The sequence below is a fragment of the Python bivittatus genome, unplaced genomic scaffold, assembly GCF_059951505.1.
Source record: "Python bivittatus isolate LINGU-HERP-01145 unplaced genomic scaffold, Pbiv_v1 ctg000590_np1212, whole genome shotgun sequence".
In the NCBI taxonomy this organism is placed as follows: Eukaryota; Metazoa; Chordata; class Lepidosauria; order Squamata; family Pythonidae; genus Python; species Python bivittatus.
This window is the reverse complement of record NW_028277086.1, coordinates 24,495,927-24,640,105: the sequence shown is the minus strand read 5'-3', so window position 1 is coordinate 24,640,105 and position 144,179 is coordinate 24,495,927. Positions and strand designations below refer to the sequence as shown.

Sequence of the window (144,179 nt, the reverse complement as noted above, 5' to 3'; positions counted from 1 at the left end):
ATTTTATTTAACCTAGTCTTGAATATTTGTTCTTGTGGTCCAGGGTATTTTCAACCATTTCCTCTGGCTCCATAATTCAAAGGCATTATTTTTTTTTCCCCTGATGATGTTACAACTGGAAAAACCATGGCCTTGATAATAAATATATTTGCAGTCAATGTGATCTCTCTAGATTTTAATATTTTTTCTAGAACTGTCACAGTCTTTCTCCCAAACAACAGACATCTCTTTATTTCATGGCTACAGTTGCCACCCTTATATATATATTTGAGACTAGAAAGATGAAATCTATTACTAGTTCAACCTCTTCTCTACCTATTTACATTGGGTTGTCATTTCCTGTGGACATAAACTTAGGGTTTTCAATATTGTTTAGTACATTGACTCTTGTATTTTCTTCTTTCACCTTCAACAAGAGTTTCCTTAAAACTTTTTTTTTTTGCATAGAAACTAAATTAAAAAATAAGGAGTGCTACCATGTATACTCCTTTCCCAATTCTGAACCACTTTCTGACTCTATATTCCTTTCTCTATCTTCCTTTATGTGCTTATTTTAAGAACAGACCACAACATGTTCTGAATCCAGCTTGTACTTCTGACAGTTTTCATTCCGGGTAGTGATGAATTCAAAAGGGCCAATTTGGAGTAGCAGTTAAGCCACCAGCCTAGAAACCAGGGGACCATGAGTTCTAGTCCCACCTTAGGCACGAAATCATCCGGGTGCCCTTGGGCCAGTCACTCTCTCTCAGCCCTAAGGAGACAATGGCAAACTACTTCAAAAAAACCTTGCCAAGAAAACTGCAGGGACTAGTCCAGGCAGTCACCAGGAGTCAAAAACTGACTCAGTGTCAAAAAAAATAAAAATAAAAAGTGATGAATTCTGGATTCAATGTATCACCTACAAAATCTCATTCTCAATGCCAATTCCACAGAATTGCAGTGACACCACTTCACATGGACATCATCCGCAGAGCAAAGGGGGACACTACTCATTTCAACAGAAAGGCCTGTTTCAGAATAACAAGATAAGTTTCTTTGCACCAATCTGAAATCAGCACCATGCTCCCAGGTCCCTACCACAATGTGTTGCTTCTGTAGCCTTTCTGTAGCTGAGCTGATTCACTGAGATAATTAATGCTTGAAACTTTTAACTCCTGAGCTTTGCGGTGGGCAGTTTCCCATTGTAGAAACTCTCACCTCATTCTGCCTTCTAAGTCTTCCCTTTCCAGCTAAAGTCATGGGGCTGTGTACCTTCCCAGAAAACAGCTTTTTTCTCACAACTAAAAGACAAAGACAAACATGGAGAGGATGTTTCCTACATGTTTTGCTCAGAGGAGAGTTCTGGGCATGGTCAGGTCAGTAATGGAGAGGAAATCACAGAGTGGCCCCAAAACATCCCTGAAGGTTTGGGAGTAAAACTGGTGACTGGATAGAAGAGCTTCAATTCAGATTTCCCCAGGCTGGCATTTTCTAGATGTATTGCAAGTCCCAGAACTACAAGCCTAAGTCTTTCAACTGTGAAGGTTCAGCTCCAAAATATGTAAATGAGTCATAGTGATCAATGCCTTTGAACAAATAAGGAGTGTTTTCCCTCATTGTTGAGTAGCCACCTATATTTGGGATTAGCATTAAGAAGCTTTATATAAGCTCTTGTGATTTAGGAGCTACTTGACATTATTTCATTGTTTCCCCTTTAAATTGGAACAATGAAAATAAAATTATAATAATAAAAAACCTCTTCAGACAAAGAATTGGGAACATACAGTATATAAGTTCAAGCATAATAGCAGTCCTCACCACAACTAGCCCTGAAATTCAATTACTTCATCAGTGCTTTCAAACATAAACAATAAAATAAGCACACATTAATCAAAGATATCGATCAACTTCAAATGACAGCCTGTGTGAATACATAATTGCATCATAAATCAATCACCCCCTGTATGAAGCTACAAATTCAATACTGTATGCAAGAAACAGCAATTATGAGTTTCTAAATGTTGGACTAGGAATGGAAATGATTTGGGGTCAAGCAGCCTGTTACGAAGAAATTACTTGTGCCATAATAGTTTCCTCATGCAAGCTACAGTTCATCATCTTCCTTCTATCATGAAATCTAGCACACTCAATGCCTTTATATGACGGGCAGCTTTATATCCCTTTCGATAAGAGAAGTTTCAGCCTCACTGCATACATTAAAACATTAATGCTTCCAAAGTATTATATTTTATTCAAAATATTGAGATAGTAGTTGTGATTGGAGAACTGGAACTTAAAGGGAACATATTGTTTGGACATTTTAACAATAGGTGCCACGAGGAAGGACAGGTCTTTATGCAAACCAATTTTACCTTTATGTAATCCATGCCTATCGCCTATCCTGCATGGATGCTGTTGTTCCAGCTCTATAAAGAGCCACATTTAGCCATGAACTTGGGAAGAGAATCATACAGTGGTACCTCTACTTACGAACTTAATCCGTTCCGTGACTCTGATCGCAAGTCGAGTTGGTCGCAAGTCGAAGTAAATTTTCCCATAAGGTTCAATGTAATTACCGTTAATCTGTTCCAGCGTCTGCGGACCACGCGTCAGGGGTGGAAAAACGGCCACTGACCGCACGGCAAGGCGGAAAAATGGCCGCGGACCATGTGTCAGGGGCGGAAAAATGGCTGCGGACCATGTGGAACGGGCAGAAAAATGGCCGCGGACCACGTGGAACGGGCGGAAAATGGCCACGGACCATGTGGAACGGGCAGAAAAATGGCCGCGGACCACATGGAACAGGTGGAAAATGGCCGCGGACCACGTGGCACGGGTGGAAAAATGGCTGCGGACCACGTGGAACAGGTGGGAAATGGCCGCGGACCACGTGGAGCGGGCGGAAAATGGCCGCGGATCCGGTTCGTAAGTCGAGGCGAGTTCGTAAGTAGAGGTAAATTTTTGGGGCCGGAGCTGATCGTATCTCGAAAAATTCGTAAGTAAGGGCGTTCGTAAGTAGAGGTGCCACTGCATTTGGAAGCTCATCGTGGTGTGGATATGCCCCTTGGCTGAGGAACAAAAGCGCACCAATAAGAAAAAGGGTAGTTGGCAGGGAATGGAGTTTAGTTAGATTTCCTTATCTCTTATCTCCTACCTCTAATTTCTTTCATTTACTACTTCTTACTCCCTGTCTGCATAACTTTGCTTAAACTGAAAAGGATTCATATCTTGGGTATGTATCCATGCATGTATCTTTGTTAATACCTCCAGCAAGATCAGATTTAAGAAATGATTGTTCAAGAAATATATTTTCTGATTGGCTGTAAGGTATCCAAGCAACACTGCCAAGGTGCATAGATCCAAACTTCAATATTTTTCCCCAGGTTGGCCCTTGGAGAGGAGACCACTAGGCTATTAGCTAGACAGAGAGGTAGAAAAACAACTTGAATGAAGTGACAAACTACTTCCATACAGTTGCCCATAAAACTTTATGGACATATCCACAAAGCCATCAAGAACTTACCTTTCAAGTAATGAAGACATTGGATACAGGACTTAGCTGATTTGTTAGATTTTTCTAGCTGATGTCCTACTGAACATTTGGAAACTGTATGCAAAGCTCAATGGTCCTAAGACATGGTTTATATAATGTAGATTTATTATTATTATTATTATTATTATTATTATTATTATTATTATTATTATGTTCTTAAGCCAAAACAGTTACCAAAGTAACTTGCCATGTCCAATAATTTAACAAACCCTCAAAATGAGGTACTTGAAAAAGGATGAAGACGGGAAAACATTATGGTGATGGAAATGCAATGAACTGTGGTTGACTGGACTCAAACAGAACTATATCCATTTTATTGGACTGGCCTTGTTCTCTTCTGATCCTCCTCTTCTCCTGGGTCTCCTCTTTTTTATTCTTTCCTGAAATCAAGCTTTGTCTTCTTCTTCTCCACTTGTATTTAGACCAAATGGTTCTTCAGAACCCTTTTATGGAAGGTGGGGAAGGGAGGGCCCCACCACTAAGATGTGCATAGTAGAATTCATCAAACTCTTCCATTATCTGTAGAATGAGCAGATGTGGTTCATTCCCTCCTGCACAAATGTGTGAGATACAGAGGTAGAAAGCTCACTGGAAAACCACAGGTATATCTATGTAAACAAAGATTTGCTAATATTCTAACAAGAAAATATATACAGACAGCACTTTGCTTTCCGATCTTCTGAATTATGAATTTTGTAGACTTGTGAAAATTTACTATACCTGCTGCTTGACTCTCATTATGATTTTCTAGTTCCTATTTTAGCTCACATTAATGAACTTCAGGGTAAACCCACTCCAGGAAACAAAGGCTTCCTTGATTTTTTTATATGTGTTTAGCATGTGAGCTTAGTGTGCATCTTTAACAACAGGAACAAAATGGAAAAATGTTAAGCACCAGGTGAAATATGTCACTAGCGCACACCTCTTGATTTTTATTTTGAAAAGTAGTAATTGACAGAATTATTCAAAATCTTTTTTTATTATTATTATTATTGTTAATTTGCATGGGCTATGCATCTGTTTATCTCTTGGTGCAAATTTTAAATCACTTAAACTACAGTTATCTCAAATTAGGTATGGAGAGTTTCCAAGAATAAACTCATGTCGTCTTCTACATTTGTAAAGTTAACATGTTGGTGCAGAATGGCTTATGGGTGGCTTACTTGAAAAATAAATTTTAAGAAACTAATTTAGAATTAATTATGAACATTCATTGCATAATAACCTTCCAGCTTAGCAGGAAGACATTCCAAGAACACATTACTTACTTAGGTTTGATTTTCTTGAATGCATTTTATAATATTTGTGTTTGTTTATACATCTACAGGTGGAATATAGATGGTGGTACATTATAGATGACTACACTCTCTGTTCTCACAATGTATCTTATGAGAGACTGTCATTCTTCTAAATATGTGTTTAGCTTATGGGAGCTAAATATTAGTTCCCTGCCTGTGACCCAAGAATTGAAGTCAGTCCTTCCATTTATTCTTGCCCACAGACCTCTGCAACAACTTCTGCTGTGAAGGAGTGCTGTGTGCTGTTTTCTGATTTTTTTTTTTTTCTGATTTAGAATGTACCCCCTAAAATTCCTGTAACAGGAAGCAATTGAGCTAACAATTGAGCTCCCATGGTAATATTTTGTAAGTAGCTTGCCTAATAAAGAATATGCCTGAACATATTTGGCCAAGAGATGTGACTTTAACCCTCACTTGGCCAATTCCATGCCCAGTGGAACAACAATGTTTTATTTTATCGATTTTCAAAGACCAGGCACAAATCTTTGAAAATCAAGTGGACAGTTTTCTAGGTGGAGAAGAAGTTCTCACGGCAGAACTCCTTAGTAATGACAGTGGCATTGCTACTAACAAAAACTAATATGAGAAATTATCTTGTTGGATTTAAAGTAGCTTGAGACAGCGCAAATCATTGGAGATGACTGTATAGTGATAAATGTACACATTGGTCACCTGATAACTAAATGAGTACAAGTGCATGTTGCATACAGGATAATTTATCCAAAATTCTTCTTCTTTGAAGGCAATTTCAAAAGCAGCATACTTTTCAAAAAACTGAAAGAAATGAAGCGGGGGAGAGGAAATGCAGAATCCTCTATCGAAGGGGTGCCAGCAAAATATGGTTTGGTAAGATTTGGAATACAGAAGACACAGTGATGAAAAGGCACCAAGGATAGTCAAAGTTCAAGCCTAGGGTAAAACCAAAGAAACAATACACAATCAAATGGTAAAAGCCAAAGATTTGGAAACATTATTTCTTACACTGGTATCACATTTTTTCTCATGAGCTCAAGTGGTCAACATGATGGTGGGGGAGGGTGTCATCTCTAATTGCATCTGTTTAATAGTCCCTGTGGTTAAATTGGGTTTGGAAAAAGTGGCTGGCCCAAAACCACCCAGTGAACTTAGGGGGTTCCCTGATCCGAGTCCAACTACACTCTAGACTTCTCTTAAAAAGTTTCATAACGTATTTCACACATTTATTTTTGAATTGTTAAAAACATGTTTTTCAGTTCAGGAAACTGAACTGAAAAACATCATACTACAAGTAATAAGAGAAGAATAACAGGTTACAGTATGAATGATTCAAAATTATAAAAGTAACAGATCTTTGTCTACCTGTCACCTATTTTAGTCTGAGTATTTGGATAACTGTTATGATGATTATTAATTTTCTGGCAGTTCATATGAAATGAAATGAATTAGAGCCAGAAGGAGATTGTGTGTGTGTGTGTGTGTGCGCGCGCGCATGTGTGCATGTGTGCATGTGAATATTAGCAGGGTTCAGCAACTTGATGTTCAGAGCTACATGCAGCTCTTGAAACTCAATTCTTTTCTTTTTCCCTTTGATTCTCAGAGCTAACCCAGGCTATAGTACTGAAAATTGGTGACTTGCCATGGAAAAATTCAACACTATATTGCCAGTTCTGAAACAGACTTAACTAAGGAAGGAAGCTCCCAAGCTTTCCTCTTCCCCCAACCCCTGCAACTGAAAATCCAGGGCTCACTCATACTGCATTATCAACCCACTACTATAGCCTTTAACTACTCAAATATTGTTAAATCCCTGGCCATCAGAAGTTTCCCCATCCTTATTCATAGCAAATTATTATTTTAGGCCACAATTTTTTTAAAGGTAACAATTATGGCTTTATTTTCATTCATATCTAACTTGGATTTGATTTGTCTAGCTTATTCTAATGCACTTTAATTGTGGTTTGGCTTACTGGCAGTTTATAAATGGTTCCAATAGAAGAAGAAAATAGAATTGAACTGTTGAGTCCTCTATACCTCCACCAACACTGGCAGGGCAAGCTACTGTATATAAACAGGGAGAAAACCCCACACTTACTTGCACTGACGATGTTACCTAGTTGGGTAATGAAACATCTGCAAGCAAACCACCAAGCTGAGAGAGCACCAAGTTTATAAATGATTGTCTTCTTGGCCAGCCCAAGAAACCAAAGAAAGCTGTGGTGATTTGGAATCAGAATTTACCTTGAATTAATTATACTATTATATAATCATGTTTTACATGATATTACCTATACGCTTTCAGTGTATTTTCTGATTAGGAAATACTTGTCACAATACCAATTTGTTACTAAACGCCTATAGGATTTATACCTAAAATGAAGACAGTAGATTCAAGGATATGCACTGGAGTGCTTCCTTATCTCTCAGTCCTTCCACAGTAAAGTACAGGGTCAGCTTGTTAGAACAACAATTACATACTTGATACCTCTCATATATCAAAGGTGCTATATTGTATTTCAAAGAACGTTTCTATGATGTCTTCATACTTCAAACAATATAATTTCTCCTTAGTTATCTTGTTTCCTTATCAGTTGTAAAGCAATTCTCTCTTCTCGGGTCTCCTCTTAGTGTATATACATGCTTAAATGTTCTTTGATTAACCTTTTATATAACATCTGTGTAACCCTAGGGCTCTTCCTCTTGGTTGATCTGGGTGCAAGAGACCAGTGATTTGCTGTTATCTGCTAGCTTTGGAAATAAAACAATTGCTTGGTTCCTCTCCACTTCTTGCCATTTCTTTAGGTGAATTCACCACCACAAAAACTAAGAACACTTTGGAAGGTGAACAGCAGGAATAGGCAATCTGTGGCACTTGAACTATTTCTAAACTACAACTCCCAGCATTCCTCATGATTGGTCATGCATCCTAAGGATTCTTGGAATTGGAATTCAGAAACTTCTCAAGTATCACAAGTTACTTAACCATGGTGAGCAATTTCAACTCAAGTAACTTGCTTAAAGTCCTTAGTCAAACACTGATAGGCTTTGAATGATGCTATAGTTTCAAAGTTTTGCCCCAACTGTTAATTTTATTTATTTATAATTTAAATTCTCGGTCATTCTAGTTTTTGTAAATTTCAGAATCATTTGTTTCTCATGCTTGGATTAAAGCTAATTCAATTGTCCCTTCCTTTGTCAACAAAACAGTTCTTTGCTGATAAGGAACAAAGTATTATTTGCATAAAATAGAATTTAGTAGCACTATTAATAAAAAGTTTTTAAACTGAGTACCTGCCTTCAACCCAATTTGTTATTCAACTGCATATATCATATCCTTAGACTCAAAAGAGGTTTTTTTGTAGAATACTAAGAATTTCCTCCATGTCAGTGGCCTATTTGACAATGTTGGTTCTCTCAACAGTTCAGTATTTGCATAAAGCCCCCAATACTAACATGGGAAACAACTTGCACTTAGGTGAGCCATTTGATCAGAACTGCAATATCATACCATCTCTGACATCTTTGACTCTGGATCTGGTAACACTTCCGTGCACAGACCTAGTGTGCAATTTGGGGGTCCTCTTGGACTCATGGCTTCTGCTGGAAGAGCAGGTGGCAGCTGCAGCCAGGGAGGCCTTTGCACAAATCCATCTTGTGTGCCAATTGCGCCCATTCCTGGACCTGGAGGACTTGCTCACAGTCACCCATGCCTTAGTCACCTCCTGTTTGGATTACCACAACATGCTGTACATGGGGCTGCCTTTGAAGACCATCTGGAAGCTGCAACTGGTCCAAAATGCAGCAGCATGTAAAGTTTTGGGTGCCCCACAGTTCACCCGGGTAACACTACTGCTGTGTGAGCAACACTGGCTTCCAGTTGCTTTCTAGGTGCAATTCAAAGTGCTGGTTATCACTTTTAAAGTCCTACATGGCACAGAGCCAGGTTACTTGCAGGATTGCCTCACCCTGAGGGTATCTGCCCATCCTACTTAGGTTAGATAGGGTGGGTACACTCCAGGTCCCCTCCCTTAAATTTTGTCATCTGATGGGACATAGGGTACACACCTTCTTGGTGGCTGCCCCAGCCCTTTGGAACAGCCTCCCACCTGAGATCCGAGGGATCCCTACCCTTTTAGCTTCCAGAGTGCTATGAAGACCTGGCTCTTCCCTCAAGCATTGGGCTAGGATGGGGGTTGAGCTGCAAGATATTGGTCTGGTGTCTGGGGAGAGGGTACTTCTGTTTTTAACTATGTTTTTTATGGATTGTTGTGAGCCACCTAGAGTCATCATATGAGATAGGCGCCATGTAACTCCTGTAAATAAATACAGTGCATTCGGAAAGTATTCAGACCCCCTTCACTTTTTTCAATTTTGTTATGTTGCAGCCTGATACTACCATCGTTCAAATTCATTTTTTTCTCATTAATCTACCCTCAGTACCCCATAATAACAAAGTGATTGAATGAATGAGAAAAAAATGAATTTGAACAATTGTAGTATCAGGCTGCAACATAACAAAATTGAAAAAAGTGAAGGGGGTCTGAATACTTTCCGAATGCACGGTACATATGTACATGCCAGTACAGCTTGGGGCCAATCAGAACAAAGCAGATTTTCAACTACTGTGTTACTATAAATTTGGCAAAGTTACTAAGATGGCTTCTAAATCATATTAGTAATTTATATTCTGATCATGTGGATAAATTGGGATCACTCAGTTCTTTGAGCCTCTGTTAGCTGAATCAGCATGTTAGCTGTCCTCTATTAATGATCTATCAGAGCAAGAAGTATTCTGGCAAACTCCAGGAAAAGCCAAAATATGGTCTCAATGATTTACTCCTTTGATCAAATTCAGCAACAAATCATGATGCCTTCATCTACTGAGTTATTTTGGCATGTTACCTTGACACTGGTTCAGAAATTACAGAAAGCACAGAATATAGTGAGGGAATTTGAATGTGATTCTGGGTTATGTACAGACTGAAGAAACTATGTTGGCTTCCTATTTACTATTGGACCATCTTCAAGCTGTCCTTGTTAATATTTTAAAGGATTGAATAACTCAATTCCATGTGAGATATTGCCCTCCTGCCACCTCCTCTAAAGCTGATTACTGATGATCCAAAGAAATGTAATGGGTGGTACCACATGCTACAGGCTACCTTACAGGATATCTAGCAAATGAACATTTGTCTATTCAATCTTCTCCTTCACCATACATAAATAATCATGTATACATTTTTAAAGTCCTTTTCAAGGCCTTTGTTTTTGTTCAAATCTCCTTGGATGTTTGATGCTGGTAAAATTGATACGCTTTAACAGAACTTTGTCCCTTTTGCGCCTGGTACCCTAATGTCAAATGATTTAGAGAAAAGGGCATCCTTCAGACACTGTTAGTACTTTGACTATTATTTTTCATTGTTATTAGACTTAAATTCTCAATTTAAATTTTCTTCAAGAGGTCAAGGAAGTATATATGGTAGTCTGTCTACAATTTTCTTCCAACCACTTAGTAGTTGGCTTGAAACTGTGTTTATACAGCATGATTAGTTTTCTTTTTTAACTGATCCTTTTTTCCCCCTTGATTTACACAATGCATTGAATCATGAAATAACCACAATGGTTAGGGTTGTTTAACACACTGGGCTAAAATATGGCTGGCAATTTGTGGTTCAGGGTAATTTTGAGAACATAGCCACAATGACTAACCCAAAGGCAAGTTTCCCTTGTTGAGTCTAGACTGAAACCTGGGTCTGGATCTCCCTGGTTTCAACCCAACATCTTAACCCCCACCCTCACACAGACACACTTACCCTGCTTATCCATTTGGCTAGTAGTGATCCCCAAACATTATTGGTGGCATTCACGTGGATGTGAATATCAAGTTCCTCCTTCCAGGGATCCTGTCACTCACAATAGCACTGTCAAAAGCCCTTGGGCCCCAAGCGATTTAAACGATCGGGCTTCATTCATTCAAAAGATGTTGAATGGCATAGTTCTTAAAATAGCACTCACAAGGCAAACAAATTACTCCTTGAAACTGATTTTATTTTTTAATGAGTTTCCAGGGATGATAACAACCATCCTGTCTAAGCAGCAGAAGCTGATATCTCAGTCTTTTAAGGTTCAAATGACAAAAGGCAAGAGCAGGACAGAGGAGCTGAATATAAAGGGATTGATGTCAAAGTTCACCTACTGAACACCTGGATGTCAGAGACAGATATAATGATGTGCCACCTGCTTTCCTCCCCAAGAAATATCTGCTACAAAATGCCACCCATTGTTGGTCTCCCTACATACCTGGCAAATTAACCAAAAACTGATGCCTGACAGCCTGGAGGAAAACAATAATGACACACAAATGACCTTGCTTTGTATCAAAAAGGCAAAACAATCTTGGGAAAACCTAATTAAAAGCAATTAAGCTGTAGCCAGGTGAAATGGGTAATACTCAGGTTGTATTTGCATGACATGGTTACCCATGGTTAACTGAACTGTGGTTTACTGACTTAACCCCATTTTCTGGGTTTACGCAAACACTCTGCATGCTGAACAGGCTGAGCTTACAGAACAGATAAGGATAAAATGTATTTGTTCAAATGCTGCTACAAATGATTACCCCCTGCATGCATTAACATGGTGTTGATTGAAAGAATAGAACTGAGTTGTTGAGTAGGAGAAAATGGAAAAAAATGTAATAGAATTTACTTCCAAACTAGTTGAGAACAAGCAATCTGTCCAGAACAGTAATATTTTTCTCTCATGGTGGTAATGTTTTATATCAGCTGAAGTGATGTTCTCTTGCAGTGTTCTAAACATACAGCATACACCAGTTTTCCAAGTCTGACACCTTCCAGATGTATAAAACCAATTTTTCTCAACCAGAGGTACCCAGAAACACAAAGGAAAGAGATTTTCAAGGGATCACCCTTGCAAAGAGAAAAATAAATATATCTGTAGGAGCAGAAAAAGTAGCTAAGCAGAAGCTGCACAAGGTCACACAAGCTGATTGGAACCCGGCCATTCATGGAAATGATGATCGCTCCCCAAAATTCAGTTATGGATTTTGGAATTCATTTTAATGTTGACTTTATATCCTCAAGGTAACATTGCACCAGTGTTATTATATCAGCTGCAGGCAACAGCCATTTGCCTTGCTTAACCACTCAAACCAGTGCGTGCCAACAAGAATCTCAAAGATGATGCTCAAAGCCCTGTTTATATGAAATAAACAGGGATACCACCAAAATCAGCCTTCCTATGTTCTCATGTCCTCTGTAATGAAGCGATTCCCTCATGCATTGGATGCAACTGGGGGTCATACCCTGCCAAGCACCATAAACCTGCTGATGCAGGGAGCAGCAGAATTGCAGTTGTGAAGTACTATACACAGATGTGTTTGCACTGAGTCTTTCCATATGACAGCAGAGCCTTGGCAGGTGGATAAATAGGCCAAGTGGCAATGAAGTATGTGGCCAGTGAGGCCAAGGTCACTCCTGTGGCCTTACCGTAAGACCCCTTTGGTAATATAAGAGAAAATACAAGATAGGATGCCTTTTAAGGTAGCAGCCAATTTTTATCATAACATAGAGTTTGGCCCCCAAAAGGGAGAGACATTATGTGAACAATTATCTTACATTTAATATAAAACAGAAATCCAATTTGAGGAATTTATAGAAAGCAAGTTGCTCTCCTGCTGAGCACATTTATACACACAGCTTACTGTGCCCTTGGGTAGAAAAGCAAGAGTATGTGTGTGAATTTAATAAAAATTAAGGGAATTAAATAAGTTGCATTTTCACATGAGCTGTTGTATGCTCAATGTCTCAATATTTATGCAGCGTGTTATTTATTTATTCTCATGTCAAAATTCAAGTTTTGTGTCTTTCATTTCATCCAGTGTTTCAGGTCTGAGCTGATACCCAGGAGAATTATACACCCGGATAATTTATGCTGTCACAGCTATTATATAATGAAAATGGGGGTAGGGATACCTTTAAATTAAAGGTAGCTTTAATTTGCAATTGTAATATACTGTAAAATGATTATTATATGGTAGTATGCATGCCAAAAGAGATCTATAATTTCGGAGCAAAGAAGGTCTACTGTGAATGAATGTGACATTAGAGAAGCAAAACAGAAAAATAAAACAAATCAAATTATGAATGTATAATAATTTCATACATCATAAACTCTTCTAGACAAATATAAATTGATTTTTTAAAGCAGAGCCTGTTGAAACTAGTGGAGATTGCCCCAAATACAACTATGTGATAAACATAGTGTAAACCTCTGTTTTCTTAGTACATTTACAGGTATTTGTAATTCAAAGACTTTGTTGGGTAAAATACTGGGTCATTTGTCTGGCAACCTCCAGTTGTGTTCAGGAGAATTTTGGAGGTTGCAGTCCACACACTTGAAGGTGGTTATATGAAATGTGTTATGTGTAAAGCTAGGTCATGTATGATAACCAGCTGCGGTAGTATATGCAGAGTGTTGTGAGAGCAATATGGTATAATTGATGTTGGACTGGAATTTAAGAAAACAAGATTCTCACTCAACCATGGAGATCATTGTGCTACTTTGAGCCAATCACTTTCTCGCACATTAACAGGGTTGTTGTGAGAATAAAATGAAGTCTGGCTCCATGTATGCCATCTTAAGATAATTAGAGGGAAATCAGGATATTAATATAGTAAGTAAGGGATGAAGGATACCAATGAAGACTCATAACTCCCACCTCATAATGAAGGTCATAATACTCATCACAAGATGGTAAATATCACAAAGCATCTGCAAAAGCACGACAATCCAAAGTGGAAAGAATTCATACTCTGTCCCATTCACCTAATTTTTAAGGAAATATGCTCATCAAAGAGAAATTATTTAATTCACTTTTCCTGTACCAATATGTAAACAAAAATGTTATTTGTACTTCTTTGAATTGTGCAATGTAATTTTCCAGTCAAAAGGTATACAGTATGTGCATATTAGTAAAAAGAGCAAATATGCATTATAAGGAGAAAAATGGCAAAACTGCATATGTTAAACCAAATTACATAGCAGAAATGTATAAACAAGCAGAAATGTACCTAAAATACATACGTTTGTAAGAATACCAAAAAAAAAAAAAAAAAAGCAATGTGATGGAAATCACATCTAATTAACATAAATTAGGAGAAATGAGAAACTATAATTCACAGTTTTACCCATTTTCTCTTAATGGTGCACAAGATTGCGTCCATCAATTATTTCTTGATTAAGATGCTTCTGTTATTTTCTTTTTCCAATATATATTGTAAACACTCTTTATTTCCACTCTCCTCCTTATAAAATTCAGTTGTCAACTAAGCCCAGAAGTGCTACTGTCAGCTGGTGCTTCAATTAACACCTTATTAACTTCCAGCCACTCTACCAGGAGCCCTGGACCTTCCCTTTTCTTTTCTAATTCAAAATTATAAATCACATCATACTTTACAAAGGTACCTTTCTGAGCACACTCCAGTTGGGCAAACTACATCCAGCTATTCTTCAAGCCAGTACATCTGCTTTCTCCCTCGGTAAAGGAAGCACATGAAATATTCCAATTAACTCTTTCAAAGCATGTTCCATTTCAAAAAATATTACATAAAATGGATGAGCCACCTTCATAATCCCACTCAGGAAATTCTGAATGGAAGAATGATATACATTTAAAATAACAGGCATGCCTATGTTTTGTTTCGTTTCTAGAATCAGCAGCCAAGTTCAGTTCTTCTGTTTATTTATGTAAACCCAATTAAAAAGGAGTGACTAAATCTTTAAATATGAAGAGTCTCCTCTATATCAGTAGGTTAGTCCTATTTGCGGCGAACAGAGAACAACAATATAGCAATAACTGTAAATCATAAACAAATCCACACTTAAACAGTTTTCAGATAAAACAATTACAAACAATTGAACACTATATTCAATTAATAACACAATATTTTCTTTCCACAAAGCATCCAACATTTCTGTTTCCTCGGCTCTTTTTTATGAAACTGAAGCTACTACAGATGTTACTTTTCATGATTTTTCCTACAATAACACTGCAGCTTACTAGAGGGCCTTGAATCATAGTCATTAGAGGCCTTGAATCATGCTCATCTCTGCATGAATCTTTTGCTCACAGGCCCTAGGGATATTCCAAGCATTGACCCAATCTCCTCATATGGTGTAGCAATCTTTCATGGATGCTAATGGAGAAGCCCCAAAGAAGTGGGTATTACATTTAGGCACAAAGAAAGGGAAATGGGATCAATGTAATAAATCCCATTTATAAGACTTGCCTCTTTAGCCAGTCTTTTTGGTCTATTCACAGGGACAGTTGCAATGCCAGAATTAGACTACTCGGCATAGACCCAAAGCTCCATGCCCTGTAGGGTCTGAGCACAGACTTCTTTCCTCAATTAGCAGAGGACTTCCTGTCTTCTCCTCCTCTGCCTCACTTCCCTACAAGTCTTCTGGAGGAATGGAGATGCTTGGTGTTACTGCAGATTTCCTAAGCAGCATGCAAATCTCATTAAAACATTAAAGGAACTTTGAATCATTCAGTTTGGATTTCTGAATCAAATAGTCATATTGGATCAATCCAATTCAGAAAGATGATTTGAGTCAGAAACAAAGCCTTTCTGTATATGCAGAAAAAAAACATCAAATCATAGGATTGATTCAGAAAACTGATTCAATTTGACCGCTCAATTTAAACCTGATTTGGAAAGTCAATATGATTCAGACATTCAATCAAATCAACTTTGAATTTAATCATCACATCACCCTCATGTATAGCCCTCTCAGAAGACATCTTAATCAGGTCTCCCTCAGCCCTAGTAGCACTATTGAAGATGGAGAGCAACCATATAAGTGAGGTTTAATTCCCTGAAAATAATAGGAGGATTCCAGAAATTGGCAGCTGTTGCATTAACTTTAATAGAACTAGTAGCAAATGCATATGTTTTAAACTGTTTTGGGTTATCCATCATAACTCCTGGAGTGGAAATTCAGAGGGATACCTTGCACAGATACATATCCAGCATGCTGTTCCTTTTCAGGATTGGCAATCTCCTGCAGAGGGCAGAACAGGAGGAAGTAGTGGAGGCAGAAGATAAAAGGAAATCTAATTAAATCTAGTTTAAACAACTGCCATTTGTTACACCTCTCCATACCTTTCTATTTTTGCAACACCTCTTTGCCTCCAGCACATCCTTGCACCAATTCATATATTGCTTTTTATTCTTTAAGGTGATCTATGATCTTTGAGTTTCCAAATATGCTTTATGTCCAAGACAAGGTCAAGAAGATGTTGTTTATGATATAAGACATCACAGAGTGAACAGAATTAAAAAGGAGAAACTTGAGCCAGTTACCAACTCTTCTTCTAAACAACCTCACAGGATTGTTTTGAGGCTGAAATTTAGGAAAGAACAAGTATTTAAAGAAAGGAATAAAATTATAGTAAACAAAAATAAGTGTAAGTAAAGGAGAAGAAAGTATGAGGAAAGAGGAGGAGAACATGGCAATTTCCAGTGGGCTTTTGGGTTTGTTTTTGCCTTTTTAATGCTGACAAACAAGGTGGTATTCTAATAAAGACACCAGATCTGGCTAAGTAAACATGATGAAAGTTTTCTAATGAAATAGTGGATATATGATAGCTAGCAGCTCAGATGGGTTTTGTTTTGTAGGTCATACCATCACTGCCATACTGAGTTCTGGCCAATCCACAGAAACACTGTGAGTGTGTGTGTGATTTCAGATGTAATTTGAACCATATATCCAATTGTTTAGCAATATTTTAATTGGATTGCTCCCTTTGGTCATTTGTCACACCCTAGATGTACCATGCTGTCAAGCAATCCAATGTAAACAGGAACACATATACACATGGTGCACATAAGGAAGCAAGTGAGCTGTTTATCACTGCATTCTTCCCATTCTCTACCCATGTTATTGTTCACCTCATGGTCAGGTTAAATAATAATAAAAATAATAATAATAGAAGCATTGGTGGACGTGGAATGTTGCAAGTACACCAGACAGCTGAAGAAGAAAAACGGGTATTGGAAGAATATCTGAAGGACAGTGAAGAAGATGCACTAAAGCTAGTATACCATGAAGGCTTACTGAATGCTGAAGAGACCAAACTGGCCTACAAGAAAACCAAATGAAGAACAGAAAAGAGACATGGCAAGGCAAAGTATTACATGGCCAGTACACACACACACACACACACACAAACTAGAAAGCAAAGGAGATTACAACAAGAACTGGCAATGGATAAGAGTGGGAAAGTTGAAGAAAGAGACAGAGGGGCTAATTCTGGCTACACAAGACCAAACCTTAAAAACAAATGCATACAAAACCAGAATTGAGAAGACAGTCACAGACAGCAAATGCTGTCTCTGCAAAGAAGCTGAAGAAACAGCGGACCACCTAGTCAGCTGCTGCAAGATCACACAGACCGACTACAAACAACGGCATGACAAAGTAGCAACAACGGTACATTGGAATATCTGCAAGAAATACCATTTGCCTGCAAGCAAGAATTGGTGGGATCACAAAACAGACAAAATAACAGAAAATGAAGAAGCTCTGGGATTTTATAATTCAGACAAGCACCTGTCATATAACACCCCAGAGTTAACCACTGTTGATAAAAATGACAAAAAAAGTCTGGATAGTGGACACTGCAATACCTGGAGACAGCAGAACAGAAGAGAAAGAACTGGAGAAAATCACAAAATACAAAGACCTGCAAATAGAAATAGAACAACTGTTCTACTACAAAGATAGTACCAATCATAATAGGCGCCTTGGGTGCAATCCCAAAACAACTGGAGCACCACTTGAACACCATCGGCATTGACAAAATCACCATCAGTCAATTGCAAAAGGCAGCTTTACTTGGAACAGCTTACAACACCTGCCTATCCCAGATCCCTGGGAAGGACTCGATAGGTGGATAAAAATGCCAAATCCAGTCTAAACAACTGGCTGACTGTGTGACCAATAATAATAATATAAACTTTTAAAAAGAGGGCAGTTGCTCTTGGCTGAAAAATGTACAACAGTAGAGAACCCCCTCAGGAAAAGCTCTGACACCAAAGACTTTTACCTCACTGACAGGCCGTCGCAGTTTGCGTGCTTCTCTTAGGAATTGAAATGGCAAAAGTTCAGGCTGTTAAAGGCGAGATTGATGGGTGCTGTCAGGCTCTACCTGTCAGCCTGCTATAATGGCAAGAATGAGCTACTGTCCCTTGGGACTTACCCCTTCACAACACAGGCACCCGTCCCTTTCAATGAGAACATAATGTCCTGTTGCCACTCCCTGCCTCCTTCCCCCATCAAGAAGTAGCCTGCTTTAAAGGCCACACACTTAGAGCTCAAAGTAAGACTTTAGTTAGGCTTATTTCTGACGAAGCAAGTTCTTCTGTAATGCTACAGCTTCCAGGAGCTGATGGGCAGCAGATGAACAACAGAAATACTACGCAAAGGCTTCCAAAGACCAGCACCCTCTGTCTGCTTCAAAGAACTATAAAAAAAGGGAGGGTCTTGAAATTGTCCTTCAACAATTTGATCTGGACAGGCACCAGCCGTAGTCTCATCACCACCACTGATGGTGAGATACATTTCTAATTAAATTACAGAAATGTTTCCAAATTTGTCATTAAATACAAATACATTAGCACATGCATATGTTATGCAAGTGGGTGTCAATGGTCCTTTCTTTTGATGATACATAATTGGCTACCCACACTGGGAGTAGGTTCAAGAAAAATAAAGTGAAAGATTTTCTCTGCTTTATCATTCACTTAAAGAATTCCACAGCACAAGATATGATAATAGCTACATAAGTCTTATATCACTTATGAAAAGGATTAGATACATTCATGGATGATAAATCTGACAATGCCTACTATGTATGATAGAACTAGGAACATCCAGATTCAGAAGCAAGATATTTGTTTTGGGTTGCTATCTTCCTGTCCTTGCAGTCTAACCAGATATATTGAATTTTTCTCTAATGGAAATAGGATGCTGAATTAGTTAAACCTATGACTAATCTAACAAGATCCCAGTTAGGACTTTCAGCTGCTTTTTAAAAGGAAGAGCAATGCACTCAAGAAGGAAATTGTACACGGAAAAGTTAATTCACTAATAAAATGAACTGAAAGACAAATTAGGGATTGAAAAGGTGCTGCAGTGGTTCCAGGTATGGCTGTTAATGCCAAGGGGCAAAAGAGTCTCATGTTATAATTGTATTAAACAGTACTGTGCTGAAATCACTCTTCGGCTTCCTTTATGAAAGATACTTCTCAGAACTTTAGAAACTATTGTATTTGGCTGTTACTGAATTGGATAGTTGATCTGAAAAAGTCCAAGGGAAGAAGTTGCTTCACATCTTTCTCTGGATTTTAAATGAAAAGTGAGAAGCTGGGGTGAATAAAGGCACATATGACATAATTTGTACCACAGCAGGACAATCACAGATAGCCCTTGGCCTTCTTATAGCTAAAGTAAACTCGATCTATCCATGAGATTTATCTGAAATTTGCTTCTCCTTTCAACATTTCTCTTTGCAAAAGTCATTTTCTCCCCATCAAATTGAATGAAAATGATTGGAATAATGCAAAAGAAATTTTCAGGACCACACTCCTGACATATGCCAATTTGCACCTAACCACAGCATAAACATGCCCTAGCAACTTTTTTCTGCCATGATATTGTGCCAAGTTCCTCATTTCCTCTCCAGCCTATGAGCCAGACAAACTTAAGCCATCTTTATCTGTACCAGGATTAAAGTAGCTCCCCTCAGATCTTAATCTGATCTCCAACAGCAACCTCAAAGGGTATAGAATCTGTTCAGATTTGTCACCTGCTACTTTGGAAATGTAGGTGTTTAGCATTAATGAAACAGTGGCAATAGAAGCAGGATCGGAATCAGGAATAGGGACAATATATCCCGTCCTGTTGACTAGGGCAGGTGGATAGCGTTTGGTTCAGCAGTGGGGAAAGGCCATATCATTAGATCCTTCACCATTTGGGAATCTTGATGTTAGGGGCAGCTCAGATTTAGAGTAAACTTTAAAAAGTTAAAACACCAGTGTTCTCTTCTTGTTGTCATGCAGGTATCATAGACAACTCAATATGTGGACAGGATAGTTAATTCTTCTTGCTTCTAAACCCCAGGTAACAATTACAGCTGGCTAGCTGCCTGGAGCTGCTTTTTTCCTACAGTCCACTCCTCTGGACATCTGGAGCATCCAGTTCTATATAGAAGCATGAGATTTTGAAAGATACAAATAAGTCTTGCATTGCAAGAATTCCATAGCTCCCTAAGTTAATTAAAGGCTAATTTTCCAGTGAGGTGACAACAATGGTGCGGACCTGTGATCAGCATGGTGGCTGATGCCAGCAGCCAATGAAAAGGCCTGTGCTATTATTCCACCTTCTTCCTACATTAATTAATTACCTTCACAGCTGTATTATGCAGAAGTGGGACAGCAGTGTGGATGGTAGTTAAAGAGGAAAAATATACATTATTAGCAATCACTTTGTGATAGTTATTGTTTCTGTGACCTTGTTGTTCTCAAACCCTCTTGAGTGTTTGCATTCCTGTAGCGCTGCTTTAGAAAAAGCTATCCAGAGAAAACGATCCTCAATATAGGCTTCCTCAGGGGCTTAAGTGGAGCCCCCGGGGGCCTAAAGCAAGCCTTTCAGATACTTCCCACAGGAGCAAGAGAGCCACGGAATTTCCTCCGCCCCCCCCCCCCGCCCCCAACTCAAAGTTGAAAGTTTCCTTAATAGTTACATTTCATTTCCTGGAATTCTTATTCCACCGCTTCCTTGCCCGAACAGTTCAGTGCGAGGGGGGCAACATGGAATTAGAGGCAGAAAGCTTGAATCATGGAAGAAAGACGCCGGTATTTGTGCTCTTTTCCTGGGGTTAAATTCGGCCGCGCGCTTCCCCAAACGCTGAAGGAGATTCAAAGGTCCCCCGCGCGATTCGGAAGCGACGAGGAGGCCTCTCACCCTCCTTCTGGAGCCCCTCCTGCGCTACGACTGTTGCTGGCCGCAGCGAGCGCCAGAAAAGTCTCTTTCCAGCCACCGAATGGCCGTCCGGATGTTTGCACCTCAGGAACGGTAGCTCTGTAGAAGAGTTAGGAAAGAAACGGGCGGCCAGGGGGTGGCCGGCGGGCCGCGAAACATTTTTGACTCCACTCTGTTTACGCTTCGTCTGGGCTTCGTCTGGCTAAAGCCTTTTCGGCAGCTCCAGAACGGCGAATGAGCGGAATGTTAATCAAAGCTCAGCTATTTTCCAAAAATGTGTGCACGTGGGGAAAAATAATTTGGGAAAAGCCCCTCATTTGTTTTTCCACAATTTCGGGGCAGGACAAAATAGCTAAGTATATAGTAGGTAATATAAGTATATAATAAGTATATCTGCCCAGGCTCAGAAAAAGAAGAAAGCACCTTCGAATAAAAAAAATCATAAATCATAAACATACAGTACTGATCATAACAATAAGTGAAAGAAGATTCATTGTGATTTTGTTCACGTTGGCAGAGTGAATAGTTGTGGTTAGAGAGAAACCAAACATTCTTTCGACTTCCTGGGATGTCCTCTCAGGGACCACAGAGGCTTTTTCCCCTCTAACATTCCCATGAAATAGAGGGGAATATCCAACACCAGAGAGAGAGAAACCTGATTCGACTGTAGATGAGTGTTGACGTTGTAGAAGTGAATCCTCATTGATACAAAGCTCCCACTCTACTCTATAGGGTGCGGAGGCTGAATATGTAGCATGGTTGGGCTTCATGTTGTAAGACAGAGCTCTTTCTAGCATCCCCTTTTTTAAGAAGGGTTAGAAGGAGGGATGTAACAACAGTACCAAAGGCTAAGGACAGGGTCTTTGGAGCCACACCCAACACTTTTGAAGGACACAAGTTGTGCTGGATCACAAACTGGATGTTTTAATTACAGTTTTAGGCCTCTTTCATTATTGACTATGGTGAAGATCTGACTCAAGAGAGATATTTCCCCTTCCCCTCCCACTATTTGGTTCAGTTTTTTTACAGAGTTTATTATTTATGTATATTTTAAACCTCATTATATAAAATATAGTCAAAAGTGACTGAGCTGGACCAATTCTAATCTAAACATTGGAGTGACAGTCTTGGAGCTACCACTCTTATGTCTGTCTATCTATCTTTCCAACCTTCTGAGTCCTTGAAGCATTTTGTATCTTGGGTAAGCGTTGATACTGATAGAACAGGAGAAAGAAATGAAAGGCAAGATTGTGTGGTGTTGATTATATATACATTTGTCTTAGACAACAACTGAAGAATGTACCAAATATGGAGAAAGAGGCTTTGGGGATGTATTCTAGGCATTTCTCCTCCATATCCAAATTTAATAAAAAAGCCATACAGTGGAAACCATGGAAAAATAATTTTTTTCTATACAATAAAAAGCTTTTATAAAAACTCAGTACCTTTCAATTTAGAGCAAATTGAACAATGAGAACAAAAAGTCCCATTTTTTAAATTATTTTGTTTACAAAATAAAAATGGTGGACATTGCAAATAGACATATATCTCTTTTGGGGGGGGTAACATTTTTTTTTCACAGAACCTAAAGACATAATTTCAAAAATATATCAGATTTTATTTGAAATAAATTATGGTGAATCTACCTCAGGGCTAAAAGAAACCTAGGACTTAGATTTAGAGAAAAAATTAGATGCCAGTCTTTATGGCAGGATGAGAGATTCATATCAGTGTCTATACAGGAAATACATCTTAAACTTTTCCATTGGTGGCATCAAAATCCAATGAGAATCTCACATGTTTTTTCTAAATATTCAGTGAGTTGCTGGGGAGACTGTAAATTGAGAGAAACGTTATTTTACCTCTGGTGGGAATGTGATAAAGTTTTAGATTTTTTGGAAGAAGGTGTTTAATGACATGTCACATATAACTAAATATTAGACTGAATTCTTTCCAGGGTTAAGCTTGCTACATATAGTTGACAGTTAGAACAAAAAAAATGCAAAGTAAAAAAGTATTAAGTTTCCATTTTGAGCAGCCAGATTAGTTATTGCTAAGCAATAGAGATATCTAAATTGTATTTCAGTGGATGGAGGGCATGATAAGATCTGGTCTATAGGTTGGCTTGAGAAAGTCTCTGATAAAATTCATTGTATGACAAGGCAAAGTAGTGAATCATTGTTCTACAAGGAACAGTGGGATTTCATTGTTTATGTCACAACAACTTATATCAAAAATTATGGGCAATGTAAATTTTCTTGATCTAAAATAAATAAATAAAGGGAATAAGTGAAGGAAAAGCTTATGTAAGCATCACCTTTGGAGTTTCTTTTAAGTATTTACCAGCAGATGTGCAGGGGAATGTGCGGTTGAGTCAGTAACATTTAGTGATTCATTTCTTTACAACTTGAACATGTATGAGGTATTTGCTATTTATACCAAGCAGCAGACACAGATGCTCCAGAAAATAATGTTTGAACTTTAGAGCTATGTGTTAAAAATTAAATTAAATTTTTGTACTGACCTTTTACAAGGAAAATTGAATTTTGTAAGTGATATAAATAATGCACATTTGAATTTATTTTTTCTATTTGCACAATAAAATCTCTTGTTAGTTACAGAGGTGGAAAATAGTTTTTCATATGGTACCCCAGTTTATTGGAAATCTTTCTCAGTTTCCCCTGTGACTTGTAAATTGCCTTTTGGCACTGGGAACCTTCAGGCCTATTTCTGAAATTGTAAGGACCAACAAAATGTTTTCTGTTTTTAAAACAAAGACTAAACTTCCCAAGGTGATAGATATTAGGGAGACGTCCAACTCCCCACCCGTGCAGATATATCCAGAAAACAAAGTGTTACCTTGATTCAGTAATACAGGAGTATCCTTATTTATCCATCTATTTGATTTATACCTCACTTTTCCAAATTGCAGGATCCCATGGAGAGCAGTTATTTGCAGCTTATTTTTATGCTGTCAGGATCTTCAATTTCTTTCATTGGTTTGGCTGTCTTACCAACAGCTGCAGCAAGGAATTCATTTATTCTGTCACCTTCGTGATAACCTAGTTACAAGGTACATTTTTATGTTTGCAGAGGTAGAACAGAACAAATATAAGATTGTAAAGCCTGACCATAGGGTGTTTCCTTTATTCTTGATGAGTATTCATGTCTGGGACATCTTAGCAGGTCATGAAATAGGTAACTTCATTTCATATCATTTCATTTTTTGTGCCTTCAAGTCAGTCCCTACAGTTTTCTTGGCAAGGTTTTTCAGCAGTGGTTTGCCATTGCCTGCTTCCTAGGGTTGAGAGAGAATGACTGGCCCAAGGTCACACAGCTGGCTTTGTGCCCAAGGCAGGACTAGAACTCAGTCTCCCAGCTTCTAGCCTGGTGCTTTAACCACTACTCCAAACTGGCTCTTTAATTATAGGTTTCAAAATAAAGTGAAACATTTAATCATCAATACACAAATCCTGTAGCTTAATAACATTTTTGGATGGATAGTAAAGATGCTTAAACACAGAGGAGAATTACTGCTCCGGTTTATTTGTAATTGGTTGCAGTAAAGTTTAAACAAAGAATTCCTATCCCCACCTCCAGTTTAAAGGATACGTAAGGTTAAAAACAGCAGCTATTCCTCAGGCTCAACTTCAAACACAGACATTCTGACGAAGTGTGCAGTTTTTAAAGCTTCTTCCCTGGCTGTCATGTAAGAAGCCTTTTTATAAATGTGGACAGAGATGCCCCCGGTCCCTCGTCAAAGCAAGGCTGTTTGTAACAACTGTCTCAAGAGTTCTTGCTGGCTTAATGAGCTGGTAGCGGCTTGTGCTGGAAAGACAAGCAATCATATGTGTCTTTATCTGTTCATTAATCTTCACCATTCTCAAGCTGCTCTTCTCTGGCAATTCTTTACCTGTGTGCCGCATGGCCTCTCCCACAAATGACACAAGTTGTGATAAATAAAACACAAGAGTTCCAGGGTTCGGCCATATCCTCATTAAAGCCTAATAATGAATTTAAAATCTAAGCCACATACCCTGAGATTTCCTCATGATAGGGCACTTTTGTCTTTCCTTGTGTCACCTGAGGATTTAATGCCTTCTGAAACCTGATCTACAGAGATGTATCTCACTTTGACAATGTATTTGTCATGGAGAGCTTGCACTAACAAAGCTAAGGCACATTCACTTAGGCACAGCTTCCAGGTGGCCTTCTATTGAGCTATGATAAGGTGCTGTGTTAAAATTCACATTTGTTCCAGAACCTATGTAGAAATCCATTTTGCAAACTTGGCAAAACTTAATGCAGATGACTGATAAATGGCTAAAAATAGAGCTTCAATTACTTTCATTAACCACAATTTCCTTATCTGTGTATATAAGTTTGGTTATGCACAACATCGTATCATTATGCAGACATTCTTTGATATGCAGTGGTGGTCCAAGACCAGGGGATTATTGCATTTCCCAATCTGGTGTCCAAATACAGGAGCATACTAGCTGGGGGTGGTTGAAACTGTAGTCCATTGCATCTGGAGGGCACCTGGTTGAGGAAAATTACACTTGATCTTACACTACGCTGATCTTAAAAATCTAAGCAGAGGCATACCTGGTTACTATTTGGATGGGAGACTATCAAGAAATGCCAGGCTGTAGACTAGACTTAACTAAATGATCTGTCCAAATCAGACCCTTCAGTTCTTCTAATGTGCATCCTTCATTGCTGTAACTGAGTCCACCTCAATTATAGGTAAACTAACCACCTTACTGTTGGTTGTCCTGTTCTTCCCCTTTCACCCATCTTTCCCCAGATTTGATGTTATACTTTGGTTAGGACCAAGGTATATCACTTTGGAACTTTGTGTACTCTGTAGGGTGTTGTCCAGGTCCATAGATGTCATTCTGGTATTTGAAAACTGTGTTAACTGTCAGGTTCGGTCAGCACGGGGCTTCGGGGAAGCTCGTAGCCAGCGAACTCCACCAGCGGCAGCTAGCGAGGAAAAGAGGAACTGAAAGCGCCGCTAATTAACGGGCCACCTGCGCCCAGCCAAACAGGAAAACCGCAGCGGAAGCTTTTAACTATAAACTGATAACGGCGCGAGCCAACAATGAACGGGGCCGCAGGCAGCGAAACAAGATCGCGCGCAGCACAGAACCCGCGGGCTTGCACGTAACGGGGAGGGACCAACCCAAGCCGGGGGGGACTGCCCATCAAGGACAATGGACCCTGACCGAACCTGCCATCATGGACAATCAAGGGGGATTATTGGGGGGCCAATAATCCGCAGCAGCAACGTGCTCGCGGGGCGGAAAAAAGCGCGGGACGGGGGGAATATAACAAGTGATGCAACTGTACCAAGCCAGTCCTGGCTTTGCTTGTGACTACTACGTTACGCATGAGTAAACCTTCTTTGTGAACCACACGTGTCACGAGAGTTTCTCTGTCGAACGGGGCAAATCTCACATAAAGCCAGGACTCACATTGAGTGCTACCCGGTACACACCGAGGAGCGCTCACCTTTCTTTCCCTGCAGCCAAGACCGGAGAGGAATTGATTAACGGCACCAGGAGATGGCAAGCGATGGGGAAACCGCGTGCCAGCTGGGCTACCAGGAGCCCAGATCCGAAGGCGTGATGGCGGGACCAGTCCGGGGCGAATGGCGCACGGACACAGCCAAGAGGGCGCCAGAGGACGGGTGGTTGTTCGGCGGGGGCAGGAGCCCCAACGGGTCGCCAGCATGGGGGGTCGCGACGAGTAGTGACTCGGAACCCGAGGCCCGAGAGCTTGAGGAACGATTCACCCGACTGGAGGCCAAGATCGAGCAGCGGATGGATGCTGTCCAAGTGATGTTGCAGACCATCTTCCGGCGGGGCAAGGCCCCAGGGGCAGAGTCGCAGGCGAAGAAGGAATCGGGCGATACCGGCAGCAGTGAGGATACGACCTCAAGAAACTGCACGGAGCCTAGACCAGAGGTTGCGCAGATGACTCCAGTCCCTAGCGTGAGGAAGAGGGGACCCACAACCACGGCCAGTTCGCGGGGCGCCAAGCGGGCGCTCAGCAGCGGGACGGAGCCAGAGGGCTTGACGGGACGTGCGGTTCCCGGGAGCAGCGGCGCGGGGTCCGGGAGCCAGGAGCCGGAGGAGAGGCTGGACGGGCTGGAGGGCGACCTCCAGCAGCAGACAACAGCTGTACCGGGCATGCGGGAGGCATGGAGTGGCGGACCCAGGGCCCCGGCTGGGGCAGCCGCAGAGGGCGGCGTGGAGACCAGGCTAGCAGAAGTGGTCAGCCTGACGGGGAGCGCGAAGGGGGGTCGGCGGCCAGCAGAAGCGCCCCGATTCAGGAGCTCAAGGAGCGAGCTCTCGGGGCGCCCCAAGCCACTAACCTATCGCCCTGTGCAGGACAGGCTCCACTCAGAGATCCAGGGGGGAGCACCCAGTAGGGACGACCTGGAGGCTCTAGTGAAGTGGAGCTGGCTGGTGGAGACGGCGGGGGATGCCGGAGACCCGGGGAAGCGAGAGGCGCGAGCCCCGATACCAGCCACAGCGGACCAAAGTGAGGCGGCACCGGAGGCGAGGCGCAGGAGCCGACGGCAGAGGATCGAGGTTGGAAACGCCCGGCAGACTGCAGGGACCTGCTACCGGTGTGGAGGCAAGGGGCATCGGATGGTGCAGTGTCCCTCGAGGCAGGGGGTCTTGGCGAGCTGCACAAAGGACGGGGGCCAGCGATTCCCGGCTATAAGGGACCCCGACCGATCCTGGGAGGAGACAGCAGCTAGTGGAGCGGTGTGCAGCGGAGCCGGCTGGCTCACGAGGAAGCCCGGCTCTGCGAGGAGGGGAGAGCGAGCCAGCGGGAGGCGATGGCCGGCGACGCTGAGGCGCACCCCAGAGCAGCCAACGGAGTGGCAGCATGAGGAAGGGCGGGACAGAAGAAGCTACTCGCCCATGAGGATCAGGGTCCACCTCAAGGGGGTGAGATCAGAAGCAGAGGCGAAAGTCGATGCCTTGCTGGATTCGGGATGCACCCACTGCCTGATCCACCCGGTACTGGCATCCGCACTGGGGCTCAGCGTGAGGAGACTCATGAAGCCCCTCGCACTCAGCCAGTTGGATGGATCGACGGCAGGGGGGGAACCGGCGCAGTATCGCACTGAGCCGGTCGGTTTGACAGTGGGGACAAGCCGGGAGGAGCTAGGCTTAGTAGTTGCCCCGGGGGCCGGCCATGCACTAGTGCTGGGGCTGGCATGGCTTACGCGCCAGAACCCGCACATCGATTGGGTGGCCAAGACGGTGCGGTTCGGCGGCACCACCGAGCAGACGGGGTCGAGCTGCGGAGGTGGCACGAGAACAGGGGGCCCCACAGAACCCGGCGAGGTGGCGGCTGGGCGACGGCGAGCCGAGGGCCAGCGAGCTGCGGCAGCGGTGGCAATAGAGCCCGGGAAACCAACTGCACACGCGGCGAGGGCGGCGCCGAGGGAGACCGGCAGAGGAGCCGAGGCGGCAAGCGCACGAGAGAGCGTGGCAGCAGAGACGGTGCGATTCGACGGCACCACCGGGGAAGCCGGGTCGAGCCGCGGAGGCGGCGCGGGAGCTGAGGACCCCACGGAGCTAGGCGAGGTGGCGACTGCGCGACGGAGAGCCGAGGGCCGGCAAGCCGCAGCAGCGACAGCAGCGGGGCCCGGGCAACCAACCGCCCGTCAGGCGAATACGAGGACGGCGCCGAGGGCGACCAACAAACGAGAGGGGTCAGAGACCGCCGAGGTGGCGGTGGCATCAACGACGAAGGGCCCCACAGCAACGCAGGGGTCGGCTACAGCAGAGACGGTGGCAGCGGGACCCGAGGGCCCCGTGGCAAAGCAGGCGGCGATCACACTGGCATCAAGAGCGGGGGCAGGAGCGGCGCCGGGAGCCGACTGGTCCGCGCCAAGCGTGAGTGAAGCAACCGGCGATAGACTGGGACCTGGCCGTGGCCAGGGGAACCTGGAAGGTTGTAGGACACTGAGGGAGCCGCCACTCGAATTGACAGACCCAACAAGGACGACCCAGCTGGAGGCGAAAGGCGGAGCCCAACCCCCAAGGGAGAAGCAGGGGAAGGGAGCCGAGCCGGAGCTGAGGCGGCGCTGTGCAGAGGCGAGCGAGGGAGACCCCTGGTTAGTAAACAACAAGGACTCCCTGACGAAACAAGGGACCTGCTGGGAGCACAAGGGGAGGCTCTACGTTCCAGAAGCTTGCCGGGTGGATGTGCTCCGGAGAGGGCACACCGAGGACACTACGGGACACTGTGGGTTTGTTAGGACTTTCCACCTCCTGCGTGAACAGTTCTGGTGGCCGTCTCCGGAGGGATACGAGGGAGTACGTGGCCAGCTGCTTGACGTGCGCAGCGGCGAAGGAAGGGAAGGAGGGGAAGGAGAACCTTCGGGGACCCATCCTATAAGTGACTTAGCCAAGGAAAGGCACACCGTTATGGCAGATGGGGGGGCAACACCCTAGTAGCCCAATTAAGAGGGGGACTTGTCTTCAGGGGGGCGGTATGTCAGGTTCGGTCCGCCCGGGGCTTCGGGGAAGCTCGTAGCCAGCGAACTCCACCGGCGGCAGCTAGCGAGGAAAAGAGGAACTGAAAGCGCCGCTAATTAACGGGCCACCTGCGCCCAGCCAAACAGGAAAACCGCAGCGGAAGCTTTTAACTATAAACTGATAACGGCGCGAGCCAACAATGAACGGGGCCGCAGGCAGCGAAACAAGATCGCGCGCAGCACAGAACCCGCGGGCTTGCACGTAACGGGGAGGGACCAACCCAAGCCGGGGGGGACTGCCCATCAAGGACAATGGACCCTGACCGAACCTGCCATCATGGACAATCAAGGGGGATTATTGGGGGGCCAATAATCCGCAGCAGCGTGATCGCGGGGCGGAAAAAAGCGCGGGAAGGGGGGAATATAACAAGTGATGCAACTGTACCAAGCCAGTCCTGGCTTTGCTTGTGACTACTACGTTACGCATGAGTAAACCTTCTTTGTGAACCACACGTGTCACGAGAGTTTCTCTGTCGAACGGGGCAAATCTCACATTAACAATGAAGAAATAATTAGATTGATAGAACTGGCAATTCATTCTGCTTAATTTCAATTTCCTAGGCCAGTTTCCAGTCAAATTACATTTTCCTCCTTACTCTTTCCAACTTTGGTATTCCAGTCTCCAAATGCAGGATATTGTCAACCTCTTCTTGTGCATCAGTGATTGGAGCATAAACTTGGATAATCATCGTATTAGAGTTGGACTTTGTGAAGTCTAATTGACAGTATTCAGTCACTGACTGTATCATTACCAAAGTACTGCCCTTTCTATATCTTTCCTGGCTATGAAAGCAATGCTGTTCCTTCTTGTTTTTCATGTCCTGAATAGTATATAGTATGAACTTCGGATTCAAAGTGCCCAATTCTAGTCTGTTTCAATTCACTAATGACTCAGATGTCAATGTATAGTTGATTCATTTCACCTATCACTGTGTTAAGCTCTCCCATGTTCATGCTTCTTACATTCCATGTTCCCACTATAATTCTATTTTTGCAGCTTTGGATTTTCTTTTCCCACATAGAAGCATCAGCCACTAGACATCTCAAAGACTTTAATTTGGCCACATCATAAGCATCATTAGTACTCCCAATGATCCTCAGCTGTTCCTCAGTAGCATGTTGACTGCCATCTGACTTAAGGGACCCATCATCTGGCATTATATCACTGATCGCTTTATCTTGTCTATCCATAAGGTTTTCTTAGTAAAATTAGGAATTGCTTACCATTGTCTTCTCCCATGCAGCATGAAATGATGCCTTTGTCATTGTCACAAAAGTGATCAGCATTTTCCTATATCTCTGCTGCTTGATATTGGTGCCTACTTGCTTTATCTGGGCACCTGGGATGACTTTCACACCTTGGGTGACCCTGCTGGAGGTAGATACCCTTGGCATATAATCCCAGTATTGTTTGCTTGTCCCTCCCAGGATCCCCCCCCCCCCCAAAAACAAATTATGAGACAGCATTGCAGAATTTGGAAGGATAGGTTAGACTAGGATCCTAAAAGAAAATCTGATGACAGTAGTGGCATTCCACTTTCTTACTATTGCCAAGATCAGTACATTAGCATACCCATAAAATCACCAGGATTCAAGCTCAATTCTTTTATTTTTAATATTTTTCAGTACAAATCTGAGAAATGACTTATAGCAGGTTTTGCATGACTTAAGATTGATGGCTTTATTTACAAATTTCGTCACTTTTGCCAGTTGTAGTTTTAGCCAAAGCTGACTGCTGAATTGTATAAAGTCTGACCCTGCTGAATTCCCCCATCAAACAGGTTTATGATTGCTAAATCCCATGTCCTAAGCGGTAGACTTGGAATATTAATTAATTAAAGGTGGCTTCATCTTTAGTCTTGAATCTAGTGGTTACCTTTTTAAAAACTGGAAGATATAGTATATGTCAGCAAGAATAATAATAGTAATAATCCCATATTTTTATCAATGACATACTGTCTTTCAAGTAACTTGCAAAGGAAATGTAGTACAATTATATAGTAATTCCAAAAACTAGCATATGTGTTATTATGAAATTCCTAGCTACTTGTTTGATCCCAGTAATTATAGGGCATAGCTGCTACTGCTTCCAAAAACTGGCAAAACCTGATATTGATATTTACAGAACTGTAAACAGATTGGCCCATTTAAAATAAATAAATAAATGGCACCTATGGTGTAGCAGTTCACAATTATGCATGCTTATTCTTCCAACCACACAACAAAATAATGCTGAGACATCTGTTTGAGAGATACTAGCACCTAACATTTTGGCTGCCTCCCCACCAATTTGGATTTTTAGTAAACATGAAGAGAGGCTGCTGTTCAGTGAAGTATACTGATGTGCCATGTGAAATTTCTTTCCTCTTCTCAGGGGAAAAAAAAAGTATCTATGAAATGCATTTACTATATAACACATGGAATTCTGGATTGCATTAAATAATATCATCAAAGATGTGCATAGAAAATGTTTATTTCCAACTGGGTTCCAATCATACACACTAACAGATCAGTGGTAATGGAACTAGCAAATACTTGTTCCTCCTTGACCATACAAAGTGACCAAATTATGTACCCTGATTCCCTATAAATTGCCTTACAAAAGGGAGAGATCATGCAGGGTGGACGTCAATGTGATTGCAGACTGATAAAAGTGGCCCCCTCAGTATATTCACTGCTCCGGTGAGAGGGGAACGTTTGCATAGAATCATTGCCAGTCAACTGATTTGCTAGAATGAAAATTTTCGGAAAATTTTCTTAGTGAATCAAGTATTTAAACATAATTACCTACTAATAGCTTTTTTAAAAATAGTAGTCTTTGTAACTAATCAGCATTCTGTCAGTTGGTCTGTAGATAGAATTAAGAAGTATTGTGGTCAACATGCTAAAATAATTCCAAAGTTTTTGAAAAAGACACTGAAACCTTATTTATTAAACTTCCTAATTCTGATCAATAATTGGGCTTGTGTTGGCACCTGAATGCCATATGAATGGTCGGTGTAAGCATCCATGTTTGTGGAACTCATCATAACCTTTATAGCCAACATTTCTGAACAGAAAAACAACAAATCAAATCATTTATTCAGATATGTTTTAAAATAATGTTTCTTTGGAACTGAGGTCATGAAGAGAGGATAGTCATGATATAGCATATCTAGAATAACTTCTTATAATAAAGTATACAGGAACTCTGATGTTCCTTTCTGTATGAGAAAGGTTTCAGAGCCATTATTGAGAAGAGATGAAAATTCATAATTGCAAAATACTTTTCTATGGTTTTTAAAGCTACCATATATTTTATATTTCACGCTGATATTGCATGATATGATTAAAATAGAATTTTCATCTTTATGTTAATGAAGCAGTGTACTAATTAAAATCAACATTGAGTGAACTTTCTATTTACACTCTTTCAGTTAGCCCAAGAGGAAGGAACTCTGCTTCAGAGCATATGTGAATCCTTGAGTTTCTATCATCCAGGTGCCATTTCTGACAGAACACATGTGCCTTGAACAGTTGGCAGTGAATGAAAAAGATGACTGCTGATACCCAGGCACAGAGGAGTCAGGAGGATGCTGAAAATAAATTTGCACCAAAGTGGGGATGAGATGGGGGTGGCTCTTTCTGAACCGAGAAGTTTGGTAGTTAGCATATAGGTATGTTGAAATTACAAATGATTAAAATGTGGTTTTTATTTTATCTCTTCTTTCAACCACTTTAGTTAACATGGAGGCTTTATTTCTTATTATGGTTAAACTTTTCACTTTCCATAAGAAGATGTGGTAGAACATGAGTCAATGGTAGCTTGAAGTTGCCCTTTCTGTGAGTCCAAGTTGCCTAGTACCCATTCCATTTTTACTAGAGGATTTTAAATAAATTTCTCCTGTTCTTGGTTCTGGCTTTTCTCACAAATAGCAGTACTCACACATAGTTTAATTTGGTATTAGGAAATAAATTCCAATATATCACACATCTCTGATATCTTATTATTGGTTTTGCTTTAACTATTATTTTAATAGAATCCCCAGCTTTCTTTCCTAAACATAAACTTTTAACTCAAGGTGGCCTTTGCAAATTGATTAAAAAAGAAAAAAATACATAAAAATACTCTGTTGACCTCTGCAAGTATTATATATAGCCAGCTTGGTAGCTTTGGCAAACCTAGACAGCATATTAAAAAGCAGAGACATCACCTTGCTGACAAAGATCTGCATAATCAAAGTTATGGTTTTTCCAGTAGTAATGTATGGCTGTGAGAGCTGGACCATAAAGAAGGCTGAGCACTGAAAAATTGATGCCTTTGAACTGTGGTGCTGGAGAAGACTCTTAAGAGTCCCCTGGACTGCTAGGAGGTCAAACCAGTCAATCCTAAAGGAAATCAACCTTGACTGCTCATTGGAAGGATTGATAATGAAGCTCAAACTCAGATACTTTGGACACCTAATGCGAAGAGAGGACTTTTTGGAAAAGATCCTGATGCTGGGAAAGATTGAAGGCAAAAAGAGAAGGGGATGGCAGAGGATGAGATGGTTAGATAGCATCACTGAAGCAATGAGCATGAAACTGAGCAAACTCAGGGAGGCAGTGAAGGACAAGAAGGCCTGGCGCAATATGGTTCATGGGGTCACAAAGAGTCGGACACAATTTAACGACTGAACAATAACAGCTTGGTAGAATTTTGAACACATGTATTTTGGAAAGATTTCCATTTAACTCAAAGGCCTTATATTTGAATTAGATTGTGCTCTGGGTCCTACTCCTAGTAGGCATACCATGAATCATTTTGAGTTCTAGGTCTTGGTACAGGGCTAATGTGCATGTTTTTCAAATAATATTAATACCAATGACTATTCCATAAAAATGTGAACTTTTAAAATCTCCCAGCTTAAGTGGAATATAAGCATGTGATTTACTGTCCTACTAAAACCAAGAGAATATGAAATGTAGTTTTGATGCATTAGTCCTATGGTACAAAGAGGAAGCCCATACAATGCTGGTAATGATAGGACTGTGCACAGCAGACTCACTTCCCAGCTCATCAGTTTAATTTACAAAGCAAATCATGCTATACAGTTCTTAATCCAACAAATACCATGTATGGCCCAGATACAATTCAACGTATATCAATTCTCCTTGTCCTGGAGATGAGAATTAAGAATGTGCCAAATCACTCCCACAGCAATTAGTGCAACCTGGAAGTAATAGAAATATGTCTACAGATATCACAGATTATGTTGGTTTGTGTTTGTGTCATTTTTGTAATTTGTATTTGTTGCCATCTTTTAAAAATAGAAGTGACTTCATTCAAAAATGGCTCCAGGGAAATCAAATTCTTTTCACCCACACAGTAACGCTAATGAATATAGGAAATTGTTTTCTGGAATTAAATATTTCCAGTTTGAAAAAGAAATGAGGAAAAAGGTCAACTTTAGCCAATAAACTACAGTTTGAAAAGGAGAAGAACCTCATTAATATCCATAAGGCTGGCTGAGATAGTCTCAAGTGTATTATTAATTTCTGAATTGCAGGAACTGAATCACATTTTATCCACTTTCATGACGAGCAGGTGTTCATGGCTGAAGTAGACAAAAATAATGCTTTTCTAGAAGAAATCTTCAAAAACAATTCTGCTAATTTTCATCCTTTTCCAGACCTAGGTCATCTTCTTCGGAAAGGTTAAGATAAAAAAAAGCATAACATGCCAATAAAAATACCAATATAGCTGCAAGGACAAGGCTGACTTCCTGTATTAAAAAGAAAGAAAGGAAAAAAAGGCATTATTTTAAGTTAAATAAGAGCTGCATGTTTAATTTTATAAATGCAATCATCATTATAATCAGCAGTAGCCACTGAGATCCTCTGAATGGTTTTAATACAGACCATAATCCAGCAATTTAAAATATATACACGTATTGTATTGGAGATTTTTTGTTTTTAGTCTCATACTCCAGAGGATCAAAACACATAGCAGTATCTAGCTGACCATATCTCATCTTGAAAAAACCTAACCAAAGTCTCTCTTGGTTAATACTTGGATGGGAGATCATGAGGAAATCCAAGGGATATAGACTACACTAGTAAATTTAAAAAAAAAATCCTGAGAGAAGAAAATAGCAAACCATTTCTGTATTGTTGTCAAGAAAACTACTTGGATGCATCTACATTTAAGCAACAAGACTCAAGGGAATTTTTGTTTTTACTTTTTACTTCAGGGCCTATACCTTAACAGAATTTTATTTTGAAAAACAACTGCCTTCTGCCAATATTTTCTAGACCAAAGTTATAACATTTCTTAGGAAAGCTAGGACATTGGTTAGCACAGTCAGTGGTGAGGGATTTTGGGAGTTACACTTCAGCACATGTGGGTTCCAAAGCTCTTTCAGATTATGGATTCCAACCTGTTCTAGACAAATTACATATCGTAAATACACCTGATAATTTTAAGCATGGATCTGGAGAAACTTAAATGTCCTGGTAGATGGGGAATTTAGTTCTTCCTGCCACAACCTTAATGAAAAGCATTTCTCACCACCCACCAGACACATAGTTTGTCAGAGGATGCTGTTTCAAATTGGAATGAAAGCTCTTTTTATTGGCAAATTTTATGGTAGCAAAGGGCAATTTTTACTGGAATCAGGACCTTCCTGATTGTGGTTTCAGCCATTTTTATTTTCTATGGAGTGGCTATATAGTTATACCAGGGGTCAGCAACATTTTCTGTTAGTAGGCACCACTGTGATTTCACATACAAATACATATGAGAGACTGTGTAGTGTACTGGTTGTGGTGCTGGACTAGGGGTGGGAAGACCCAAGTTCTATTCCTCATTTAGGCCTGGAAGCCAGCTGGGTGACTTTGGACCAGTCAATCCCTCACAGGCCAAGGAGTCAAAAAGCATCTATCTCAACCTGCGCTGGACCAGTGTAATAGATTATAGTAATATTCGTAATAAAGGCCACAATGAAGAGGCCTTCATTCTGCAGAGGACTGATTCAGGCTGATGTGTGTGTCTGTGTGTGTGTGTGTACATGCATACATGGAACACATACACACACATGGTTGTTTAGGTTAGGTGCTTGTTTAGCTTAGAAAGGTTCCTACTGAAAAATGTTTGCAACCACAGGCCTACCATTCTGGTTTGTGAAGGCAGAATTCACAGAAGACTTCAGGGCCATTTCAGATTTCATGCTATCCAACCATAAAAGTATACAGCTCTTCAGATTCTTTCAGCTTTAAAAAGCAACTTGCTCTACTGCATATCCAAAACAACTGAAACGTAAATGTAACAGATACATAAAATGTGTTGAAGGATATGAGTTTTATGGGGAGTACAATTATAGCTCAGATCTCAAATCTGCAGCATGAAATACTTGAGAGGACACCAATGCATTTTTTAAAAATTAAAATTAAATAGCATTTTATCAGTAAAGTTTTAGACAATGGTACAAGAAAGACTGATGAGAAGAGAAATGCATGTGATTTGGAAGGAGGTTTCTTCTGCATAACATAGAACAAAATGGACTGAATGATTTTCTCAAGGCAGAGACATTTTCTTTTCATAAGCATTAAAAAAAATAACCCAAACATAAGAGGATGAACATTGTTCTAAAGAATTAAATTTCCTGTCAACTTCTGAGAATAGGGAGATCTGCTGGCTGATCTGACAGGCTCTTCTAGAACATACTTTATTTACATCTACATGAATCCATTTTATATTTTTGCAGTATTTTAGATGCATACTTCAGTATATGCCATTTTACACACTTTTCAGTTATAGCTTCCTTGGGCTAAGGTTTCTCCGTGGATCATCATTCTGCAGATAGGCCAAATTTCCTTTTCCACATGAAGAATTTAACTCCTGATCTCTTAAAAAAACTATTTATATTGGCGGTATTCTTTCACTCCTAATCTCCATTTTTGTAAAGAAGGTAAGAAGACTATTTTAAGCTTCAGTATCATCTTCTGGTTTCATCTAATGGAATTAAAAACAGGGATCATCTCCAAAATTATTGTATGAAACTACACAGGCATGTACTCACAAATATAAAATATAAAAATGCAATGGCAGCCTAGACTGGCTTTAATTATACTCTCATCTCTACTGCAATGGCAGATTCATCTAGCATCCCAAGAAAACACAATGCATGAGTGGCACGCAACTACAAGCTTCCTCTGCTCAGGAGCAGACAATGAAATCCTACCATCTCCCTGGATATTATAGCTTCTACTCTGCCTGCTTTTCCCATTTTATTTTGCCTGGTAGCTGGCTTATCCCTATGCTAAACTAGCTTCAGAATTGGGCCCCAGCTGATTAATGGATTTTGCTGTTATGTATTTCTCTCATTATATTACCCCTCACCAAAATCCCATCCTGCACCATGCACCAAACTCCTCTGAAATTTATAGGAAATGACATTCCTTTTTCACCCGGATTTTCAAACTGGGTCTTAGAAGCACATCAGAATTTCTTAGTAGAAAATTAGCAATGGTGTACAAAATTGCCTTAAAGACCTCACCTTGCAGCGTGACACTCCCTGAGATTATATGCCATGCTCTGTGTTCTTTTTTTAAAATAATTTTTATTGAAGATGTTTTTCAACAGAATTAAAAACAGTACAAATTTTGAATTAAAGAAGAATAAACAAAAGTAATAAGCAAGTGAAAAATAGAAATAAAAATAATAGGGATGGGATGGGATGGGATGGGATGGGATGGGAAGGGAAGGGAAGGGAAGGGAAGGGAAGGGAAGGGAAGGGAAGGGAAGGGAAGGGAAGGGAAGGAAAGGAAAGGAAAGGAAAGGAAAGGAAAGGAAAGGAAAGGAAAGGAAAGGAAAGGAAAGGAAAGGAAAGGAAAGGAAAGGAAAGGAAAGGAAAGGAAAGGTTCTAAAGAAGTGGCTTCTGATCTTCTTGACAGCAGTTATAGATACGTTTTATACTTTATTCTTTCCCTCTCTAAGGTTACATCATAATTTCCTTCTTTCCATAAGCTACCCTTTCTAATCTTCAAACCATAAATCACAAGTTCATTTTTCTCCTTTTTCAACAAAAAGTCCGTAGGGGTTTCCAGTCACTAATAAATGTAGTTATTGATCTTTCTCTAATCAAAGAAGTTAATTTTGCCATCTCTGCTAGTTCTGTCATCTTCACCAACCAATCATCTGATGTGGTATTTCAGAGTCTTTCCATTTTTGCACATATAATAGTCTTACAGCAGTAATCATATATAAACATAACCTTCCATGGCTCTTTTCTAATTGACTGTCCATTAATTCCAGCAAAAAAAGTTCTGGTTTTAGTTGAATGTTGATCTTTAAAATTCTTTGTATCATTATATGTATTTGAACCGAAAAAATTCTGGTTTTTTACAAGTCTACTAGGCTTGATAAAATGACCCTTTGTGTTGTCCACATTTCCAACATAAATTTGAAGTACCTTTAGACATTCTAAACAATTTTTCTGGAGTCATATACCAACAGTACATCATTTTATAAAAATTCTCTTTTAAGTTATAAGATAATGTAAATTTCAATCCTTTTAACCACATTGTTCCTTCAGTATATTATGTCCAAAGTTCTTAGCCCATTTTATCATATAGTCTTTCACTTGTTCTTCCATTTCAAATTTCAATAAAAGTTTATACATTTTAGCAATTACATGTTTCTTGTTCTCAAGGGTTGACAGTGAATCTTAATCATTTAATGTTTCCTGTGAACATTCCTAAATATGTTCGTGATACTCTGCAACATCCTTTCTCAAGCTGATGCCCTCCAGATGTAGAAATTATGGGAGAAGTCTAAACATTTGGAGGAAAACATACAAAAGTTTCTCAGATCAGAGAAGCATTTCTAGAAGTTTCAAGAAAATCCACTGGCTGGGTTCCCGTATCTTATTAAACCATAGCTACTCAACCATGCCTTTTGCCAAAAATAAACTAATACTTTGGCTTAGTGCAATCTGTGCATCAGGTCATTATCTTAAAGCAGATGAGGTATTTAACAAAGTATCTGGTGAGACATAGCATGAAACTGAGGTCCTGTTCATTTCTAAACTTAAATAAATTATGAATGATGGTCACAGTTTGGATGCAGGTAGGATTTTTGTTGAATAAGTGAAAACAGTACCCAGGAACTGTTCACTAGCATTTTAACAGTGAAACTATCAACACACGAATAGCTTGTAATATGTATCAAAAAGCATATAAATTCAGCAATCAAGCAGTCATCCTTCTTCAGGAAGAGTAAAAAATATTGGATATTTATTGCTCACAAGTTGCTACATTGACATTATCAACACAGATAAAAATCACTCATTGGGGAAATTAACAAAGTATTAAATGGCAATGACTAAATGAAACTTTTTTATTTTCAAGCCTACATGAAAATGGCAGGCAATCAAAATATAACAGGATATACTAATTAACATGCTACTGATGAAATCAAAAGTACCACACTGGGGTTGATTTAGAAAAGTTTAGGGCCCCATTCTCAGGCAAAAAACAAAAAAACAAAACCAAACTTTTGCAAACTTTTGCAAACCTGCATTCCTAATGGAAACTCAATAACTGCAATAAACAAAGTAATAAGAAATGTTGAAAGAATGTTTCATTAAGTGAATATTTCTGAAATGCAATGAAATCAGAATTCCATTCTAAACAATAACAGATCTTCCAAGCCCAGTAATATCTAGCACTTTCATTGCTCTATGAAATTGTTTTCATCCTTTGTCTGTCTGTTTTCATACTACCCACATGTTGTTCTTTCCAATGTAATGGAATCTAAGTATAGATGATACATAGGAAATGCATACCATTTTTATATTCATCACCACATAATGTTGCTTTTAACAGCCTGTGCAATACTTTGCTCCATGAACATTTGTTGGGATTGAATACAAAGCTCTCCTACACTGGAAATTGATCTTAAGGTTTCAAGACCATAATGAAATGATGGATGTTTAAAGTTACTCAAGAGTATTCAGCTCTACAGATGGCTTTAAGATATCAGGGAATATCATACCCAGAGTAGTAGACTGTTAGCATTTATACCATGCTAGAGTTTATATATCACATCACACTAAGAATATCAGATGTAACATTCTCAGTTGTCTAAAATGTAGGTTGCATAAACAAGGATGATCCTTTCTCCTGTTACCTGAAATCCAATTTCATTTTTCCTTTTTTAATGCACATATGCATTTGCTCTAATATCCAAACTGACCAGCTGTGACTTGAGTTTTCCTCCAAACCATGGTTTGCAATTTTAATTTAGAGATTAAGTACAAGACATGTATACTCTTGCCTGTTACATTAGGAATCTATGTTTTATTCTAACTATTGCAGTCTGTGATATTCAATAGGAAACTAAATCTGAATGTTTATGGGAACTGAGATTTGAGTTTAGGATTATTCACATAACATTAAACCAGCTTTCATTATATGTGAATTATCTGAATCCTTGAAGATAAGTGCTCTTTATGGAGTCCATTTACAAACTCAATAGACATCAACTACTATGTTCAAATGTTCAGAATCAAATGATATGAGCAAGCTTGTGTGAAGTAGCCCAAATCTTAGAACATGGGGGGAAATGTGATATACATCCTCACTTCTGAAACCTTTTATTATTAATCACACTTAGGTAAAGTGTTTTAATTTTAAAGATGGATTCTGTTTTAAAGCTCATTAATTTTGGGTCTTTCCAATGTCTTTGTTAGAAGTCATGGCTTCCCAATTTGAGGTCACTCTCAATCCAGGACTATGTATTTGCTAGCCCTGGCACCTTGGAATTTTTTTCAGGGGGAGAGAAAGATTTTGCTATAACTTACAACATTTTACATAACTTGGTCCTGACTGAAGCTAGTTTCAAATCTATCATGCAGTCAATTGAAAAAGAGGACAAAGGAGGTACGATTGAATCAGTAAGGGGAAGAAAAAATATAGTACAACTTAATAGGTTAATAACCTGCCTTTAATAAGCAAGGAAAAAAAAAAGATTTTTTTTTCTCATTAAATCCTGACACAGCACTGATGGAAGAGATTATGTTATGAAAATAGTCTGTATTGTATGGCAATGCTTGATAGAGATCAGCTATCAGGGAACAAAAAGAAACCTCTGTTTCATGATTATAATAGCAAATTCTGGAAGACAACCAAATGTATCATGGGGCAACTCAACAGCTGTTACAGCACTGAAGTACTACCTTTCCATTTCCTCTAAGTTAAGCTGGGAGGAAAAAAAATCTCTCCTCTGCCAGCAGCAAGAAAATGTTCTTCTTTGAGCATTACTGAAATTCTTTCAATGGAGGTGCCTCATTTTTTAATGTTTAACTGCATTTTTCTCTCAGCGTGTGTTGCTAAACTGATTTCATGTTAATTCAGTTTAAAGCATCCCAAAATTGAGGGGAAACAGAAGGAATTTAAATAATTTAAATAAACTATGTATGTTTAGCCAATCATGCTTCCTAATACTATTTATCAAGTCCTTTAGGTAATAAATGGCATTTCAAACTAATTTGAAGTCCACTACCCTTTTGCTGGGTCACTGATAGCAAAACCAATAATTTACCATATTGGGAGTCAAAGATGAAAATTGTTATTGATTATTTTCTTCCTACAGCCCTCTGAAAACCTACCAATTCTTCTGTGAAGGATCAGGGTATACCTGGAAGATGCTATTCTGAATTTGAGCTTGTTTGGAGGTTCTAGCAGAGATCAGTACATTCCTTCTATCTGGGATGGTCATCCACTTCCTCCGAGTGCACAGCTTTGGGAAGGACACACATGGAGCATGAGGGAGGAAGGGGATATCTGCCTAGCTAGCCAGATCAGTGAAATCAACCCTGGCGATCAATAGGATGACAGATGTCACAGCCAAATCGCTAGGGTTGATTCGGCTGATCTGAGGAGGGGAGTAGAATATCAGCTGCATACTGGAAGTTGGACCTGGCCCTACAGCTATATATTTTAAAAAGTTGCACTCATTAGTTACACATAACTACCAGAATGACTTTAACCCTATACATACTCCTTCTGTGTAAATCTTACTGAAGTAAATGGGACTTAGATCTCAAAAACTAAATAAATAAGATGTGCAACATTTTATGGCATGCTAGGGACAATAGTTATTTGATCTACTATAGCTCACAAGCTGCTTTAAAACAAGAATGCTTATCAATTCTGTGCATGTTAATCCCAAAATATGTTTCAGAAAGTTCAAAGCAATTGACTCTCAAACAAAACTGCGGCCTTTTCATTTTAGTTATCCTAGTTTCTTGGGTGGGTTAAGTCAATGAATATATTAGCTTCTGGCATTCAGTTTATTAGAGTTTAGCAGTGCCATAAACAATCTCTAAAACAAATACACCAATGTGATAAACAATCTCTAAAGAGCAATATTCACCCAACACTTCTCTGGGTAAAAGAAAACTAATATTTATTGGAAGTTGGTGTAAATATATACCATCCATACCTTTATGCCTGGTGCAGTTTTTTTGGCCTCTGCTTTCAGTCTTGCTGCTTTTAACATTGGCTTGGTTTTCTTATAATCTTGTTTTCCTGTTGAAGAACGGGAAAAAACTATTACTGAATGCTCTCCAGAGTAAATGAGGGACAATTATTTAATGACTGTGGCATATCCAAATTTTCCCAAAAGAAGAGACAATTGCTATCTTTAATAGCCACACAGAGCTACTGTACATATTAGAACTGGTAGCTTAACAATAAACACTGAGATGTTTGCTTAAATGGGGATTACATGAGAGTCTAATTTGATCAATTTATTATTTTGTGCTTGGAATGGTCACATACAAGTGATCATTCTAAAACACTGCTGTCATAGCATACCACACTACCATGCCAAATCCAGCATGTGCACACACACAGAGAGATAGGCACACAAGCAGAGCAATTATTTTATGAAACCAGTTTCCATAATAGTGAAAATTGATATAATGTTTCCATGCAGTGAGGTTAGTTAATTAATTAATTTAATTTAATTAAATTTCAAGGCCACCCAATTCCTTAACAACTATGGGTCACTTGCAATTAAAAAAGAAAAACAACATATATAGAAAAAAATCACAGACGACCAGAAAAATATACACAACCAATAAAAAAACCTAAAACCATGGGGAGCCCACAATCACCCTTTCCCAAGACCTGGGAAAACAACCAAGTTGTCATTAGGGTGGGAGCTACATAAATCTCTGGAGGATGTAATTCCAGAAGGCAGCATGCTTTCTCTGTTTGCCATGAAAAAAATCCACTTTTTGGAAATAATGCTGCCAGTATATAGAAGGTGATTATCCTTACTCCCATACTAAGTCCTAAAAAATAAGATGCACTTCCTCCCTTGTAATGATACGTTTTGACAAATTTGAAGTGATTTTAACTGCATTATAGCAGTTTGCTTCTCTGCCTTAGCAGGGTCAGATTAACTGAAAGCTACATTTTATAAGGTTGTTGTTTAGGCTATGATCATAGGCAAATGTATTGACAGTAAGTGCCATGCCAAATGTTTGTTAGACTCAATTTTTATGGAACTATTACCATTTAGGGCAAGAGGTGGGAGAGCAGTAAAGGTTATCAGAAAAATCTATCTCATATCATGTTTTTACACATTTTTCTACCCCATCACAGCCAGTCTCTTGATGCTTCACAGAGCCATTTGCCATTAAAAAAAAAAAAAAAAAGGATTTTCCCATGAATCAGAATTCTTACATTATAAAAGATTGTGTCCTATTCCACATTGTACCCAAACCTAATTGTCATTTCTGCAAAGCCAACTTGGTTTTGTGTGTGTGGGGGGGTGCAATTTCCTGGACATCAAAATTGTTTTTTGATTGATGATGTGCCATCAAGTCAGTACTGTCTCTTAATGGCCTCAGAGACAGACCTTCCCAGGATCTGTCCCCAGCCTGGTTGTTCAGGTCTCCCAATGGTATACCCATCACTGCTATGATCAAGTCCATTAACCTTGCTGCTGTAGTCCTCTTCTTCTCTTTCTTTCCACCTTTTCCAATATTATGGACCTCTCAAGGGAGTTAGGTCTTTGCATAAAGTATCTAAAATATACAACGTGACCCTGGTCATTTGTGTCTTGAGTGGACTGATTTGTTTTATGATCCATGTATTTGTTTTCTTGACTATCCATGGTATTCTCGGGAATCTTTTCTAACATCAAAATTTAAAAGTGTCAGTACTCTTTCTATGCTGCTTCTTCAAAGTCTATCTTTTGCTTCTAATGCCTGGATCAGTAGAACAGACAGGATATGGAATTCGAATATCATTTCCAAGGCCTTCATGTGCTACCAAGTGCTAGTCTGTGGTATATTTCTTGACTGCTGCTTCCTTTACGGTTGATACAGGTAGTCCTCACTTAATGACCACAATTGGGACCGACAACTCTGTCGCTAAGTGAAGCCATTGTTAAGTGAATCACCCACAGTTGTTAAGTGAGACATCACATGATAGTGACTTGTGACTTCCTGCCAGCTTCCCCACTGACTTTGCTTGTTGGAAGCCAGCTGTGAAGGTCACAAATGGCAATTATGTGACCACGAGACACTGCAACCGTCTTAAATGCCCACCAGTTGCAAAGTGCCAGAATGTCGACCATGTAACCATGGGGACGCTGCAACAGTCACAAGTGCGAGGACTGGTCATAAAGTTACTTTTCAATGCCAACGTAACTTTGAACAGTCACTAAACAGGGCAGTCATTAAGGAAGGACTACCTGTACTTAATTCTAAAAGGCAAAAATTATCCACCACTTCAACATCTTCACTGTCAGTTCTAAGGCTTGTTGCTGTTAATGTTGACATTAGTTTGATCTTCTTTATAGTTATATAGTTAATCATTGTCCCATTTGTTCACTGTGCTCCTTGACTTTCATGACTAAAGCTAGCAGGTCACTTGCATTTTCAGCTATCAGAGTAGTGTCATCAGCATAGCACAGATTGATGTTTCTTCCTCCAATTTTAAAGCCACACTTATCTTCTTTCTATCCTGCTTCCTTTAATATATATTCAACATATAGGTTGAATAAATAAGAGGACGTATACAGCTTTGACTCACTCCTTTGACAACCTGAAGCCATATTCCATGAGGACTGTGGCTTCCTGACCTGATCTGGAGCCAGATATTGGAGGGGGTTTTTTTTTGCCATGTTCTATAGCTTCATTTCTTGTGTATAGGTTTGTCATGAAGACAATGAGATGTTCCAGGATTCCCATTTTATTAAGAACATCGCACAGCTTGATATGATCAACATAATCAAAGGCCTTTCTATAATCAGTGAAGCACATATTGAATCCTTTTGGTAGTATTTGGCTTTCTCAATTATCCCATGCATCATCAATAAGGTCTCTTTCTCCTCAGCCTTTTTAAAAACCAGCTTGAACTTCTGGCATCTCCCTTTCCATGTACAGCTGTAATTTCTTTTGGATGATCCTAAGCATTATTTTGTTAGCATGTGAAATGAAGGACATTGTATGATAGCTTGCATAGTCTGTTAAATCTCCCTTCTTTGATATAGATGTATAGGTTAACCCCTTCCAATCTGTTGGCCACTGTGTTGTTCTCCAGATTTGCTGGCATATTTTGGTTGGAGTCTTAGTATTCATCCTTAACAATTTCCCTGATTTCATTCCAGAGTTCCTCTGGATCTCCATCAATGAAAAAATAATTGGATTGGCATAAACTGGCAAGTCATTCTGAGGCCACACAATCCAATTATGTTTCCTCCTCATTATTTCCAACTGACATTCCAGTCTCCAACCACAAGAAGGACAACTTGCTTTAGGTTCTTTCAATTTTAGGTTTTTCATAAAACCTGTCAACCTCTTATGCATCTGTGGTTGGAGCATAAACTTGAATACAGTAACCACCATATGAAAGGGTAGTCCATGAAGTATAATTGATATTATTTGGCCATTGACTCCATTGTACCTAACTTCTGTTCTTGCTATATCCTTCCTATGAAAGCAACACCATTCCTTCTTTGTTTTTTGTGTCCTGAGTAGTAGATAGTATGATTTTCTGAATGGATGTTTCCAATTCCAGTCCGTTTCAATTCACTGATGCCGGATATGCTTATGTGTAGCTGATTCATTTCATCTTTCACTGTGTGAGCTTTCCCATGTTCATGTTTCTTACGTTCCACATTCCCACTGTAATTCTATCTCTGCAGCTTCAGATGTTCTTTTCCTGCATGGCAACATCAGCAATTGCGAAGAGAGATCTCTTTGGAGAAGACCCTGATGCTGGGAAAGATTGAAGGCAAAAGGAGAAGAGGACGGCAGAGGATGAGATGGTTAGATAGCATCACTGAAGCAATGAGCATGAAACTGAGAAAACTCAGGGAGGCAGTGAAGGACAGGAAGGCCTGGCGCAATATGGTTCATGGGGTCACGAAGAGTCGGACACGACTTAACGACTAAACAACAACAAAACATCAGCAATTAGATGCTCCAAAAGCTTTTCTCTAGCTGTGTTTTAAAAACCACAAGATCCTTAACTGTTCCTCAGTAGCGTGTTGAGTGCCATCCAATGATGATGATGGGCCCATCATCCAGCAACATATTGTCAGTCAGCTAACCTTGTCTATTCATGTGGTTTTCCTATTGTCACTAATGTGATCATCTACTTTCAACATCTTCCTTTACCTACTGCCCAACATAGATGTCTGCTTGTTTTATCTGGCCTACTGGGATAACTTTTCCACCTTGGGTGACCCTGGCGAACTCTTGGGTATACTTCCAGAATTCTTTGCTCAACCCTCCCAGGAACACCATCTTCATGATGATGAGGTAGCATAGCAGGATTTGAGGGGGAATTGCTTTTTAATGAACCTTAATTTTGTTGTCTAGAAGCTAATGGTTTAAATGCCTTGTTTAAGTTATTGTTTTAATACGTATCTTACCCAGCTGTTTTTAGTTCACATTTTTTGGGTACAGGTTTTTAAGCCTTCTTGAAATAACTGTTTGGTTTGAAGGGCAACATATAAACATTATAATAAATTAAAAAATAAATAACTACCACCTGGTTTATCATCATCCTGATCTGCAGGTCTATCTACTCTATATAATCATCAGGAATTATTTTGCTCTTTCACAAGAAACCCTTGAATAAGAAGGTATTAAGAAGGATATTTGAATCAGCCTTACAGCAAAAGACCTTCTTTTTCCATTAAGTAGAAAGATATAAAACAAAGTACCCTCTTCTTCCAATAAATCATTCATCTTCGAAGCAATTATGCAGTGCAAAACAATGATATATAGGAATAATTTCTGCAGCAATAAATTTAAATGCAGATAAAAATAGTTTGGGCTGAAGCACAAGGTCTAAGGGCAATTACATGCATCGGATGCACATCAGATCCATCCGAGGAGAAGTAATACAAGAATTTAATCGGTACCATTATGCCTTAAGAAGAATCAGTTGCTTTCAACAAAAGGTTATTGATGTGCTGCATGACTATGTCCAAGTATCCAGAAAGAACCCATTAATCAGGGCAACATATCAGTAAGTGATTTTAGGTAGTCTGCTGAAATAAATTTTATGTTCTCTATTATTATTTCCCTAAATCTGACTGTGAATCAATTTACAATTGGCAATATTTGCAGAATGAATTTAAAGTCAGTGTTAACAACTTGAATCTGCATTTACTGCAAACAGAGATATTAAGAACTGAAACCACCTTTACTGTAAACAATCTATTTTTATAATGAATCTACAGCTGGTAAATCTCAAAAACAAAGCATCTGTGATTAATTTTCTCACTCTCCTTGCTAAATATTATAGCCAGAAGAGAGAGCACATACCAGAATATACAAGTTTGAATCAACTGTGTGTAGAAATTTACAAAAGACATCTGTTAAATTTGTGATAATGAAAGACAAAAGGGGGGAGGGGAAGACTTCCTTTAAACAGGTGAACCATCTTTTTTTTAAAACAAAAAATACAAATCCCAAGATAGCCACCTGTATGGCAAAACTGCTAGATGGATCCAAAAGGTTGCAACCTGAAATATTTAGTTTATACAACCAATGCAAACTCCTTTGAATGTTCTTCAAACAATACATTTTACTAGATCAGTGTTTCCCACCTGACGATCTTCAGATGTATTCAGCTAAATTTATGATCATCTTCATTCACCAGGGCTAACCATGAAGTGAAAGTGATACTGGCTAAAAGTGCAATCTATATAACCACTAATCCACATTCTGCAATGTCTATCTGGAACAGCAACAGACAAGCTCAGTCCCCAAACCATCTTCAGACAGTAATTCCCCTGAATTTTTCATTTCCCCACCCCCTCCAGGGTCCATTGGCTGGACTGCAGAATTATTAAATGCACACATTGCCAAATCAAGTGTTTATTTAATTGTCCAGTATTACAGTACAACTCTTAATGAATGGGAAGGCTTTTAGAGTCCAACCACACATCGAGGTAGAGGAACAGAATCTGCCTATCTGTATATGAGGTTGCATCAGCTTCAACTCTTTGAAGTGTGATCAGAGGCATCCGGAGGATGGGTCAAAAAGTCAAGATGGTGGCAGTGACGAGTTTTTTTTCTGTTGTTCATTTTTTCATTCCTTTAATATTTTTTTAAAAATATTTGCAATAAAGTGTTTGTGTTTGTATATCTATATCCAGCTCTCTTTCTATCTGCACATTTCTCTAGTTATATCAATTTTTGTTTGCAATTCCCCACTGTCCAGTTTTTGCAACCAGGCTTCTCTAATATATATAATTTTCATAATGTACATTACACAATTGTACAATTTTCATAAATATTTGCATTTTTGTCTATATAGATATGGATGTATTAGTTCAAAAATGAGAAACTAGGAAAAGTGGGCTTTCAAATGCCCTGTTGATTTTTAACCTTCTGTTCACTGCCCAGAGCTGCAACTGGTAAGATGGCCAGTTATATAAATTGATATAATAAATAAATGCAGACTAAGCATATTCTACCCCTCCACCAACCCTACTATAAATTATTGCATGTGTGTGTGTGTGTGTGTATGTATATGTGTATGTATTTGTGTGTGTGTATACACACACACAGACACAAATATATATATATATCCTGCCTTTATGATTTTTATAAATAACTCAAGGTGGCAAACATACCTAATACTCCTTCCTCCTCTTCCTATTTTCCCCACAACAACAACCCTGTGAGGTGAGATAGGCTGAGAGAGAGTGACTGGTCCAAAGTCACCCAGCCGGCTTTCATGCCTAAGGTAGGACTAGAACTCAGAGTTTCCTGGTTTCTAGCCTGGTGCCTTAACCACTAGACCAAACTCCACTCAAAAAGAAAGCAGGGAATATGATCAAGGGCCAATATCCTGCCATCACTGATTTGAGTGACTCTCAAATTTATTCTTGTTAGCCTACTATGATTGCTCCCATCATGCTGCCTCTTTGTAGGGACCCAACTTGTTCAACAGTTTAGCCAGACTCCCTACATCAGTCTAGAGCAGGGTTCCTCAGCCTTGGCAACTTTAAGACGGGTGGACTTCAACTCCCAGAATTCCCCTTGCTGGCTGAGGAATTCTGGAAGTTGAAGTCCACCCATCTTAAAGTTGCCAAGGTTGAGGAACCCTGCTCTAGACTATTTGTCTCGAAATATCCTAGCGCTTTAGTTAGCTTATGACTGGCCTTAAATAATCACCTAAAACTATCAGGGTGTCTTCTCCTCTTTCTTTCTTGATTGCAGCTATTAACTGGGTCTTCCACTTTGCGCTTTGTGTTTACTGCTGTCTAAGCACAATAGCGTATGAGTACCTGGTTACTGTTTAATGAACACGCAGCTTCAGAACTTCCTTCATTGACCCTCCTGCTCCTTCTCCTCCTCCCGCCCACAGACTTTCTCATACCCATTTTCATTGTCATCATCAGCCAATGCTGTTCCTTGCCTGCATTTGCAACTATAAAAATTAATGCACTATTTTCTGAATACCATAAAGTGTATGCTATGTAGGAGCACATTATGCTATCAGACAAGCATATTCTTTCATAGAAAATACAGCTGGTTCAAATTCAAAGACATTTCTTTTCACCTGCAAATGGACTTGCTTCTAACTTGTTCCTCAATTCATTGTTTTTTATGGGTGCCTGGAAATATCTAATTGTCTTTAATTCAAAAACAAAAGTAAATTCAGTTCTTTAACTCTCACATGCATGTTCAAGATAATTCCTCCTGGGATGATTACCAAGTTCTATTCAATGCTCGATCTTCCAAACAAAAGTCCATAAATTTATTGCCCATTTATATAGACCACACCAATTATGCCACAATTGAATGACAAACAAGGAAGAGTCAAAATATTTGAAATGAGAAATGTGCAATCTAAATTTAATTACATAGGCAAAGTATCTGAAAATGAGTTATTTACTGCATGCCAAAAACTGACATACAGTAAAAGAAATCAACATTACAGATTTAAAACCCCTTTCAGCACTTTCTCTCCAATTTGTATCTGCCAAGAAACTGCTGTCCTGAATATTTTTGTGCTGGTACCACAATAACAAAAAACATTATGCATTTTCTTACACTGGGCAGCTTAGGCTGTATAATACAATAACTAATGGATTTATATACTTAATTTTTATTAAGGACTTTTTTTAAAAAAAAGTAGAATTTCATAATTTTTCTACATTAAACAGTCCTGTTGTAACCCTTTAAATTTTCCATGTATCCTGTGGGGTATTCATTTTATCTATTTTATCTTTTATAAAATAGATATAATTCTGTCATTCCATATGGTACTGGAATAGGAGATAATGCAGCACCAGCACTCAGTCAGCTTTTGTATTTCCAGCATTGGGAGGTCAACTGTTACTTCTTTGTCTCTAAATGTTAGGGATAATTTGATATCCACAACACCAATTCCTACTTACTAATTATTCAATGTGTACTCCCCTTTAAATGTGGTTTAAATTGCAGATCTCTTTGCTAAACTAGTGGGTTAATTTTTTAATTTTTTTGTTTTTTGTTCCTTTTCCATGTCTCTCTCTTATGAAGCATTCTAGAAAAGTTGAAAGCGAACATATTCTCGTCTATCATTCTACTTGATCTTAATAAAGGCATTTGAATAATGCACCAAATATCCTTGCTGCCTGAATTTAATATAAGTTCTCTTCGTAGTGTAGTTGATCATTTCATTTATTTACTTCATTTTATTTATTGGATATGACCTTGTGAAAAGGACTCAGAGTACACAAGGCAGATTTGAGGAGGAGGAGCTGATCTAAAAAAAGACATATCTAATTTCTGAATTTACCACAACTGGAGAACAGATATCCTGCATTCCGAATATGTATGCCCTTAATGTTTGACATACATTTTAAAAGAGAAAAATACTTAAAATACAGTACATTTAATGTGCTTGGTGTAGTTTGTATCATCACTGCCAGGCTATCAGCTTCAAATAAGTTCCTCTTTTCTACTGGGTTTAGTGGAGAGATTTAGTGAGTGAAACAAGGCCTGTCATTTGCAAAAGAGATGCCATACTAAACATCACTGATGCCTTAACACCAATTTACCAGAAAACTATCCATTGAGGATAGTTGCTAACATACCCCATAACACTCCCTATACCACTTCCTATTTATGTATTTAACTTTGTATCCTACCACAATCATGAATAGATTCTCAGTGGCTCATAACAAGTAACAGAACAATGTATAATAATAAAAATAAAAAATACAAAAACTTACAACCCAAACCAGTATCTAGCATCAACCCTCAACCACCCTCCTTTGTTTTCAGCTACTTCTTGAAGCCAACTAAAAGTTGGGGCTAATTGAATAACTTGTTTTTCTTTGTTTCCAGAGCAGGTGGGCATAAAGCACTGGGTTGCAGTCATGATTTTTATTTAATAAGAATGCTTAGTAGACGTTGGAGGCATTTTTAGAAATAAGGATGATGTTAGAGATGAACACTTTGCATCACAACTTCCCATTTTTCAAAAATAAAAGAAAAAGAAAAAAGAAGGAAAGAAGGTCTCTATAAAACCTATCAAATAGGGCAGGGAGTTTTGTAGGCATCAAGATAGGTTTATATACACACCATATGGGAAATCTCAATGCTATAAAGTTGATAAATGTATTTACATGCAAGGGAATTAAACATTTGATATTTGTGTAAGTGTATATGGACTGTCCTGGGTATGAATAACTTCAGCCGGCCCTCAAGCAAGAAACATAAAGCTATTTTGCAGTTCATCAACATGTTAGTTAATCACAATCTGTCTCCACACTTATCTATGCTGGCATGAATGCCTTTACATTAAAATGAAATGAGTTGTCCAAGAAGCAATGATGATATAGAAATCATATATTTGGAAGTTTTCTAAAGACTGTAATAGAGAATTAAAGGGTTTACTCATTATCTTGCCCCTGTTTTCCTCTGGCTAATATCATGAGGCTAGGCACTCTTACAAAGTGATCTTGAGAAGTATATGGAGATGGGATGTTAATATATTCACAAACCTAATTGTATTAGTAATATGAAACTTCACACTTCAAATAAAAGGACTCCAGCTACATTGGCATTTGAATTAACAGCAAACCTACCAAATTGTAACTTCATCAGCAGTATCACAGTGCCCTTTTATTGGATCTTACTATTAACACCCATAGATACGTGGGGAATTTTTTTTTCTTTTATAAAAGAGGAAGAGAGATTTGCTTTAATACAGTTTCAATTGCAGTGATTAAAGATGTTTTTGGAGTCTACAGCTAACGGAAACATTTTGATATGCATTGAATACAGTCAGAGTATAAGTACTTGAAGTGTGCATGAACCTCCTTCCCCAGCACACAGCCCTTTTCTTTTTTTATTCAGGTTTAATGGTAGCTCAAATCATTGGCCATTTCTCAATCTTGAGAGATGGAACAGCTTGACACTAATAATACATTTGCAAAGGACACATCATCATTTAACACAACATTAAGTGCTCAGGAACAACTTTTTTTTATAGCAGACACAAGGCATTCTGAGCTCAGGGCTGACATATCATTACATTTTATGCCACAAAGATAATCCAGCCAGTCATTCATGAGAGGTAAATTAATTTTCAAGCAACTGTATTTCAGCTTTAAGCCAACAAGAAGGATGCATTAAAGTGAATAAGTTTCTTTTATGCTATCACCAAGGGTTTCTTTGCCCTGAATAAAAGCCTTCTTGAGTATAGCAATATCTATACCTTCAATTAGTTCCCTTCCCCCTGCAGTTTCAGCTTAGAGATCTGCTTGCATAAGTTAAGCTACAATTTTAAATCCATAAAGCAATCCTTTCCTACACACTGAAGCAGGTTTCCCCAGTCTGGTACCTTCCAAATTCTGGTACTGGGTATTCCAGGGGCTGTTATCCTTGCATATCTGAAGGGCACCATGTTGGGGAATGCAAATGCAGGAACCCAAATTGATGCAAAGTACATGCAAATCAAAGTAAACTTTGATGGCTCACTCTTCTAAGTCTTTTCCTGAGGGCCAGGTACATGTGCTGGTAGTGTGGAGATTCTGCAAAGCAATCACACTTGTACGCATGCTTACGTCCTGTTTCTACATTGTATGCTAAAGAAGAGTAATAGGGAAAAGAAGTCTTTTGGTCCAAAAGGCTCATGAACTCATCATTGTGCATATTGCCAGTGTGAGGTTTCCCATTATTTTCCACATCCAAGCAGCTTTAAATATCAGGCTTGTATCTTTCTGTTTACATGCAATGCATGTAAAAAAGGGGTGGGGTTTTGTAATGGTATGTGGGAAAGATCTTGGGACACGGGGCAAAGCGATGCTGCCTAGAGAACAGTCAGATAAGAGATAGCATAGCCTGCAGCTGGATAGTGGGTGGGGCAAGAGGCTTAGAAGGGACCCTCCTAGTTTCTCAGGCTGCAAAGGAGACAGTGGGAGAACTGTACTTTCAGACTTGCAAGATTCTATTAATGTAGCTTTACAGTAAAGTAGAATTAGCTTATCTGGTTGTGTTTCCTGTCTGGTCTACCTGATCAGGCTGACAGGCTTTGATTGCACAGTCATGGCTGCCATCTTGACTTGATACCTCCGCAGACATCCCCGTTTCCAATTCTACGATCAAAGGTCTTTATCGCCAGCTCAAATAAATCAGCTGTCTGCATGAAGGATCCTATGACATGTAATTTTCCCCTGTATTCAGAGTATTCAACAAATATTTTGGTCCATTTCTAATTGGACACAGAAACAAGTAGAAGGTGTTGAGTGCAGATGGCATGCAACTGGAGCATATTGATAATACAGAAAATTGTTTCTGAGACCTAATTATCCAAAGTATTCTCCACGTGGTTATGCTTCAGGTGGCCCTCAGTGCAAGGGCAGAAAAGTAACTGAGACCTCCCAAAGAGTTGGTCTTGTGAAAGAATTTGCCCAGAACCAAAGAATCTGAGAAGTATTGTAAAAATATATATGAAGGCAGATATGGGAGGGGCATAATTTTTAAAAAAGATATATACATCAGAAACTAGAATAGGTTAATGCTGGGAGAACCTGTAAGCGGTAATTCTTTACTGACAGAAAGAAAGTAAATTCCAAATTCAAGGAATCGTATCATTTTGGATTAACTTCCATTTTATAAAACAAGGCAGGATATATTTTTATAGTGGAGACATTTTTATCTATATATTGTTCACAACTGTCATCCTAATGAAATCCATCAACAAGGAGCATTTTCCCAAATGAGAAGTTTAACAGAACTGACATGGAATAAATTTACTCTTGCATCCATATTATCTCTTGCTAAATTTACTTGTGATGAATAATCACAGAAAAGTAGAATTGCAGAGTTAGATGGGGCCATTTAGGCAAAACCTAATATCCATCTCAATACAAAAATCCAAATGGAAGCATTTCTCATGAGCTTTGTTGCTGAAAAACTGAACAAATTAATTTTTGTCATTACAGCAAACCTAATTTGCAAATTTTAGAAAAAAAATCAGTGGCAGATGAAAATCCTACCTTATCTACAACTAGTGAGCATCATCCATATTTTCTTCTTCTAAAAATCAAGTCGCATTTCTTGAACCATCATTTATAAATAGGGTAAATATCTGCTTCTGCTTGAAGACATCAGTTTCTTGCCTTCACATCCTCAGTACATTTTTTTCTACAGCTACGCTGGCTTCCACAGCTGTCCTCCATTTTTTTCTTCTTCGTTGGCATTGTTTGGCATTGTGCTTATTTTTTTTCCCCCACACTGCAAACTATCGCCTCAATCTCTAAATCACTCATAATTTCTGCACTGTATCATCTTCAGGGAACTTGTAATTCTAAACTACTTTCCTTCAAAATAAATGCCACTTGACAGGTCTTAACAGTTCAACCACAAAATAAATGACACCAATATCAGTTTACATAGAAGAATAGAGGCTGTAGATACTTATAAGCAGATGGAAGATGAGCTGAACAATGCAGAACAATGTGCTCCAACTGTATGGGGAAATATTAACTAAAATATCAGTCAAGAAAGGGATCACAGCTTTGGGCTGTGGGAATGATTTGTACTGGACAAGTTAAAAAACACACACACACACAAAATAAGCAAGTGTTGAAAATGATGGATGGAATGCTACCTTTGCAAATTTTAACATATCTCACATCATGGAAAAGTGACAGCCATGAAAATGTCCATGTGTGCAGAATGCAGAATAAAAATTAAATATTACTCCACATCTGTTTACCTAGGTGTTAAATGCCACTCCAAAGCCCTTATGTTTAGTTATTGGGGCTTAGACTTCTGTAGGGGAAGAGAGTTTCAACAAAAGAATTGTCAGAAAGCTACTGGGAAATATCTACCTGCAAATTCTTTTGGTTTGATATACTGCAGAGCACAGATGGCACAAGCAAAAGCATGTGATGGAATGAAGTGGAGGAGCAATCTCCAACTACTGAGTCTGACAATTCTAACAAGTGTTTTCTTCTGGGGGATATTTTGGCTTGTCCATTTGTAACTCTAAATTATTCCAGTGTTTATTAACTTCCTTTTCGGCAGGCTTCCAACTTTATACTGGGCTGATTCAATTGGCTTCAACAAGTTTGATAGTTTCAGAGAGATCTTACAATATCCATTATAAAAGTATTCTTGGTCTTTAACCTCCAAAAGTACTACTTCTTCTTTTTCATAAATTTTATTAAATTTCAGAAAGATTAAAATACAAAAAAGTCAAAAAGAAAAGAAAAGAAACATCAGAAAAGAAAAAGCATAGAAAAAGAAAAGTAACTTCTGACTTTCTTTGGTACAGGTATAAATGTAGAATATGTTAACCTCTTACTCTAATATCTAAAGATTCCTGACATCCTGCCACAACACCATCAGCAAAGAAGAGTACCCCACTTTCCAAGGCCATCTCTTCCATTGCTGAACAGCTCTTATTAAGAAATTCTTCCAATGTCCAACTAAAATGTACTTCCTTGAAACATAGAGCATATGTTTCTTGGCCAGTCTTCTGCAACACCTCTGAACAAGTCTGCCCTATCTTCCACATGACTGCCTTTCAATACTATTATTATGTCTTTTTTTCTCCAAGCCAAATGGACCCAATACCTCCAACCATTCATCCTAAGTTTTTCCTTCCAGGCCCTTTATCATCTTAGTCCTCTCCATCTGCTCCAGTTGTTTCTTAAAATGTGGTATTCAGAACTGGATGCAGTGTTCTAGGTGTGGTCTGACCAACCCAGAATAGAGAAGAACATTGATTTTGCTTGATCTTGACCTTATAGAGGTTAGTCTTTGCTTTTATAGGAACTATACTCTCAAAATTGTAGTAGTTATAAGGTGCTTAGTTTCACTGCTGTTTAACTGACTAACATAATAAAGGCATTTCTCATGAGCTTTGTTGCTGAAAAACTGAGCAAATTAATTTTTGTCATTACAGCAAACCTACTTTGCAAATTTGAGGAAAAAAAATCAGTGGCAGATGAAAATCCCACCTTATCTAAAACTAGTGAGCATCATCTATATTTTTTTCTTCTAAAAATCAAGTTGTATTTCTTGAACCATCATTTATTAATAGGGCAAATATCTGCTTTCAGATTTTAGTTCTGCCAACAGATAGACAGGAAGCTGGCAATAGTGCACTGAATATGTTCAGAATGTGAAAAAAGAAAAATAAAGATTCAAGGAGACAAAATTCACATTCATTTGAAAAGATAAGCATAATAAAACAAAATTAATGGATTTGCTTGCTGTGGTTTCAAAAATCCCTAGCAAAAGCTCTGATTTAGTTCAGTGGGACACAGAAGTAGAAATTAACACACAAGAACCACCTTTGTGGCTTTTTTAGTGAAATACTAATTAACTCAAACAATTTGTTGGGTAGGCTTGTTTTCTCCGCTGGGTTGAACTCTCTATTCTGCCTTTTTCCATCTGATTTCTACTCCTTCCACTGTGTGAATATATATGTGTTTTGGTGTTGAAGCCTAAATATATAACTTATATTACTTATTTTAGTATATGGATGCTACCGTATGGTACATGGTACCGGGAAGTACAAAAACACAAAAAACAGAAACAAACCAAAACAGATTTTATTCATAAAGCTGTTAGATCCAGTAGAACATATCCAAACAATCCACCCAAGAAGGAAGATTATCACAGTCGCATCAGAGCAACTGCCAGGATTCTGACAAAAGACAGTGTCAAATCAAGTTATGAAAAAACAGTTTGAACCCTGAGATATAACCTGTCATCCAGGATTTCTTATCCAGGAACTTGCAAGTGCGACTCTAGAGGACTTTCTTAAGAAACCATCTCCCTCAACACAGAGATTCACATTCCCCAGCAAAAGAAAGCACAAAACATGACCAAAATTACAGAAGTCTAGCCCCTGGGCAAAATCAGCTCTCTAGCTGTGTTCATACATAATACTGAGCCTGGAATTCTGATTTATAAAGTCATAATGGGAATTTACTTGCTTCTACAGATCCATGCAGACAAACAAACCAGCTGGAAGAATGCGGTCTGATGTTTAAAATTGGGAATATGGTTTGTTTTGATTATTATGACTTAAACTAGGATCTGTTATTGGATTTAGAATTCTCCCCCTCCCCCAAGTGAAACATTGTGAGATATTCCATGGACTGACAACTTTATTTCTGGGTCACAATGATAAGCCCATGTTTCATCAGCTGTCATGATGATGTGAAGACATTCCTCACCTTCATTCTCATAGCATGACAACTGCTGGCAAATTTCAACTCTTGAAGCTTTCACCTTTGCCATCTTGCACAAAACTTCCAACATTAAAAAACATCAGTAATGTAACCCACACATTTCTGTGAAATGCCAAGCTTGACAGCAATTTCCCTTTGAATGATCCATCAATCGCCCTTAATCAGTTCAATCTTTTTCACATGAAACTCATCAGTTGCTATCACAGGTCATCCACTTTGTCCTTGATCACACAAATAAGCTCTTTCCAATTCACCATCTTCTTTTGGCCCAGTGATATACAGAACTTACAACAACACAATTGATACCATAAACAATTTGCATTTGGCAGTGAATTTCAGTTGGCATAACTCCTTCAGCGATCAAAAATTCAATCACAGCAGGTTGCTTAAACCACACTGATGAGACTTCCATTTCACAAACAACAGCAACACAACTTTTTCTCACAGGAACTTCCCATCAACTGAAGTGAAAGAACAGATGCTGAGGAACATGTCAGAGCTTCTAGCATGTCAGTACTGCCATCTATTGATGACTTATAATATTGGAGGCATTACTTTACATTCATCCCTCATACACAGGATTTCCATAGATGGAAAAGAATTAAATATAATTATAAGGTCAATATAATAATATATTGTAAAAATATCTCCCTCACAGCACATTATTAAATAAAGAAGACTCATAATTCTTATTTGCCAATCATGTTGAAAACAATTGCAAAACTTCCCAAGCTTGAAAACCAATTTATCATCTGTGTCTGTGGGTGTGTGTCTATGCATGTTTGTGTATATGTGTGTGGGGGTGTGTATACAGGTAGTCCTCAACTTATGACCATTCATTCAGTGACCATTCAAAGTTATGACAGCGATGAAAAAATGGACTTATGACTGGTCCCCAAAATTATGGCCAACGCAGCACTTCCACAGTTATGTGATCAAAATTGGGCACTTGGGCACTTACAAACACAAAGGTGCTTCAACTCTCCCCACCTATCTTGCCCCCCATCTCCCCCTTTTTGACCACCCTGCAACCTGCCTTGCGGGGCCACAAGCAGCCCCAGAACTGTGCAGCTCTGGAGCCACTTGCCATGCTGTAGCTCAGGGGCTTCTTGGTGCCCCACAGCTCTGGTGCTGTAAGAAGCCCCTGAGCCACAGCACAGTGTAAAGCCGCAGCCACCCCTGGAAGACTCAGCTGCCCCAGCCTGCACCAGTACGTGCCAGTAAGCATTCATTTGCCCAGCTGCTTTCTCTCTCACACCAACCTTTCACCTTTTGTGCCCAGCCACCACAGATGAAGCAGAAGTGCCTCACTGCCTTTGCTCCTTTTTGGACTCAGCTTCTCTGACCCTTTGGAAAGCTGCACTGTCTTCAGAAAGCCTTTGGAAAGACAGCGCAGCTTTCTGAAAATAGCACAGCCTTTGGAAAGCTGTGCTGTCTTTCTGAAGCCTTTCTGAAAACTGTGCAGCTTTCTGAAGGCTTTCTGATTGGGCGAAACTGCTTCCAGCCTTCCCCATTGGCTGGCATTCTTATTTGCACTGCACTGATGGGCTGGACTGGGGAGCCACATGTAGGAAACTACCATGAAACTAAGAAACTACCAAGAGTGGAACTACCATCAGCCACTTCCTCTACATTAATGACATCAAGTTGTATGCTAAGAGTGAACAAGATGTAAACTTGCTGATCCACCTAACATGGATCTACAGTGAGAAATTGGGATGTCATTTGAACTGGAGAAGTGTGGCTGGATGGTAGTAAAGAGAGGGAAGGTATTTAAGACTGATGGGGTGGAACTACCAGCAGGCCAAATAGTAGACATTCAGATCAGCTGCAAGTACCTTGGTATCCCACAGTCACATGAGAACCACGTTGAGGAAGCAAGGAAGATAGTAACATCCAAGTACCACCAAAAGATAAGACAGATCCTAAAGAGCCAGACCAATGGGAAGAACAAGATCCATGCCATCAACACGTATGCCCTGCCAGTCATCAGATACCCTGCCAGTATAGTGAACTGGCCAAAGGAGGAGATGGAGGCTGCCGATGTGAAGACCTGGAAGCTCCTCACAATGTAGAGATTTCCACCCCAAGTCCAATGCCCAGAGACTCTACACCAGCTGGAAAGAGGGCAGGGTCTGGTGAGTGTCAAAGCCACTATCCTGGACAAAACCCAGAGTATCCAGGAGTACATCAGTAAGATGGCACCCAAAGATGAGCTGCTGAGGGAATGCCTGAGGCAGCAGCAGATGTGGAAGGAAGTTCAAGCAGAGGAAGTGCCATGGCAAGACAAGCCCCTGCATGGGATGTACCGCTGACAAATAGCTGAGGTGGCTGACAGTGGGAAATCCTATCAGTGGCTGGAAAGGGCTGGACTAAAAGATAGCACTGAGGCACTAATCATAGCAGCACAAGAACAGGCACTAAGCACCAGATTCATAGAAGCAGGGTTCTACCACACTAGACAGGACCCAAGATGCAGACTGTGCAGAGAGGCCTCAGAGGCAGCCCAACACATAGTGGCAGGGTATAAGATGCAGGCAGAAACAGCATGCACTGAATAGCACAACCAAGTAGCTGGCATTGTGTACAGGAACATCTGCACAGCGTATGGGCTAGACCTTCCCAAGTCCAGATCAGAGATTCCACAGAAGGTCATGGAGAATAACAGGGCTAAGATCCTGTGGGACTTCCACATCCAGACGGACAGGCAGGTACTGGCCAATCAGCCAGACATCGTGGTAGTAGACAAGGACCAGAAGACAGCAGTGGTGACAGATGTAGTGGTGCCAAGTGACAGCAACATCAGGAAAAAGGAGTATGAGAAGCTGGAGAAGTACCAGGGCCTGAAGGAGGAACTAGGGAGGATGTGGAAAGTAAAGGTCAAAGTGGTCCCAGTGGTGGTAGGAGCACTCGGGGCTGTGACTCCTAAGCTGAGACAGTGGCTCCAACAGATCCCAGGAACAACATCAGCGCTCTCTGTCCAGAAGAGTGCAGTGCTATGAACAGCTAAGATACTGCGCAGAACCCTCAAACTTCCAGGCGTCTGGCCGAGGACCCGAGATTGACGAAGACACATACCACCCATAGGGGTGAAAGAGGATTGTGTATGTGTACATGTACGTGTGTGTGTGTGTGATATCACTTTCTGAAACTGAACATACAGATCATGGCATGGCATGGAACAAAACTTTATAAATGAAGAGTAATGGAGAGAAAATTATGCAACCATTTTCAAGCAAATGAACGGAGTCTGTGCATATGGTATGTCAAAATAGGGGGAGAAAAATGGAATTTACATGTGCAAATGCCAAATCTCCTTATCTGAAGACAAGAGAAAATTCTTGTAATTGCACAGGTGAGAATGGAATTATTCCTAGGTTTCTCACATGTCTATTTATATTCTTATTATATGACAGCTATTTGTGCATTGGAAACAAATAAAACGTTTAACCATAAGATGAAGCTAAACCTATCACCTCCTTATTATTACTTCCTCACAACAATCCACTATTGTTCTTGTATATAACCTTTTGTGGGACACGGACAGTCCTCTCCCACTCCATCCTCCATTCCTTGCTTTCTACCCCTCCCCTCTCTTTCATATCCTCATGCAGAAAACATTATCCTCTCTAATCTATGAACTCCACATGCAAAGTACAGTAAAGTGTATGTTTTGCATGAGAAGGTTCCAAGTTTAATTCCTGATATAACCAAAAAGTACTAGAAAAGCTCTTCTGGAACCCTGGAGATTTCTGCCAATCAGTGTTGAAAGTAATGAGTTAGATGCATCAAGGACCTGGCTCAGTAGGAATTTCTTTACTATTTCTTCAAGTTGATGAAGATTCTGTCATCCAGGTGGAATTATCTGGAGGTTGAGTCATGGCAATTGGACTTTTCTTTTGGTTTGATACATTTCACTGCTTGGACAAGCAGCGAAACGTATCAAACCGAAAGAAAAGAAGTCCAGTTGCCATGACTCAACCTCCAGATATTTCTTCAAGTATGTTCTGATTTCCAGCATTCAACAGGATAGCCCTTTCTTGACAACGGGTCCTGTAGAATCCACTTTGAGACACTATAGTAATTGTTTCAGAATAGATTTTGGATTTTTTTTCATGATGTCTTATTGGTTGGAATATTTGTCCTTATTCTGTGACGTTAGAGCAATTTCATCAATCAGTGTATTGGCAAATGAGCAAGAGGTGCTTGATATGTTTTTGTTTTGTAACTCAAACTATATATTATTGTTCACAATTGTACTGAAGATACAGCAGTGACACTGAGGCAGCTGACAGGTTAAAAGTACAGTATTGTTACAAAGTGCTGCTTGGAAACGAGCCCATTTCTGCTTATATAGCCTGTATCATTTTGATAGTTTGATAGATGTTGGGAGTTCAAGGGATGCTTGGCAAAATTTAATCATTACTATAGTCACTTGGCATGAATTTCTTACTTCATTCAACAAAAGAAAAGTATTAAATTCATCTTTCTGTTCTGAATTCTTTCGAACTGCACCATTGGTCATGATGAATATAGCATCCATTCTCCTTAAAATACACTAGAATAATATGTGTATCACAAATACTGTGACTCTTGTTTCACCTGTAGTGAATGTTTCATAAAAACATATCCTGTTTCTTTTCCCTGACTTTTGATCACTGAGTACAGAAAGAGGTATATGAAGGATGAAAAAAACACCCTAAGCTCCCACTTTTTCAGATTTCTCAGATTAACCAGTGGCTTAATGACGCTGGAAGTTGCCGGCCAGAAATGGTCGACGCTTCAGCGGTTCGAGTCCAGCCTTCGGGCTAAACAGGGTGAGCTCCTGTTTCCTCCCCAGTTCCTGTCAACCCAACAGGTCGAAAACTCACGTGAGTAGATAAATGGGTACTCTCACTCCGGTGGGAGGAAAAATGCTGGCGGCGCCTTGCAAAAAGGAGTTGGGAGCAGTTGCTGGTAAGCGCGAAACCGCGCTCACCCGAAAAGGGCGCGAAGCAACGGAAACCCCGCCTCCTGCGCTCGCCAGCTGGGCTCTGCTCTAGGAAGGGGGCTCTGGCAAACCACTTCCGAAAAACAATTGCCTTGAAAACTGCAAGGACTCGTCCAAGCAGTCACTGCAGGGTCAGCAATGACTGAGCACAGACAAAAAAAAAAAAAAGCCTCCCTATGTTCTGTTTGCATACACCGCTGCATACGAAGCCAGGGAGAAAAAGGATTCTTATTACTCCATATCAGTTATACCCTATATACTGAAAATACTGTAATCCTGCAGATACAAGGTCATGCTCTTAAATTGCACTCTACCTGCAGAAGAAGAATGCTAAGACCTCCATTACCTGGCATGTGTGGCTACTACCTACTTATAATTCACATGATGTTGTTGGTGCGTATTTGAAAAAGTTGACCATATCCCATTCATCATTATTGCAATCTCCTCCCTTTGTTGTCTTATGTCTTAAATACTTGCTTGCAATTCTATACACTTGGAAATAAGCCCAACTGGGTTTGATGTATTTATAGAAAGGATTGCAGCACTAAGTATTTTTATCAAAATCAGAAAACAAAGATTAACTTTCAAAAGATGGAGTTCAAATAAGAGATGTTAACAACACCTTTGTTCTTTACATACAGTATAAATATTCTTGGTGGCAATAAAGATGACATTTTCATTGTTTTAAACTGGAAATCCAGTCCAGGTTTGGTAACACTGTTCAACTATTGGCAGTCATCATTTTAAGGATGTCGGCAGAATATCATAAAACTTAACTACCAGCCCAGTAAATGACATACCTATTTAACTGGAACAGCTGTAATAAAGAAGAGTTCATAGAGTCTCTTGACTTTAAATAAAGAGTTAAAAGACAACTTTGACTGTCTGCAAATCAATTCTAAGTAGATAATGAGTGGGTTTTGGCTTCCTATGTGTAGCTTTCACACTCTAGGTTGACTGTTAAACCAACAATTAATAGACTGATTGACAGATACTTACAATCCCACACATTCAGGCTTAAGGGACCGCTAACATGATTTACAGCAGGTTCCTCTAACAGGTGCCCTCCAGATGTCATGTAATTCTTATTATTCCCAGCCAACGTAACTAGCACAGCTATGCATTTTGGGAAGGATGAGAGTTCCAGCAACACATATGTTGAGGAAGGTCATCTTACAACATACATTTATCAAACACTACATAAGAATACTACCAATCCCATGTCATCTGAAAAGAGAGGATGTCAAGCCAGGATTTAGGGATAACCACCACTCTGAATAATCATTCTGATCCATTCATCTTGTGACCAGAACTAATGTCGCAGTGGGTCATCTAGCAACGAACTTGCTGAGAATTCTGCAAAATTCCTTCGGCTATTATACATTTGGAATCCATGCTTCCTTCTAATTAGCATTTGATGGCATCTTAATGTTTTATCTGCAGAAAACTTCCCATTAGAATTAGTCATCCAGAAGTGTATATCATTGTCCAGATATGTAGACCTAATCATGGCATTTTGGCATTTCCTGGAAATTTTTATCTTTTTCTCCAATACTACTTTTAGCTAAGAAAAAACAGAGGTGAAGGGTGGGAGACTTTGCAGAATAGAATTCTATGTGGTAGAAGAAGAAAAGAAATCAATTTATGATGCAATCACAGGTGTGTAAGTACACTAGGGATCCTAACCAGTTTTTCCTATACATCCCAACATTCTTGTAGTGTACTCTTGTGTGATGGGAAGCAATGACTCCTAACTGTATGTATGAAATTAATAGAAGAATGTGAAAAACAGAAGAGGTTTCTCAAAATATGAATTACCTGATTTATCTTTTGATACAGAAAAATCAGTTTGTACGACTAGCCATCATCTACATCTGTAACAGAATTTTCATATCACTTAGTTTTGCAAGGAAAAGAACAAAGGAGCATTGGGAACTTTTAATTATCAGTTTTAATGGCAATAAAAGACATTTTTAAAAATATGTATTTGCTGCACTCCAGCACATGTATTTTATATGCAGTACCTTTAAATTATTATGAAGATGACTGATATACTTAAGAATTTTTGTAGATTATTCCATTAATATTTACTCTATGTGTTCTGAATATTTTGTTCAGTCTTCCTTAACAAAAGTATCACATTTCCCTAGTAATTAAATCACAATATTGGTTAATGGCAAAATTGGACATTCCTGTGATGTAGCTCAATGATGAATTACAGCTTTCCAGCCTGAGTAAGAGTTTATCAAATAGTTCAGTTATTAAAAGTTATTGAGTAGTGTTGTAAAGTCCTCTGTTGTAAAACTCCACTACAAGGGAAGTTTTCCAGACATATGCATCACACACAGCATTATTATGCTATCATGTAAGCCTTTTTCGGGTTGTTATATTTTTATTCTCTTATCAGCATTATATGACAATTATTTTCTCGTTTCTAGAAAACTGTCCATGTTTATTATATGGGCTTGATAGTCAATCCCTGTTTTTGGTAAGGATTAGGGCTAAGCAAATCCTTTCAAAGGATTTTGTGCAGAGGTGCATACAAGCACATCTCTTTGAAACATTAAAGCAGCCATATTCAAGTTGGCAGAACTGCTTCATTAACTGAATGTAGAGACAAACAGGAGCAGATTAAGAAGGAACTGTGCAAGTGTGGAAAAAGATGCAGCTGCTTTAATGTTCTTAAGAAAGGAGTTTTATGTACACATCTCCTTGTGCAGTGCACAGCCCTTCTTTCAAAGGATTTGCACAGCTGTAGTAGTGATCAGAATCCATACCTGCCCACAGAGGCAATTACTGTAAGTATATTCATTCTGTATCTGTTGCTGAGTTCAGATGTAAGAATGATGATACATAAACAAATATACATCTTTCCTCAAAGCCATGACACTGAGTTTAGCAGCCTATAGTGAGTTGAAAGATTCATCCAAGATTTTTACTGATAATTTCATCAGTAAAATATACAATGATGTGCCTTAGAAGGAGAACATTGACAGCTTATGATGCTTTGCAAAATTGCAATCCAATTACCAGTCACCCAGAACAGTCTTCTTCTGTACATATTGTAATTGGCTAGTGGGCATTTCTCCAACTCTCCCCATTGCCTTGAAAGAGTAGCGTCCTAGGCACTTAGCATCTAGTATTGCCATCAGGTACTTCATGTCCTAGGACCATGCTGTTCCAGTATTCAAGGGATCAGGGAGAGAGGCAATCTACTTCTCCAGGGTACGCAGTGGGTATAAACAAAATATTCTGGCCTAAGATCAGAATGAATCAGTAATTCTTCGTCCTCGATGCAGATTTCCTTTTCTACTAGTGTAGATAAGTATCCCAACATCTCATTATTCAGGGTAATGTCAATTCATGAAACGTACAGTAGATGTGAATATCTGTTTCCAAAAGAGGAGAGCAAATCTTTTATTGCCTGAATTTTCATTGCTCTCAGTCCACTTCACCATATGCACAGAATATAGTTCTGATTGATGAAAGCTTAATGGATAACAAACGTATCAGTCTTTAAGCTAGAACAAGACATTTTACTTTTGCCAAGATATATGTACAAACTCTTGGGTGGGCTGCTGAAACTGCTTCCCTCCAAATTAGACATGGTCTAGTGTGTAACAGTAGTAAAGGGAACTTCTGAACCAGATATGCATAACCCAAATGAGTATTTTCATGTCAAAAGAGAAACGGTTAAGGAGTTCAAATCTATTTTCAATTTCAAAACTTCATCATTCATTTCAGAGGCAGCAAAAAAATTGTCAGTTTCACTGAGGTTCTTTGTAGCCTTTGTAGGCAAATAGGATAAGGAGCAATCAGTAGTAAATTCAAGGTGGGATAGGCTAGCCATTGCCCCAACATGCAAATGGGAAAATTCAGCTTTGGGGAAGTACAAATTCATGTTAGTGCAAAAGTCATTAGGACTTTTTGAAAATTCACACCACAGAGTTTCCATGGAAATCTGACATAAAAATGGACAAGAGAAAACTCCACAGTGACTTGAAACATGTTTCCTACATATTATTTGTATTTTTCAATTGAAAAGTACATCTAGGAGTAAACTGGGGAGCACTTTCTCTTGTATCTATTATTCACAGCAACCAAAGAAAAGCCACACATCAGCCAGGTATAACTCTATGAAGTGAAACCTACACTTGCTGAAGCTCCTGAATGGGTAATGTGAGAACAAAAGAAAATGCAGTGTTTTTCTTTTCCCCTAACATTTTATAAATGGTTTTGTAGCCCATACAGAGAAGACAAGAAAAAGAGTCATAAATATACTCTGATTTATGATATTTTGGTTCTCCAATGGATTAGTAGAAATTCATTTTTAATTTTTTGGTATTTTTATTTTTCTTGCCTTGAATGATGGAGAGACAAAGGGGAAATGACACAACTTGCAATCTTGCATCTTGGAACAATGATGTCATGACATGTATGTTACCATTTTGAATTCCATCATGGTTTATTATGGATGCCTATGAGTTGCATCATATTATTGTCCTGATCAATCATACCAGCTGTCACAGTCTTCGCAGCGACACAAGAATGTCAATTCATACTAAAATTTGGAAGGCTGGCTGCACAGTGAAACAATCACATGCCTATTCTGTCACTGTCCTCATCAGGGATTAGTTTAATTAATATGTTACATCCAATCAGCTGTATTTTACCCCAAAGGACCATTAAATGATCTTGAGCAAATAGTATCTGGATTTCCTGATAATGCACATTGAAATGGATTATTATAATAATTATATTTAACATTTAATTTAAATATATATTTGGATTAGATTCTATGGCCTATATTCATTCAGTTATTTTTATTTATTTACTATTTTTGTAACCCACCCTAATCTAAAGACTCTGGGTATAGGCAACAATGTAGAAACATAAAAGCAATTCTGCTTTTCTATGAATATTTTTAAAAAGTTTGTTTTAGTATTCACTGTGTTTTCATTAAGAAACTGTACTAATGTAAAACTTACTAATACAAAAGATGAGATGGGATGAAGAAAAAAATCTAAGAAACTTTTACCTATTTGTTTTCTGTACTGATCAACAGGCGTTTTTGCAGAAGAAGCATCCTTTTTACCCATTTCTCTGTATTCATGAACTCTGTAATGAAAGATAAAAAATGCTTAAGAAAGTCCATGGCCATTTTAAATGCATTTGGAGGTAACCTGAGTGCTATGTTTGCAACAGAAGGCCTGATACATTAATACAACTAAATCAATCAATAATTACATAAGTACAGGGCAAAGATCATAAATAGGGCAGAATCTGGTTATGGTTATAGATGTATGATTACTACCACTTAAAATTACTTTCTTGTTTTGATTCTGATCAACAAGTCTTCATACTCTTTACTTGGATGTAAATACCACTAAATTCAATGAACTTTATCCTGTGTAGGATTAGTCCATAAATTATACTCTCACTAATTATTTATAGAATTATATTGTCAATCACATTATAATCTCAAAAAGATCTTTAAATTGTAAATTGAATGTGAGGCAAACCTATATCTAGATTGCACCCAAAGATTAATTAACAGATTTCTGCTTTATGCATGGGACTTTTCCATTTTCTTCTCTATTGCAGCTTTCTCTAGAAGATGGTTGGAAAAACTTCAGGAACAATGTAGAACAGAAGATAGGTAATGGTATCTGCTCATACTAAAGTCCCTTTGCATCCAAAACTACTATGTTTAATGCTGTACAGTATGCCATTTCACATTGTCTACTGTACCATTATCTTAAGATGCCCTCTTGGGAGAGGATGATCGGTGGCAAATATCACAGAAGTTGCTTGCCAGACTCTTTCCTCCCTTGTTGTTAAATAATATTTATTGTATTTTTATTTTCAATTGGTTAAATTGCAGTTTTGTTCATTTGGGGAGAATTGTTCATTTGAAAGGAGGAATATGAGTTTGATTGATTAGATAGATAGATAGATAGATAGATAGATAGATAGATAGATAGATAGATAGATAGACAGACAGACAGACAGACAGACAGACACAGATTTTCTATATCACAGTACTTTCTATTAAATTGCCTTGCTACCAGTTTCCCTGTCACATATTTTATATATACAGTACAATGTAACTTGTAGCACCAAATTCTGCTCAATGAGATTCTTCCCACTAATTTCTCATGCATTCGTTTTTATTTTATATGAAATCATCAGTGAGATGTGTAAAAGCAGATGTTTCTATAGTGACCTGATTATGCCTACCTTGCATCATTACAAATAAACAATTATATATACATCTCAGAACCCCACAGAATTTGTAGATGCTGAAAATGTGATGATACAAGCTAATCTATGGACTCTTTCACATATGTCACACATCTTGACAAAATGAAACTCATCCTAACTGTACTTGCATTTTCCAATAGTTAATGGCTTCTTCCTAACATCCCTGAAAGGTCCAGCTCAGTCTTCTCTTTCTCAATGCCCCAAGCAACTTGTCAACAGCAAGTGCTAGCTTGTTTAAGGTTTCATATGTCACCTGCCAGCAACTTTCACCCTCATTAAGAAGAAAAGCAAGTTTATAAGAGCCCATGGCTTATTTTAAGTTTCCAACTCTTCTTAGTGGTGGGAGGAAACCCTTGTCAGAAGTCTTGTGAAGATCTAAACAACTCAGCAGTGAGCACTAGCAAACCACTCAAGGAGGAACCAACTGGATCTCTAATAGACATTGCCGTTCACAGCCCATAAACCATATATCAGATGAACCATAAACCATATATCAGATGAATGCCTGTATCAGCAAGAATTTCAGCATTATTCTAAAGAATCAGTCCTTCAAAATGACTATCCTATGGCCTCCATGAAAGCTCTAATTATCTTTTAACTCTTCAAAGATACACTACAGATATTAATAGGTTTACCCTCTTTTCTCAGAATTGTGAGCATCATTCACAAACTATTCGTAAAACCTATTAAGGAACACTGTGATAGTTACAACTGCCCCTGCTGATAAGATTTTTAAAAATGATATAACAAAATAAGAACAATAAAACTATAATAAACAACATCACCACACACACTCTTTTTATTTTTCCCTCTTTGTCCTATCTTCAATTTGAGATATGGGGGGAGGGGGGAGGAACAAAAACAAAGACAATTAGATGAACAGGTATTACACTCAGGTTATAGTTTATTTCCTTCACCAGAAGGAGCTGACCTTTTTTAAATTGCCTATTCAATTTAATATTTTGCAACAAAACATCAGCAGTGAAAAAAATAATTTTTGAACTCCCAGTAAAATATCTAACGGAACATAATTTTAATTTTGTTATTAAAAAAGAAGTTTGGTCTAGTAAGATGAAGTTCTTGAATGTATGCGTGCTTCAAGCTGTCACTGATTCTGTGGCAACCAAGACCTCTAAAACTGCTGTGACTTTTCTTTGTTCTTCATTGCTGCTCAGTAATCATCATTCATTTCAACTGCTTTGATAGTTAGATAGCAAACTCCCAAGAAACCCACAGAGACATTAGCACATGCAGCCACAATGTCTAATAAGACAGCTATTTGCATAAAAGATCAGCCACAATTTAAAATGTCTTGCAATAGATGTGGAAAGGGAATAACAGATCTATATTAGCATGTACAAAACCGAGATTGTTTTCACAATTGAATTCCCAGGGGACCATAGCTCATCACCTTTTCCTGATTAAAAAAAAAAAAAATTCTGCAAGTTGCTGTAAGCCTGTTAACTAAAATATGGATTCATAAGAAAAAGAATGTTCATTATTTATTCATCTTGTTGAGGAACAATTTTGTTGTAATCATCATACCAGCTCGTGAAATATTTTACAAAGGAAACGATCTCCTCTTTATACAATTAAACCAGCTTCCTTCTTTTTTCCTTTTTTTCTTTTTTTTAATAAGGAATGACTTCCATCCTCTTTCAACTGTACGATCATGAAAAAGTCCTACTGATGGCAAATAAAGCAGAAGTAAATTGTTTTCTTTACTGTGGCAAATTAAAGTGGAAAAAAAATGGTTTCATATATAAGGGTTTTGCTTTGGATTGAAGCATTGCTTCAAAATGCCATCACAAATCACCTCCTCGCCCCCCTACCCGGTTTTCTAAGCAGCAGAGTGGAAGATCCATAACCCTTTTCTAACAGTGAAACAGTCAGCCAGGGCACATTGTCCCCACCTTAACATTTCTAACTGAAGTGGTGAGGGGGACCACTTGCTTGTCATCACCATAAATATATACATAAATACGTACATTTCCAAGAAAAGAAAAGTTGGGTCAGTTTTTGAGCAGGAACATTTTTAATGAAAGGTTTCTGTAGGTTTTCAAGAAATGGTGCCAAGAGAGATGAAAAGGTTGCCAGTTTGGAGTAAAGATCCTGAAAGTACAAGCTAATTCACCCTATAAGAGGTGAACAAGCTTCTAAAAACTAAACAAGTTCACATTGCCATATCTGATTGGTTACCCAGTGTCAGGATTTGGTCAAATTCGCTTGAAGGATCTCAACTGGCTAAGAGCACTTCCTACCAAAAAAAAAAAAAAAGCTTATTTTTATTTCTGTTTTTGGTTCATCAGAAAAACATTTTCTGATCCAAAACATCAAATCTGCTACAGCTTTAAAAAGCTCTGATTTATATCATATACTAAGATTTTTACATGCGTAAGTGCAGTTATTCAGAAAGCTAATAACCATGGAAAAGAGCTTTCACAGTGGGCATGCTACTCCACATAGCTTTCTTTCTCTGTTACACTCTCTTGTAAATCAGGAATAAATCGGCTGCAGCTACCATTTTCAGCTGTTCTTCTGTTTGTTGAAAAAGTTGCTCTCCCTCAGAAGAAGAGTGGAGATTCCTGTTTTCTCAGCCTTCTTCATTTTGGACCCATGAGTATGCAAATGAAAGACACTACAGTAATGTATACAAATAAAAAGAAAAAGTGTTTTCCACTTACCAATTAAGCTCTAAAGCTATTGAAAAAGTTAGGGGAGAGCCTCATTTATTTGAGAAAGAATCAAGTTTGTAAATTCAGGTTAACGTCATAGCAACCAGAAATTTGTAATATTTCCTGAACTTAACATTTGATTTAAGATTATATCATTTTCTGAGAATCATGAACAAGTGCTATTCCAAAAAGCCCAATAATAACCTACTAGAAATAATTGATGATATTTAGTTTAATTAAATGATATTTAGTTAATATTTATTAAGAGATGTTGGCACCTTTATACCTAATCTATAACCCTTAATTGTTCAAGCCACTGATATTCAGCTCCAGCATGTTTGGTTTTTGTTTCTTTTATATATATATATATATATATATATAAATATATATATATATCAGTAACGCCAATAAAACAAAGTTATTTTTCTTGCAATACTTAACATCTCTACTTCAGATCCAGAAACAGCAAAAGATGGCCTGAAGGAAGCCTGCAAATCTTTCTTTAAGATCTCATATACATTTCTCCCCAATGAATAACTGGCCTAAAACCTTGGCCAAATAATATCTTCAAAATCGAACTATTAATTGCTTTTCTATTTCTTTCTTTCACATTCTGATGGTGACATATAGTTCTAGTGACATTAATGGCAGATAAATGAAATGTCCATAGTAATTATTCATCAGAAAAAAAAAGCAAAATATTTAAACATTTTCCTTTTATATCATGACTGTTGATCAAATAGCACACATTATTATAAGGGATCCTTATAAAAAACCCTTATAAGGGATTATAACATTGTAATTATCTGTGGAAGAGAAGGTTGGAAGTCATTATATTTCATAATTTTAGTTTCTTTTCTTTTTTCTTTTCTTTTCTTGCACTTTTTTCTTTTTTCTTTCTTTTTCTTTAGATTTGTCTTTTACTTCATGTAAAATTTTTAATAAATATAAATAAAAAATGTAATCATAAAAAAATGTACAAAGCCAGTCTCCCCACTTTGTCAAATTAGGGTAACCAGCCCCAGCTGAAAGGAACCCTGGAGATTTCCCCCTTCCACAATAATATGGCCATGTCACATTTGTGTAGTGTGTACTATGTATATTAAAGTATGTATACATGTCCTGTGTATACTCTGTATATTAACAATTATATACTCTGTATATTAAAAATCTATTGCCAGTAAAATAGATATTTCATTTACAAAATTGACCCCCATCTATATATGCTAATCATTTTCTCATGCCCACATAAACTATTCTTTCACACAGGAAAACACAACTACCTTTGCACACATTCTCATTCTCCCTTCCAGCAGAAAGGGAGAAAGGTATGGAAATGGGTAAGGGCAAGGGAAACTAATGGAATTAAAAACTTTAATGGTTGATTCAAATGAGACAAAATTGAAATCCCTGATAAAGAGTATATCATAGATGTTGAAATAGTGCTGAAAATTAAGACAAATCTTCATGATGAAACAATCTACTTACAGTATTTTTTAGACCTAGGAATATTAATTAATATTATGACCTGCACCACACACAGGAGTCCTAATCTACTTAATAACTTTTCAAAATCTCTGATCTAGATTATTTTCTTCCTCCCAATATACAAAACATTGTTTATTTAATACAACTTAAATACATTTTTGCTTTACCCGTTCTGTTACACATACTGCTTGTGTTTAGACAAAGTCAATTGTTACTTATAATGTACTTTCCACATCATCTATAACAAACTTCTATCAATACTGGCTGCGGCCAGCTTATGCCATAACCAATCTCTATTTACTAAATCAAAAGTGGAAGTAAAATCAATGAATGCCACACAGAAAAAAAAAACTCTTCACCTTGAGCTCTAGATACATTTATTGCTTATATGAAATAACACTGAAATCTGGTCTGATATATATAATACACACACACACACATACACACACACAAAGCCTGCTCTTCTTTAATAACATTTTCCTCTCACAGCTGTAACTTTTGAAGGAGAACACAACCTTTTAACTTTGAGGTTACATCCAAAACCTCATTCAAATATTTTAAAAAGTGATTTTTAAAAAAATTGGTAAAAGCTGGATCCCCCCAAAATAGGAGTTCATGTTGAATTTACATGTATAATTTATAACTTATAAATGCATCAGTTCTGTCTCTTAATAACCAGTTATTAAATACAATAGAGTATTGTATCCAAAGTATCATGTGAAGCTAAAGCAATACAATTAAAGACTAAGGACTTTATTGTCAACTTTAAATATTCAGCAGTAGCAAAACTGAATGTAATATTCATTTCCCCATATCACAGCCCCATTTTCTCCTGAACCAACACACCAAGTACTCATCAATGATTATATATTTAGAAATATCTTTGATTTTTTAATTGGCAACCATTACCCAGGCTCCATGTGTAGCAATAGAAGTTTGTTGGGTTCTTTCTGTAAATTTACATTTGAAATAAACTTTATCCTAGCACTATGGAATAAAGCAAATGGGCTGGAGTCCATTTCTGAATCTACTTTTAGAAGAAGCTTTATTTGGGCATTGTGTAGTGACAGAACTTGGTAGAAATTGGCAATGCATTTTTTAAGCTTATGTACAAGCCATCTGCTTTGAATGTTTACTACACTGTCCTTAATAACCCTAGAGATTTTTGATCAACATTTACTGGAGGTCTTATCTGAGGAATACCACAATAACTTTTTCTATTTTTAATGGAAAAACTTACATAAGTTATGAAATGGCAAAATTGACCTGTTTGTTCGACAAGTACTTTTATTAAAGACTGGAAACCTCTTATGGACACTTTCCTGAAAATGAAAAAAAAAAAAAAATTAAACTGGTGATTTGTGGATTTGCTGATTGAAAAGGGTTGAATATGGGAAGAAGGGAACACAATGTAATTTTAATGATGGACAAGAAAGAATAAGTTTGTAACTGCTGTAAAGAAGATTGGAAGTTGCTTCTTTATATATCTTTTCTTCTTTTTTCTATTTGTATCTCTTCACCCTTTTTATACCTTTTTTTTTCTTTTTCTTTTCTTTAATCTCACTCTATAGTATTTCACATTTTGTGAAAATCTTTAATAATAAATAAAAATTATATACAGTATATGAAAATCTTACATAAATTCTGTGCTATAAGGAAAATGTGTTAGATCCTGTTTCAGGCCTTAGTTATCCCTCAGACTCCACCCAATTTTCATCCAGTACTAGGCAGTCAGAATGATGTACACACATGTACCGTATTTTTCCGACTATAAGACAATACTTTTTTCTAAAATCTTTACCCTAAAAATTGAAGGGCATCTTATTCAAGGAAGTCAGCTGAGAATCGTGCGGTTGCAAAACTGCCCATACTTTGTTTCTGCAGAGAGGCTTCCTCCTATTGCTAGCCTCCAATCACAAGTGAAATAGCTTGTCTCCCAAACAGACTTCCTCCAATCACGAGCCTGATGTAACTGACGTCAGCTGATGCTGAACAAACCAATTAGAGGAAGGCTGTTTGCAGAGACAAGCTATCTGCAGTTTCACTCGTGCTTGAATGTAATCAGTTATGCAAAAGAGCCTGGAAATAGAGCTGCAGAGAGACGGTTTGGACCTCCTCCCACCGAGTGTATCAGGTAAATGTTAACTAATTGCTAAATAAAAATGTGTTCTGCACTATCTTTAAAATATTGATTTCTTAATTTTGGGTTGGAAAAGTGGGGGTCGTCTTGTACATGGGGGCATCTTATTGTCGGAAAAATATGGTACTTTTCTTCAGTCAATTCTCAGCAGTTATTATATGCCCTCCTTAAATGAAAAATGTTTAAATATTCCCCTGATGGCACTTTTATTAAGTTGTTTATCTCATACTTCCTACACTAGCTCAAAAAGTCCATATTAAGGATTTAGGTAATATGCCAATGTATTAGTGTAATCAATGAATAAACTGATGAATTGGTGAAGAGGCAGATGAGCAATCAAAAATGATCTTTTCTCTAATCAAAGAAATCAATTTATCCATTTCAGCAAAATCTGGCAACTTCACGAATCACCAAGTTGTTTTATTTCATTTATTTATTTGTTTGTTTATTATTTATTAAAAGTCTAAGCCCTCCAACTCCAGACAGCTCTGGGCAAAATCTCAAAGTAAAAGTAAAAAATACAACAAATCCATAAAACAAAGATATCTATAAAACCACCATCCAAGGGAAGAAAATCATCCTTTCCCATCCTCCTTCAGTTCCAAAGGGCCCATCCATCTACCTTAACCCAAAACCTGGGGGAAAAGCCTTTTTAAAGAAAGCTTGAAGGCAGGCAAGGTGGGAGCCACACAAATTTCTGAGGTGCATACTATTCCAAAGGGCAAGTACAATGACAAAAGTCAGTGTGATAATCCCTCTGCAGAAGGAAGGCCTACATATATACAGACAAGCAAAGAGGACTCAGCATTAACAAGATCCTGGGTTAAGTGGAAGCCTCTCCACATGCTATTGTACATGTGTACGCTTTCTCTTGGAAACGTCATTTGAGACGTCAGTAGGGGCATAACTTAACCGAAACATTCAAGGGGTTCTGGTTTCAACAACTTCTGAAGAGAGCTAGTATTTGTGTCACTATTTTCAGTGAAATCTTTATATTCAATCAAGTATGAATGATCAATTCCATCTCAAAATGGTCTAACATTAGGATCCTTAAAAATGTATAAAAGAAACTTACTTGTTTATTTAAGCATTACAAATGGAAACATGAAGCTTGGTTACCTTTAGAAAACTTATATAATTTATATACATTCTCTAAGGCAATATATTTGAACTCACTCATCATAAAGTATCTATTATTATACATTGTAAGGAAGTTTATTTCCTAATCCTCACTATCTCAGGAATTATTCATTATACATACACACACTTATATGCGTGTGGGTGTGTGTGTGGGTGTGTGTGTGTATATATATGTATATATATATATATATATATATATATATATATGCACACACGTACGCACACGCATACAAATATACAAGCTATAAATCACAGGCACTGTTTTTTATTCATTTATGATTCTATATAAATGATTAATAAGAATAATAAGATCCAAAGGGATATTCTGTATACATAGCAGTATCTACTGGCATAGAAAAATTCATGAAATTAAACCGGATCTTGTTTAATGCATTTTGGTTCTTCAATTGCAGAAGATGATAAAATATTAATAAGTGTTTTTGATCATGAAGATAATGAAATTTTAAAAGGTAATTCTTCATTAGAAAGAAACAAAATTAAGAATTTGTGGCTAATAAAATGAACTAAGATTTTAAGTAGTGGTCCAGCAGCAAAAGTGTTATATACTGTGTTTAATTAAGTGTTCAATTTCATATATTTTAAGAGCCAATATAGTATAGTGATTAAGATGTTGGAATGGCGTCAGAGAGACAGGTTCTGATCCATCCTTAGCCACCATCTATTACGGAAGGAAGGAAGGAAGGAAGGAAGGAAGGAAGGAAGGAAGGAAGGAAGGAAGGAAGGAAGGAAGGAAGGAAGGAAGGAATTTCTAGGTTTCTGTTGATATCACAGAAAGAATGAATAAGGGAGCATTTCTGTCACCTCTGAAGGAAGCTGTGGTATGCCCCCTGCTCAAGAAGCCTTCACTTGAGCCAACTATCTTAGACAACTATAGATCTGTCTCCAACCTTCCTTTTCTTGTCAGCCCTACAACTATAAAGGGCCCAAGAAGTGGATTATTTGGACTGTTGGCAGTCAGGGTTTAAGCTAGGATACAACATAGAAATTGCATTGATTGCACTTGCAGATGACCAGGACTAGGATCAGGGGAGTCCAACAAGGATCAAGGGAGTCTTCCTTGATCCTTTGGCAGCCTTCCATCGACCATAGTATTCTTCTGGTCCCACTCTAAGGGATGAGGGTGGAGTAAGTGCATACAACAAAAACTTTTTTGAAAGACTGGAAACCTTTTGCTGAAAGAAGAAAGAAATGATATGACGATTTATGGATTTGAAGATTAAGAAAGATGTAGATTAAATGAGGGACTGAATGGACTTGTATAACATCTAAGAGAGAGGATGGACAATAAGATTGTAATTATCTGTTGAAAAGAAGGTTGGAAATCATTTATGTATTTCTTTAGTTTCTTTTTCATTTCTTGCACTTTTTTGTTTCTTTTTTTAATTTGTCTTTTATTCTATGGAAAAAAGTCTTAATAAAAATAATAAAAATAGAGTTGGGTGGGTGCACTACTTTGCATTGTTCTCTTCCTTCCTGAAGGATCAGTTCCACTCTATTTTGGCAGGAGAGGAGAGATCTGCCTGGAAATCTCTACTTTCTGGAGTGCCTCAGGGATTTCCTTGTTAATATCTATGAGGCTGCTGGGACAATTATCCACTGGCACAGGGTCTGGTGTCATTAATATGCTGATGATACCCAGCTATACATCTTATCACTGGGCTGAATAGGTAATGTGGTGGCAGTGCTGACTCAGTGCCTTGAGGCTGTCAGGGTCTGAACAGGAAGGGAATCAGAACCCATCCAAGACAGAGTGACCTTGAGTTTGTGAGCTTAATAATTCCAGGGAAATTCCATCTTTGACTCTGAATGAAATTCATTCATTCATTCATTCATTCATTCATTCATTCATTCATTTTTATAGCCACTCATCTCAGACCAGTGACTCTGGGTGGCTGACAATAATAAAAACACTCAACACTTAAAACAGTACAGAAAATTAAATATACAGTCAGGTCCAGAAATATTGGGACATCAACACAATTCTAACATCTTTGGCTCTATACACCACCACAATGGATTTGGAAGGAAACAAACACAATGTGTGTTAACTGCAGACTGTCAGCTTTAATTTGAGGGTTTGTACATCCAACTCAGGTGAACGGTGTAGGAATTACAACAGTTTGCATATGTGCCTCCCACTTGTTAAGGGACCAAAAGTAATGGGACAGAATAATAATCATACATCAAACTTTCCCTTTTTAATACTTGGTTGCAAATCCATTGCAGTCAATCACAGCCTGAAGCCTGGAACGCGTAGACATCACCAGACGCTGGGTTTCATCCCTGGTGTTGCTCTGCCAGGCCTCTACTGCAACTGTCTTCAGTTCCTGCTTGTTCTTGGGGCATTTTCCCTTCAGTTTTGTCTTCAGCAAGTGAAATGCATGCTCAATGGGATTCAGGTCAGGTGATTGACTTGGCCATTGCATAACATTCCACTTCTGTCCCTTCAAAAACTCTTTGGTTGCTTTTGCAGTATGCTTTGGGTCATTGTCCATCTGTACTGTGAAGCGCCGTCCAATGAGTTCTGCAGCATTTGGCTGAATGTGAGCAGATAATATTGCCCGAAACACTGCAGAATTCATCCTGCTGCTTTTGTCAGCAGTCACATCATCAATAAATACAAGAGAACCAGTTCCATTGGCAGCCATACATGCCCACGCCATGACACTACCACCACCATGCTTCACTGATGAGGTGGTATGCTTAGGATCATGAGCAGTTCCTTTCCTTCTCCATACTCTTCTCTTCCCATCACTCTGGTACAAGTTGATCTTGGTCTCATCTGTCCATAGGATGTTGTTCCAGAACTGTGAAGGCTTTTAGATGTCGTTTGGCAAACTCTAATCTGGCCTTCCTGTTTTTGAGGCTCACCAATGGTTTACATCTTGTGGTGAACCCTCTGTATTCACTCTGGTGAAATTTTCTTTTGATTGTTGACTTTGACACACATACACCTACCTCCTGGAGAGTGTTCTTGATCTGGCCAACTGTTGTGAAGGGTGTTTTCTTCACCAGGGAACGAATTCTTCGGTCATCCACCACAGTTGTTTTCCGTTTCTCCCGGGTCTTTTGGTGTTGCTGAGCTCACTGGTGTGTTCCTTCTTTTTGAGAATGTTCCAAACAGTTGTTTTGGCCATGCCTAATGTTCTTGCTATCTCTCTGATGGGTTTGTTTTGTTTCTTCAGCATAATGATGGCTTGCTTCACTGATAGTGGCAGCTCTTTGGATCTCATCTTGAGAGTTGACAGCAACAGATTCCACATGCAAATAGCACACTTGAAATGAACTCTGGGCCTTTTATCTGCACATTGTAATTGGGGTACTGAGGGGATATCACACACCTGGCCATGGAACAGCTGAGAAGCCAATTGTCCCATTACTTTTGGTCCCTTAACAAGTGGGAGGCACATATGCAAACTGTTGTAATTCTACACCGTTCACCTGAGTTGGATGTACATACCCTCAAATTAAAGCTGACAGTCTGCAGTTAACGCACATTGTGTTTGTTTCATTCCAAATCCATTGTGGTGGTGTATAGAGCCAAAGATGTTAGAATTGTGTCGATGTCCCAATATTTCTGGACCTGACTGTAAATATAAACCATTCAGAGGTGGTCCACAATGGACAAGTTCTCATAGATTCATAGCTCCTGTTTGAAGAGCTGGTGGCAGCTGTAGCTAAGGGGTCTTTTGCACAGTTATATCTGGTAGCCAACTGCAACCTCTCCTGGACTGGGAAGCAGTGCTCACAGTCACTTGTTCCTTAGTCACCTTATGTCTGGACCACTGTAATGAACCCTACATGGGGTGTCCTTGAAGAACATTTGGAAATTACAGCTGGTACAAAATGTGGTGGTCTGGGCAGTGATGAGTGTAACCTGATATACTTGGGTGACTTTGCTGCTTTGGGAGCTGCATTGGTAACCAGCCCCCACTCTTTAGAACTCACTCCCTGTAGAAGTTGGACCATTCCCATCCTCTGAGGCTTCAGGAAAACTTTGAAGCAAACTTTGAATGTTACATAGGAGGAGGGTGTTCTGTGATTTGAATGTGGGATCACAAGCAGATGGCATTTATATTTGTTGGTGTTTATTGTTTTTATTTTTTAACATTTATATGAATTGCGGGTTTTCTGGGGTATTTTTTTATGTTTGCAGTATATTATTAGCCACCTAGAGCCTGTGGGAATGGGTGGCAAAGTAAATAAAGGAGGGAGGGAGAGGAGGAAGAGAAGAACACTTGCTTAGACTGTAAAAATGGACAAGCTACTATTCCCACTCCTATAGAACAACTTCAGAATTTAGTTAAGGAAAACCGAGAAAGAACATTCTAACTTTATACAATTCAGCGATAGAATAACTGATTGTTGGGCTGTGGAATCTCTTTCCTCAGAGATTTTCAAGATGAGGTTGGGCAATCAGCTATGTTTATTAACTTACAGAATTGCACGCAACATATAATTAACTTACAGAACTCATTTGTTCGTGGAATTCATTTCCCTGAGATATTACAGTAGTCAATAGCTTTGATGGCTTAAAAAAAAAGAGACAAATTCTATAGCAGTAAGTGTATCCATGGTTATTAGGAATCTAGCTAAATCAAGCCTCCATATTTTGAGATAGTGTCTGATGCTTATTAGATGCTGAGGGCAAGTATTATAATACCTTACTGGTAAGACTCCCAAGAGCCATCTTGTGTGATCATCTTTGATAACAGGATGAAATTTAGTGATCCAAGTTTCTGGCTTCATTAATTTAAAATATGCTAGTAAGAAATGATTGTGGGTGCTTAACATAAAGAAGTGCAAGACACTGTTGCCATTTCACCACATTGTCCTACATAGTGGCTGTTACACCCAGTGTATGTTTTTAGATGACTCCTGTTTTTTCTTCTTGGGCTACTGGGTCTTTTGGTTTACTTAAGATATTTTGGAGTGATTTAGTTGGTTTGTATGCTATGATGATGCAGAAGCTAATGCAGAAGCTGATGCAGACAGGCAAAAGACTAACAGAGCATATCCATGAATATCAACTAGCAGTCAGAAGACAAGAGGAAAACTCCTTAATCTCACAACACTTGAACAGACTCAACCATAGTTTCAATTGGGAAACTGTGAGCATCCTAAATCAAGCTAAATCCAAAAGTGCTAGGGAATTCCTGGAAGCCTGGCATTCAGCCATCAACAGACACATAGAGATAAACCACATTTACACACCATTCAAAAGAAACAATAAAAATGCTAAGAAGGAAACAAAAAGACCAGAACACATCCTCTCCAGCAACCAACACCCAGATAAGCAGGGATTAACACCAGACAAACAATCGAGAAAACAGTACCCTAATCAAGGAACTACCAAGGAGAAAAACACACCTCCACTAACACTAGCAAGGCAAGCTACTGTATATAAACAGGGAGCAAACCCCACACTCACTAGCACTGATGATGTTACCTAGTCAGGTAATGAAATGTCTGCAAGCAAACAACCAAGCTCAGAGAGTACCAAGGACTCCACAGTTCAATCCTGAGCTACATATATTCTCTTCTATTGCAATCAAGTAGTAGTTGATGGAAAAACCCCTCCTTTACTAGAGTTTCAAAAGTCACTCAGCAGACAATACCAGACTAGATAGAAAAATAACTAATCTAGGCTTCCTATGTATTATTATTATTATTATTATTATTATTATTATTATTATTATTATTATTTAAACTTATCCCCGCCCATCTCCCCCCAATGGGGGATTCTGGGCGGCTTACAACATATTAAAACAATAAATAAATATACAGTTAAAATTTATTAAAAAACACACATTTACACAGAATAAAAGGAAGAAGAAAATCCAGGAGGCCAAGTGAAGCAACACCAGGCCTCTAGGGGGCTAGCCAACCCCATATCTGATGACCTCCCTCCACACCCCAGGCCAGATGGCAGAGCCAGGTCTTCAAGTCCCTCCGAAAGGCGGGAGTGAGGGGGCCTATCTCACTTCCAGGGGCAAGATGTTCCAAAGGGCTTTTTTTTTTTTTTCTTACTAAATTACTTACTTTATTCTTACTAAAACGGGGATGAACAATCTTTTGGGGACCAACATCAATACTTAATATTTTGGGGGGCTGAGGAGTGCAAAGTAGATGGAGTCACACCCTGCAGGAAACTAAGCTATTTTCAGCAAATATAGACAATGAGAACTCAGGGAGCGATAAAAAAAATATTTGGAACTACCAGTGACCATCTCTGATATTAGAGACAGATATAGCCTTTGGCCCTCTCAAGTAACAATACTGTCTTCATGCAAACATAAATTATTTTGTAAAGAACGAACAATATATTCACTGATCATTTGGGATGATTAGCCTATGAGAAGTATTCATATAGTACATGTGGCATGCAGAGTATCCTATGACTGTAAAACAAACCAACTAGGCAGTTAATCATTCACAAAGAAGGCAATACAGTAGTTACATCAATCAGAACTAGGAAGCAGTAAGCTCAAAATAAAGAAAGTATGGGCTGGATCTAATGGAAACAATTTCAAGATCCTTCCTCCTCCTTTACCCCAGTATGCTCTGTGGAAAACTTCTCTGAAGGACCAGAGATTCTCCAGAGCAACAGGAGTGGCAAGGAAAATTGTATTACTTCCTTAGCCTGATTCCAGTGGAAAGCCTCTGCTGAATCCTAGTGTTTTCCATAAATGGAAGGAGTACCATCTGTTCATAGAATGACCAAACTGGATCACACTATTAGCCATAAATAAGAACATGTATTAATGGAAATGAAAACAAGTGAATAAACATGTGCGCTTGCATATGTGTATAATTATACATAGAACTTGCACATCAACAACATGAATATTTTCCACTCACTAAAAAATATGTTTCATAAATGTTATTCAGCTGTCCTCTTCTCTTTTGCAACGCAGTATTATAGTTTTCAACATCTGCCACATAAAAAAGTAAGGGTTCTTCCAAAGACTTGCTATGCCTGCAAATATGCTCAGGACGGTTTACATCAATAATTACACTAACATCTGAGCCTATAATTGTGTCTGTAAGGGAGGGAAGCTTCTCCTGCTGCCATATTCTAAAAACCTTCCATGAATTTTCAACTTTAATTAAATATGTGAGTGATATTCCATGCAGAGCAGGGTGGGGAATGCTGGCTGGGGAATTCTGGGAGTTGAAGTCCACACATCTTAAAGTTGCCAAGGTTGAGAAACCCTGATGTAGAGCGTAATGCAACTACTGTATTTCCCAGTTCTTGTGTTCAAGCCAATCGGTGTTCAGGGGAATAAGAGGAGTGACAAGAATTGAGCGAGTATCAGCATATGGATCACTTGACTGTGTTGCATTGATTTCCAGCAGAATTAACCTTTATCTCAGGCTGATAAGCATTCTGGAGGCAGTCTTCTAAAAGACACTGGCAAGATCATTAATTACCATAAAAAGACCCCCCTCCTGGCCAGTTCTCAGAAAAGCCATTAGGAAGGAATTACAAAAGGCTCCACCCTTTTGTTTTAGGAGATAAATTGGTTCTAAAAGGGAAGGTGAAGTGAAATCCTTGTTACCCCATCCCTTTCACTTCATTAAATCTTGACAGTAGACTCTGTATGATTTGAACCTGGGGGAACTGATTGATTTTGGTTTAAATCAATCTGACCTAGAGCCTGACACCAGCCTGGCCTTGAAGTCTCACTGTGTCAGGCCTTCGAGGTAGTCCAGACAAGAAACCAAAACCATGAGTACTAACACTACCTTTATTGTAAGGTTACAGTAACAGAAACTTGCAAGTTTCAAGAACTTCTCCTTTTCCTCACCCTTACTTTCCAGAGAACTAGAGAGGGTCCTTTCTGAGATGCCTCATGCCCCCATTCCTTCTGCAGCCTGAGATATCTCTTGTCTGACTATAGCCTAGGCTGCAGTTCCTCCTGTCTCCCAAGGTTATTCCCACAGAATGTTACACACAGGAAGAACTTTGTCACCAACACTTCTAACAGCATTGGTGCCAGATATGTTATTTCAAGCATTTAGGATTAAGGTGATAGGTGATGTGGACATACTGTAATGTCCTCCACTTTCATGAATCCAACCTGATCAGATCAATGCTCTATTCAATTCAGCATCTGCCAACCATACAGAAAGCTCATTAGCAAGGGCATGGGGGCAACTATTCTTCCTCACAGTTGCCCCCTGCTGTTAGAAGAAGAAAATCATTCTAAATTATGCAATCTGACTTTGCTTGCACCTATCTGCCCTTCACTCTCCTCCTTCTTCCATCCCACCTGTATTCCTCACATCTGCTCTGGAGATTCACCCAACCTTCCAAAGCAAACTAGGAGTAACTCAAAAGGGTGGAGGGGAGAGTAAAATGTATCTGACCAACAAATACAATTCTATCCAAAGAGACATGACTGGTTTTTAAAGAATTGCAGTCTATAGGTCTCCAAGGCTGCCAAAATTTAGATATGGATTATAGTGTGAACATATTGTAAGCATTTAGAAAAACATTTATAAATGTTTATAATCACTCAGAACTTTTTTTTAAAAAAATGATGATCCTTGAATTCTAATTCTTGATATCTTATTTATCCCAAACAGGCTAATGTTTCTTCACTGTTATTTAGCCATTATCTTGAGAAGGGAGACAGGTTTTCTACCTTCCCATTAGATCCTTGTGGAACATAAGAGCATTATTTCTACAAAAGTTCAGCAAGAAAGGAGCATGTCCTCCAGTCCCAAAGACTGCTTAGAATTCAAAGGTAATTAACTTTTATTTTGGACTTTTGCTGGCTGATCTTGTCTGGATTCAGAAGTTAAGCAAAATCTGGTCTACTTAGTACTCAGAAGGGAGTCTCTAGGAAATACCAGGGTGATAGGCTAGACTCAGAAGTAAAAAAAATAATAATCCCTGAATAGCAATAGCAAAACACTTTTTTGTTGCCAGAAGGCCTACATGAGCCTGCCCTTGAAGTCACCACAAGTTGTGCTTGAGTTGAAGGAGAGTTTATTTTATTTATGTAGAAAGGGCAAATATATTTCCTTTTCTTGAGGTCTCTACAGTTCAAAGAGATCAAGCACAGGAGAAAGAGCACATATCATACTATGGAAGACTGTGTATAGTTTGGGAGAATTCATTCTGATGTGAAGGCTGTATATGCGTGCAGTAAAGCTCAGGTGTGGCCATATGTCAGTACACAGAACCCTTTTTCAGTTCACAACTGTTCCATGGCAACTGTCCAACTCAGGGCTGATGGATTCATTGCAGACAACAGACTGGGTGGCCAGATGTGCTTTATTTTAAAGGATTATTTCTTATTCCAAAACATCACAATTCAATAGAAAACAACCGTTGCCCTTTACTCTAGGCACAACAGCACAAGAATCTTATTGCTAAAACTCTGATCTGCCAAACCTGGTTATAAACTGGAGTGATATACAGCAACCAGGGCTGTGGAGTCGGAGTCGGAGTCGAGGAGTCGGAGTCGGAGGAAATTTTGGGTACCTGGAGTCGGAGTCGCCAAACAATGCACCGACTCCGACTCCTACTAAATTTAGATTGGAATTAAAAAAAAAGCAAGTTTAAATGTCCCAATTCACAAAAAGTTATAATTAATGACTTCTCTACCGTAAGAATAAAGACCAATGCATGCAGTGCCTCACGTAACCGAAAAGCGAACATGTTAAGTGACCGTGAAGAAGCATGCTTTTCATGTGCTTCACTATATGACACGCAACGCACAATTAGGAGCGGCAATACTTATACTTTCCATAGTGTTGTGTTCTGCTGTTACAGGGAACGCAGTGCCCATTGGTAACCTAGCCTCTCACTGATAAGGGATTAAGTAAATATGTTTTTTGCAGGACTAGAGAGACTTGTATAAGTGAAGGGAATGGAAGGTCAATAGTTCAAGACTGAAGCTGTAAACCATTGGAAAAACTGTTGTCATTCAGCTAAGGCTATAAAAACTTGTAAACTCCGATTGTTAGCTTAAACTTTAAACATGACTATGGGATTCTACTAGGGAAATCATGTTTTATAATAAATGCCCCTTCCTGGATCCTCCCACTGCCCTATCTTCAGCAGCAGATCAGCACACAAAAAGGAGAAGGCAGCAGCTTCTGCCCAACTACCTCTCTGCTAGAAGAGCTTAGAAGAACTTGGTGGAACAGCTTCTTGGATTCAACTGTAAGTGTTTATATTTATTTTAAAACCTGCATGCCTGCTTGTCTGTATGGGGGAAGACATGTGTATATGGTTCTGGAAGAAATTGCATAGCTGTCCCTGCTTGTCTGTATGAGGGAAGACATGTGTACAAATTTCTGGAAGAAACTGTCTATCCTAGGTTTGTAAGTGTGGTGCAGGAATGTATGAATGTTTATGTATAGTACAGATTGATTATATGCTCTGAGTACTAAAATGTAGGCTCTGTGTTGTGTGTGTGTGTACAGTACATGTCTGTGCATGTTTTTCTGTATAGGACAAATCATGTCTAGGTTTAGTTCTGGGATATATAGCTTATTTGTTTGTATAAAGCCATGTATGTACAACTTACAAGACTGTGTATGTTGATATTAAAAATCTAATTATATGCCAGTTAGTATAACATATTTTATATTTTATATTTTAGAAAAAGAGGCATCCTAAAAATGGCAAAAAAACTACCAACACCAAACACGACAAAGTCTACTGTTTATAAGCACTTTGCATTATCAAATGATGGAAAACATTACGTGTGCCAATGTATTAGAAAAGATGATGGTGAAAAACAATGTGATGCAAAAATTAGCAGTTTCAGTGGGCCTGATAAAAATGCACCTACAAGAGCATCAAATTTGAAAAGACACTTACAGCGTTTTCACCCCAAAGTGTTAGAAGCCGTGAATGAGAAAGATAGCGATGAAAACATTGCATCTACTTCTGTGACAAAAAACGTTCAGAAATCTTCTGGAGAACAATCACAAATAAAAAAATTCTTTATATCTGACAAAGTTACCATAAGGATGACACCAGAAAAATTCAAACACCACATTATTGAAATGGTAGTAAAGAATAGTGTACCACTATCCTTCTTTTCACATACAGCCTTTTTAGGCCTAAATGGAGAAATGGCAAAAAAACTTGGTGTTTCTCTGGAAAGAGAAAGTATAAGGAAATTTATAATTGAGGAGGCCAAATGTAAAAAGGAAGAACTACAGAAAGTTCTGAAAGGACGTTTTGTCTTCCTTAAAATGGATGCATGCACACGTCACAGAGTCAATTATTTCACTATTAATGTTAGATTTGTGGATGAAAATAACAAAACAATAACACGGACCCTCGGATTAAAGGACACTCAGGCACATCACACCAGTGATTACCTTCAGAACTTAGTGGAGGGTGTTCTAGAAGATTTTGAAATTAAAAAGGAACAGATTTTATGTTGTGACAGATAACGCTTCTAACATGTTGAGCACAATTGAGAAGATGAACGCAGATGAAGAAGGTAACAAACAGATATTAGAGTTAGAGGAAGGCAGCTCTGCAAGTATTGGAGAAAGTTTAGAAACTGAAGAGAATGCTGACATTTTTTTAGACAACTTTGTTGAAGAAGCATTGAAGCTTGCTACTATTCATCATATGCGATGTGCTGTTCATACACTGCAACTTGCCATAAGAGATGGATTAAAAGATCGCCATGCAGCTACACTAATTGGCAAATTACGGCAAGTAATTGTTGCAGCCAGGGCACCTAAAACAGATGCAATTTTGAAAAGACGTGCAGGAAAAGGAGCCATTTTGGATCAACCAACTCGCTGGGGAAGCACTTATTTAATGGTGAAGCGTTTGCTTGAACTTAAAGACTTTATAGAAGAAATGGACAATGAAAACCTTGCATTAACAGAAAGCCAGTGGACACAAACAAAAGAGCTGGAGAACCTTCTTTCTCACCCCTTCACTGTCACCAAAAGGTTGCAATGTGACGATCTAACCCCGGGTAAATTCCTCTTGGAATGGAAGAGCCTGTTATATCGCCTGAACAAAAATGGAGGGTTAATAGCTGAGGGCATTGCATCTTCAATGATAAAAAGAGAGAGTCTTTTGCTGGAAAATGAAATCTTGTTAGCGGCTATTTATGTCGACCCAATGAGCCGACTTTTGTTGAACAGTGAACAGACTGCTACTGGGAAAAAGGCCCTCTATGATGTAGCAGTTCGCATGAAAGGATTAGGACCTGAAATACCTCCACAGGATGAAGTTCTTTTAAGCAATAGTGATAACTCAGGATCATCTTCTTCAAATGAAGAATTAGACTTTGATTCCTTCTTAGACAAAATGGAAGCTGCTAAAGGAAAGCGAAGTCGCATAAGCGTTACAGAACCAGTAAATGTCCAAATAGAAAAATTCCAACAGGAGTTTTATAAAGCACTAAAAGAAGTTGAAAAGTATGATCGCTCATCAAAACTTACTGTTGAAGAAGCCATCCTTGTTTATCCAGAGATTGTTAGTGATGTGGCCAGAATAGTTACTGCAATGCCACCCACCCAAGTCAGCGTCGAAAGATTATTTTCAGCCCTAAAAATAATAAAGTCTGACTTAAGAGCCTCTATGAAAGAGGATCTGGCAGAGGCAATTCTCTTCCTTAGAACTCTACATTGAATTGATTTGCATTTGCTAAGCCTATAACTACATTTCAAGATTAATATAAACCATTTCTAGGTTTTACAAATTTTGTTTTTGGTTCATATAGATAAGCTTTGTTTTTGTTCTAAAACAACCAAATAATGTGGTTTGTATGTTTGAACTAATAAATTTACTGTTCCTGATGTTTATGCCTGCTGCTACTATCCAGCCACTTGATTCATTAATAAAAAAAATAAAATAAAACACTGTTATTTTCATTGTGTTTGTCTTTTGCTTAAACTGTTCAATACAGTAGACTGTTGGCTTCCCAGCCAGTAGTCCTGAGGTAATGACATGTATGTTGCCTTTCTTTCCTTCAAGGAATGTATAAAATACATTCACATATTAATAGAGAGGAGTCGGAGTCGGAGTCGGAAGTACAAAAAACTGAGGAGTCGGAGTCGGAGCATTTATCTACCGACTCCACAGCCCTGACAGCAACAAAGCATTTCCCTTTTAAATATGAAAGTCAAACAATATATTGCCTACAAGCCCATGTAACAGTAGCGTTACAGGTTTTATAACAACAGAACCCCTTCTGCAAGGTAAAAATGAGATAGGAAAAGTAAGGGGTGTTTACCTTTTCCCCTCTCCAAACCTCACATTTCCCTCAACTTTCAAACACACATTGAAGTCCCATATGAAGCAGTGGGGATGGAAAGGAAGAAAATATATTTATACATAACCACAATCCCTAAGCAATTTCTATGTGACATAAAATAATATAAAAATACTAATACATATATTTGTATAGAATGTTTCTTGGCCCTGAACATTAACATTCAGATTTTGGACAATCACCGAAAGAGGAAATAAGGAAGCATGAATCTGAGGTCCAGAAAGGTCAAAATCCTCAGTGCCACAGTTTAGCTTTAAGAATGGCTGCAGCCTAGGCTAGTGGTTTTCAAGGGAAACTTGAGCTTCCATAGAAGTCTATCAAACATTTCTCCATGATGGTCATGTTCTCACCAAGATACAAACATACCCTAGCAATGTCTTCTTTTCCTACCTGGTCTCTATGACATTCCCCTCATTTGTCCCTAGTCCAAGAGTGAGATGGGCTTAAGCCATCCTTAGCTGTGTGAATGGTTCCAGCATAATCCAATGACAGCTTCAAAATATGTAAAATAAGTTGTTTTTTTTCACACAATACATTCGAAAGAAATCAAGTGACGGGCAGTGCTTGGGAATCAAAGCAATACAGAGACAAGAGGGATTGGCAATGTGAACAAAAAAATTCACACCAACATTGGGTTCTGCTGATTCAGGTTTGAGTGGACAGCACTATAATTGTGGGGAAAAAATCCTAAAAACCATAGCCATCTGGCCCAACATTGTCATATTTCTCCTATAGTGCACTGGATGTTTCCTGACATTCATTATCAGGCCCAGATAGTTGTAACACAAAAGATCCATGATCCAATATCCTAACTTGAACCAGGGCAGGGGGGAGGGATTTTTAACAGTGCCACTGAGGCAGTTATTAGCCACGTTGAAAGGGAAAAGTGAGGTATTTCCATCACTTTCATCAAGCAAAATTGTAGCTTCAAAGGCAGAGAAATGGCATAACCTCCATGTTTAAAACTGCTATATCAATCCACATTTTAACAGTCAAGAGACCATGTGCAGATCTTTTGCATCTCAGCTGATTTGGTTCTTATCTCTCACTGAATGACCAGAGCAGGCCAACAGATTTGTATCAATGTGGACCGAACATAAGTCCTACAATAAATCTCAGAATCTTCTGAAACTACACAACACCCAATTTTGCTAACCATGACAAATAAGTAGATCAAATATGAACATCATCAAATAAAGACATAATATTGCAAGATGAAGCTCTATTTTTTTTCTGAAAAGGAAACAATATTTTCTAGCTACTGGGTAACATTACTGAACTGAACTGGACTACAACTCATTTATTTCCATATGTAATGTATAGCTCCCACTTTGGTAATGGGATGTCTAATTTTATTTTGTCTTATCTATTATTTATCGTACAAGGTACCAGAAAACTCCATTTGATATTGGTGATGGATATGTCTAACCATCAAGTACATTAGGCTTCTGTACACTATTTCTATGTCTGCTTTGGGACCACATATAACTCTGGTCTTTCAAATAGAAACTGGCAGTACTGCTTAAGCTGCCTGCTAATTCTAAAATGTAAATATCTAGACTGTTTTAGACAGCAGCGTAAATTTTCAGTTCTGAACCTGTTACATGGGAAAGAGCTCGCTTTCAGTATTTTAAGGTATAGATGATCCAATAAATATTATCAGTTCATTTATGTATTTTTTAAAAATCCAGAATTAAAGCACTCAAAACATGCAATGATGTACGATCCCAAGTCTCCAAGGTTGCTTTTACCCACTGAGACTTCCAAAAGCTACCGTGTAACTGAAGAGGAAAATTATGAAAGAAATTACTGAAGAAGAGTAGTTCTTACAGTATTTAACTTTAATCAAACATCATGAAATCAAATTTAGTTTCTGTTCTTCCTATTTTTGGAAGTGCAACCATTCCAAAGCCAAGGGCAAGCCTCATCCTGAAAAAAAGCTAAGAATCCCTGCCCTAGCACAACAGGGCCACAATCAATTTCAGATTACACAACTGCATATTCATAAGCTGCTGAAACCAGAACTGTAAAAGTTAATGAATGACTCTTCCTAGTCTATACCACAAAGCTAACGTACAAGCTGGCATATTTTGCTTGAGAAGTGAAATGGCAAATGCTACCACATGGAGCTGAAACAAGCTAATAAAGATTTCTGCAGAACTTCTAGAGTTCCCGCCATCCCTCTCACCGTTGTTGAAGCTAATGTGATCGCTATCTCTTCATCATAAGCACTAAATTTGCTGCTAATGTGTTGAAAAATTGTTGCAGCTCTGGCTTCAATTTACAGTTTGCCAAGATCATCTGCTCTGGAAAAAGAAACAAGGCCCAGCCAAAGACAGCATGAAGTATTTGTAAACTGAACCTCTTGGGGCATTCCTTTTACAAACAGAAATGAATAAGCAATAATACAGTATTTAGCATATGCCAATGATTATCAGTTCAAGTTCATGGAATTTTTTTTTCCTTCTTTTTTGAAGTTGTAGTTCATTTTTTTCACAATTACACACAATTTATTCTCGTTTACTGCATTTTCACTGTTGTTTCTTTTATGTTTTATTGAATGCACTAATAAAATAAAAAATTTAAATTTAAAAAATGGAATCCAAAAAATGTAAAAAAAATACTTTACAATAATGAAGTACTGTGAATTTTTACAATGTACATTCTTAAAGATTTTGTATCTGAAGGAATATTCATGGATTTATGACAATATTCCTCAATAAAGATTCATATTCACTTCAAGTACTCTTAACTAAAACACATTAATATATTAAAACATTCAAAGGACGCTGAACATAAGAAAGATTAACTCTTCTACACATATTCATTCCAAGTTTGCCTTCCTCTTTATTTTTAATTTTTCATGTTTGAAGATACTGACCAAAGTTTTCTCAGCTTTTCTCAGAGTTCCACTAAGTGGGGAAATATTCTTAAATAGATAGGAACAAAAAACAAACCTAGTCAAAGAAGCTCAGCCAACAATAATACCTGCCAAATGTGTTGTATATGTATGTCAAAGAGACAGAGAAAGCATGAAATAGAAACTCCACCTTGGTCTAAAAATTCCTTCCCTCTATCTTGGTTACCACCTTGAACGCATGAATTTCTAAACCCCTGACCTATGTTTCTAAAAAATACAATCAAAACTTGTTTGGGCAGTTGAATATTTGTATTGAATGAACACATGCATGGAGCTCTTGTTATCTCTTAAAAGCCCAAACCCCATTAATTCTGCAGTCCTAAGGCATTGCTCATGATTAAATCCATTGTTTCCCTGTTTAGGGTCTCACAATTTGATCCTTTTTTGCTTGGCACATATAAATACAGAGTAACAATATTACGCCTCCTTGTTCTGCTTTGATTTTAAAATTTTATTTCCTGTTGGCTTCCAATGAAATGTTCCCAGATTGCGCAGAGCAACAGCAGTTCCCTCTACAATTTGCCACCAGGCTGACTTTTTATATGCTTGCATACATTTAGATAGCAGAACAGCTGCCAGCACAAGCTTGGAACCAACAGTATAACAGCTATTTACAGGCACAATTTTCTTAGGAAAAGTTATCAGTGGCACTACTTCTCATTTCATAAACACATTACAACATATAGTATAAAGGCGAAAATTTGAGCCTGCTCCTTCCTCAGCCCCAAAATTAGCTAATCCACTATCCCCGCTGCCCAAAAAACTTGATGCACCACCCAATATCCATAAGAATATAGAGCTTTTCCCAGGCCAGTATTTCCTGGGGCTGTAATAGCACCACTGATGAGTATCTTTACAAAGATGATCTAGAACAGGAGATAATACATAGATCTCAGCCTAATTCCACATGACCCTTGGTCTGGTTCCAAGTGCTCTGGGCTCTTCCAAAAGTGATTTTCTTTTTCCTGACAACTGACTACATAGGCAATAAAGAGAAAAAGAACCCAACTAAATTCACACAACAAACTCATCCATAAAGAGGTTAACTTGCTTTTGATTTAGCACGTTGTATAAGCCCAGCTACTGAGGTTTATAGCTTAGGATGCTGTGTAACCCCATATACCTCTGATCTGTCAGGAAATCATGGCTCAAAAACAAAAACCTGAGATCCCATCCACTTTGGGGTCAAACCCTGCTTAGCTTGATTTACAAGATGCACCCTGATTTGTTGCTGCCATAGACAGTAAAATGTCTTGGACCTGCACTTTCAAGGGTCCAATTAAATTGAACTTGTATCACTCTAGAACTCTGTGGTCATGCTCTGATAAAATCAGTCTTAGTGGATTTATACAGTGATGAAGAATAAGGTGTGTAATTTGATGGGAAAGGGAGGTAATGAGAAAACAACTGAACATCTATGTTTGACCCACCCTTATCTCTATCCTGTGACTGAAAAAAAAAAAGGGATGTAGCTTCACAAGCCCAGTCATCCTAGCCAAAAGCACCAAAGTTTACATGACTACCACCTCTAAAATAATAATTTCTTATTAACATCAGCTGGTTGTAAACCCAAAGTCACCAACAAAAATGGAGATTAGCCCCTCCCTGCTATGCCCTCTCTTATCAAACTCAAGTTAAGAGGCTAGAAATGGAAGGTAACTTTGAGTTCTTAAGAAAAAAGCTGGTGAATTGGATAATGCATATCTATTGCCTAATCTTGGTTCCTAGTCTTGGTTTCCAGATGTTTTGGGAACCATACCTTCCATGACCCCTATCCAGTGCATTTAATGGTAAGAGAGGTGTTTGTACAACACCTGGTAGGAAACAGGTCCTATATTCCAAGAGTTCTATCAATGTTTTTCAATCTTGGCAACCTTAAGATGCTGGCTGGGGAATTCTGGGAGTTGAAGTCCACACATCTTAAAGTTGCCAAGGTTGAAAAAAAGGTTGAAAAAAACGGAGTTATATCTTCCCAATTTCAGTCATTTATCACCGGTTAGCGAAATCTACTTTGGCCACCAGATATATTCAGGATCACTTTTCCCCTCCATCAGCGGACTCAAAGTTGGGAACATCTTACTCCTGGCTAACGATTTATAAAAAACACGGACGAACACGGGAAAATTTCCCAAACCAATCCGTCTTTAGCCAAGCGACCCTTCCAATTAAGCGAGATCGGTAAGAAAGCCCGTATGAAAAAACATACTGCGTCCTAATAATCCGAGGGATGCGCTCAAGGAATAAGCGCTCTCCCTCTCACTTAAAAAAATGTATTTCGTTTCCCTTTATGGGAGACTTGAGGCTGAACGATGGGATGCAAAGATTTAAATCAGTGAACAAGAGTATAAGCGCTTCCTCCCTCGTCCTTCCTCTTTCCACCCCATTGCCTGCTAAAGTGATATTACCCGAAAACAATATGGCCGCTCTATTGCTTTATGGACACCCGCCCTCTGGAGAAAATGCGTATGAGCTGAGACCCGACTTAGATGGGCAGCAAGCTCCAGCCAATAGCGACCCAAGCCCTTCTCCACGGTCCAATCAGAGAGGAAGTACAAAGTTTGACTAGCGGAATGGCCCGCCTCTTGCCTTCCTCGAAAGTGAGCTACGATTATAACGGCTGTTCGCTCGGGGCTTGCCAGGCGCGCGCGCGGGAGGCTGAGGGCCTTCGGGGCAGACTAAAGAGAGAGCCGTCCGGTCTCCGTCCCTTCCCGTCCTCCACCAGCCGCCACCATCCCAGCTACTGCCTCGGTACCTTCTGAGTGAAGCACATCAGCTCCGCCTCCGCTTGTCCACGGTGGCGGAGAGACACCTCCCTCGTTAGGCGGCAACGGCCCGCCTCTCTTGCCTGCCCGTGGGAGGCGAAAGCTACCCTGGATAGCGGCGCCGGTTGGGGAAGGGCGGCAGCCCCCTTCCTTCTCAGCTGCCGTTCCGGCTCCTGAGGCTCTTCGCCGTTCCGTTGCCTCTTCTCCGACCCGCAGATGTGTTTGAGTCTCCTATGCAGCCAACCTGTCGGCTGGTGATGATGGGAACTGTAGTGCCCGGTTGATATGGAGAAGTAGGGTGTTGGACTTAGTTATGACTTGAGAGTAATAATGAGAGCCAGTGTGGTGCAGTGGTTAAGGCACCAGCCTAGAAACCGGGAGATGTGAGTTCTAGTGCCACCTTAGGCACAAAGCCAGCGGGGTGACCTTGGCCCAGTCACTCTCTCTCAGCCCTAGGAAACAGGCAATGGCAAGCCACTTCTGAAAAACTTTACCAAGAAAACTGCAGGGACTTGTCCAGGAATGGTCCGGAGTCCACACTGACTCGAAGGCACGAAAAAAAGGGGGGGGCTAGGATGGGAAATGGGGGGGGAAGCAAAAGAAGGCAATGGCAAGCCCCCTTCATATTGCCAAAAAAATGAGGTGTGCCTCCATGAAGTCAGCAGGAGCTGAGCTTGACCTGGCATAGCAAGGTGGTGTAGCAGTGAGGGTGTCAGACCCCAGTTCAAGGTGACACTTAGACAGGTAAGCTTACCTTGATAAGCTCTCAGCCCAACCTTCTTCACAAAAGTAAAAGCAAAGGAAAGTGTTTTGTAAGCCATGCTAAGTTGTTGGAGGAAAAGTCAGATGAATGTCAAGAGAATAAACAGAAGTTTTATTTACTATGCATTGATATCTAAATGCAGTAAATAAATAAATACTTGGCAGGCACCAAGTTGAGGACACTTGATATGAGCTGTTGTGAAATATGTTACTTGTGCAATAACAAAAAAGCTTTTGGTACAGGCAGTTGTCTGCAGAGATTTCAGCAGCTGCTATAGAAGCAGCAGTGGTAGTAGCAGTTACAGCAATAGTAAAGCTAAGTCCATTTTCTATCAGCGTGCAAACAGGCACCAGCTCGAGTCTCCATAGTTATAGTCTTCAGGGACAGTGAGCAGATTTTCACATCTTTTGGGACTGTGTCCCCAAGTGCCCCCTTTATTTCCTGTCATATAAGTAAATATTTGTTCTCTGCTGAGTAAAGAAAACCTTTGCCCTTGGAGACACTCTTGCCCCAAACACAACGATCTGCCTTGCATTCAGGGCTGCCCCAAGCATTCCTCAAGCCCATTTTTCCCATTTCTGGCTGTGAAATAGAAAATACAATAAATAAATACAAATAGATGCACTCTTTTTAGAATGTCTCTGCTACCTCGCTCTACTTAATGGGAGGACTAGCAATACTGGTTGGCCTAGTCCTTATTTTAAAGGATATTTATTATTTCAATTTCAAAGCTCCCTGACTTCACAACTACTCTGGGCGAATTATAGATAAAATTAAAAGAAAACAAAATATATCAGTATGAAAAAAGAAGACAGCTGACTGGAAACCAAAACCCAAAAAGCCATTCAGCCAATAACCAACCCAAGGGTATACATGCAACAGAGCTTTGTGCACTGAGACACAACCTATGAGCTCATGTCTCTGCTTTTCCATCCATACTCTTAACTTGATTCAGTGAAAAAGATACTGAATGTTTATGAATAATTTGAAATAGTATATATTATTTTTATTATGCAAGCATCTCCTCACTAGGGAGTCCTCTGAAAATAAAGTTGGCCGTCAGAAAGTCTTGCTCAGTCATTTAAACCTCTCTGATATGGGGAATAAGGACAAATAGCTCCATATTCCATTATCCGGAGACTGGGCCATTGAGTCTATTTCTCCCCATCCCTTGCTTTCTCCCTATTGATTTTATAGCATTCTACTAAATGCTGTCATCCATACAGTTGTCTGCTATCATTTTGTTGACATGGTGAGTCAATATTTCATTAAACGTTACCTTTTGGCTTTACCCTTAATTGTCTAGAGTATATGTAGGGGTTTTTTTTATTATTTATTCAACAGTGCCACTATGCATTCTTGGATTTAAAAAAAAATAATAAAAGATTTTGTTTACAGTTATTATTGTTCTGGCATCAACTTTTGGATTTCTATCTAAAGGAATTAATCTTGTTTTTGGAGGGGAAATGGGAGATGACAAGCACCAGCTCCTGCTGCCTCAGGGACATAATTATGCTCAGAAATACAAAAATGGAAAAATCATAAACTCCACATAACTGAGACTCTAGAAAGTTTCATCTCAGCATGAAACTATGTTTTAATTATTATTATTGTTTACATTGTTCAGGCTGTCAGTGTACGAGGCAGAGTAAGAATTTCTCCTAGTTAATTCTTCATAGTACTTGCTTCACTGAAAGATGCATTTAATTTATTTTCTTTTTTGTATATCCTCATGCCAGTACTTACAAATTGTAAGTATAGCCAAATTCAGGGCCTTGACCTATAGATGAAAATATGATCTAGCAAAGAATTGAATAGGACAAATTCCTGAAGCAAGTTTATGGACAACAAAAAGCTACAATTAGACCTCCATATCATTTTTTACCTTCAAATTTATATTGTTATCCTCCTTAGGAGATGAAAATCAGGTTTGTTAACGGGTATGTATTTCTTTGTACATTCTACTTTGTCCTTTAACGAAAAAGACTCCTTGCTTAGATTAGTAGTAAGATAGTTTCTGCCTTTGGATATACAGTCTAAAGTCATATCACAGAGAGAGGAGGAGAGGAGCAACCTTCAGCACTAGTTTGTTCTTTTTTTCTTTTTCTTTTTTTTTCTTTTTTTTCTTTCTTTTTTTTTTGGTAACAACCAGCTGTATAATACAATCCTCTCAATTTCAAAGTAGTTTGTTATAAATACAAGAGTGGGACTGCAATTTGAGGAATGTGAAAACATTGTAATGTTCTGTAATTATTTACATCCTAAGCATATTTCCCACCATACAAATGTGTATATTAAATACTGTAACTTTTACAGAGAAGAAGGGTTATGCAGAAGTACATAGATTTTAAAGATGCCTGCCTTACCAGAAGAATGTTTGTCTTGTTCCAGTTTTATAGCCCTTTGTCTTTCAACCCATTTACTAACCATGCAAGTAATAGTATAAAGACTATCTTTGTTTCTATAAGTTTTAATCACATATATTTCAAGAAGTCAAGCAGAGTGTTCAAATAATGCATTTTAAAGGCCACTATGACACTATGCAGTTGTATGTGATGAGGAGATGCTACATTTATTTTGAGAGAGAGAGAAAGAAATCTGTATTTCATTTGTTACACTGCTAACTTCACTTTAGGTAATTGCATTCAGCTTTATTATTGCCCAGAGCAATAACTGATTGTTAGTTATTGAAGTCTGAAATGATTTTCTCATCTCCCAGGGGAATCTGGAGATTTACATGGTGCACAGCAGTAACTAATAGATATAATCTGGTCATAATGTAGCCAAAGAATGTGTTATTTACTTGTTGAGAACATGGATGTTGAGCATTCTAACATTTCCTCAAGAAGTGGGGCAGGTTTTATTTATTATATTTGAGCATAATGCAGGCTTTTTTTTTCTTTTGCTCTATTTTGTTTTCTTTCTTTAAAAATAGATTTAACAGGTTTTCTACTGTTGAAAGATGGTGACACTGTAATTCTGTTGCTCTGTATTTGGGAGAAAGTTCCACTGAACTCAGTGGGTCTTATTTCATAATAGAGATGCATGGGACTTGGTTATATTATAAAGTGGTCTGTGTTGTAGTTCATAGATTTTAGTTTCTGTAACAGTAAATAACCAATAGAACAATACAATAATATCATACAAAATTTTCACTGTTTTATAAGTAATTGTTTACTATAACACTTTTATAAAATCAGCTCTGAAAATACTTGCTCATAAATAAATGCTACTGAACTCAGTAAGTGTTAGTACATCTATGAGACTCCAGCATAACAGCATAACCCTTTATTCTAAGACTGAGTGCCAGTTTTACTTATTCAGCACTTTATGTATTGGTACCTAGGTATGTTCAAGGCTACCTCCTCCAAGCAGATTTGACCCACCCAAAACACCTCTGAAGAAGTTGCTGGTAATGCCCATTTCTGAGAATGAGAAGGACTGAGGTCTGGTGCCATTTCTCCATCACAGCCCTGATCCTCTGGAATGGTCTCCCCTTGGAGATAAGATTGGATCCATTGGTAACAGCTTTGCAGAAGCTAGTTAAAACTGAATTCTTCCAGAGGGCGTTTGGTGTTAATATGACCTTGCCAGGGTTCTGTTGTTATGTGATTTGCATTACTTGATTGATCAATGTATTTATATTTTACTAAGCACCTTTGAATTGATGTACCTTGCAATTGCCATTAATTACCAAGAATTGCAAGATGTGGTAATATATAAATTTAATAAATTTATTAAATAATGCAAATTACACCTCTTCACAAGAATTGTATAAAATTGCTACCTGCCAATTTTTGTTGTTGTTGAACTGTAGTTAATAAACCAACAGCGCATTCTTCCAGTGTCTCATGCAGCCTAAAGGTTAGTAATATATCATTATTATTAAGACCTTGTTAACTTTTAAATCATGACTGACTGATTTCATTATTTTCAAGGATGTAGTTAAAGTCTAATTTTATCTGAATTAGGCACTACAGTTTCTGAAGTTAACTTGTTTTGTTTTGTTTTGCGTGGATGGTGCCACAAGGTTCAGTTCTGTGCCCACTACTTTCAATAATACTGTAGTTTGGATGAAGAGTGGGAGAGAATCTTATCAAATTTGCAGTTGGCTCAAAATTGGTTGGGATGGCTAATACCCTAGAAGACAGAAATAAAATTAATTTACAAATTTAATAAAGGCAAATGCAAAGTTTTTCACTTACGAAACCAAAATTGAATGCATAGGTATAAAATAGAGGATTTGTGACTTGGTGTTACTACTTGTGCAAAAGCTCATGGAATCATAGTTCATTGCAAACTGAATGAGTCAACGGTGTGATGCAGCTGCAAAGAATGCCAATGCAGTTTTAGTCTGTATGAATAGAGCATGGTTTTCGAATCCCAGAATGTAATAGTTCTCATTTGGTCAACCACTTAAACTTCTAGAAGGATTCAAAGAAATAAAAACATATTCAAAGAAGGATAACAAGGATCATGAGTGGATTACAAACTAAATCCTATAAAGAGAGATTGGAAGGATAGGTCATATTTATCCTTGAGAAGAAAGATAGGAGGAATTTGAAAGTTCTTTTCAAATATCTGAAGAGAGACAGTATAAAGAAAAAAGTCAAGATCTGTTCTCTGTCATTCCAGAGTGTAGGACATAGATTAATTAATTTAAATTAAGAAAAGTTCAAACTAACATTTAGTTGGATTTCATAGCACTTTGAATAATTCAACAGTGCAATCAATTGCCAGAGTGGTGCTGGGTTCCCTTCAGTGCATGTGTTCAAGTAGAGGGTAGACAGCCATTTATTGGGGATTTGATAAATTGATCCCTGAAGCGGGCAAATTATCCCAAATTTGATAATTTGATTTCTGAAGTAGGCAAGCACCTTAAATCAGTGGCCTAAATAGTATTCTAAGTCTGTTTTATTATAAGAATAAGCCTGACTCCTATGATTCTATGAGAATTAGTGCTTCATCACAACCAAGGTAAAGTGTTATCTACCTTCAGCCACCAGAAAAGTCAACATAAATTGGGATTACCCCATTGTTATCTCTATTCTGCCACAGTAATAAGGTTAGTAAATGAGCTATTCCCCCAGCTTCTTTTCCTCTCCCCGCCAACCATCACCTGCCAGTGAGAAAATAACCATCAATCACTCTCCCTAACGAGATAAAACAATGAAGAGCTATTTTAGCCTGATACTTAGAACTACAGGTGCCCATTTAACAGGTGACAGAAACTAAGAGGAAGTACTGGTAAGTGATGCCGTGACCGCCCTCTCGCGGTGCCTGGAGGCTGGGAGGGTCTGGATGGGGAACAACAGGCTCCAGCTGAACCCTGGCAAGACAGAGTGGCTGTGGGTTAATGGCTCCTCTGTATCCGGGACGTTGTCATTGTTGGTCCTGGATGGGGTAGCACTGCCCCAGACAGACCCAGTGCGTAATCTGGGGGTCCTCCTGGACTCACGGCTCCTGCTCAAAGAGCAGGTGGCAGCCGTGGCCAGGAGGGCTTTTGCACAGCTTCAGGTTGTCCACCAGTTACACCCTTTCCTGGATCGGGATGCCCTGCGAACAGTCACTCATGCCCTTGTTATCTCCCAGATAGACTACTGCAATGCGCTGTACATGAGGGGACCCTTGAAGAATATCCGGAAGCTTCAGCTGGTCCAGAATGCGGCCGCGCGAGCAATTTTTGGGGCCTGAAGAAGGACCGATATAACACCTCTGCTCCGTGAGCTGCATTGGGTACCGGTTTGCTTCCGGGTCCAATTCAAGGTGTTGGTTATCACCTTTAAAGCCCTACATGGCATGGGGCCAGATTACCTGAAGGACCGCCTCGTCCCCACGATCTCAACCCATCCCACCCGATCTCACAGAGAGGGCATGCTCCGGATCCCCGCAGTAAAAGAACTTCGATTAGCAGGGTCCAGAAGGCGGGCCTTCTCTGCTGTGGCCCCCGCCCTTTGGAACATCTTGCCCCCGGAGGTGAGACAGGCCCCCTCACTCCAGACCTTTCGGAGGGATTTGAAGACCTGGCTCTGCCATCTGGCCTGGGGCGGGGAGGGAGCATATCAGAAATGGGGTTGGCTGGCCCCTTAGCGGCCTAGTGTGGCCCCTATCGGCCTCTTGGATTTTTTAGCTTTTTTATTTTTGTAATGTCTGGTTTTTATAACTTTAAATTGTATTTCTGATTTTAGTTTGTTGTAAGCCGCCCAGAGTCTCCTGTTGTGGGGAGATGGGCGGGGACAAGTCAAATAAATAATAAATAAATAAATAAAGTGGGAGGGACTTCTTATGTTTCTCACAGCCCCCCGTACACACCTCTTATCTGTCATAAGAACTATTTCTGAACATGGATATCCCATGGACAGGGGGATTTAGGATGAAGTGGGAAGTTGGTCTCTTGATGCTTCTGCCTGGCCCTATTCTTTGACTGCAAGAGAATAGCATTGCTGGTGGTGACCAAGGAGTTCTGACATTGTAGCCAGCAGTACCTGAAAGTTACCAGGAAATAGCTACAGAGAGCATGCATGTTAGAATCATGCAGTTGGGATTGGCGTATGCTAGCAATCTTCACAACTGCACCTAGTGCTACTGCCAAAATGGAGTCAGTTACAAAGATACAAGGAGCTACTCAGGAATTATGCAAGCAAAAGCCCCTGAAGATGTCAAGGCTCCAGTCTCTCCTGTAGCCAGGTCAAAATGGTCCCACAGAGCAATGCCTAACAACCAGAAGGAAGGGGACAGGCAAGTGATCAATAAGACTTGACAGCCCAACACTGTCAGTGAAGTGTGCTAGATCATGTCTGTTGCAAAAAGTGTGTTGGATAAACACTACCATAAAGGCAGAACAGCTAGACACCTTTAAGCTACCTCTGCTGTGGGATGGGGCTGAGATAAAGGGAATGTCATGAGAATGTGGCAGAAAAAAAGAGGCTGCTGGGGCATGTTCATACTTAGTTTGGGATAAATAAGGAATAGCATTTAGTCTCATTCTCCCTTCATCAGGTATCTTTTGGGGATTTTGAAAAGTAGTGGAACTGGATATCTTTAAAGAAAAGTACTTTTTCTGTCTCCAAGATAGAAAAATATGAGATATCGTTCACTTTGAACTGGAGAAAAACTAGTTATAAGAGGAGTCCATTTACTAGCACTGTGATTTTACCAACATATGTATCTTTCCCACAATGCAAATTGGCAACTTTCTTTAACACAGTAAATGTGGGTTATGTATATAGGCAAACATGCATATACACTCTGTTTTGTTTAGAGGTGGAGAAATGAAGCCAGCTTGGTGACTTTGAGCCGGTCAGACTAAAGCTAGGGTCTAAAATTGATAGTTTCAGATGCACAGCAACATCTGTAAAATAAGGCTGGGATAAGTGGAGCTAGCCTGGTTCAAACTTAAATTATTACATTCTAATGAAAGAACAGTGTACATGATACTTAAACAAATAAAATACCAGAGGTTGGCAAATATAGCCCTTCTAGTAAAGACACTTTACTGAAGCAAGTTTTTTTCCCCCCTTCAGCCATCATTAATGTTTTATTATGTTGTTAATCCATTCCTTTTGGAGTTGTTGTGGAGTTCAATCTTCTGTCAGTGCTATGGAAATTTATGTCTATACTTTACCTAATGGCTAATAAGTATTACAACTTGTTTGTACACAAAGCTAGAACTCCAGGAAAAAAATGTGTGTTTTATATACATAATAGATACAGCTTTGCTATTGTGCTGCTGCATTTCCTGCTTTCTCAAATCCATTTTTATTAATAATACTACATGTTCTCATTTAGAAAAAGCAGAGTTTTTAAAATATATGATTCTAAAGTTTTGAATAGTTTAGCTTCCTGTCATAGTTTAGCTTTTCTATACTTAACTAAATGCTTTCTTATGCTCATACAACAAGCTAGATTCACTAGCAGAGTAATCTTGGAGTCATTTGACCAAAGCAGTTCCAAATAGTCAACTAACTACAGATGAAGTCACCTAAATCAAACCAGGAAGGCTCCAGCAGCTAATGTGACACATTATTCCATGATGGACTGCAGATAATGTGCACTAAAGCTGTCATGTATTGCACTCAAGTCATACATCATATTGGTCCTCAGTTGGAAGCCCACTCATGCCATTGATACAGATGAGAATTTCCTTTTAAAGAAGAAGGAGAGCGTGGGTTAAATTAAAATTCCTTCTTTTCCCTGGAGCACTGTCCATCTCCACTTTCACATTCATCTTTTCATTAACTTTTTTGCTTCTTCAGTTGTATAGTGCACTCCTATACCCACAATTACAGGCTTTAGAATTTGAAACATGCCAAAAGAAATCATATAAAACATTCTTCTTCATCTTGGTATTCTCTAGATCTGTTGGCAGTACCACTCCCCAAATTCCCATGCAACAGTACACAATGGCATTTTCTGTCTTTACCAGCATTGCATCTTCAAAATGCCATCCAGCAAGTGGTGTCATGCTCTTGTTCTAGTGATCCTTCTCATGTTTACTCAGATGTTTCTTTCATAGATAATATTTCTCACAAACAATCCATCTTTAGATGCCATGATTCAAATGGGATTGAGCCAGAGATATTAGTTTCATTGTCTTCTTGCAATTGCTTGAATCATTTCAGTTTGTTTCTTCCTTAGATGCTTTTCCCTAAGTTGATGCATCCAACAAGATGCTCATTTTGAGCTCTGGATTCATAAATGTGAGGCATGTCAGTCCTTAGATTTAGCTGACCCATTTCAGTTGGTTTATTAGCTATATAATTTACTCTGAAATTTGAAGTTCATTCTATTTTTGTCAAGTTAATTTCCTATCTAAACAGAATGATGTTCTGTTTGCCATATCTGCTTTGTCAGTGAGATCAGTTTTAATAAATAACTATTCATTTAGAACCTCCAATTTTAACATTAACAAAATGATACTAAAGTACACATAGGTTTTTGTAATGTAGTACTAGTGACTTAACTTACTGCATTGGATTGGATCCAAAGTAGAGCTATTGCATCAAAAGAATTTAAGCTAGCCTATATCCAACCTATAATTCTGAACTCTGCTTATAATGTGAGTGGTCAGTATAATATACTTTTCCTGACACTGGTTGCTTATTTAATATATTGGCCTCACAGACTAAGTTACATATGCATCAGTCAATGCTGATAGTACTGTAAATAATTTATATATTGCATTACATAATTTAGATTGCAGTATCATTAGAGAAATCTAAAGCTCTCCAAAATTAGTTTTTAAAATGAATTCTTCCATTGCTGTCAGAGATGCCTGAAATCCAAATTAGACCCAATTCATTAATATTCCTCAATATAAGATATCCCAGTTATAAAGGGTATATTATTATTCGTAAAAATATTAATATTTCAGCAGCAGTTGAAATATTTGTTAAAATGGCCTTTTTTCTTTATATGTAGCTAGATCCTACTTTTGAACAACCCTATTATTTAACTTACCTTTTCATTAATGCATATCTCTGCTATATATGGCTAGAAATTGGTGGTTTCAGTCCCAGCACATCTGATGGATGCCAGGTAGAGAAGGCTGCCTTATATGACACCAAAGAAGCTTGTGGAATCAAAGTACTTAAACCAAGCTAATCTGATATTTCCATTAAAATATTAACTAAAGAGGTTATCAGAACAATAGCCTGAAATTATATGATAATTTGAAACAGATACAATGCTTTTTATTTTTTCAACTAAATATTGGAATTTTAGTTGAATTGCTTATTTATATTAGCCGCAGTATGTACCATATAAAAGAAAGATGCCCATTTATATATTAAAAAGTTCTAAATATAACCATGGCACCATGTTGTATCTGTGATGTTAATTTGTTCTAATAACATGTCATGGAATTTCTCTGTTTCTTTAATATTAATAACAGGACAGTAAATACAGGTGGACTTGTCCATTTTGCTTACTGTGAAAGCTGATCACTGAATACACTGGTAGCATCCTTCTGTTAGCCATCTTGCCAACTAAGCAGAATGAATTGAGTGAGTTAAGAAGTTAAGAAACCTGGTTCACAGATATAAGTAGGGTCAACAGGTACAAACAAAAAAACAGATTTCAAACAGTACAGTGGAATCCTTAGTGCAACAGAAAAGGCAGATTTGAGAGCAAATGGAATATACATATACTGTACATGGCACATTATAGTCTAGAATAGGGCATGCTAGATCCTTTATCCTTTTTTTTTTAAATGCTAGTTCAAGATTTCCTTGCACCTACCTGAGAGCTAGGCTACATGAGTGCAGAACTAATTAGATTTGCACTTGGACCACAGCTGAGGATACACTAACCCTTAGTTTGATCCCCTGCCTTTGTCAATGCAGTTTAATAATTATGGTTATAAGATGAAAATTGGGCATACTAGTGCAGACCTCTTCCATAGGAGCTGATTGGTGATATAATGGAAGTAGTTATTATTTGTGACAAAGATCCACCTTATGACACTGGTTTTATGTTCAATTGTTCATTTTTTCCTTTTGATACATGTACTGTATATCCTCATTATATGTCACTCTGGCCGATTTTGTTATTTCATTGTTATTTCATTTCATTATCCTACATGCTTAGCTTGCCCAAGTTCCCAGGCCTTCTAAAATTAGTATAAAAGAAGGGGAAAGATGCAAGGATCATCTTGATTGTATCAATATTGGAATCCCTTACCAAGAGAAGCTTGGGAAGCTGTCTTTTATAGCCTTGTAGAAAGCTACCCAATATCTTATTTAGCAGGGGAGATGAATAATTTCCTTTTTTTTTAATGGAGTTTTGTTCACTAATGTTATTGTTTGTCATCCTTATGTGAACAACTTTCAAGAATCTGTACAAATGGAAAGGCAAAAAATATTTAACACATTTAAAAATAAGCAATTTAGTAATTTAGAGCTGTGCATCAGTTCTGTTGAATCCTGAATCCCAAGTTAAATTTGTTTTGAACAAATTCTGGCTTCTGGATGAGGACCTGTGGCAGGTTAGATGTCCCTATGAATGTCACTGTGAGTGGAGACAGCACTGCAGTGAAGATCAGTGGCCGGGCAGCGAGTTCTGGCCGATGAAATTCTCTAGAGAAGGAGAGATCAAGAGATTGCTCCCTTGTGCTCTGGATAGCTGCTGCTTGTGAGGAGACTGCAGGAATTGAGTTTCTTGCAGTCAATTGTAGGTTGAGTGGCTTGGGAGCCAAGGGATTTCAGCTGCGCTCAAAACTGCTGTACAGCCTTTATGGACACTTGACCTGCAAAAGTCTCAATTTCTTAAACACTTTTGGATACAATGAATTTAAAACTTAAGAGAGATCTTCCAAACGTCAGGAAAGAATAAAGACACTTGGTGAGTCACCTTCTATTTGGAATTAAGAAGAGGAAATAAATGCTATCTTAGCATTTTGACTTAAAAGCACACAAGATTGTGATTTAAGAAAGTTTTAAAGGGGACAGTAATTTTAGAAAACAAGAATTTTTTTTTCTTTTACAAAAGTGCCTTTGAAAATAGTAACATTAACTAGAGAAACAGACTAGATTTTCGTGGGAATGTTCATTGTTTATTATTAAGGAAAGTAGATAATTGGTGGATATTACAAAATAAGAAGATACGGGTAATACAAATCAGACTCTGTGACTGTATCTGTGGAGAGCTAATTGGGACTAAATTGTTAAAGACAAAAGCAAAACAGGGAAAGAAAAAAAAAAGGAGAAGCTTGTCTTTTACTTTCACCCTGGTAATTGATATACTTTCATTTTTGGGCCATAAATATTATAATGGCAACCACAAAAAAAGCAGCAAAAATAGGAGAAGGAAGAAGAGGTTCACTAGAGCAACTTACAGACAAGGGCATCACACCAGATTTATTACAGAAAATGTTTGAGGAATTTAGCAAGACAATGTCTGAAATAGTTGCCAATAGTTTGGCTGCTTTTAAAAAGGAAATGGAAGAAGGATTTGCAGGGATAAAACAGGATATGAAAGAAGAAGTTAAGACTGAAGAATCTGTAGGACAATTGGCTGAAAATGTAAACCAAATTTATGACAAAGTGGAAGCTTTGGAAATTAAGACAGAAGTTATAAACAAAGAGATGGAGAAAGATTTGGATAACCTGGCATTAGTGGAACTGAAAGAAAAAGAATTTTGTTTAAGATTTAGAGCAATTCCAGAAGGCCGCGGGGAACATATCAGAGAAAAGATTGTTAAGTCCCTGTCTAACTTTTTGGATTGGGATGAAGATGATACAGAAGCAGAGATTGACAAAGTTTATAGGATTAACGCACAATTTGGAAAATTAAGAAATGTTCCAAGGGGTGTCCTTATGCACTTTGTCAGGAAGAAGACTAGAGATTAAGTTCTGCGGCAGCATTTTAATACTAGATTGAGGGTCAATAATACAGTTGTAATTGTACTTAAAAGAAATTCCAATTAGAATACTGCACTTAAACAGAAAAAGACTGCAATTAGATGGGAAAAGTTGGAAGGGGTGATTTTTACAAGATGCAAATGAAAGACAAGGATTGGGTTTACCAGATTTGAAATTGTATTTTGCAGCTTTTTTTTTTTTTTTGGTTTGGATGAAGGAATGGGTGTTGCTGAGAAACAAAAGACCTTTAGAGTTAGAAAAGCATGACCTGAGGTCTGTATGGCATGGACATTTATGGTACAATAAAGTTAATATGGATTTTTAAAACCACTTTATTCCATATTGAGAATATGGTATAGATATAAACCCAGGCTGTGCCCGAAAACACCTCTGGATCTCAGCACAAGAAGCATTTTACAGAGAGAAACAGCAGGCAAAGACAAATGGTTAACATATCAGGAATTATTGGGGAATCATCAAGGGGAATATAAAGTTAAATCAAGAGAGCAACTAATGGCAGAAAAATATAGCTGTCAGTGGTTTTCCCATTTACAGCTATCAGAAAGATTTAAAATGGATAAAAAGACTTATGGTTTGGAGCAAAGAAAAACAATTTGAAGTGCAATTGTGTACAGCTGATGAACAAGTAATTGCTAAAATGTATAAGCTTTTGTTGAAATTTGAAATGGAAGAAGTTAAAGAGTGCATTATAAAGTGGGCTAAGAATTTTGGTTATAATATACAGATGGATCAATGGGAATACATACAGTCAAAAGGGTTGAAATTTACATTATGTTATGATCTTAAAGAGAATTTTTATAAAATGATGTACCAGTGGTACATGATGCCAGAGAAATTACATGCATACTTCAGAGATATGCAGGTTTGGTTCCAAACCACTGCAATAAAGCAAATATCGCAATAAAGCGAGTCACACAATTTTTTTGGTTTCCCAGTGCCTACAAAAGTTATGTTTACACTATACTATAGTCTATTAAGTGTGCAATAGCATTATGTCTTAAAAAATGTACATTCATTAAAAAAATTCTTAAAATAAGACAACAATGAGGTTTGCCACATTGATTGACTCTTCCTTTCACACAAGATTTTTCTGTGGCATGCAATGCTGTTTGATAAACACAGTATCTGTGAAGCACAATAAAGTGTCATGCAGTAAAACAAGGTATGCCTGTATCTAAAATGTATAAAGGCATTCTAAATGAATGTTGGAAATGTGAACAAGATGAAGGGACATTCTATAATGCTTGGTGGACATTTAAAAAAGCTAAAACAATTTGGATTCAAATACACACGTTGATACAGAGGATTTTAAAGATTAACATTCAATTGAAGCCAGAAGTTTTCCTTTTAAGACTGATGGATATACAGTTAGAAGAGACATTGAAAATTATTTCAATATATGATTACAGCGGCGAGACTATTATATGCACAAAGATGGAAAGATTCGGCACTACCCACCATGGAGGAATGGTTGGTGAAATTGACAGAACTTGCTGAGATGGCCAAACTGACTTGTTTGATTAGAGAAAGGTCATTATTGACATTAATCAATCACTTGAAACCACTTACAGACTTTTTGCGTAAAAAAGAAAATGATTTTGTGACTTACGGTTTTGATGATTAAAAATAATAGGTTATAGAAAGAATGGAATTATGATGTAATCTTAGAGAGAGAGGTTTGATTATAATGTATAACTTCCGAGAGGAAGATTGGAAGCCATTTCTTTATATTTCTTTTCATGTTTTCTGTTCTTTTATTTTCTTTTTTCTATCTCCGTTTTTCCTTTCTTTTCTCTTTCACATTTACTATATCTTTTTCTTTGAGTGTACTTCTTATTATATATGTAAAATCTTTTAATACACAATTTTTTAAAAATTTATTTATTTATTTATTTATTTATTTTGCATGAATGCTATAGCTCTGGCAGGTGAAGCATGATTTCTATAAAGCTTTGCAAGCTATTTGGGATATGTGAATGCTACAGAAAAATAGGCATGATCAGTGCCAAAAAATCAAAAGTACTTTCATATTTCAACATTCCTGTAAGCATTTGCATAACTATGCTTTCAACTCAAGAGAAGCTGTTTGATGCCATATCATGCTTGGAACATACACAGAGATAAAGGAACCAATACATAAGCTACCTTTCACCATCTCTCCTTAGCCATGTTTGATGGTACAGAAGATTGATATATTAGTAGTTTCCATTTAATTGCCCAATTTTGGAATAAATATTAGAGAATACACTTTCTTGCTGTTATTTTTTAATAAAAAAAAAATGTGTAGGGGGAATTTCTCCCTCTGAATCCCTAATGAACTACTAACTGACCCAGTCAGCTGCTGGAGACCAACAAATATTTTCCTGTGAAAGGAAGAGGTGGTTTTTTTTCTTCATACAAAATCGCCTGTAGTTTTTATTATTGCAAGAACTGGCCCACTGAACTTAGCACAGAGTCGAAGGTCTCAATGAGAACACCATGATTAATGAGTTAGCCATTAATGCCAGTAGATTGAACAACTAAAATCTGATTATATTAAAGTGCTTCCCAAACATTAGGGTCACATTAACAGTTTATTGAAACAAGCTGATAAAATTTTAAATGGTCATCTAATTCCCTAGGGCTCCTAATTGTTGAATGATAAATCACTCTGTAGAGAAATCTATTACATTGTTCCAAATGAGAAAATGCAATTTACTGTACCATTAGTGGGGCAGCCAAAGCATTTTAGTCCCTTGCAGAGGGAGGCTGGCCAGAAGACTATAAAATTCTACATAGGTGTTTGCTACACAAAATACTTAGCTTTCAGATGTATTTGCTAAAGAGATATCACAATGTAATAAAATCAGTAAATTCATGTATGTAAAACATATATGCATTCAGGATTTAATTCGAAATTGGAGTATGGTATAAGGCTGAAATTCCAATAAACTCTTACTGGGATTAAATCCTCTTGAGCAACAATGAACCAGACTGCATCATTTTCTTCTTTTAACTGCTGGAATATTTTGAGTATCTGCCACATTCAAAATATTAGGATTTAAAGTTACAATCCAGTTTTTTAAACATATTGCCCTTTCTTTCTTGAGCAATGTAGTTTTGTAATGAATGTAAGATGAGGGAGAGCTTATATAATGTCAAAAACAGTCCAAAAATAATCAACTCTAACTGGGTTCATTGAGAAGAAAGTGCAGCTCAGTCGTTACAAAAGAACATCCTTGTTAGTAACAGGCAGATTCAGAATCAGTCTGCCCATAACTTCAGTTAAACATGATCCCCGGGTTGATCAGAGAAGACCCACTGGAATGAAATTCTGCTGGTCCAGTTTACAAGACGTTGTACAGATCAATGATGTCAACTGAGAATAAATTGTTTCTAATTTTCCAAAAACTCTTTGTTTAAAAATGTACACACCCACATACATACATAAATAAAGGTTATCTGTAAAACAACTCCTCTGGAGATTACACATGAACATTATAGAGGCCTCTGGCTGGAATGGGAATGGAGAAGCAACTACGTAGTATTTCCTCTGCCTCCTAACTTATCTTTAAGAGAGCAGACAAGCTTCCTCCTACTTGTATTGGTGTCCTCCCATAATTTTTAGACAGACTATAAGCATGCTCCCTAGTGGATTATTTCTCTCTTTCTATAGAGTGATACAAAAATCCTGCCAAAATAGGCATATCTGTTTGGGATAGATTACCAAAAAAAATTAGAAATGAAAAAAAATGCAACTAGAAAGCCAGTTTGAAGACATTAATGATCCAAAAGGTTAATTTAGAGAGAATGTCATAATTGCTTTGATGAAATATTCCTACACCCATCTCATCCAACACTGCATTTTACCAGAAACCACTCAGATGCCTCTGAGAAGCTCCTAAACTCTGAATTACAGAATTTTATAGACAGAACCAGTCATTTAGATCATTAAGTCCAATTCCTGCTTAATGCAAAAATCAAATTAAAGCATCTCTATTAGATGGCTGTTTAGTCTCCACTTGAACACATCCAATGAAGGGAAAGCCACCCACTGTCTGAGTAATTGTTTCATTGTCAAACTGCTCTTAATGTTTTCTTTCCTAATATACATTCAGAATCTTCTTTCCAGTTAGTTGTCTATAACTCTATGTCCTGAACTCTGGAACGATAGAGAACAAGTCTTGACCACCTTGTGCATAACATCCTTTCAGGTATTTGAAGAGGGTTTTCATATTTCACTTCAATATTCTCAGGGTTAAGTGTTTCCAATTTGATCATTCCTTCTTCATAGGATTCAGTTTTTAGTCCCCTATTCATCTTCATCACTATTCTTTTAATGTGTTCCAGTTTATCTGAATCTTTTTAACTGAATCTTTTTATCTGCAGTGCCCTGAACCGGACATCATACTCAAGATAGAGCCTAACCTGTGCCTAACAAAGTAGAAACTTCCTGCAATTTGGAAATTGTACTTCTTTTTCTACAAACTAAAATTGAATGTGTGTTTTCTGTAGTCAAATCACACTGCTGAATTAGTATGCAATCAGCTATTGTGCCAGTATCTTTTTCGCAAGTACTATAGCCAAACCAGGAACCTTCATACTATTCTTTTGCGTTTGATTTCTGTTTCTCAAGTGCAGAACTTTACATTTGTCTTTTGAAAATTTCATCCTGTTCCTTTCAGCTCCTTTCTCTATTCATCAGTTTTATTTTTATCTTCTAGAATAGTAGCTATCTTTCCCAATTTTGCGTCACAAGCATTCTTTCTATTGTTTCCTCCAACTTATTAATAAAAACCACAAAGTATAAGACTCAGGACTGAACTTTATGGCATCACACATGATAGCTGCAATTTGATGAGGAACCATAGATAAGCACTTTAAGTACAACTTTTGAGCCAGCTATGTATTTATTTAATTGACATGCCATCTAACCCACACTTAACTAGCTTACTCATCAACATGTCATGGAATATTTTGTCAAATGCTTTGCTGAAAGCAAAATATATTCCCACAATCTTAAAGAAGTTACCTGATTAAAAAATGAGATGAGATTAGTCTGGTAATATTTGTTCTTGATTCATCTGTGATGACTTCTGCATTCTTAAGTGCTAACACATTAATCTTGTTATTGTCATCTCTTTAAGGTAGTCTAGATGAGGAAACTGCACCGGAAGTCCAGAACTATATCATAGTAACAGACTCTTACACAGGTAGTCCTCGACTTATAACCACTCATTCAGCAACTGTTGAAAATTGTGACAGTGCTGAATGAGGGGGACTTAAGACTAGTCCACAAAGTTGCGGCCATCGCAGTGTCCCCACAGTCATGTGATCACGATCTGGGCACTCAGGCATCTGGCTTGCAATTACGATGTCTCAGCAAGCCGCAGCCACATGATCACCGTTTGTGACCTTCCATATCAGTTTCCCACAAAGTCAATGGGGAAGCTGGCAGGGAAGGTCCAAATCACTCCCGTAAGCCACTCCCACTGCCTTTTCTCCCGAGGAGCCCCAGCACCCCCCTGCCCCACCATGTTCCACAGTGCCCGAGCACCTGCAGCACCCACTCATGGCCCCCGCCTGCGCTCCCTAGCACCTGCCTGCAGCCCTCACCACCCTGCCCATGCTCCCTAGTGCCCATCTGTGGCAACCCCACCCCACCCCCTGCCCTCCTTGCCTGGGACTCCCGCCTCTTCCTGCTTAATGACCCACGCAGTCCTGGAGTTATGACAGCAACCGGGACTCCTGGGATTGTAGTTGCTAAGCAATGCAGTCACGTGACATCGCACTTAAACACTGCATGGCTTAGCAATGGCAATCCTGGTCCCAACTGCTGTCATAATCCGAGAACTACCTGTAAGTCTGCTAATGCTTTTTGTCCCCTCCTCTTATACTCTAGTGAGTCACCCTGGGTCTCTTAATTCTGTCTTCCTTCCCAGGACTTAAGAAATATTTCTGTGCTCTTTGTTTACCTAAGGGTTTCTGAGTATTTGTTTCAGGGCCTTCTCCCTCACTCTCTACAGTTATGATCTGCTTTAGAATCTTCAATTATCAAACTGACTAGTCTTCCTTTTTACCATTTTTGAAGATAGGAACAACATTGTACTCCAGTTAACTAGCACTTCGCCAGTTCTCCAAAATTTCTCAGTTAATACATAAGTCCAGACCATCAGTTTCTTCAGAATTTGATACATTTAGTCCTGGAGATGTAACAAGATTTACTCATTCAAAGGAAATAGCTTTTCCCTGGCCATCATTCTCTGAGTCTCAAACTTTAGTCCTTCTCCTTCTTCCTGCTCTTTACAACTGTCTGATGGAATACTTAATTTCTTGTTAGAGAAGACTAAATTAAAATAAATAGTAATCTATAAGCTTTTAGTATTTTCCTGCCTTCATTGAGCTGCTGGTATACTGTTGCTATCCTCTTCCATTTTATTTATTTAATTATTTGAAACTTATCTGAATAAGCTCTTTTGTTGTATTTAGCATACTTCACCAACCTCAGCTCATTTTCAGTTTTGCTGCCCTAATATCGTATCTACTTTTCCAGGCTACTCCTATGTAGTCTTCCTTAATTATCTGACCCTCTTTCCATCTTCGGTATATGTCCTTTTTTCTTCTCATATCTTCCCAAACTTTTTTATGTGGCATGAAGATACCTATACATTGGCACTTTCTCTTTTTGAATTTTTTTTCCCTCTTTGGAACTATTTGCAATTGATGACTCCTTTTTTGGGAACTACCATCCATTTTGAGCTCCTCTTTGCATTAGTTTCTCTTGCCAATAAATCATATTTATAATTGCACCATGTTTATTAAAATATACTTTTCTGAAGCTCAAGAGACACATGTGACTACATTTACCCTTAGTTTCCCTTAAGATCAAGAACTCCAAATTATATTTGCCTTGGCATTCATGCAATCCAGCTTTCCACAACTTGTTGCCCTTCAAATGTGCTGGATTTCAGCAAGTACAATATATCTGGAAAACATGAGATGAGAAAAGACTGATATAATCTTTATTTAGCCATGTAAAATATTAACCCTAATCATATATTTTGTATTCCAATAATATTCCATATGAAATGATATGTCTCTTCATCAAATCTAGACCTTCTCCTAATCAGCACTGATTATCCAAATTTATTTACTATCACAGATGTAGCACAGGTTAGGAGAGGACAGAGAAAAGAAAGAACTCCTGTGTAGATGAGCCCCTAACCATCAGTTGCCCTAGTTTAAGCATTGAACCAATGAGTGCTCAGGTTGCTGCTCCAAATTGTTAAAGAAATTAATCTGATTTTTTTTTCACTAAAATATCAGTGAGAGTTTCTGGCCCCATAGAATTCTCACAAGTCTGTACAGTTAAAGTGTCTTTCTAGACAAGACATTTCTAAATGAAATTCAGTGAGAAGCATGTCTTAATTCATATATCAAAATCACTGCAGGAAGCACAGAACTACAGATTACTTCTATGTCAGCCTGATAATTTAAAATATCAGTTTTATGTGCAATCTATATTTAACTTTGGTTTAATGTTAGGAAATACCTTAGATATAATTTGGGCCGTTTGTTCAGACAGTATAAATTGGTTTCTACCATAGAAGGGAAATTAGCTTTCCAGCTGAAGGTGACTAAAAATGAAGAATTTTTTTATTAGCTGAAGTAAGTATCATTTGACAGCATCCTCTTAGCATCCTTTCAAATGTCACTGATGGTATAAATATCACAATAACATTTAATTAATGTTAAGTTAGCACATACCCAGGAAAAACATCATAAATGTTGACATTCCCACATGTTTAATATGAGAAGTAACACAACAGCTTAAATTAAGGCAAATCAACTTATTTAGAATCCAGATATTCTTTTCATCTCAAATGATAACCCATGTTATTATGTCAAGCAACATTCTTCTTGGGAAATGTTCCACTGCCCAGCAACCCAGTACTGCTGTTGGAGTGTCATAGAAATGGAACCTAGGTATGGGTACCATCTCATGCAAAAATATTAATGGGTTCCTCTTTGTGTGTATGTAAGTGGGAAGATAGGAGACAGACTTTTGAGCACATAGCAGTATTGTAAGCATTATGTACAACCAGCTCATACTCTAACCCAGGGATTTGCAACTTTTATTGGGGTGAAGGATTGCATCATTTGTTGAATAGCATGGCAAGACTGTTCAGTAAAAGGGGATGGGGTCACATAAAAAAGGTTTAAAGAGAGATTGTAGCACAATGAAAATTTAATTAGATTAGAGTTTAAGAAATTTTATACATTAATTTTGTAAAATTGGGCCCTAATTAATATATTGAGAGCCAGTTTGCTGTAGTGGTTAAGACTAGCAAGTGGGAGACCAGGAGTTCTAATCCCACTTGAGGCACAAACCAGCTGGATGACCTTGGGCCAGTCACTCTCTCTCAGCCCTAGGAAGAAGGGAATGGCAAACCACTTCCGAAATCTTTCCAAGAAAACTGCAGAGACTTGTCCAGGCAGTCACCAGGAGTCAATACTGACTCAAAGGGACATACAATTGTTTTTTTAATGTATTAGAGACAATATTTCTAGGAAATAGCCCTTTTGGATACTCCTGTTACCAATCTGTTCTCATGTTTTAGTTTCTTATGCTAACACAATATGTCATCTCCCAGATTACAAACCTTGACTTAGTGAAAATATGTATACTGGAATTTTTGAATAAGGAAAGCAGTGTTTAATAACTATAACAACACAACAACAATATTCTCTTCCCTTGTTTTCCATATCAATCCATCCTCTCAACTTTCCTAACCTCTTCCTTTGCTCTTCATGCAACCTTCCCGCTGCAGCTGATCTTCCTAGTTTCACTCTGCTGGGTAAGTCCTAAGTCAGTTCAGATCCCTCCACTTCCTCCTTTGACCTGGATCATCCCCAGCCCACTTCTGGCTGTTCTGCTAAACTGGCAACCGGATGATACTTCAAAGTGAAGTGTTGCCCTCCACCTGCTGCATTCTTATTTCCTCAAGAGTCTCTCTGGTTCTCTGTTGAGCATTGCAGTATTCTGAGGGATAAAGATGGCTGATCAGCCCTGCTGACTGATCAGGGGAAAAAAATAGAACAAATAATAGCTGTCAAAGCAGCATATGAAGAAGAATTTTATATTGTCCACCAATAAGATGCAGGAGGTCTCACACCAGAGCAGCCAGCAGTAGCAATGAATGTACCTTTTTTAAAAAAAAAATTCTGTTATTTTGATCTTTTATTCCAAAGGACATTTTCACATCATTTACATAGGTGGTCAACAGAGGCAGCTTTACCCTGAGGCAAGATGAGGTTGCCATCTTGAAAAGTGGAGCAGAAGAGAGGCAGATGTGAGCTATGGAGAGTGTAATCTCTGGTCATATTAGCCTTCTGCAGCAAAGATAACAAACAATCTTGTGACACCTTAATGACGAACAACTTTATTATCACATAACAATTCATGGATCATAGTCTACTTCATCAGATGCCTGCAGTACAGCCCAGAGAGGCTTACACAGAGTTGATGAATAGCAATGGGGTTTTCCAGAGTTCCCCAGAGACTGTGCCCCATTTTAATTTGTGTGCATCGTATAGGTATCAGTTAGGTTTGGGAGGCAGTCATGGGTGTCAGTAAACTTAGGTTAAGCAGGAGACATGATAAATGAACACCAATAAAAACCAAACTTCCCTAATGTTTTGTTTTTCTGAATATTTATTCCAAATCCTACAGATTCATGGTGCTTTTAATACTATTGTCATCCCTGAAATAAATCACTGTGTGTACTTCCTGTGATCTTTCAGAAGGCAATAAAACAGATTGTTTTTAATGGCTGTTCCAGCAATGAAAAATATCTTTGTTAGGTGGAAACAACAAATTGGATGCTATTTCAATTCCTTTTAATGGCGCGAGGATCTTTGCAACATGCTGTGAAAAATATTCTCTTAATGATAGGCCTGTGGCACAACTTAAGGAGTCATCAAGAAATAAATGCTTGGCTGTCTGGCTGGCAGCTTGGTGTCCCTTAATTGAAGTATTATAAGATTCTGTGAAGAATAAACCCTCTGGGGTTTTGTAGCTAAATGGCGTGGACACCTCTGATGAGACATGTAGATGAAGACATGTCAATAGAATCTTCACCAATTTGCTGTAATAGGAGGGACTGATTAATTTCGTAACCATGGCTGCTTCTATTAGCTAACCTAGAGAATGATTTGGACTTTATTAACCAAGACATTTCGCTTTTTCCAAGAGATTCCTGCACCAGAGTTATTTATTTCCAAAAGTGAAGTGGTACGCTGTTCTCATAAGGATCTTATTTTATTATTTTGTTTGTTGAATAATAATAATAACAATAATAATATAATTCACTATGATAGCATTTATACAAAAGTAAATCATCCAAAACTAACCCTAAAATAGAAGTAGTAATCTGTGGCTTTCCAGATGTTGTTGCCATAGATTGTATTTCCCAGTATCTCTCACCACTGGCAATGCTAGCTGGACCTGCTGAGAATGTTACTTCAGCTACATTTTGTTGGACTACGGGTTCCCAACACTGCCCTAAGACAGTATTATTTATACAACCATTAAAAATGACCCAAAATTCTAATCATTCTGCCTATATGTAAAGGATCCTGACATTAAAATATCACAGTCCCTGATACATTGGGGTAAATCTTTTACACTCAACACAGATCAGAAGAGGCAGATTTCAATGTTGATTCTAAGTGTTTATTCTGAAAATGGAAGGTCTTCTTTTCTTGAAAACAAACATCTACTGAGTTTTGCCACTGGGATACTTACTTGTCCCAGCCAGTGAAAGATACAGAAGAAAAAAATGTCCTCCCAGAACGGAAACAAAAGTTTCAGACCCAAAATACAATCCACCATTGTCCGTGGCTCCATTACCCATGGTATCATTTGTGCACACTTGCTGAATAAACCAGACCCCAGTGTCCAGGTAAAGGTTTTCGCATATCCATTGTTTTTGGCTTATTTTTTGTGACTATACACATGTGCCAGATGGCAGATGGGCTTTTGTGCATGTACAAAGTACTTTTTTCAGGCTTTTGTTATCCTTGGTTTTCCGTGGCTGCTAGGCTAGAACAAAGCCCCCATGACCAATAAGGACTCTCAGAAACAAATTCACTTTCCTAATTATTCCTAGAAACATTCCAATGTGGCCTGGAGCCAGGAGAGTCTGCAAGGAGGGGGTCAAAAAAAGCCAAAATGTGTAAAAAGTGGTGAAGTCACATGGTTGTGGCTGCCATATTGACTTTTTTGGTGCACATCCACAGACACCCTGCCTGAAGTAGTAAAATATCTCCAAAACCATTTATGCCATTTTCGCTGGGCTTGTCCCATGAAGGCTAATGGAGGGGGTTACCCTGTCTCTGTGCAAGTAGGTTAGCAGCAGAAACTCCTTGTGACTTTTGGCAACTCAGCCACATTAAAGTGGCTTGATATTCTTGCTTGGAAAAAAAGGCAGTTTCATATCCTCTTGCGTTGAAGATGGCATTTCTTATACTGTATACATTTTTAATGTCCAGAAATGGAAATTGAAGCAGCTAAATCAAAAGTATACAGCTTTATATTTTTATCTCTCCTCCCAAGCAATGAAACCGTTTTTAATATTTTAGTATAATTGCCCATGGACATCTAGCAGCATTTGGTTACATATAATCAACTAATGTTTTATGTTTTAGGACTAGATTTAATAAAACATGAATTTTCCCATGTGATTGGAGCTACATATTCCAAGACTTCTCTGCACAGGATACTGCATTTCTTATGCAGAGCTCTAAACCAAAAATGGCATTCTATATTTCCCTTTTGTGGTGGAGAATAAGGCAACAGCTATTTCTAGGGGATGCTTGCTATTCTTATATTAATCTTCAAAATCCGAGGACAATTGCCAGTTTCTCTTTTCTAATACATTCTGTTCTGAGTGCCAGCTATTTGCTTTGAATGAACTAGGATGTCTGTGTTCCAAAATGTATTAGTTTAACTAATAAATGTATTGTCAGGTTGTAGTTTTGGATAATATACTGTTCACTTTGATGGATGATTGCATCCAACTACCAGAATTCCTTGTACATCAGCTTCATCACACAGGTCACTAATGCAGGGAGGAAACATCAAACCACCATGAACAGCAACCCTAACACATATACCTCCTTTTACTCACCCATTTGAGCTTTTGAAGTGGAGTGAGTACATCTTCTCTCTCTCTCTTCTCATTCACTGGTGAGCAGAAGGCAAACTGAGGGGACCTCTCCAGATCTCCTGTGGTGGGAGTGGCTTCATGCCAAGATGCTGGGTGTTGCTCACATGGCAGACAAGGTAAGCATAACTATAAACCACATGGTTTGGGGTGGTCTGGGTGGCCAAATTGTACCTGCAGCCTCATAGGCAAGGACAGGAATAAACAATAGACTGCATCTAACTGTGAAGGATGGCCTTGGCCATCAAAGCTGGCACCAAGTTTGCCACCAATGCTCTTCTGACAAGTGTCATACATTTGCTAATTTCCACCAGATTGTAAAAGAGAGGTGGATGTAGTCCAGTGCCAATTCAAGCTCCACTTATCTTTACATCTACTCCTTCAAGATCTCCTCCTCCAGTGGAATTCACCTATGTGTCCTTGAACCCCAGGCAGTCCCTATGCTTAAGTCACTTCACACTAAACTTGTTAAGCACAGAAACAATTGATTAAGCTAAGTTCTGCCCTGGATTAATGATAAGCTGTTTCTGAGGACCACAAAAGCATTTTGGAGTTGTGCATTGGCTGAACCTCTTGGTAACAAGGAAGAATTTGTGCTTGCCAGCCTGTATGGCTAAAAGTCAAAGGAACATTGTGGTGACAATTTCCCCTAGTGTAGAAAATTCCTGGAAGTGACCCAAGCAGGGGAGAGGAAACAGACCTTTTCCAGAAGAACAGGCCTGGGCCATTTAGCGTGCACTCTACCAGCAGCAGCTTCAGCAATCAGGGCTGTGCTTCCAGCATGAGATCCGGATTCAACTTGCAGCAGCAAGCTTGTGGCATTGCCAGGGAGAACAACAGTCTCATCTGTTGGATTGCCCAGCAGGGCCAAATGCTTCATTGTCTATTACCTGAGCAAGATAGAAGGGGGAAAAACCTAGGATTTTGTGCCTGTTGAATTATATGCAGCCTACTCTGGGGGTAATTGAATGGAATAGACTAACACAGCTAATCTCATATTATTTTCAATTAGCATCTCCATGTCAAAGTCCTACTGATTGCTCCCTCATAGTAAATAAACAAGTACCTTGTTTTTGTACTTTCAATGGAAGTTTTCTTTTTTTTATTAAAGTTCAACTCAATACCCAATTTGCTTTCAATCTGGGTGACAGCCACCAATAAGGATTGCAGCACTCTACATACTTTTGTGACTTAATTGTCAAAACAAGGGAGTAAGCGGGTCATATTTCCTATTAGTTCCTGTAGTTGGAGTACTCGAAACATACCAGTTTTTATCCAGATGGAATACTCAAGTCCTTCTGAGTTTTGTGCAGTCAGAACACTTCCAATTCAGATTGTTCCACTGCAAAATTCCAGATGGGTCTGCTTTGCTTTGAACTCAAAACAAAATGTGTTTTTCATTTTGTGCAAATCCCTACATTTTCCCCAGCTAGCATCTGCTTCCACAGCTGCCCACAGATAGAAAAGTTCCTTGCAGTCTTACTACAGGAAAGTATAGCATCTGGGGAAACAGTCTGCATGGAGTCTGGAAACAGAACATTTTTTAAATGAATCTCTTTCATTTTATACATTGGTATAAAATTAGTTGTCGTAGCAAATGGCTGCTCCTAATTGATCAGGTCTGGGCTCAGTCCTGGCTAATATTTCAGCAGAAGACTACTAGAGAAAACCAGGGCTGTGGATAGATTGGAACATTCTAGAAGAAGACAAATCCCATCAATCCTGTTGTCAAGAAAAGTGCATGGATGTGTCCTTGAAGTTATATCTATATGCTAGTCTGTGACCATAATAAAGATTTGATTTGAAGTTGTATCTTATCTTCAAAATTACTGCAGCACTTTTGAAACCTTACATCACTGGGGTTCACTCTCTGCTTTCATGCTGAGCTGAGTGGAAGAAGCAAAGAGCCCACTGGTGGTAGCTAGTGTGATCCTTGTTTTGGAAGGCCCTTTGAACTGGGGGGGCAGTGTCTTCCTTCTCTGCTCAGAGGGGAGCAGGGAGAGGAAGGAGCTCTTTAACAGTAGAGATCATGCTGGTGACAGTGATCCCTACATTAAAGGGCTTTTCCTGCTGAGAGGCCTATGAAATGCAATAAAATGGTAAAGAGAAAAGCCATTTCCATTTAACACCATTTCAGCTGGATTGTTAATAGAAGTGACACAGCAAAAATGTCCTTGCTCTTTATTAGCATTATAGAAGTATAAGGCTATACCGTTTTAGTGCTATTATGCTTTCCTTATAAAATAGCTTTATAGCCACATAACATTCTCCTGCCATTATAACAAGGTGGTTATTGAATGAAGTGACTTCAAAAACTTCTGTTAAAATAGTTTAATGTGTATTGTAGAGGTCTAGTGCTATACTTCTGTAACATATTTCTACAGAATCCTTACAATTAAAAAGCAACTTGAAAATCATCTACATGTCTAAAAACTCTTCCAATGGGAATTTGCCAAAACGTAAGGATTGTCTGAAGGAGCTGTTCCCAGCATGATTAGCACCCAGGGGCACCTATTTTAATTTGGTTTCTGGGACAGTTTCATGGCATGGATATTTAGGTATCATGCCTTATGACGTAATCCACACTAACAAATGTCTTCAGGACAAAAGGGAAAATAATAACTAACTAAGGCTTTGCATAGTGCTTGTCCAAGGTGTTTCACGTGAATTATCTCAATGAAAGTTAAAATAATCTTAGAGTGGGAAATGAAACAAATGTCCCCAAAGAAAGCCACAGCAAACCATTTCTGTATTGGTGCCAAGAAAGTTGCACAGCAGTGTCCATGAAGTCCCCAGGAGTCGAGCCCAACAACTTGAAGAAGTCTGTCCCTTTACATCTCAAACAGTGTAATATTACAGAGAGGAGCCTAGGGCTATGATCCCGTGCATATTCACCTGGGAATGAATCGCACTCTATATTGTACAACTTCTTTCTAAGAAAACAATGGATAGAATTGGGCTGCCCAGGCACTTAACCAAATTCACAGGGCTGTAAAAGAATTCTACCACAGATTCCACTGGGGGTGAATTTGAGCATTCACATCTGACTGGAATTTGCAGTAGCACACGGGGCCAATGAGGGGTCATCTTTCGCTGATCAGAAATCAGAAGAAGTGAAATGGTATGCTAGTGAATGTTCTATAAAAACAGCAGTAGGAATTTTTTCCCTAAAAAAGACCCTTAATCCGTTCTTTTTTTTTTACCTAACTTTTTTAGATCAAAATCTTATTTAGGTTTTTGCTGTCGATTTCAAATTCTTTCAGTTTTTAAACTTATAATTAATTTTTCTTTTGTTCAGAGTTGAAGATAAGCTCACCCAATGAAGACTTTTCAAACTTGTCATTCCAAAGGCCTCTAATAGCTTTAAGATGGTTAATAGGCAATTTCCGAAAGTGATTAGAAAGTGGGGCTTATGAACTTAGTCTCCTTTAAAAAGCTTTGCTGCAGTTGTGAGCAAGATAGCTGATCCCATTGTCTCCCGGTGCTCAAACCTGTAGAAAACCACTGTCCTGTGGTCTCCTTGTGAGGAGCAGCTGTCCAGAACACATGTGGGCAATCTCCTGTCCTCTCCTTATCCAGAGAGGCTCCAACTGCTTTACTCACCAGTTCCTTGGTCTTTGCCATGGCTGTCAGCTCCACGGCAGAGCCGTCTTCAGTTCGCCATACCTCCCCCAGAAGTCTCCATTTATATTAACAGTTATAAAGCTTTTGTGGATTTCTGTGAATCTTTTTTTAAAAATTCAAATCTGTTGGACCAGAATATTCCCCTACTAACTCAGAGAGTAAAGTGGGAGGATTTTTACTGATTTTCACATCACTATGAATGCATGGAAGAGACAAAAATAGATAAGCAAGACTCTTTTATGCCCGTGTGGCAGTTAGGTAATTTTAGACCTTAGATTTTATCATCTTACATCTTCATTCCATATCTTTAGATGCAAATATATATTGATTATTTGAAGTGTGATAAGCCAGCTTTCCTAGTCATTTTGCTGAGCAGAGGCTTCAGTTCCTGTTCCAGTGTTCAACTGCTACTGCGCCACTGCAATATGCCAGGCACAGTCTTCGGCAACCTGGGTACCCTCCAGTTTTTATCTATTTACTTAACTATTTGTAACCTGCCCCAATCCCAAAGGACTCTGGGTGACACACACCAACAAGAAAAGTTAAAACCTCCAGATCACAAAAAATAAAACTGTCTAAACTCCGTAAATGAGATAGAAGGTAATGAAGACCAATGCCCTCAATTGTGTCAGCTGTGGTCAAAGAACCGTACAAGAAAGTAAGCAGAATTATGTACAGTATTCATTCATATTTCTGCTTATTCCTTTTGCAAGTATGGCTTGCAGATTGTTAAAAGAAACAGTCCCTCCCTCACGTTTACAGTCTAAGAGGACACAGCACAAAAGGAAATGGGGGTGAAGTGGGAAGAGGAAAACCAGAATATTTGGATACTGGTCCTTTGGACTCTGTGTCTTCTTCCTGTCCAAACTCAAATGGCTGCCAGATAGCAATTGTGAGATAGGCAGACCCTGATGGGGATGACTTCTTAGGGTGATGATGGAATAGGACACAGAGTAGAAGTATATAGCAAGAAAAAAAGTTATCCTGCCTTTATTATTTTTATAATAGCTCAAGGCGGTGAACATACCTAACAAAAAGAAAAGCATTTGTTATTCCAGTTGATTAGTGTATACTTATTATTATAAATGTTCTATATATCTTTCTGAGAAACCTGAAGAACATGATGAAGTCTTCAGATAGAATTATTCTCATGGATTCTGGTGAGGTTTTGCCATCTCCATGCTGAGCTATGACTATTAAAAAAAAATCTTGTGGTAACTGAAAACTATTTTATAAGGGCTGTTTTAGGCACTGATTAAACAATGAAGTAAGCTAGCCCTATACCAGGGTTCAATGAAGCACATTTCTCTCTGTGTATGTGTATGCGTGTGTGCATTAAAAATGTGCAAGGTTTCTAATGGTGTGCATTTTCTTAAGGCATGGCACCTAAGCCAAGATCTATTTAGTATGTAGCATGCTTTAATAAAAATAACGTGTCTGGCAAGGTCTAAAAGCTTTTGCAGCTGCAGGGGCATTTCTTAGAAATAAAGTTTGTGTTTACACAGGTGCAGCCATATTTAACAAAAAAATTATATGCAATGAAAACAGCTGCCTGTCTGTTTTCTTTGGCAAAGCTCATTCCAACTGAAACAATTTGTATCAAACCTCTCTTTCTGTTATACCTATATAAACAACAGGCGCGCGTACACACACACACACACAAAAGAAGTAAAAAAAAAAAATCAGTATATACGATTGAGGTTGTTCATCATATTTTATCCATTAGTTAAACTATTAAGCCCAAACAATTTGAACCAAAATCCATTGAACATTTTTTTCCCCAAAAGTGTGTGTGTGTGTTTCATGTAGTAGGAGCCTGGCTCCTTAGGTTGGAATTAAGCTCAGTGGGAACCTGCTCCTTTTTAGAATAAAGCAACTTCCAATGTTCCCATTTTAGCATTATTCAGGTAATTAGTGCCAGGAATAGAAGATACCATCACCAAAGGTAGTAACATCTTGAGATCTTTCCACATGGAGCACTGAGAAAAATCCACAATCAAGTTCTCCATCCCCCACTCCCAACATCAGTGGAAATCTGTCCTATCCAATGAAAGGAGAGAGCAAGGAATCCTTGTACTGGATTTAGGACTAGGAATTAAAATGCAATTGGATCAGAGATAGTGAAAAAAAATCACCTTTTATTGTAACAAAAGACATGTGGTAAAAATGAATTAACCCCAACAGTTTGCTGTTTTTAGATAAGGCAATCCTTTGATGTTCCAAATATATTCATTTGGTGGTCTAGCATTAGAACTTGTGCAACAGATTTCTTAGGGTTCATTGAAAACCAGGACATACTTTGGAAGGAGATACATACTTGTCCTACAGTGTCCTTTCTTTTTTCAAAGTCCTTGCTGCAGACTCCTATATAGTTTTCTTTTTTTTAATTAGGAAAGTCAAATTCTCATGTCTTCTGTCTGATCATGATTTCTTCCTCTACTACTTTGCTAGCCTAGCATTCTTTGTCCCTTGGATAAAGAAAAGTTAACTTAAGGAAAATAATGATGCTGGCAATAATTAAGCTGACAAGGTAAAAAAAAAAAAAAAGGAAGCCATGTGCTTAAAAATATTTGAATAAGATATTGTAGAGAACTTGTCAACATCTTAGAAATTTACAGCCATCAGCAGTGTAATCATGTATTTGACAAAGCCTAGCAGCTGACTGCAAAGTTCATCTTCAGCTTTTTCTGTAGGGCAGATGTTTCATTTTAATACTCTTCATATTGTAGATTAGGATTATATATTTTTCTTTCTTTTTCTCTCCCTCTTCTTTTCAACAAGAGAATAAACCTGACATGTTACTAATGTCATTTCACACTGTGGGCCAGATGGTGAAAAATGCAAGGCTTACAGATCTGTTTATATAGAGGGGTAGAGAAAGGCAGTAATATTTTGTTTCTGAAAAACTTCCAGCTCCATCATTTGTGCCTTTCATCTGAAAACTCAGTGGCGAATAAAGGAAGAGTCTCTGAACTTCAGGAAATAGTCTTGAGATTAAATGGTTAAAAATGTAACAAGTGGGGGCGGGGGGGTGGAGAGGGCAGCATGTCCTGTTATTTGTAGTTGCCACAGCAGGGCATTGAGAACATTTACAGCTTTGACACAGGTCATTTCCAATAGAACTAATTTGGCAGCTGTTTCATTGCAAAACATAAAATTAGCGCTGTGCCGAATTTTTGTCAAGTTTTATTTTCAGTGTGAATGGTGATGTTTTAGGAGTTAGAATTGTCAAGTGGAAAATGAAAAACCCTCTGCTTTTTCATACTTTTTACATTGGTTTACAACCATGGTTTTCCCAGTCTGCCACCTTTCATGAAAAAGTTTCTTTTAGACGTGTTTCCATCCAATCAAGGGTTGAGGTAGTAAAATCTATGTTCTCATAATTGCGCACAGCAAGTCAGTTGTGTTACATGCTGATGTTATGGGGCAAACCAAACCAGGTGGCTGTTTTCCTAATAGAAGAATGAAGAAATATATCCCTGTGTCCTGCACAAGTTTGCCAGTAATCCATCTCCCCTCTATTTTATACTAGTGGTTTCATGTAGCATAGCTGGGGCAGGTCATGGCAAGCAGCCTTCTCATCCACATTTTGCATCAAGTAGTCAGTGTTGCAAAATTTAATGGGATCAAATATCTGAGATAGAACTCAGCATTGCTCATTTACAACATTGGCCACAAGGAAGTCAAACAAGCCCACTCATATTTCTTAAGCAAGGTTTCAGAAGCCCTCACTTGGAAAGATAGCTGAGATTTCTACATATTAGGAAGATTAAAGCCTGTTCATTGATGCTTGAAGTTGTCTTTAAATAATTCTATCCTTTCAGTTTTTCTCTTTCTATGTTTCCTCTTTCTTCTCTACTAATTGGAATAACAGGAAATGTTGTTTTCTCAGAAGTTTCTGGCATCACAGGTACTCTGGCCAAAACTCCAGGTCCCATAATGTAGAGAGAGAGAAATAAAGTCACAATAGAATAAGAGAAAAAGGGACATCTCAACCTACTTCCCCATGTAGAAATGGTAGCAGTTTGGTGATGGGCCGGGGTATCCAAAAGTGTGATCAGCTTGTTCTTCATGCATGTTGCATCATTGCAGCTGCCATCCTGACTTTTTTGACCACACCCTGCAGACACTCCTAGCAATGGGGGAGAAGCATTCTCCAATTTATATTAAGCATGCTCTGAAGAAAAAAATCAGGAGTCAAAATGAACATTGATGGCCAAGAACACAAACAAATGGATCATCAAACAAATCAACTCAGAGTTCTCGCTCAAGGCACAAATGCCCAGGCTCAAATTATCCTACTTTGGATACATTATGCGAAGACCCAGCTCTCTGGAGAAGCCTCTAATGCTAGGAAAGATGGAAGGAAAGAGAAGATGAGGACAACCAGCAGCAAAGTGGATGGACTCAGCTGTAGTGGCAATGGATGCACTGTTGGAAGACCCAAAAGACCAGGTTAGGGATAGGTCATCATGGAAAAAATCTATCCATGTGGTTGCTAGGAGTCAAAAATGACTTGATGGCACATCAATCACTATGCAAAATCTATTTCTTGTCCGTGTCAATTTTACATTGGGTCATTGTGTTATATCCCATTTCATTATAGATTGGTTTTTTAAAATACCCAGTATATAAACATTTGCTTTATTTTTACATTAAATAAGTATTTGTGGATGCCACTTCTGTAAGCATTGCATCCTAAAATAAGTAGTGTATGCGTGTGCACATGTGTACTTTATCCAGTGGAATAATGGTAAATTTGAAGAGCAGGTACTCTTAAAGAGACAACGTAAAATGTGCAGATACATACCAGTGGTACCTATCATGATACCTGTGATGGAATGGTTTGGTGAAGGCCGCGCTCGGGGAGATAAGCATTTCCTTAGCCCCCAGCAGGAGTGTGGGAAGGTTAAGAGGATGAGACTGGCACCACCCTAAGGAATTCGTGGTGTTTGCTTGCTGGCTTGGGAGGTTTAAATTGAGTCTGGCAAGATTGATGTCAGGTTCAGCCCAAAGAACTCCATGAGACAGTACAGGTCTAGTTCGATAGCTTTTATTAGCTTTCACCCACAAGACAGAATCTTGCCAGACTGAATCTAAACCTCCCAAGCCAGCAAGTAAACAACGCAAATTCCTTAGGGTGGTGCCAGTCTCATCCTCTTAACCTTCCCACGCTCCTGCTGGGGGCTAAGGAAATGCTTATCTCCCCAAGCGCAGCCTTCACCAAACCATTCCATCACATCACCTAAATTAATAGTATCAGACAGATTGCAATCCTATATATAGAATAAGATCTATTGAACATAGAAAGTTATCCTTAACTGTCTGAAAAGCAATGCTTAATTAAAATAATCTTGCAAGCATTTCTATTTAAACTGATAGCACGATATAGGAATTACCACCAGAGGAAAGGAATCAGAAGGAGTTTGGTGGTATCTTTTTAAACTAACAAATTTTATTAAAAGGCATGTCAGAAAAGGTGCTAGTAGGCACCTTCTGATTTTTTGCCACCATATATTAAGATGGCTTCCTACAGTGTCTACAGTGGGAAGGAAAAATTCTAGGCTTGATTGTCATTCTCAGATTTGCTTAATGCTAATATATCTCAAACAATAATTAAACCTGAACGCCTCATTATCATCTTATTCACCTATCAGATCAAGGGAAAATAAATTCTATTGGCATGCCAACTGGTGACATCACTGTTTCTACTCAAATTTAACTTAAAACAAGCATTCTTCTTTCTCAGAGTACTGATGTATCATATTTCACTTTTGAAATAAATATAGAAGAGTTGGTATCTGAATCTGCTTTTTTTTCCTTCATCCTTTTAGATTCTATTTTGGATTGCAATCTATTGTTTTTGAACTACTGTATGAACCACCTTCCATGTTTTGGCAGACAAACAATATATAATAGTACAATCCTACGCATATCAGAAATAAGTCCCAGTAAGTACAATTAAATTTACATCCTGAGAATGGGTTTAGGATTTCAGGCTAAATATAGCTAATAAAACTTAGTCAATCAACCAGTAATGTTGACGAACATTACATTTGAGGCTGAGAGAGAGGAGAAATCTTATAATTACCTCTATCATAATTTATTAAAATTAAGGGACAACCATGTCATTTTTTCCCCCTTTAACATTCTAAAGGAAAGAAAGAAAGAAAATCTGCCTATTATCTTTTTCAAGAATCTGACACTATGACAATGGAATAGGAGCTTGTCACACTATAATAGCCCCTAACTGCTAGATAAATGCTGTGCTAGAGCAGAGACATTTATCAAAAATAAACATTGAAGGAGAGCTGACAGACATTGATCCTGTGATAATGCTCTGTTAAAATGACTATTTCTCCAATGCCAAGTGACTGATGTAGATGTAGTCATTATGTCTGAGGAACGCTCATCTAAATGCCCTCTCACTGTGCCATATTCCACCCGTTAGCTTTTAAAAGTTTAACATGCTTTCTTTTTTTTAAAGCATGCTTTCTGCTATTCATTTTTATTTGGGAAGAGAAAACAGCTTGCATAATTTCACATTCCTAGTCCAGGTCAAGGTTTTGTGCTTTATTTTTCCTGCCAATTTCTAAGATGGGGATAGGATGGGAAAATAACAACCTGAGAAAGAAACTGTGGTAGCAAAGAATGCGGTAGATAGATCAACAGAAAGGACTTCTAACGTCTAGAAGCTATAGACCAGCATTTCTTAAAGTGGTGTTGTTTTCCATAATTTGGTATGCCATAATTTTATGTGCCTCGGTCAATCTCCCTGTCTTACCTAACATTTTGGCTACATTGTTCATTTTATGACTTTCACTGATATTTCAAGCATGCCTTAGTTCTATAAATGAGCTCTTCTATATGTGTTTGATTTTCCTATATTCAACTGTTTTCTAGCCCAAGATAATGGCAATAGATTACCTTATACATCTGACATAAACCTGTAACCTTTAATCCACTCTATTTCTTGTGGCAATAGAACATTAAGAAAAGTTTAGGTGAGCCTTCTCCAGCTTAGTGTCTGCCAAAGGTGCTAGACTATAATTTTCAGAAGTCACAAGTGATGCTGGAGCGTATCTAAGGGGAGAAGACTGAATGCCTACTATACTTATTCCACAATTGAACAACCTAGATCAATATGGGAATAACAATACAAATCGCCCAACCTGCATATTTGATATAATTAAGTTCGTATGTGGAAAGAGTTTTAGAACTTTAAAACAGGTAAATATTAGATGTTAGGGATCAACAATGACCAGTAGCTAAAGGAGCTGGTGCCATACAAAGCAAATACGAACACCTGACAAATGTCCAAGAAGGACATTCCATACCTGGGACACTACAACCAAAATGGCATTTTCCCTAACAAACTGCTAGAAGGTGAGAACATATCACTACACATTTTGTTTCAGTCTACTTTGTAGGACTCATTTCCTTGGAATGAGTGCCCTGGGCTGTAGCCTTAAGTAACTAAAACAAGGCAGCATTGCCGGAAGGATACCATAGAGGCAAGTTTGTTTAGCTTTATGCTTGATGCTTCCAGTTTCCTAGCATGGTGTTACACATCTTGAGCTTCAATCACTGACCCCCTCCTGTGTAAAATTTACAAAAGCTCAGAAAGTTGGTGGGATAACCAAGGAAATCATTTTTTTCAGTCAATTGAGTTCATAATGGCAAAAAGCCCTGTGAATGCTATCTTATAAATTAGAAGATCCCCTGCTTTCTAAATAGTTCAATTGAAATTAGCTTTTTGCATTTATCCTTTAGGTCATTCAGACTCAAAATGCTGTTAGCTCAGAGTCCAGAAGTCAGACTTTTAAAGGGAAAATGTCAAGTCCTTTTAGGCTGCTACTGACCTTTTAAACCAGATTAGAGACTTGCAGTATTACACATGGATTTTCTACATTTTATAGCACAATAGTTAACAAATGATCAAATGCAGCTCCCAAGAACATTCTTTGTACAAGCTTGACATTTTCAGTTTTAAAAAGATATCACCATTCCATTTTACAGAAAATTACTCTTGAGAAATTAATCATTTCCTGCCCTGTGGGTCTGACATACATGAGATGACCACATGCAGGTTACTTTAAAACTCTTCACCTCTGATCCACCTACGCTTACACTTGAAACTCTAAATCATTTCTGAAGCACTATCTGATCTGTTGACATATACCTGTCAGTCAGAGAAGAGAATGACTTGGTTTAACACTATCTGCTTTGCTTTATAACTCTTTCTTTGCCTTCACTTTTTTTTCCTTTTTGTCCTTTTTATTCTTCCATTCCTTCTCCTGCAAAATCTTTCTTCTGTCTCCAATACAGGCTGATGAGCATTTCTGATTTCCACTTTTGTGGCGTTATGGTGTCATGGACTCTCATCCATCCAGTGAGAAAGTTAGTAAGGGATCAATTACTTTGGTCCTTGCCATTGCTATTATGCATTTCCTAATTCTTTTCACTAATGGGATTCTTTAATCCCTTTAATTTATTTATCTACATGGCAAACCCACCCCATTGAACAAGAGGTTGGGGCAGTTCCTCGATAAGTAAAAATCAACAGGCTAACATTAAACAAACGGTAAATTTAAGGTTTACCTAAATATTCTGAAATGCAGCAAGTAAAAATTGTGTGATAATATAGTTCAGCATAAAATAGTTTTTAAAACAGTGAATAAATATCAGTCATTTCTACTGGCAGTTCTTAATTTCAGATCAGAACCTAACAATTCTGAACTCTCCGAAAACTCTCTTATCTGCCAATGTCAATTAATACCTATCATTTATTCTTCTCTTCCCAAACTCTTTGCTAGAAAAGCATTAACATTTTGTTAACATTTTAATTCCTTAGTAACTAGAACTCTCTTCAAGCACTCCATTCTTATAAAGATGGATAGGTCCCAGGAACATGTGCTCTGGCCTGAGGTTGTTCACCTCCAACTTCCTATCTAAATGGTGAAGGTCTGAAGAACAACTGTAGCTATGTTGGGCAAAACACAGAGAAGACATTTCCCCTGTGATAAAAGCATTATATTAGCTGCCAGTTCATTTCGAGTGAAATACAAAGACTTGTTTTTACCTTTAAAATCTATATGGTTTGAATCTTGGTTACCTAAAAGAAACCACCTTCTATATGATTCTGTCAGTCTCTGAAAACATTCAGAAAGTTTGTCTCCAAATGCCATGGATTTACTTGCTGATGAGCTTGCTCTTTAGCTACCCCAGATTTTTTGAACTGTTGAACCAAAGAAACAGATTTCCTTGCTGGCTTTCAAAAAAGCTCTTAAAGACACTTTAAAAATGGCCTTTCCATTGTCAATGGCTTTAAACTAATTTGTTATTTTAATATTTTAAACTCCAGTTTTATGTTTCTGTAGTAAATTTCTGTGAAAATGTGATAATAGATATTAAATTTTAAAAGGCAGCTCTAGTGCTCTATAAAATCAGGGCTCCTGATCCTGAAAGAAATCCTTCAGCCATACACAATTATAGACACTCTTCAACTCAAGATGAATGGAAGCAGCCCATTCTAGTTCATTTCAATGACACTTCTGCACAAAAACCTCCCTTTGGGTTGTGCCCCACCATCACTTGTGAAGGTATTTTCATCTGTGTGTTTGGCCTCAAGGATCTCAGTGCTTGGGAGAATCCTATCCTTTCTCAATTGGCTGTGCAGGCTACCTGTCGAGAGCCAGGGAGATGTCCTTGAAACAAATATTCAGAAATCTTGAGGTAAACAAGTATTCCTTAAGTCCTGGGAAAAGAGATAGAATTAAGAAGAGTCTCAAGATTATTCTTCCCTGACTCAGTGGTGTATAAGAGATAGGGGAAGAAAAGCATTAGTGGACTTGCAAGATTCTGTTACTATAGCCTATGTATCTCAATAAAGATGAGTTCTGGTCTTCCTGTGGAATTGGTTTCCTGATCTGGTCTACCTCAATGGGCTGACACCTAACTAAGATGGTGGAAAGGAGGCAAGTGAAGAAGAATCCTGCTGGATTGAACCAAAGGTGTCTAGTCCAACATTCTGCGACGAGTGAAAAAATGCCTTCAAGAAGCAGAAAAATAGGAAGTGTTAAACCCAACAAATGTTATTACTGAAGCCGAAAAAGAGCTTCTCCTGCAACTAGTCATGTGTACACTTGCACACACACATGCTACTTTTGCAAGATGAAATTACCATAGACATTTGACAGATGCCATTTCCACTCCCCTCCCCACCCCTGCTATTGTCAGTTCTAAAAGAATGCTATTTTAAAGATTGCGTCAGAATTCATCAAATCGTTTACCTATCACTATAGATAAGCTCTGCATAATGGAAAAGCTCTGTAGTGTGACAGGAAGATTAGGTTAAACTGAAGCAAATCAGTGTGATAGTTTTCCATTACCTGAACTCCAAACAGGATTGTCAACAAAGGCTGACACAGAATAATGATTCTGCTGCCATCTCACACTGAGCGGCACATAAAGGATAAAGGCATATTTTGATATATGTAACTCCTCTTATTTTTCTCAGGTATATCATGTAAGTCAGCAGGTCAGCCTATAATTACAACTCACCAAAGGAAAGCAAGCAAAGGTTGAGTGGCACTCTTTCTATTTTCCCTGCAAAAGGAGCTGTATTGCAATTAAATCCTTGGCTCTTCTTTAGCCTACAAGTTACAGAAGGAACCATTTCATTAAAAATCTTTCTACAATGTTGTTGTTGTTTAACTGCTACTGAGAGGAATTTCTCTATGGAACTTCTCTATGGAATTTCTCAGGCCACCAAGTCAATTTTGCTTGATCCCAATACAGCTAAGGAGCAAAAGTGGCATTGTCCAGCAACTCAGGAGATTGTTCCCAGATTAGGGATTTCTGCAGGATGTGGTTAAAAAAAGACAAGTCAGTGGCCACAATAATGTGATCAAAGCGTTATCCATTTCTTATGTGCGACCCCCTGCAGACCCCCCCCCCCCAATGACAGATTGTAATTTTTTATGCGACAGAAGGGGAAAAGAATTAAACACCCAGGGGGATAATATTAATTGCTTAAAATTAATTTTAATTGTAATTAGCATTAAAACTGAATGGAATTTTGGAAAGATAATGGAGGGGAAATGAACAGTGGTTGTGGAGAGAATATATGGTGGCCACAGAGCTAGATCAAATCTTTTGGCTTCAATGAAGCATTCAACAAAGTATCTCATGAGATTCTACTAAGAAAGTTGGCAAAATGTGAGTTGGACAGTGCTACCATTAGATGGAAAAAGAGCTGATTGAGCAATCACATACCAAGGGAATGTACTTCAGTGGCTCTGCCTCAAGTTGGAAGCTAGTGTTCCGTGGTATATTCCATTCTAGGCTTAGAATGCTGTTCAACATATCTATAAATGACTTGGATGAGAGGTTAGAAAATATGATTATCACAATTCCAGATGACACAAAGAGAAGGGGCAGCAAACACCTTAGAGTGCACTCTTGATGGATCCCAAGTGAAACATGACTCAACAGTGTGATGCTGCTGCAAAAAGAATAAATGCAGTCCTCAACTACAACAGGGTCAAAATCAAGAGGAATCTTCTCTAAGTTGGACAGACCATACCTAGAATGTTGCTTCCAGTTCTGAGCATGACATTTTAGAAAGGACATTGAAAAAAGGCAGCATATCTAGAGGAGAGCACCAAGATGATAAGGGACCTGGATCCTATGAGGAACAACTGGCATTGGGTAGGCTGGAGACAACTACTGGGAAACATGCTAGCTGTCTTCAAGTATCAGAAGGGATCTTATGTAGAATAATAATTCAGAGTCATTTCAGAAGACAGGACAAGGAATGATTCTTTAAATTATGAAGTAGATTGGTTGGATATCATTAGGGACAAAAATCATAATGATAAGAGTTGCTGAACAATGAAAAAACTTCCTTGTGGGGGTGGACTCTCCTTTGCTGGAAGTGTTTAAATAGAGGGTGGATGACCATCTAGGCCATCTGTTAGGGATGTGGATGGCAATCTTTCAAGGATATGATAGTTTGAATTCCTACAATAGGCTAGGGGTGTGACTAGAGATGATCTCCAAGGTATCTTCCAATCATTACATTTTATGAATTTGTGAGTCTGAGTGCGTGCCATGAATGTAGAAAAAGCCAAGTGAGTGGAAGAACTTGCCAGACATGGGATGGAGGAAGGGGGAAAGTTAATTGTGTGTGATGGGTGTCAAGTGAAATCAAATCCTTGCTGTGGTTGCAAGGAAAGAGAAGCACAGATGTGTATCATGGGTAATACTAAGTGGAGAACTCTATGATCTAGAACTGGAACTAAGAATTCTTAGCACTTTTGGGCAGAGGAGTGGCCCCTGACACTTCGCTGGCAAGAAACTAGGAGGAGCAATCTCTGAGTTAAAGACATTATTATCAACTAAATCTTGCAACAGCATTATATTAATGAAACAGGAATAGAAGGGTACATTTCCCTAATGAAATCTCTTTTAAAATACCCACTTTATAGATAATTTTCAGAAAAGTACATCCTTTTTAGAAGTTAATGTTAGAAGGTATGCATGTATTTGTTTGTTTGTTTGTTTGTTTATGGGGATTTTTGACCAGAGAAAGTCAAAAGCTAGATAATGACATTCAATGGCAACATCCATATCGTGATTACAATTACAAATCCATAGTTTTACATCCAGCTGATTTCTGTCAATTTACTCTGCTTTCTAGTTTGCTTAGATATTGGTTATCTAAGCAAACTAGAAAGCAGAGTAAATTGCTTTTAAGTAAAGTAAATTCTAGCCCATAACTTAATCTATAAAAGTTCTAAACCATGAGAATACTGCATGCATGCCATACAATTTCATCAAATTATTCAGTCATTTTAAAAATGGCTCGGAAATCCATAGCTGCTGTCATATAAAATGCATATCCTTATCTCCATCTATGTCTAGTTCTATATCTATTTGTTTACAATTTACATTTACATGACTATCTGAATTTTCTTGACATAGTTAAAATTCTCTGCTCTATACAGCTTTCCCTAAGACCCTTTCTTTCCCTTAATATAGAAAGAAAAGGCGAAAGGGGATAGTTATGACATAGTTTTCTGAAATACAGGCACTAGTTTACAAGGGGGATGCAGAAGACATTTTTTACTCCGTTTCACAATATTAGAACTTAGGGAATTTAGAGAGCATGCAATGGGTGTTCTCACAAAATGACTCTTTTCTGGAACATGTGAACACATTTCCAAACAAAACACTGCCGTTATCTACGATTACTATCAATATCTTTGGGGCTATTTGAATTTCAGAGGCACACTTAGAAATCAAAGTATGCTGAAGGCTGCTACTTTGGTTTGTCGCATACCAGATTCCTATTTAAAAAAGATGCCAAGGATCTTTTACATGAATGGGCCATACTGAATTCATCAGCCCTCGGGCAATTCTGCGCTGCAACCCAATCTTCTTCCATGCTGCTTCTGTCATTTCTTAAGCCAACTTCAGAAATTCCAGCTCAGATTGCAGTGGGTTGGCAATGCTCAGGCTGCACAAAACCTGTCTGGTCATTCCCCTGCTTCTTGCCCTTTCCATACTTACAGGGAACGCAACCCTTTTCCTTTGCACTGGCCTTTTAGTGATTCTTCTCATTAGTTTTTTTTTCTTTCCAGATGTTCGCACTTATGGATTCCTTCATGCACACATCATTATCTTCTTTGATACCAAAGTAGACCCTTTCTATTTTTTTCCCTTTTTCCCTTATGTGGTTCCAGTGCTACAACAATGTTCCTCTGTAGGTCCATGCAGAAAGGAAGAACTGATAATTCACCTTCATAGAAACACAATAGCGAGGTTCTTACTTGCAACTTAATGATTTTTTAAAAAAAAGAAAGTAAGGGAAGGGAAACTTTGCAGTGCTGTGCGCTGGGGGTGGGAAAAGAAAGGGAGCATCCTTCACCCAGCATGACCAAAATGAAAAAGATGCCCACTGGGAGATGTAAGGGTTGAATGAATCATGAGCTTCTAGAATTGAAGATAGTCATTGATTTAATGGGCCATCATTGGATCAACCTCAAGATAATAAATAAATAAACTAGCAACTACCAACTAACAGAAGGGAAGGAGGTATGCTGGCTGGATCTGCTACTAGAAGGGTACAGAGCGCTGGAGACCATCTGCACAAAAGGGCTTAAGACAGCTTGGGTTGGAAAACAGTTGTGAATCGAAGCTAGAAAGTACCATTTTGAGGTGCATTTAAGATAAACTGAAATTGGGAGGAGGATGACATCAACTCTTCCAGCACTCAGGAAGTGGTGAGCTTACTAGTGATGGGCCAAGCAGAAAATGAATCCACTATTAGAGACACTCTATGAAATTAATTGGCAACAAGAAGGAGATCCTGAACATTGAAAAAAAAATCTGCTATAGGATATTGACAAACCATGAGATGATTAAAAAGGGGGAGATAGGCAAGTTCTAGGAGGACACATTTGTCAACATCTATTGTCTATTTTATGTCTATACAATTTTAGAGCCAGTTCGGCCCTAGATGCCAATTCCTCAACATTATAGCTACTTACATTGGCTAGGAAGCAACATATGGCTGGCAACTATGACAAGCAGATAGCTGAATGATGTGATAGGCTGGATCTAAGGATGTTCTGGGTGTATTGGTGATTTATGTATTTGCTGATTAAAAAGGGTTGAATAGGGGAAGAAGGGAACCGTGTAATATAATCTTAAAGAGGGAGGAGAGGTAATAAGTTTGTTTATAACTGGTGTAAAAAAGATCAGAAGTCGCTCCTTTATATATCTTTTTCTTTTTCTATCTGTACTGTTTCCTGCACTTTTATCTTTTTTCTATTTCTTAATTTTTCTTTATATATTTCCATGTTTATCTTTTACCTATGTTAATATATATATATATATATATATATATATATATATATATACACACACACACATACATACATACATACATACATACATACATACATACAGAATAGTGCTATGTAAATCAAGGTCTATTTCAGCAGACAGGGGGTAATATTGAGGTTGCTAAGCTCTTCCAATGATGCGGTGAAAAATAAGGAAGACAATTCTATGTGAACTTAAATAAGAGAACACGTGTTAATGATATGACCATTATCTGATTTATTAGTGAGCTGACATGACGTCCTGGCTGGTTCCTTGGTCCATTTTGTCTGATGCAGCCTCTCAGGCCAGAATGTTGCTAAGGCAAGAGAAGGCAGTTGCCATCACTACAGAAGAATGGAGAGCTTTCTTGTCCTCGCAGGCAGCCACCATCTTGCCCTGTGTTTACCAATTTCACGTGTCATTAAATTAGCCCTAAGACACCTTTTGTGTGACATGTGGAAGTAAAGCACAGCCTGTAACTTTAATGACCTTTTATGTGATTCAGTCTATAAAACATGAAGCCTGCCCAGCAACGGTGTTACGTTCGTGGCATTTAAAGAAATATTTTAATATTCAAGAATAAATCTGCAGTGAAAGGATTTGGCTGGCTCTAAACTAAAGCTAATTGTGTAAAGGACATACAGGGAGAAACCTTTAATTTAAGATTGGTAGATTATCTTCAATAGGTAGATCCATTATAAAGAAAAAGAAAATAGTATCTATCAAGTTTGCAAAATAAAGCTACAAGGATTTCAATCCTACACTTAGTGAAGCTGCTTGAATCCTATTCAGATCAATCGAACTGGAAATATCTGGCTATAAAATAACAAAGAGTTATTGTGGCATCTGAAAGATTAACCAATTTATTATCACATTAGCCACTGTGATCCAAGAAAGATCACCAGATAGCCATTGGATATCCTTGAGGTCTCTCATCCTTTTGAGATCGGCTATGATCAGCTCAGTATTGTGACTTACTACAGGCAGCAGACAGGGCTCTCTCCCAAACAGCACTGTTGCATCTTTGCTCACCATTGAAATAACAACAGCAAAGATAAGCTTTATACAGCCAAACACTCTCTTAAAGCTCTTTAAGGATAAGAAGCAGAGTCTCATACAGCACTGAATATGGACATTCATATCAATGTAAAGATTTGCAAAGGTGGATTCTCTGGTGTAGCAGGATGTTGAAACTGTCTGGCTCTGAGCTTGAACAGCTCAAACAATTTAAGTATGTTTGGTCAGCAGGAGTATTTAGCATGCTGGAAAGCACACCATTAGGTGATGTGCTTGTCTGGGGGTGGAGGTGGGGGGTAAGGATGTCAGACATCTGTGAATGGCAGCCCCAGAGCTAAAGTCAAAAGGTGACTAGTGTACTGACAAGAATAATCTTTGGGGCAAATATGTGCTTGGGATAATGAAGACCATCATTTAATTCCTCTTCTGAGACTTTCAGTAGAAAAAAATATCAGAATTATAGAACAGAGACCCCTCTACAGTGTCTGTCTTTTATTCACTTTGTACTAGATCTAGCCATAGGGTGTGAGCGTGGGGATAACTTCACTTGTTTGGACCGCCTTAAGCAATGAAGGAAAAAAATCTGGACATTTACTGGGTGTTTTCAAGAAAGAAAGATGGTAATTTATGAAAAGATGGAAGCTTCGGGTAACTTTCCTTTTGCCTTCCTTCTTAGCCATACTTCGCTCTTCAGCAGATGAGAAAGCTCTTTAAAGTCACTCATAAGGTGAGGTTCTTTCCCTATCCACCCCAGTGAGGCCCAACTTCCTGATGTTCTCTGATGTGGGTTATTGCTGCTCCCTAGAGGCTGCCCCATGCAGGAAATAAATCTGTATGGTATCATTCAGTCCAGGAGATATTTTTTATTTGTTTGTTAATTTGTGTCATAGAGACAGAATAACCCAATTGGAGACATTGTTTTAGCTTTCTTTCATGCCATCTCCTCTCCACAGTTTGCAAGAAGTCTGTTGAATAATCTTATATATGGTAGTTATGTCCATTTTACTTAGCCACGATTTTTAATTATGATTTGCCAAACAATTGATGGTGTGCTGGTTCTCAAATGATATTAAGCCATAATAAGTCATTCATCTTAAAGCTGTACAAGACATGTGGGATCCTTCTTGATGACGTGCTTCATACCACTTCTTTTCACTGAGGCATGTACTGATACATTCCTCTTTTGACACTTCATGGCTGGAAATAAGCTCTGTTCCAATAGAAGAGAATATCTGTAGCTCAGCATTGAACTGTGGAGTCCTTGGTGCTGTCTGAGCTTGATTGTTTGTTTGAAGACATTTCATTACCTGACTAGGTAACATGATATTACCTAGTCAGGTAACAAAATGTCTGCAAGCAAACAAACAAGTTCAGAGAGCACCAAAGGCTCCACAATAAGCTTTGTGCATGTTCAGAAGCCCATTTTATCCAGCAAAGCAATGCAGCCATTCCACTCCACTGTTTAGAAGGGGATAGGAGTGGAGAAACCCTTTTTCAGGCTACTACAAAATGGCAGTTTATATGAGCTTTCATCAAATCAAAACAGTCTTCAAAGATGTGCACCATCTAATTCACATATCACTTTGTGCCAAAAAACAGAAAGCCAAAAAGATATGCCACCCCTATCTTTAGGCAAAATGAAGGAACAAATTCAAGTGGTGAACGAGGACAGATGGTGAACTGGAGCAAAGATCATCCCTATTCACCAGCTGGAGCAGGTGCTTCATTGTTGTCCAGTCAGCCACCGATGTGAGGCCATAATGACCCCTCTTAGCATGGCACTTATGGGACAGCCAGGCAGTTGGCCAACTATAGAGTCAGTGCTGCCATTTTAGCGCTGGAGATGGGGGGTCTGCAGAAAGAAAAGAGCAAGTGGGAGGCAGAGAGGGGTGGGCTTATGAACAGATCCTCCCTCTGTTTCAGATAATAAGTTCCCTTAAGTCATCTACGACATAGAGCAGTACAGTATATGAACTGGGTGAAACTATTGGTCCACATAGCCAAATTTTGTGCAATTCAGCTAAAAGGGAATCACATTCTCTGACAACTTTGCTGAAAGTTGTATCCAATTTTAAAAAGAGATACTAAGAACTGACTTGGCCAGCAGGAGGAAAGCAGGAAATGATTTGTTTCCACATAAATCTGTGTGTCTCCCTAGGATTTTATTTCCCACTCTGAAGGCAGTTCTCACGCTGATATCTTTTCCATCATTACCTGATGAAAGTTTTAAAAATAACCTGGGGTGGAACCAGGAGTCTTCTGCTTGCAAAGCAAGAGGGTCTGGGCCTGAGTTAGAGGACATTGTTTTGCAAATAGGATTTCTGAAATACAGTGAAGAGCACTCCAGCTAGAAAATAATGGGATTATGTAGTTAGCTCATGGTCACTTAGACTTCTATGGCTCCACGCTCACCCAATATATTGATTGGGAATTGCAGGAGTTGTGATCCAATACATTTGGAAAGTGCCAAGTCAGGGAAGACTATAATAGTCATAATAGCTTTCATTTGATATATTTGATTTAAATCTCAATTCAGTAGGGAAAAGGAAGATGGCCTTGTCTTGCACTAGAATTGCTAAGGAAAGAATACATTACGTATTCATATCCTTCCTTTGTGCCCACTATTTTATCCAAAATTGCTATTTAGAAATGAGAAATTATTTGCATATCAGCTGCCCTATTCTTTACAATCTTTCTTTTTATTTGCAATTTCTCTGCAATCATTTTCTTTTCCCTCCTTTCAGAAAATACAGACAGATAGTAACTTCCAGTGGACTTGGAAAGGGAGAAGAAAGGACTTGTAATGAAATATGCTAACAGTTCACCAAATACAGCAAGAAGGGTTTGTGCCTTTGGCAATAGGAGTATACATGAATGACACTATTGTGTGAAGCCAACCATTGTGTTTCTCAGACCACCAGAAGATGATCTTTTTGCATAAATATCTGACTACATTGAGAGATGTCTG

The 144,179-nt window shown here is 38.5% G+C and overlaps 1 protein-coding gene across 6 annotated transcripts; it reads right to left on the bottom strand.

Annotated features, from left to right (window-relative positions):
- Nucleotides 1-34,466: 34,466 nt before the first annotated feature.
- On the bottom strand, nucleotides 34,467-96,456 carry TRIQK (triple QxxK/R motif containing). 6 transcript variants are annotated; one of them, XM_088149134.1, is made up of 5 exons: nucleotides 96,320-96,447; nucleotides 75,339-75,394; nucleotides 68,684-68,763; nucleotides 42,909-42,994; nucleotides 34,467-35,187 (listed from the first exon to the last, which is right to left on the bottom strand). In XM_088149134.1, the coding sequence occupies exons 1-5, from the start codon at nucleotides 96,335-96,337 to the stop codon at nucleotides 35,074-35,076; spliced, it is 354 nt and encodes a 117-aa protein (XP_088005260.1). In that variant the 5' UTR covers nucleotides 96,338-96,447; the 3' UTR covers nucleotides 34,467-35,073. The 6 variants fall into 6 exon arrangements, with proteins under 6 accessions (XP_088005260.1, XP_088005261.1, XP_088005262.1 ...); XM_088149135.1 differs by lacking the exon at nucleotides 96,320-96,447 and adding an exon at nucleotides 96,154-96,310; XM_088149136.1 differs by lacking the exon at nucleotides 75,339-75,394 and having other exon boundaries at nucleotides 96,320-96,456.
- Between the last annotated feature and the right edge of the window lie 47,723 nt (nucleotides 96,457-144,179).

Excerpts from the sequence above, each read along its gene's own strand:
- TRIQK (XM_088149134.1), bottom strand. Across the intron at positions 68,764-75,338 it reads AGTACTTGTCGAACAAACAG|AGTTCATGAATACAGAGAAA; the intron begins GTCAATTTTGCC and ends CTTTCATTACAG. Across the intron at positions 35,188-42,908 it reads AAACTGCACCAGGCATAAAG|GAAGTCAGCCTTGTCCTTGC; the intron begins GTATGGATGGTA and ends TTTTTAATACAG.